Source organism: Schistocerca piceifrons, chromosome 3, assembly GCF_021461385.2.
Source record: "Schistocerca piceifrons isolate TAMUIC-IGC-003096 chromosome 3, iqSchPice1.1, whole genome shotgun sequence".
NCBI classification, from domain to species: Eukaryota; Metazoa; Arthropoda; class Insecta; order Orthoptera; family Acrididae; genus Schistocerca; species Schistocerca piceifrons.
Window position 1 is genome coordinate 40,409,343 of NC_060140.1, and position 144,179 is coordinate 40,553,521.

The following is a 144,179-nucleotide window of genomic DNA, read 5'->3' on the forward strand; positions in this document are numbered from 1 at the left end:
GGCTGTCGCCAGAGTTCAGCGGCCAGGCAGCCGACGCGACGCCGGCCCCGGGGTGAGCGGCTGGGGCAGCGTGCGGGGGTCGCGATGTGCGAGAAACTTCTTCAGATGTGTTTCAGCGATCTGTGACGGTGTAATTACGCGTTTTCTTACACGATCGGAATGCAAAAAGCGACGGAATTATTTATATATTAAAATGTTCAAATGTGTGTGAATTCCTAAGGGACCGAACTACTCAGGACATCGGCCCCTAGACTTACACACTGATCAAACTAACTTACGCGAAGAACAACACATGCCCGAGGTAGTACTCGAACCTCCGGCGGGAGTTTAAATATTCTACACACACTGCAATCGATTTCCTGACAAACTGTACTCATACACCACCTTGTACCCCGTAAGTTTCTTCAAATAAACAATATTCCACATGCTGTCTAAATTGCTTACACAATATTTCATACATTGCAATAGATCCATCAATATTTACAGGAGGAGGACGGAGGCAAGGAAAATTGAAGGATATCGATTTAAGTAATTAATTAGTCAATCAAATTGGTTCAATGGTATGGGAATCTATTTGAATTACCTGAAGCAGTTCGTGAATACCGAAAGTGACTCAACTGAACTATTTATCGCCAATTTTTCAATCAATTTAATTGTACTGTATGTTAACCGGGGACCTAGAAACGACGGAGAGGCTCCGTCCCCGCCGCAGCCGCAGTGGTCCACAACCCCACGACGACTACCGCAGTCCACTTCACCCCTCCGCAGCCCCACACCGAACCCAGGGTTACTGTGCGGTTCGGTCCCCCGTGGACGCCCCAGGGAACGTCTCACACTAGACGAGTGTAACCCCTATGTTTGCGTGGTAGAGTAATGGTGGTGTACGCGTACGTGGATAACTTGATTGCACAGCAATCGCCGACATAGTGCAGCTGAGGCGGAATAAGGGGAACCAACCCGCATTCGCCGAGGCAGATGGAAAACCGCCTAAAAACCATCCGCGGACTGGCCGGTTCAACGGACCTCGACACAAATCCGCCGGGCGGATTGGTACCGGGGACCAGGCGATCCTTCCCGCCCGGGAAGCCGTGCGTTTGACCGCACGGCCAACGGGGCAGGCATCAATTTAATTAATTAGTTAATTAAAATGAAGGGCAAGTATGTCGATGGTGGAATGTAATTCGTGGAAAGAAACTCAGCGCCACTTCTGATATCAAATTATGTTCCATGCGAAGAGGCAGATACGGGCAGTGTGATCACTTCTACATCTGCATGGCTACTCTGCAAGTCACACTTAAGTGCCTGGCAGACAGCTCATTGAACCACGTTCACATTCACTCTCTGTCACTCCCCTCTTGAACAGCTCCCACGGAAAGATATAGCGGTCCGGTTTTTCCTCGCGGATAAGGCATGTAGAGCAATTTAACAAGGTTTCCTCTCCCTACTACACTCATTAATCATTTCAATCTCCGAGATAAGTTGCAGTCACCAGCTAATACTAATTTCAGAACGCAGTTGCACAGGAGTAAATTAATAGTAAATTTACTTTCACCAGCTGTTGTGTAATAGATCCCTTGATATGGTGGTAATCACGCCCACGTGAATTTTTTAGGTGAGCATTTTTACTAGGTGAGCATCAGTGATTTATTTCATGATAGTAAGGTTTCATTCAGCCTGAATCATTGTTTTATCCTGCTCATTAGAGATTTCATCATTGCATACCGAATGTCTAAGATTGAAATTCTGCATTTATATACAATGCATCTGCATACTGCAACAAGCGATTGTCCTTTCAAATCTCAATTTCGGGGTCACAGGCAGAACAATAGTTACACAATATAAATCTGTGAAGACTGCCTTTGCTAGTTGTCCTCTGTACAAACACGTTATCGTTGTGTTTGGGTAGTAATATTCTGCGCTAATGCCTGATGTAAATAACTACGAAAATCCTTCTTAGTGGATAAAATAGAGCTCATAACAATATATGAACTCATTGAACCTGATCAACATTAAGAAAAAAAAAGCATCAGGATACGGTGATATACGAAAAAGTATGCGTGATAAGCTAAAGAATAACATTAAAATTGACTTAATTGGCAATGGAACAGCATCTTCCAAGGAAACCCAAAAGAAATCACTCCAAGTGTTACTGGGTAAAGATCTTTCAGAGAGATTCGTAAGAGTTATGCAATGCACGACACAACACGATTGTATCAAAATCATTCGGGGTTGATGGAAATTGAAATTGTTGTTGTTGTGGTCTTCAGTCCTGAGACTGGTTTGATGCAGCTCTCCATGCTACTCTATCCTGTGCAAGCTTTTTCATCTCCCAGTACCTACTGCAACCTACATCCTTCTGAATCTGCTTAGTGTATTCATCTCTTGGTCTCCCTCTACGATTTTTACCCTCCACGCTGCCCTCCAATACTAAATTGGTGATCCCTTGATGCCTCAGAACATGTCCTACCAACCGAGGAAATTGAAATAATACAGAGATTTAGATGACGATACTCCATACCAGCAACCACGTTTAATTTATGTGGCACGAAGAAACTGCACGTATTTCTTGTCAACACACTTTAAAATCTATTACACATCTATAGACTCCATGTTATTTGGAAGTGACCGAAGAGTTTTAGCTGGTACGCAATGAAGTCTACAACGTGAGCTGCATCTGTTACCGAAAGCAGAGCCATATTGTAACGCCACAGTCGTGTAACTGCTGGAATGGCTACCAATTCACAGATGTCAGAAAACGGCAGTATCGCGATGCAAGAATGGTCACAGGGATTATCCGTATGTCATCGACCAGGGAAAAGGATAAAGAGCAATTTGCGATACTACTAAATACACAGTTTTGACCAGTGACAGAATGTTATTGGCATCTTGTCACGTCACCTCTCGTAGTACACTTAGAATTTAAATGCTCTATGCCGTTGTTCGACTTCACATTTTTGCTGAAGTTGAAATAAATCGTTTTGTCTGCGCAATGTGTTAGGAACAATTGTGTTCTGTGGTAAAAATAAAAATTTGTTCCGCTGTGCAGCTTTCTTCGCTGTACTCGATTCGTCTTTTCTGTCTCGTACTAATAATCTACGACTGAAGACCGTATTTGTAACTGATTTTGTCATTCACTTCTTAATATAATTCCTGTAATGAAAACTCCACCTTTCATCAACAGCCCAAAAGATTGCCAGACATTTGTTGTCGCGTTGAATACGTAGTCTGACGCACAGTCGCCTTCCTAATTACATCGCTGGTCGATATACGAGTAGACATACAGTATCTCAGCTCCCACTTTATGCCATTAAACGTCTGTCACACTTTGAGAATAATACAATACACTATATATATACCGTCAAATATTTAGTAAGCAGGTCACACAAATTAAAGCAACAAAGTTTTTTAACTGTGTGACGAGCTACCAAGAAGTGCTGCAATGTACAAAACGGACTTAAAAGTTTATCATATGAATTCCAGTTACCAATTAGGTGACCGGAACTTGCATCTGCATCCGAAAACAAACCTTTAGTTTACCAATAGTAACTTCCTATACACATTGTCAAAGAGAAGCATCTACGTTGTGACGACTGCAAATACAGGGTGTCCATTGATCGTGACTGGGCCAAATATTTCACGAAATAAGCGTCAAACGAAAAAACTACGAAGAACGAAACTAGTCTAGCTTGAAGGAGAAAAACAGATGGCGCTATGGTTGGCCCGCTAGATAGCGCTGCCATAGGTCAAACTGATATCAACTGCGCTTTTTAAAATAGGAACCCCCATTTTATTACATATTCCCGTAATACGAAAAGAAATATGAATGTTTTAGTTGGACCACTTTTTCGCTTTGTGATAGATGGCACTGTAATAGCCACAAACGTATAAGTGCGTGGTATCACGTAATATTCAGCCAGTGCGGACGGTATTTGCTTCGTGATACGTTACCCGTGTTAAAATGGACCGTTTACCAATTGCGGAAAAGGTCTATATCGGGTTGATGTATGGCTATTGTGATCAAAATGCCCAACGGGCGTGTCCTATGTATACTGCTCGGTATCCTGGACGACATCATCCAAGTGTCCGGACCGTTCGCCGGATAGTTACGTTATTTAAGGAAACATGTGTTCAGCCACATGTGAAACGTCAACCACGGCCTGCAACAAATGTTGATGCCCAAATAGGTGTTTTAGCTGTTGTCGCGGCTAATCTGCACATCAGTAGCAGACAAACTGCGCGAGAATCGGGAATCTCAAAAACATCGGTTTTAAGAATGCTACATCAACATCGATTGCACCCGTACCATATTACTGTGCACCAGGAATTGCATGGTGACGACTTTGAACGTCGTCTTCAGCTCTGTCACTAGGCACAAGAGAAATTACAGGACGAAGACAGATTTTTTGCTCGCCTTCTATTTAGCGACGAAGCATCATTCACCAACAGCGGTAACGTAAACCGGCATAATATGCACTATTGGGCAACAAAAATCTACGATGTCTGCGACAAGTGGAACATCAGCGACCTTGGCATGTTAATGTATGGTGCGGCATTATGGGAGGAAGGATAATTGGCCACCATTATATCGATGGCAATCTAAATGGAGCAAATGTATGCTGGTTTCCTACGGAATGTTCTACCGATGTTAGTACAAGATGTTTCACTGCATGACAGAATGCCGATGTACTTCCAACATGATGGACGTCCGGCACATAGCTCGCCTGCGGTTGAAACGCTATTGAATAGCATATTTCATGACAGGTGGATTGGTCGTCGAAGCACCATACCATGTCCCGCACGTTCACCGGATCTGACGTCCCCGGATTTCTTTCTGTGGGGAAAGTTGAAGGATATTTGCTATCGTGATCCACCGACAACGCCTGACAACATGCGTCAGCGCATTGTCAATGCATGTGCGAACATTACGGAAGGCGAAGTACTCGCTGTCGAGAGGAATGACGTTACACGTATTGCCAAATGCATTGAGGTTGACGGACATAATTTCGAGCATTTATAGCATTAATTTGGTGTTTACAGGTAATCACACTGTAACAACATGCATTCTCAGAATTGATAGGTTCACAAAGGTACGTGTATCATATTTGATCAACAGAAATAAAAAGTTCAAACGTACCTACGTTCTGTATTTTAATTTAAACAATCTACCTGTTACCAACTATTTATCTACAATTGTGAGCTATATGTTTGTGACTATTACAGCGCCATCTATCACAGAGCGAAAAAAGTGGTCCAACTAAAACATTCATATTTCTTTACGTACTACACGAATATGTAATAATAATGGGGTTCCTATTTTTTTAAAAAAACGCAGTTTATATCCGTTTTACCTATGGCAGCGCCATCTAGGGGGCCAACCATAGCGCCATCTGGTTCCCCCCTTCAACCTAGAAAAGTTCCGTTCTTTGTAGTTTTTTCGTTTGTCGCTTATTTCGTGAGATATTAGCCCAGGTCACGATCAATGGACCACCCTGCATATGACTCGTGTTGTAAGAAGAATAACAGGGTGACAGCAAGCCTCTTGGGTCGTACCTGTTGTTGTTGTTGTTGTTGTTGTTGTTGTTGTTGTAGTCTTCAGTCCTGAGACTGGTTTGATGCAGCTCTCCATGCTACTCTATCCTGTGAAAGATTCATCATCTCCCAGTACTTACTGCAAACATCCTTCTGAATCTGCTTAGTGTATTCATCTCTTGGTCTCCCTCTACGATTTTTACCCTCCACACTGCCCTGCAATGCTAAATTTGTGATCCCCTGATGCCTCAGAACATGTCCTACCAACCGATCCCTTCTTCTAGTCAAGTTGTGCCACAAGCTCCTCTTCTCCCCAATTCTATTCAAACCTCCTCATTAGTTATGTGATCTACCCATCTAATCTTCAGCATTCTTCTGTAGCACCACATTTCGAAAGCTTCTATTCTCTTCTTGTCCAAACTATTTATCGTCCATGTTTCACTTCCATACATGGCTACATTCCATACAAAAGCTTTCAGAAATGACTTCCTGACACTTAAATCTATACTCGATGTTAACAAGTTTCTCTTCTTCAGAAACGATTTCCTTGCCATTGCCAGTCTACATTTTATATCCTCTCTATTTCGACCATCATCAGTTAATTTGCTCCCCAAATAGCAAAACTCCTTTATTACTTTAAGTGTCTCATTTCCTAATCTAATTCCCGCAGCATCACCCGACTTAATTCGACTACATTCCCTTATCCTCGTTTTGCTTTTGTTGATGTTCATCTTTCACCCTCTTTTCAAGACACCTATTAGCACTGATGTGTCCCGCGCCCCAAAAGGTGGAGCTAAGACTTCCTGAAAAACTCACAAGCCCGAAAAGAGTTTTTAAGAGCGGCTCTCGTGCGGTGAGATAAGCTCTATCACTTCAGTGAGCAATATCGACAGCTTCTTCAGTGAGCGCACGATTTCGCACCGCCGCTGTTACAGCCTCTGCTGAAATCGCAGTATTGCTAATCAACGACACACTCCCCTTCCACCGACTGTGCATTGTTGCGAACTTTCCTAGGGATCGTCACCGCAGAAAAATTGTCCTGAGTTATACAGACCACACCGGAAGCTTTTATTACTGGTGACGTTATGCAGGAGTTTTGTATTCACGCCTGTTTGGAAATGTATAACACATAAGAAACCAGACTTAATTATGCACGAGGTGCTGATGACATCGGTCCTTAAATTACACGCTATAGACCGATCTGCATCATTAAAGGGAACTTGTTTCTGCATTAAAACTAGTTACAAGTGAACAAAGAAATTAACTAACCGAGTATTTCAAATATTTAAATACCGACAACATTTACCCTCGCATAGAGCAGAGGGACAATAGTTAGTAGAAATTGTTGCGGCTGTAAAAAGATCGATTCCCGAAGCATACGCCAACTACCACCGTCCTACCTTAGCAAAAGATCTTATCGAGAAACCGAGAAACATCTGTTCATAAGTAAACTCGCTAAGCGGGTCTAACGCTTCTATCCAGTCACTCTTTGACCTGTTTGGTGGGGCTATAGAAGATAGTATAAGGAAAAGCAGAGTTTTAAAATTCGCATCTAGGATATCGTTCAGGCAGGAGAATCGTACAAACATACCGCTGTTTGACCGTCTTGGAGTACGTACTAATGCGCATCCGCGGCGTGGCAAAGTATCTGGAAGATTTGAAAGCAAATAAGTTGCCAAGTCCGGACGGATTGCCAGTCCGGTTGCACAGAGTACTCTACGGTAATGATTCATTACTTAGCCTGCATTTATCGCGAATCTCTCGCCCAGCGAAGGAAAACAGAGCATGTGTTTCCCGTATATGAGAAGGGTAAAAGAACGGTCCTGCAAAATTACAGATCAATATTCTAGCATCGGTTTTCTGCACAATTCTTGACATATTCTAAGTTCGAATATAATAAATTTGCTTGAGATGGAAAAACATGTGTCCACGAATCAGTACGATTTTAAAGTGCTTCGCTCCTGCGAAACTCGGCGTGCCATCTTCTCACGTGACATCCTGCGAACAATGGACGAAGGGCAACAGGCGGATTCGATGTTCCTAGCTTTCCGAAAAGCGTTCGACACGCTGCCCCGCTGCAGACTGTTAACGAAGGTACGAGCATACGCAATACGTTCCCAGAGACGTGAGTGGCTCGAAGCCTTATAGTGACAGAATCCATTACGTAGTTCTCTGACAGCGGGCGTTCATCAGAGACGGGGATATCATCCGGAGTGTGGTAGGACCGCCGTCACTTTCTGTCTACTTAAACGATCTGGCGGACCGGATGGGCAGCAATCTGTAGCTGTTTGCTCATGACAATGTGGTGTACAGGTACGTGTCGTGGTTGAGTGACTGTGAGTCGACGCAAGATGACAGACAGCATTTCCGTTATGTGTGATGATGGCAGCTAGCTCTACATGTAAAGAAATAGAAGTTAATACAAATGAGTAGGAGAAACGAACCCGTAATGTTGGAATACAGCGCTAGTGGTGTGCTGCTTGACAGAGTCACGTCGATTAAAAACCTAACCATAACGTTGCAAAGCGATATGAAATCGAACGAGCGTGTAAGGATGGCATGAAGAAGGCGAATGGCCGACTTCAGTTTATTTGGAGCATTTTAGGAAAGTGTCGTTCGTCTGTAAAGGAGGGCGTATATATGGCTAGTTGTTGTTGTTTTTTGGGGAAGGAGACCAGACAACGAGGTCATCGGTCTCATCGGATTAGGGAAGGATGGGGAAGGAAGTCGGCCGTGCCCTTTCAAAGGAACCATCCCGGCATTTGCCTGGAGCGAATTAGGGAAATCACGGAAAACCTAAATCAGGATGGCCGGACGCGGGATTGAACCGTCGTCCTCCCGAATGCGAGTCCAGTGTCTAACCACTGCGCCACGTCGCTCGGTATATATATATATGGCTAGTTCAAATGGCTATGAGCACTATGGGACTTAACATCTGCGATCATCAGTCCCCTAGAACTTAGAACTACCTAAATCTAACTAACCTAAGGACATCACACACATCCATGCCCGAGGCAGGATTCGAACCTGCGACCGTAGTGGTCGCGTGGTTCCAGACTGAAGCACCTAGAACCGCTCGGCCACAGTGGCCGGCATGGCACTAGTCTGACTCATTCTTGAGTACTGCTAGAGTGCTTGGTATTGTCACCAGGTGGGACTGAAGGAAGACATCAAAGCAATTCAGAGGCGGGTTGCTGGGTTTGTTATCAGTGGGTTCAAACAACGCGTAAGTGCACTATGTGATCAAAAGCATCCGCACACCTCCAAAAACATACGTTTTTCGTATTAGGTGCATTGCGCTGCCACGTACTGCTAAGTACTCCATATCAGCGACTTCAGTAGTCATTAGACATCGTGAGAGAGCAGAATGGGGCGCTCCGCAGAACTGACGTACTTCGAACGTGGTTAGGTGATTGCGTGTCACTTGTGTCATGCCTCTGTACACGAGATTTCTACCCTCCTAAAAATCCCTTGGTCCACTATTCCCGAGGTGATAGTGAAGTGGAAACGTGAAAGGACACGTACAGCACAAAAGCGTACAGGCCGATCTCGTTTGTTGACTGACAGTCCGCCGACAGTTGAAGAGGGTCGTAATGTGTAATACGCAGACATCTATCCAGACCATCACACAGGAATTCCAAATTGCATCAGGATCCACTGCAAGTACTATGAAAATTAGGCGGGAGATGAGAAATCTTGGATTTCATGGTCGAGCGGCTGCTCGTAAGCCACACATCACGCCAGTAAATGCCAAGCGACGGCTCGCTTTGTGTAAGGAGCGTAAACAATGGACGACTGAGCAGTGGAAAAACGTTGTGTGGAGTGACGAATCACGGTACACAATGTGGCGATCCGATGACAGGGTGTGGGTATGGCGAATGCCCGGCGAGCGTCATCTGCAAGCGTGTGTAGTGCGAACAGTAAAATTTGGAGACGGTGGTGTTATGGTGTGGTCGTGTTTTTCTGGGGCGGGGCGCCTTGCAGACCTTTTTGTCCTACATTGATGTTTTAAGCACCTTCTTGCTTCCCACTGTTGAAGAGCAATTCGGCTATAGGGATTGCATCTTTCAAAACGATGGAGCACCTGCTCATAATGCACGGCATGTTGTGGAGTGGTCACACGACAGTAACGTCCCTGTAGCCAGCTGCTGTGGCCGAACGGTTATAGGCGCTGCAATCTACAACCACTCGACCGCTACAGTCGCAGGTTCGAATCCTGCCTGGGACATGGATGTGTGTGACGCCCCTAGGTTAGTTAGTTTTAAGTAGTTCCAAGTTCTAAGGGACTAATGACCTCAGACATTACGTCCCATAGTGCTCAGAGCCATTTGAACCATCCCTATAATGGACTGGCCTGCACAGAGTCCTGACCTGAATCCTAGAGAACACCTTTGAGATAATTTGGAACGCATACTTCGTGCCATGCCTCATCGACCAATATCAATACCTCTCCTCAGTACAGCACTCCGTCAAAAATGGGCTGCCATTCCCCAAGAAATCTTCCAGCACATGATTGAACGTATGCCTGCGAGAGTGGAAGCTCTCCTTTAGGCTAAGGGCGGGGCGGGCCAACACCATATTGAATTCCAGCATTACCGATGGAGGGCGCCACGAACTTGTAAGTCATTTTCAGCCATGTGTCCGCATTCTTTAGATCACATAGTGTGTTACGAGTATGATTCGTGGACTCAAATGGGAATCGCTGGAGGCAAGATGGCATTCTTTCTTTCAAGGAACAGTATCGAGAAGGTTTAGAGAAGTGGCATCTGAAGCTGACTGTAGAACGATTCTTCTGCCGCCAACATACATTTCGCGTAAGGGTCACAAAAGTAAGAGAAATGACTGATCGTACAGAGACATTTAGACTATCATTTTTCGCTCGCTCTGTCTGCTAGTAGAACAGGACAGGAAATGAGTAGTAGTGGAACAAGGCATCTCCTGCCACCCACTGTATGGTGGATTACGGAGTATCTATGTAGTTGCAGGTGTTGATGTAGTATCTACGGGTGCGACGATGGAAGTGTGGTTATCCACAGCCATATTTGTGTATATATATATATATATATATATATACACAATTTTTTTTCTTTACAAAAGCTATCCCAGAGAGAAAAGTCATAACTGAATACTGTTGCACTGGGGGATAGTGACCACAAAGGAAGATCATGGTCAAATGCACATGACAAGGAACGCTGGACAGAAGCAAAGCTAACATTGCATCGACAGTGAGCAACTGTTATAAGACCTCACATGTATTCAGGTCACGTGATTCGTTTCTCGGGGGACGCTGCTGCACACAAGCGATTACATGCCTCCATGACTACCGCAATGTGTAAAATGGCGACGGAGATCTACAACTTGGTTTACTGAGACACTTATTCTGTAGTCGTTCACACCACGTAGGCATTGCAGGGTAACGTTACGAAACGAAGCTAAACACGATGAACATAATTAAGAAGTCTATTAATGGTTAGGAGTTGAAAGTCATGCCATTAATATTAGAATAGGAAATTTATCTATGCAAGTGCCGTCTCGTGGTGATATAGTGTTTGTCAAATTAGTACAAGAAAAACATTAGTTAGATACACTGAAGAGCCAAAGAAACTGGTTCACCTGCCTAATATCGTGTAGAGCCCCAGCGGGCGCGCAGAAATGCCGCAACACGACGTGGTATGGACTCAACTAATGTCTGAACTATTGCCGGAGGTAACTGGCACAATGTAGGGCTATCCATAAATCAGTATGAGTACGAGGCGGAGGAGATCTCTTCTGTCACGGGGTAGAGTTAAGCGCCGGCAAGCCAGTCGGGAACGACAGAGAAGAGACAGCTGTGAGAAGAGATAGCAGTTAGAAGAGGTCAGCTAGTAGCACACTGTCAGACCACTCTCCAGGACGACAACGCGACAGCAGCGGCCCCTATGCAAAGAGGACATAAGCGCCGCGCCCGACTGCTAGCGGCCCAGTTGAAGAGTAGCTTCAAGATTAGCGACTTCTATTGCTGCATCGACACTAGTTACTTTGTTTGTACGATCTACATAACACGGACTTGGGAATTGTTTATACTGAAGAACATTTCTTATTTTGCACGTCGCCCTTTTCTTGCGACACGTCTGTGTAATTGACAAAGTTTGTATTGTAATCTTTTCTTTTTGTAATGAAGCTCATTAATATGATTTGTTTGAACGTTGTCTGGAGATCCGAGAAAGCAGGTTTGCTAGACACACCATATTTGACGACTAAAAAGAGCTAAACTCAGTCCGAACAGGCCACGAAGGCCCAACGGTATCGTCCGGCCGCTTTGCCATCCTCGGGCAACAGGCGTCGCTCGATGCAGATATGGAGGGGCATGTGGTCAGCACACTGCTCTCCCGGCCGTATGTCAGTTGACGAGACCAGAGCCGCTACGTCTCAATCAAGTACTACTCCTCAGTTTGCCTCACAAGGGCTGAGTGCATCCCACTCGCTCTGTCACCCATCCAAGTGTTAGCCCAGCCTGACAGCGCTTAACTTCGGTGATCTGTGTCCCCTGCGGGTCTGGGGGTTAGAATAGGCCCTAGGTATTCCTTCCAGTCGTACGAGGCGACTAAAAGGAGTTTCACATATTTCGGCCTTTATGTGACAGTCCCCTGTATGGTCTGACTTCCATTCTTCAAAATTTTCCCGAAGAGAAGGCCAACTGGGGAAGGGCGCCTTACAAGGTGCATTGTGTCCAATGTGCATTGAGATCTTTAGCCCACTTTCTCGTCGTCGAATTGCAGTCCTGCCCATTCTCCATCTCTTTGGCGAGGACACCTTCCTGTGTGCGTTTTCCACCAGGCACTATACAGTGCCGATTTCTGGGTCGACGATGACCATGATATCCAGCACACAGCACAGTAGCCAGTCCATTGTGTTGGGGCCACTATGTACCCTGTTGTCTGCGCCGTTAAATCCCCATGTATGACAAGGGATAGATGCCCTTCCTCCTGGAGCATCAGGACTCCCGGCAATGGCCATCCTGCCAGGTGGCCCTTTCTATGGCTGGGTGGCGCCTGTGGGGAGGGCCCCTGGGCGGAATGGGTGGCATCAGGGCAGATGACATGCAAAGAAGCATAGTCCATCATCTCTTGCTGGAGGTGAAACACCAGCAGTCTCTAAGTGATCACGATCTCAATTCAATGCACAGAAGTACAACCCCAAATCGTTCCCCTCCCTGGCCACATCATGGGAGGAACGTCAGGCTAAGGACGGCAGCGGATCTTATTCACTGCGGTACCTTGTATGTTCGAGAGCTGATGGGGAATCTTTCATGACGAAGCCTTAGTTTTTTGTTGATCAGTTAGAGGACAAGTTCGGGAAGGTGGAGGGATTGTCCAAAATGAGATCTGGGTCAGTCTTGATCAAAACAGCATCCTCCGACCAGTCACGGGAGTTACACGCTTGTGACAAGCTGGGGGATATTTCTGTAACCATCACACCCCATAAGAGCGTAATTATGGTCCAGGGTATTATGTTTCATAGAGACCTTCTTTTGAAGTGCGACGATGAGCTGCATGTCAGTTTAGAGTGGCGAGGTGTACATTCCACCCACTGTGTTCACTGGGGTCCGAAGGATAATCAGGTTGCCACCGTGCCTTCATCTTGGCCTTTGAGGGTTATACATTGCCCGAGAAGGCCAAGGTGATGGTGTACCAGTGTGATGTAAAGCGATACATCCCTCCACCGATGCGGTGCTTTAAGTGCTGGAAGTTCGGCCACACGTCTTCGCGCTGTACTTCCAGTGTCGCATGCCGAGATTGCGGACGCCCACCCCTTCCCAATACTCCATGTGTCATCTGTGGAGAGCACCATTCACCTTACTCACCTGACTGCAGGATTCTCCAGAAAGGAAGGAAAAACATGGAGTACAAGACCCTGGAGAGACTGACCTACACTGAGGCTAAGAGAAAATTTGAACGCCTGAATCCTGTGCATATGACATCATCTTACGCCACCGCTGCAACGTTCTTGCACCATCAGCTTCACCAACCTCCCCCTGCGGGTCCGGGGTAAGAATAGGCCCGAGGTATTACTGCCTGACGTAAGAGGCGATTAAAAGGAGTTTCAACCGTTTCAGCCTTCCATGTGATGGTCCCCCTTGGGGTTTGACCTCCATTTTTCAAAATTCTACAGAAGTACGAGTCTTTGGGGAAGGACGCCTTATGTGGTGTACCACTGGTCCTCAGTGCACTAAGACCTTGGCACTCAGCATTTTAACGGCGTTGTAACCATACCCACTATTCCTCCAATTGGGCCTAAATGCCTGATGGGTTGTACAAGTTACGCCCATAGTGAGTCCCCATCTGCACCTACGATCATGATGGACTTTCCATGGCACCCAAAATCCAGCACGGTAGCTAGCCCGTTGTGGTGGGGTCGTCATGTACCCTCTAGGTTGTAGCCCCCTGACAACACAGGGATCGTACTACCGATACCTGAGCTGCACCCTCCCCACGCCGGCCAAGGAGTAGATGCCCGTCTCCTTGGGGCATCAGGATTTCTGGCAACAGTCATCCTGCCTGGTGGCCCTTGCTGAGGCTGGGTGGCGCCCGTGGGGAGAGCCCCTGGTCGGAGTGGGTGGTATCGGGGCGGACGTTTCGCAGATGAAACGTCAACACGTATCAGGTCGCTCTGCGGCTGAGTCTTTTGAACGGAAAGGTACTGTGTATGGTTCTGGTTCTCCTGCCCTTTCCCCCTTGGCCACTCCCTGGGAGGAAGGACAGGCCCGCTGGTTTGGGGCGAAGTACTTCCCCTGCTATTTGGTCTGTTCTCGAACCGATGGGGGGATGTTCGCCACCTCCAAGCCCATGTTCTTTGTTCAGCATGTCGAGGACATCTTCGGCGAAATCGAGGCTCTCAGTAAAATGCGTTCGGGGCCGGTGTTATAAAGACAACCTCCGCCGCTCAGTCGGCGGCGCTCCAGGTGTGCGACCAACTAGGGGACATCCCAGTGTCCATTGTCCCGCATCTGGCACTGAACAGGACCCAGGGGGTTATTTTTCATCCGGACCTCCTGCTGCAATCTGATGAGGAGCTCAGGGCCAACCTGGAGCGCCGAGGCGTGCATTTCGTCCGGTGAGTCCAGCGCGTCCCCAAAGACCGTCGCATCAACACCGAGGCCTTTATCCTCGCCTTCGAGGGGGATGTTCTCCCGGAGAAGGTAAAGGTGATGTGCTACCGGTGCGACGTGCGACCTTACATCCCGCCTCCTATGCGCTGTTTTCAGTGTTTGCGCTTTGGGCACATGTCGTCACGGTGTGTGGCTGAGCCACTTTGTGGCGATTGTGGACGTCCTCTTCATGAGGAACATACATGCACCCCACCAGCTCGGTGCGTTAGTTGTCCTGGCCTCCACTTGCCTAGATCCTTAGACTGCCCCGCGTATCAGAAGGAGAAGAAGATTCAAGAACTCAAAACTTTGGACCGTCTCTCTTATTCTGAGGCCAGGAAGAAGTATGACCGCCTCCATCCCGTTACGTTGACCACTTTGTTTGCCTCCGTCATGTCCACTCCTTCCATGGTATCCTCACTCCTATCCTCTCCCCTCTCCACCTCCTCCCCCCACCCGGGGTCTATGCCTCTGCCTCCCAAATCCCTCCCTTCCAAATCATCCTCCCCGCGGCCCCCCTTGGGGAGCTCTACAGCGGCATAAGCGGCACCCTTCCCATGAGTAGCCTGTAGCTTTTAAAGGCCTCCATGCCCGTGTTCGCTATCTTGTCAAACAACGGAAAGAGGAGTGTTGGGAGAGATACGTCTCCACCATTGGGTGCCACAAGTCACCGTCCCAAGTCTGGGCAAAGATCAAACGTCTTTTCGGATACCAGGCCCCAACAGCTGTTCCCAGTGTTACAATAAATGGCGTGTTATCTACTGACGCATACGCGAAAACGTGATTGCCGAGCACTTTGCTCGAGCCTCTGCATCAGAGGACTATCCCACAGACTTTCGCATTCTCAGACAGCGACTGGAAGGGAAAGTCATCTCAATCACTACACATCACAGTGTATCCTATAACGCCCCATTTACAGAGTGGGAACTCCTCAGTTCTGTTGCACATTTCCCCGACACAGCTCCTGGGCCTGATCGCTTCCAGAGCCAGATGATTAAACATCTCTCATCTGACTACAAGCGACACCTTCTCGTCATCTTCAACCAGATCTGGTGCGATGGCGTATTTCCATCGCAATGGCGGGAGAGCACCATCATTCCGGTGCTCAAACCCGGTAAAAACCCGCTTGATGTGGATATCTATCGGCCCATCAGCCTCACCAACGTTATTTGTAAGCTGCTGGAATATATGATATGTCAGCAGTTGGGTTGGGTCCTGGAGTCACGTGGCTTGCTGGCTCCATGTCAGGGCGGCTTTTGCCAGGGTCGCTCTACCACTGATAATCTTGTGTCCATCGAGTCTGCCATCCGAACAGCCTTTTCCAGACGGCAACATCTGATTGCAGTCTTTTTTGGCTTACATAAAGCATATGACACGACTTGGTGGCGTCATATCCTTGCCACATTGTATGAGTAGGGTCTCCGGGGACCACTCCCGATTTTTATCCAAAACTTCCTGTCGCTCCGTACTTTCCATGTCCAAGTTGGTGACTCCCATAGTTCCATCCATATCCAGGAGAATGGAGTCCCACAGGGCTCTATATTGAGTGTCTCTCTACTTTTAGTGGCCATTATCGTTCAAACAGCGGCTGTCGGGCCCACCATCTTGCCTTCTCTGTGTGCAGATAACTTCTGAATTTCATACTGTTGCTCCAGTACTGTTGTTGCTGAGCGGCGCCTCCAGGGAGCCATCCAGAAGGCGCAGTCACGGGCTCTAGCCAAGGCTTCGGGTTTTCAGCCGCAAAGTCGTGTGTCATACACTTCTGTCGGTGTTGCACTGTTCATCTGGAACCCACACTTTATCTTAATGACGATCCACTCTGTAGTGGAGACATATCAATTCCTAGGACTGGTTTTCGACGCTCAGTTGACTTGGCTCCCCAATCTTCGTCAGCTTAAGCAGAAATGCTGGCAGCACCTCATTGCTCTCCGTTGCCTGAGCAACACCAATTTTGGCGCAGATCGCTGTACGCTGCTGCAGCTCTACAGAGCCCTTGTCCGATCCCAAATTGACTATGGGAATGTGGTTTATGATTCTGCAGCGCCTTCAGCATTTCATTTACTCGACCCTGTGCACCACTGCGCGGTTCAATTGGCGACAGGAGCGTTAAGGACGAGTCTGGTGACAAGCGTACTGGTGGAGGCTGGTGACCCTCCACTGCAGATCAGACGTGCGCAACTGCTCGCCAGTTACGCAGCAAACATTCATAGTTCCCCTGAGCATTCGACTTAAAGTCTCGTTTTCCTGCCCGCAGCAGTCCATCTCCCACATCGACGGCCGAGATCGGGGCTAACGGTTGCGGTTCATCTGCAGACCCTTCTCTCCGAACTGGAGTCCTTCCCTTTACCACCTCTACTTGCCGTCCGTTCACGTACGCCTCCATGGAGTACGCCTCGGCCGCAGCTTTGCCTTGACCTTTTGCATGTCCCTAAGGACTCCGTTAATTCCGCCGCTCTCCGCTGTCACTTCCTCTCGATTCTTGACCTGTTCCGGGGCTCTGAAATGGTTTACACCTACGGCTCAATTGCTGATGGTCACGTAGGCTTCGCATATGTTCATGGAGGACATGTTGAGCAGCACTCCTTGCCAGTTGGCTGCCGTGTTTTCACTGCAGAGCTGGCGGCCATATCTCGTGCTCTTGAGTACATCCGCTCATGCCCTGGAGAGTAATTTCTCCTGTGTACTGACTCATTGAGCAGCCTACAAGCTATAGACCTGTGCTAACCTCGCCACCCTGTGGTAGCGTCCATTCATGAGGCCATCTATGCCCTGGAACAGTCCCACCATTCTGCGGTGTTTGTGTGGACCCCAGGACACATCGGAATCCCCGGCAACGAACTTGCCGACAGGCTGGCCAAACAGGCGACACGGAAACCGCTTCTGGAGATAGACATCTCCGAAGCTGACCTGCGTTCTGTCTTACACCGCAGGGTTTTCCGGCTTTGGGAGACGGAATGGCATAACAGCACGCACAAACAACTGTGTGTCATTAAGGAGACAATGAATATGTGGAAGTCTTCCATGCAGGCCTCTCGCAGGGAATCAGTTGTCCTCTGCCGGCTCCGCATTGGCCATACGTGGCTAACGCATGGTTACCTACTCAGTCACGAGGACCCACCTCAGTCTCACTGTGGCTTTCAAATGACAGTCGTCCGCCTCTTGCTGGACCACCCACTTTTAGCCGCTCTGCGGCAGACTTGCCTTCGGGGTTAGGCGACAATGCCTTTACAGCAGCTGTAGTTTACGTTTTATTCGTAAGAGTTGGTTTTATACTTCTGTGTAGGTTTTAGCGCATGTCCTTTGTCCCTCCGTGTCCTCCACCCTAGTGCTTTTATGGTGGATGTTTTAATGTGTTGCAGAGTGACTGGCTTTCCCTTTTTATTCACGTGATTGGCCAGCCACTGTAATCTGCTTTCATGTTTTACTCCCTTCCGTTTCCATCGTCTCTCTCTTGTTTTCTTGTTCTCTTTAGTTCGTTTTAGTATTCGTTGCCTTCCCGTCGTTCTTGTGGCTTTTCCTTTCTTTCCGTTTTGTGTTGTATGTTTCGGCCGTTTCATTCTCACCCTTGTGGCATTGTTTTATTAGGGAAAAGGGACCGATGATCTCATAGTTTGGTCCCTTCTCTCTTTAAATCTACCAACCAAGGAACCATCAGTGATCTGTCGGGGAAGGCCGTTGGCATATTTGACGACTACGCTGGATTTAACATTTGGCGACGAGGCGTAAGAAGAACCCAGAGCCTGGCTGCCATGAATTTTATTTTGTTGTGGGCTTCTGTGTTTTGCTGGCGCCTTAATTCTGCCTTGTCTTTTCTTTGCAGGGGTGTGTTTACATGTTTTAGGAGTATCTTGTAGTGTTTTTGCTAATCCGTGTTTTCAGGCGAGCGTTGCAGAAATTTTCTTTGCTTGTGTGCTTCTTTTCCTTGCTTGCATTGTTTGTTTATTGCATTTGTCTATTCTAGTATGAACAATCCACCCCTCCCACCCCCTGCTCAGGTGCCACATCTGCAACCGGTAGACAATGCAGACCCAGCAGATCGCCACGCTGCTAAACGTGGTACAGCAGCTACTCACCAGTGAGGCCGCCAATACAATGCAACAGGCAACAACTGTGGCTCCGACGGTCATACCAGCTTTACACCAGTCTAACAAAAAATTCGAGGACTGGCTCGAGTGGTAGCAATAGTTCATAACGTACCAGGTACTGTGAAACTACATTACTTTACGTACATGGTAGGAAGTGCAGTCTTCCGCCTCGTTCAGAATTTGTTCCCTAACGCCACTCCGAGTGAACTTTCCTATGATCAGGCTGAAGATGCGCTAACTAACTATTATGATCAACAAGTGAATGTGGTGGCAGCTAGGTGCCAATTCTTTGATTGCAAGAAAAGGTCAGAACAATCTTATCGCGTTTGCACCTTATGACGAAGAAATGAAAATTCAGATGCGCTTGTCGTGCTTTATATTGAGATGAAATGCCGCGTGATGTTATCATGTACAATGTAACTAATATCAGAGAACAGGTTTTGAAACAGCCAGACCCATCATTTCAGCACTTAGTACAAATTGTAGGTCAGTACGATTCAGGTGCCGCAGCGGCCGATACATTTGAGCAGCCACCAATTTGTCATCCCTTGCTTACGACCTGCATAGATAGCAACAGCCCCCCTGCACCACCCCGCGTAAACAGTTCCGTACACAGGCGAAGAGAATTAAGTCGTGCACACGGTGCTATTCACGTCACAAACGCCAAGATCTCCCATCCAGGCAAGCACAGCGTTAAGCTTGTGGCAAGCAAGGTTACGTAAATCCGTATGTTTGCCACAGAACAAACAAGAATTCTACTCACTCACAAAAATCTCGTCACAAGGCCCATGTGATCAATGCAAGCATGCTACAGGCTTCAGAAACTAGCCAGCAAACAGTTTCATCAAAGCTACGCCAGTTCATCAAACTTTTTATTTGCATATTAGTGGAAGACGGGTGAAATTTCAGTTGGACACGGGTGCTTCTGTTACATTGCTGAATTGTGTAACACATATGAACTGTTAGGCTCCCCACAACTGTCTAAAACTAGCACGCAACTGACGGCTCAGAATGGACAAGACATTCCAGTTGTCGGAAAATGTACTTTGCCTGCCATGTATCGCTCGCACACGCGAATTGTGACTTTCATTGTGCTACAATCAAGCGATTATGAGAATATATTTCGCCTTGATGCGTTTGATTTGTTGGGATTTCAAATTCAGGACAATGTGTTGTCAGTGACTGCAATCAATGCCAAAGACAGTGTAGCTCGCTTGCTGAAAGAGTTCCCTGAAGGTTTAGACAAGTCTGCAAGTTTCGTTGCACATACTCGTAAGAAAGACAATGAGCAGCCGAAATTTTGTCGGGCCAGAACTGTTCCCATTGCGTTACGGGATAAAGTCGCTGCTGAACTTAAAGAATTGCAAGACAGCGAAGCTATAGCGCCTGTACAAGCTAGTCGATGGGCAAGTCCATTGGTTTTGTTCCCCAAACCTTCAGCTCGCATTAACCTCTGTGTTGACTGTAGACTTAGTCAACCCACAAACTGTCATTGATACTTATCCATTGCCATGCCCAGAGGATCTCTTGGACAAATTAAGTGCTGGTTGCTCCTTTTTAAAAATTGATTTGCGCGACGTGTCTTCAAATACCACTAGATGAATCTCAAAAAGTGCGTGATTATTTCGTTATTTGCCTTTGCCTTTGACAGTGCTTCCGCACCCGCCATTTTCCGCCGGTATTTGGAACTGCTGACTGCACAAGTGCCCAACTGTTCAAACTACTTGGACGATATTATCGTAGCAGGTCGTACACGTGAAGATCGTATTGCAAATTTACATGGTTTGTTTCGTTTGTTAGCTGCTCCAGGACTAAATTGTAGACTGGATAAGTGTAGCAGTATCTTAGTGATGTCATAAACAGTCACGGTGTAAATTTTCTACAATCACACTTGTTAGCCATACGTGACCTGTCAGTTCCACGCAATGCCACAGAACTGCAGTTAGTCTTAGGAGAAATGAACTATAATATTCGGTTCATACCGAATGCTGCACAGATCACAGCTCCTTTGCATCGCTTGTGTCGAAAGAACATCCCCCTTTATTTGGACCTATGAATGCCAACACGCTTTCCAAGAACTGAAAGAAGCATTGCTCAGTGATCGACGCTTGGTTCACTTTGACTCTGACTAACCAGTTGTGTTGCAAGACGACGCTTCCTCTTACGGAATAGGTGCAGTGCTTTCGCACAGAATTGGTGACAAAGATAGGTCTATTACTATCGCACCATAAGTGTTGTCCAAGGCTCAGTGTAACTATTCACAAGTAGGGAAAGAGGTATTGGCCATCGTGTATGCTTAGTAACGGATCACAAGCCTTTGCAGTTCTTGTTGCATCCAGCGTGAACCGCCCAAAAGCTGCAAAGATAGACTTCGTTGTTGTCTCAATCCCAGTGCGAGATTGTGTATCGGACGACAGCTAAACATGGTAATGTGGACGCACTTTCACGTCTTCCGATTAGCCCTGACACGGACTTTGACGGGCCCCTCGCTTCAGTCTGGAACCGCGCGACCGCTACGGTCGCAGGTTCGAACACTGCCTCGGGCATGGACGTGTGTGATATCCTTAGGTTAGTTAGGTTTATGTACTTCAAAGTCTAGGGGACTGATGACCTCACATGTTAAGTCCCATAGTGCTCAGAGCCATTTGAGCCGGCCCCTCCCGCCGGAGGTTAGAGTCTTCCCTTGGATATAGGATTGTGTGTGTGTGTGTGTGTGTGTGTGTGTGTGTGTGTGTGTGTGTGTGTGTGTGTGTGTGTGTGGTGTTGTTGTTAGCATAAGTGAGGTTAAGCTAGTTTAAGTAATGCGTAAGTCTAGGGACCGATGAACTCAGCAGTTTGGTCCCTTAGGAATTCACATACATTTTAACATCTTTGAACAGACTTTGACGCTTCTGAGTTGCTTGAATCCTTTCCTCTGAACTATAGGAAAATTGCAAAGGTTACGGAAGATGATTCAGATCTGCACATTTTGCTAAAATACATTCGCACACCTTGCACTCGCTCATTGCGTAGACCCTAGGATAAACAACTCCGTAGTGCGCCGATACTTTGCTCGTCGGCATAGCCTTGCTATATAGAAAGGAGTGATTCTTGTTCAGAATTGGCAATGGACAGTGACATGCGTTGATCCCAAAGCTTTGCAAAAAGAAGTGTTGCAGTTGCTTCACCAAGGACACTGGGGGATTGTTCGTACGAAACAGCGCGTCGACACTGTGCTTGGCAGGGTGTGGGCACCCAAATAGAACACATGACGTCACAGTATCACACGTGTGCGCAAAGTCACTCCGCTCAGCCACAAAAATTCTCTGCTTGGCCTAAGTCGCAATCACCATGGCAACGTGGGAACATAGACTTTGCGGGACGTTTTTGAAACACTCTTACAGCAAGTTTCCTTTTGCTGTGGCAATGAACTCGACAAGGTCACGTAGCACAATTCAGGCGTTGCCCTCTACTTTTTGCCTCGAAGGTTTGTCTGAAATGACTGTGTTGAACAACGGCTGTAAGTGAAACGCCTTGTTAAATCCGCAGGACAGAAAAGGTAGTTGGAATTGTGGAAAGGGGCCAAAAATGAGCGGGTGTCAGTTACACTCTAACACACACAACTTTAGTTGTCCAAACATTACTGTGCAAATTTCCGAGGTTAACTATCGACTCAAAATGTCACACAATCTTATGGCTTCAGGGCACAACTTCTTTAATTTTTAAACCGGCTGAAGGCCCAAGATTTAAAAACACAACTACAATAAATTTTCAGTGGCAGAAGGCCCAAACCTTTATGCTTAAATAATATTAAAAGAGGAGGCTGAAGGCCCAAACAATCTAAGACTTAATAAGTAAGGAATTTTAAATTTAACACGGATGGAAGTCCAAAAGCATACAAACTTAAGCCATCGGCTATGAGCCATTAAAATACACAATCAAACACCAATGAGAAAAGTCAGTACAGCCAGCGGCACTGAGAAGTTTCCGGGGTCGGTCTGCACTTGAAATATTAACGTTCGCTTAGGAGAGACAGGTAGTCGGGGCAACTATATCTGATCCGCCGGTAACCCAACCAAGAGACAGTCAACGTACCCACCGACAAGACGACTTCCTTTCCAACCGACCAGTACACAAGGAACTCCAAAGCCAAAACGTAAAAGGCGTAGCCGCCCACAACCAAGTATGCATAAGCTATCAAAACTACACATACATGTTGGACAGCGACAACACGGTGTGGAAAGGTTCAAATGGTTCAAATGGCTCTGAGCATTATGGGACTTAACATCTGTGGTCATCAGTCCCCTAGAACTTAGAACTACTTAAACCTAACTAACCTAAGGACATCACACACATCCATGCCCGAGGCAGGATTCGAACCTGCGACCGTAGCAGTCGCGCGGCTCCGGACTGAGCGCCTGGAACCGCGGCCGGCGGAAAGGACACTACCTGAATTTTATGCCAGCGGCCAGGACCGGTAACCGGAACGCTAACGGCCACAAGGCAGAAAATCCGGCGGTGGACTTGGACTTCAAATAACGATAATACAATTAAACTCCACCTGATAGTGGCCAAACTTTCACTAAATTGAACATTCGCTGTTGCTCACGGGAATATCCCCAACAGCCAACCATGAAAACCAACGGCACAATGTGAACCGACTGTCTTCGGTAATTAAATAACCACTGAACTTTAATGTCCTGGGTCGGTGAGCCACGAACCTCGTAGCAATCGGAACAGCTCCCACACACTCCGACACTGCGTGTAGACCGCCAGTGGGCCCAGCCCACTGCGCCGCGCGGAGATTTCCTGGCTGATCCACACCAACCGACCGACTGCTCGCACACCAGCACGGAGACAGCACTAAAATCACGACAACGCGGGACGTCCCCACGGAGACGGAGCCTTCGCCTCCTCCGCCTCCTCTCGTCCTACCGGTGGACCTGGAGCCGCCGGCGCCGCAGCAACCGACGCCTTCTACATCTTGCTATGGGTCTCAGGAGGTGGATGCGTACGCTTCTTGAGGTTTTCCGGGCACGTTTCCACCAGAGCGAAAACCGGGGGGTGGGGTACGTCTGGAGGTGACGTTCCCTGCAGCCACAGCTTCCAGCCCATCAGGACGTCAAGGCGTCCACGCTCCCGACTGGTCGCGGCCCAATTGAAGAGTTCAAGATTAGCGAGTTCGATAGCAGCATTGACACTAGTTACTTTGCTTGTACAATCTATGTAACACAGACTTGGGAATCGTTTATACTGAACAACATTGCTTATTTTTCATGTCACCCTTTGCTTGCGACACTTCTGTGAAACTGACAAAGTGTTGTAATCTTTTCCTCTTGTAATAAAACTTATTAATACGATTTCTTTGAATGTTGTCTAGCGATCCGATAATGAAGCTTTCCTAGACACCCATATTTGACGACGAGGTTGGATTTAACATCTTCTGAACAGCACGTTGGAAGTCATCCGAGATATTCTCAGTAATGTACGTGTCTGGGGAGTTTGGCGGCCAGTGGAAGCGTTTAAACTCAGAAGAATGTTCTCGAAGCCACTATGAAGCAATTCTGGACGTGTGGGGTGTCGCATTGTCCTGCTGGAATTGCCCAAGTCCGTCGGAATGCACAATGGACACGAATGGATGCAAGTGATCAGACAGAATGCTTACATATGTGTCACCTGTCAGAGCCGTATCTAGACGTATCAGGGGTCCCATATCAATCCAACTTCACACGCCCCACACCATTACACACCCTCCACAAGGTTGAACACTCCCTTGCTGACATGCATGGTCGATGGATTCGTTATGTTGTCTCCATATCCGTACATGTCTATCCGCTCGATACAATTTGAAACGAGACTCGTCCGACAAGGCAACATGTTTCCAATCATCAACAGTCCAATGTATATGCTGACGGTCCCTAGCGAGGCGTAAAGTTTTGTGTCGTGCCGTCATCAAGGATAGACGAATGGGCCTTCGGTTCCAAAAGCCCATTTCAATGATATGGTGACAAGGCATTGAAATCTGCAGCAGTTTGCGGAAGGATTGCACTTCTGTCACGTGGAACGATTCTCTTCAGTCGTCGTTGGTTCCGTTCTTGCGGTATCTTCTTCTGGCCACAGTCATGTCGGAGATTTGATGTTTCATCGGATCCCTGATATTCACGGTACACTCGTGAAATGGTCGTACGGGAAAATCCCCAGTTCATCACTACTTCGGAGATGCTATGTCCTATCACTCGTACGCCGACTATAACACTACGTTCAAACTCACTTAAACCTTGATAACCTGTCATTGTAGCAGCAGTAACCGATCTAACAACTGTGCCAGACATTTGTTGCCTTATATAGGCGTTGCTGACTGCAGCGCAGTATTCTGCCTGTTTATATATCTCTGTATTTGAAGACGCATCCCTATACCAGTTTCTTTGGTACTTCAGTGTACAAAAAACATAAATACACTCTATGACCAAAAAACGACGCATCACGACAGATTTATGCAAATTGGTTAAAAATTTATATGTATACACGTATCGACGGACAATGCAAAGTTGTAAACTTTAGGGAAAAGCGCAATTTCAGGGCGCAGCTGACACGTACTGTAAACGGGGGACATGTCGATTCCACGGTATTAGGCCACTGCTAATTTCATTCCACGTACTCAGTTGCACAGTAACATCGATGACACCCGCGTTGACAATGTATGCTGATGTCAGTAAATGAGAGAAGTGCAGGTGGGCTCAACGAAGGCAATTAGAATAATCGGTGAACTTCTCGACGTTTGAATACGAACAATGCCAGTAATGTGGATAAAATGGTGAGTAATTTTAAGCAGCGCAACCACAAAGAGAGCGCAAGAGACATAAAATGTGTTGGGTTATCCGCTAATGATGATATTGGGCTGAAATCAATTTCTCGAAACTAAAAATGGTGTTCCAGCGGTAGTCACAAAATTTGTCTGCAAACGCAAAAGTCCTTTGGTGAAGAGGGCTCGAATTACAGCAGGCGAAAGGCGGAAAAAGTGAGAATCAAAAGATATCCAAATCGGCGAGGTAAATATTGTATGTGACAACGGCAACAGAGTTGTACCTTGCGGATGAAGAGTGTAGTGTGAAAAAAAATGTGTATAAATAAGGGTCTTTCCATGTGCAGTTGTTAAGATTTTATGTTTTGCATAATGTAATGATGAATTGAAACTGTATGTGATAAAGTAGGGAGGCACAATTTAATACAAGAAGGGAGTATATATTGGTTGTGGAATTCTTGGTGCGCGGAGGTCGGCAGACCAAAATTAATTTCATTAATTGTATAAGAGAGGAATCAACAGTTCTGTTCATAAGACCTAAAGATGAAATTTCAAGGGGTGTCTTAAATGTGTTACTTTTACTAGATCTAATTTTCTTGTGATAACTGTTCGCACAAAAACTGGTGTGAATAGGTCATCAGACATCACTAAAATTTTAATAGTTTGTGAGAGTAGAACATGTAGTAGTAGTAGCAGTAGTAGTAGTAGTAGTAGTAGTAGTAGTAGTAGTAGATCATAGCCAGCGTCACCCCACTCTGAATTGCTGCCAAATTTATTCAAGATGGCGAATCCAAGACGACAGCCATAGCTGTGGCAACGTTGCACTGATGTGACGGGAAATTCAAATTTAGACGGGAAAATGGGACTTTTGGGCTATCTGCACTATCCTAACGCACTTTCTCTCCTCTCCCCCCTCCCCCTCTCCCCCCTCCCCCTCCCCCTCTCATCCCCTCACCTGCCCTATCTTCCCTGCACCATCTGAAAATTGGCAGGAGGAGGACTCAGTCTGCCCTGGGCTGCTGGATAGCATGGACGTTAGCCTCTATTTTGCATGCATTGTTTATTTAAACAATTTGAGTTGTTACAGACAGTAGCTCCACCCAGTGTGTTCACCATGAAGTCCAGATCCAATTGACCAAGTTCACAGTATTACCACCAAAGGCCACTGCCGTCCCACTCCCCTCCCATGACGTAATCAAAGATGGTGGTCTGGGGAAAAATGGTGAGAAAGGACTCACTCTGTGTCTAGCTGCTGGAGGATGGACGTAACTGTTTACTGTGTTCAATGGACGAGATGTCTGTGCTGGAGAAGGAGTATTATATTAGCATCTGATGACTGTGTCGATAGCATTGATATTTGGTGAAGTCAAATACAGATTAAGTTACGCTTCACAGCTCAAACTGATAAATGCGTGTGCTGTAAATGTAAAGTGTTTGCTAAAAGTCCAGCTGAATCACGAGAGGTGAGATGCTCTCCCACTCTGGCACATGCATCCATGTGAACAACTGAGGAAATGCTGACGATGAGCAGGGATGAATTTAATATGTGTACTACATGCAAGCCCACAGCTGAGGGCAGTATCCATAGTTTTGCCCTATTCCACATGAGCTATAGGTGTTCACCCTGAGGGTTGGAGACCGACTGAACTAGTTCACAACACAACCACCAGAGAGCGGTGTGCCTCCCCCCCCCCACCCCTCCCCCCCTCCAACACCACCTCTCCCATGATGTAGTCCAAGAAAGCGGTCCAGAGAAAAAGGGCAAGAACCAATAGCAACCCTAAATCTGGTCGTGTGCTAAACTTCAGCCAGTAGGATGGTGGTATCTGGCGACGCCACTGGAGGGGGTATGGGGCAGGCTCAGCAGCTCTGTGACCCCAGCCTCGCTCAGTCAGCCAGCAGCAGCAGCAGCAGCAGAAGAGGAAGAAGATTAAGGTTATCCATTATGGATATTTTAGAACCCATGACCATTACCTGGACGTAAATATATGAAACTGCACCCAGTCACTTTTTTAATAGTTATTTATTATTGCATGAACCGATTTTTGAACTTTTCAGGTTCATCTTCAGATGGTTTTCTAGAAGTTACTTCACTATTTCTAGCATAATGCTGGTTGCAGGCTCTGTGACAAGAAGATGGAACACACTTTAAAGTATCGCCATGCATATTGTTTACCTGTCAATATGGATGCAAAATTTTGTTTCTTACTTACTCGGACAGTGTGGTTCGCCTTATTCGTTAGTGTCCATCTGTTGGCTTCCATTTTGTTGGCCACTTGGTACATAACTTCGCTTACTTTTACACAGTCTGTATTTATTTACACTGTGGCAACGAAACTTGGCCAGCATCCAAGTGTTGCTTCTAGCAAAGATCTTGACAGAAAGATATGGAGTAGGTCCATTTTGCTCAGAGATGCAATTTGTTCTTGTTTAAACGTGTTAAGTCGATGTAATGGCAAATATTTAAATCAGACTGGCGATAACATGAGAGCACAAAATAAATAAATTAATATATATATAAACTACAGGAGCAAACTTCAAGTGATCTGATGTCTTACAAGTCCAAGCTTGCAGGGGCGAGCGCCAACATGTCGATCTTTGCGGTGGCCAGACTTGTAGCAACCTCAGCTGCCATCTTGTCGAGACCTGCACCGACCTCTGAACCTGCGGCAGCAACAGCCTCCAGAACGTCAGACCCGTAGCGAGCACGTGGGATTCTGTAGCATACGTAGCCCATTTGCTGGAGCAGGGCAAGGAGCTGTTATTGTCCGTCCCACTCATCGATTTGTGTGATGAGGACGTGCAGTCTCGTCCCAACACATCGAACGCTGCTGGTGGTCCTAAACAACAGCAAGATACAGGACAGTACTGGTCACAGATACACGACCCATGCCAGTAGAACATCCCTTTGCTAGTGCCGGCACACAGGGCAGATGCTGTGGATAAGAAGGTATCGATTGTACCCATGCATTTCAGTTCAACATACCGATTAACTCCCAGTGGAACAAAACGTGTAAACGTGGGTATAGAAGCACATCGTTACTGGGCCTTGCATGTGGGAATATAAATCGTAAACGCATCGATAACTTTATTTTTGAGTTCGGCTAGGACGAAATATGTCTTGCAGAGTGCTACATCAATCAGCAAATGACTTATCCAATTCATAACACCCCCGCCCCCCCCCCGCCCCCCCCCGCCCCCCCCGCCCCCCCCCCCCCGACCCCCCCCCCCCGACCCCCCGACCCCCCCCCCGACCCCCCGACACCCACCGGACATTCGCCTTAGTAGTGTGACATTGTGACATTATCTGTTACAACAGCGTCACTCTGCACTACGTGTGAAATCGGCTGACAAGTGTGTCTATCTACGGCACGCCTCAGTTATGAAGTTACACGACCTGGATACTGCGCTACCCCTTGCATTGGAGAGCGTGAGTCATTGGTTGTCGAGCCTAGAATCCGCATACAATGATGTAAACTTCCCACGTCTGCATAGTGTACATGGTGATGATTTGGAGCAGTAACTTTGTTTGCACATGAATGCAGAATCAAAACAGAACCTGTACAGGTACGAAGAAGAAGAAGAAGAAGAAGATTAAGATTAAGAGTCTGATGATTTTTTTTAATACTGCACCTGATGTATGAAATTTAAATAAATAATATATGTATATATAATCTCAAACAGTGTTCGTGTTTTATTTCATACCTCTCTCACCATAGTCCAAGTACTACACTTATTAATATCATTATTTTCAATTCTACACCTATATCATGCCCCCCCCTCTTCACCGTCATTGAATGAATGATGAAGTGACTCTTCACGGGCAAAAGAAATAGCTCATTTCTCTACCTGCCAATGTACCTAAGTTGGTTAAGTGATGCAGCTATGGTGGCTACACATACTATTGCCAGCCTTACAAGTTTATATATGCCAACTACATGTCAGTACCTGACGCAGTGCCATGGCAGGGTGGGTGAAACATCATCACCACAAGGACTTTCTCATTGTAGGTCCATCCAAATGTGACAAGGCTTATGTCGTCATGGTGTCGGCCGTGCTGGCCGAGCGGTTCTAGGCGCTTCAGTCCGGAACCACGCGACTGCTATAGTCGAAGGTTCGAATCCTGCCTCGGGCATGGATGCGTGTGTTGGCCTTAGGTTAGTTAGGTTTAAGTAGTTCTAAGTTCTAGGGGATTGATGGCCTCAGATGTTAAGTCCATTTGAACCATCTTATGTCATGACGCTGCTAACACATGTAGATGGAGTCCGATTTGAACATGTTTCCGTATTGTCAGAAACAGCATTTCAGCCCAAGTATGAGCCATTACAGGAGACATCGCGCGCTATAAAAGGTGTTACGTACACGACGTTCAGCGAAAGCGGTGATATCCTCCCACCCGAAAAAGCAAAGTCAAACACTATCTTCGTATTTGACGATGTTCCTGTGGAAAACCAAGAGCAAACTCGAAAATATTTCTGTTGCAGTCGTCATATGGGTGCTGAAATATTTTATATAGGAAAAACATACACTCCTGGAAATGGAAAAAAGAACACATCGACACCGGTGTGTCAGACCCACCATACTTGCTCCGGACACTGCGAGAGGGCTGTACAAGCAATGATCACACGCACGGCACAGCGGACACACCAGGAACCGCGGTGTTGGCCGTCGAATGCCGCTAGCTGCGCAGCATTTGTGCACCGCCGCCGTCAGTATCAGCCAGTTTGCCGTGGCATACGGAGCTCCATCGCAGTCTTTAACACTGGTAGCATGCCGCGACAGCGTGGACGTGAACCGTATGTGCAGTTGACGGACTTTAAGCGAGGGCGTATAGTGGGCATGCGGGAGGCCGGGTGGACGTACCGCCGAATTGCTCAACACGTGGGGCGTGAGGTCTCCACAGTACATCGATGTTGTCGCCAGTGGTCGGCGGAAGGTGCACGTGCCCGTCGACCTGGGACCGGACCGCAGCGACGCACGGATGCACGCCAAGACCGTAGGATCCTACGCAGTGCCGTAGGGGACCGCACCGCCACTTCCCAGCAAATTAGGGACACTGTTGCTCCTGGGGTATCGGCGAGGACCATTCGCAACCGTGTCCATGAAGCTGGGCTACGGTCCCGCACACCGTTAGGCCGTCTTCCGCTCACGCCCCAACATCTTGCAGCCCGCCTCCAGTGGTGTCGCGACAGGCGTGAATGGAGGGACGAATGGAGACGTGTCGTCGTCAGCGATGAGAGTCGCTTCTGCCTTGGTGCCAATGATGGTCGTATGCGTGTTTGGCGCCGTGCAGGTGAGCGCCACAATCAGGACTGCATACGACCGAGGCACACAGGGCCAACACCCGGCATCATGGTGTGGGGAGCGATCTCCTACACTGGCCGTACACCACTGGTGATCGTCGAGGGGACACTGAATAGTGCACGGTACATCCAAACCGTCATCGAACCCATCGTTCTACCATTCCTAGACCGGCAAGGGAACTTGCTGTTCCAACAGGACAATGCACGTCCGCATGTATCCCGTGCCACCCAACGTCCTCTAGAAGGTGTAAGTCAACTACCCTGGCCAGCAAGATCTGCGGATCTGTCCCCCATTGAGCATGTTTGGGACTGGATGAAGCGTCGTCTCACGCGGTCTGCACGTCCAGCACGAACGCTGGTCCAACTGAGGCGCTAGGTGGAAATGGCATGGCAAGCCGTTCCACAGGACTACATCCAGCATCTCTACGATCGTCTCCATGGGAGAATAGCAGCCTGCATTGGTGCGAAAGGTGGATATACACTGTACTAGTGCCGACATTGTGCATGCTCTGTTGCCTGTGTCTATGTGCCTGTGGTTCTGTCAGTGTGATCATGTGATGTATCTGACCCCAGGAATGTGTCAATAAAGTTTCCCCTTCCTGGGACAATGAATTCACGGTGTTCTTATTTCAATTTCCAGGGGTGTATTCCAGATTCCGGAAACCGTTGGTTAGGGATAATTAGAACCTCATTATTACTTTCAGAAAAGAAAATCTGAATTTAAAACACATTTACCATGCACATGTACGAACTGACATGTTGTTCAATGATTTTCTAAAAATATGTGCAGATTGCTGGAATCATTCACAGTATGGGTTTGTCGTTATTGATAAAACAAGAAAATTGAATGATGGTTGGTACAAGCGAAACTTCCAAGAGTTTCTGTGTATATAACCTGGTAAGAGAGGTGAGTACATGATTATACGCTACACCATGGACAAATTCTGGTACACGTCTAGCTCTCAACCCGAGAGGATGGGTGTACGCAGACAGAACACTCGCTTGTACATGGATTCAAGCTATAGGGCATAAAGTTGGAGGTATGAGCATGGAGCTAGAGACGCATTTCCAGACTGTTCTGTGAATGGTCATCAAATTAAATGAGGTAATTAATGAAATCGGTAAGAAAGTAACCGACTTAACTGAAAAGATCGAGGCTATTGAGAGGAAATTAAATATAGAGGTCTTTGTTGTTGAGAAGGGGAGAAGGCAGATAACAAGAGGAACAAGAGCGGATGTGTAAAGTCTCAGGCTATAGAGACGTCTGAGTAGTATACACCGAGATGTCGTCGAAGCAGAAAGTCATTCAAGCGCGGGAAGCCATTCCAGAGAAATTACGGTTATTAAGGTTAGGGCATATGGATCGACAGCAAACACCAAGAGAGGCCTTTAAGCCGTTTACTGTATTTCACAGGCAGCTCTTGGCAAAAACAAAACCACGTGATAACGATGGAGTTGCATTGACGAATTCATTATCCGTCACGTCCCTGGTTAGATAGACAGAACATTTGGCGTTAGCAGGGGAAGACTGCACATGTTGGGCACGCAGCATATACACGTAACTGATGACACAACACAGATTGGTGAAAACGGTTTGAGAGGACACCTGGGTTTATAAATCTTATTTTCCTAAGACCCACCAAAAAGAACTATAAATTATTCAGTTACTGATAGGGAAATGTACCGAGAAATACTGCATTTGACTGATGTACATAAGATCAGCAAAAATCTTGAGCAACAAGAAATATAAAACCATCATAAAACCAATACCTAATGACGAAAACAAAAACAAGAACAATAACAGTAACGGCGATGGTATTTACATTGTGCATAAAGCAGTGATGCCACAGTATATATATTATGACGACCCCGACGAGAGAATAGATCGACTATGACTACTAATGGCATCAGCTGCTGCAGGTTATACAGCTCATTCGGATGAGGCCGTTTCAATAATTAATGAGCTTGGAGAGAGAGACATCATCGAATAAGTGTGGAGACAGTAGTTCGAGAACTTCACAAAGCAGCACTCAAAACATGCCCTCGTAAGCATGTTATGATTGAAGGTTTGGGTGACTTACGGCAGGCTGATCTTATATATATCAGGGAATATTCACATAAGATTAATGAATTAAAATATATTTAAATGTTTATTCACACAAACTCCTAACCTGCCTGGGCATTACCTGTTAAAACAAAAACGGGTAGAAATCTCGCGAATGTGTTTGAGTGCTTGCTGCATACAGGGACGAATCGATCCCCAGACAACCTCAAAACCGATCACGGTGGAGAGTTTTACAATAGGTTTTCCAAGACCGTGATGCAGCGGTATGGAATACGTTACAACATTCACCTACCTGAAAGCAAGTATCGTGGAGCGTCTGAAAAGAACAATAAAAGGTCAAATGTGGATGCGTTTTAATCGTCGCGTATCATACAAATGGACAGATACCCTCCAAGAAATAATTGCTCAGTATAATCGAACCAAACATACCACAATCAAAATCAGACATCGATGTTCGTGATGCCGTGGACTAGCACATTAAAATGCCGGATTCATGCAAACAGAAATTTAATCTAGATCATTTGTTAGGTATCTCAAAATATAAGAAAGCATTTGAGAAATCATATCTACCGAAGTGGTCAACAGAGATATTTACAGTTTGCAAAGTGCAAAGAACGAATCCTAGAACCTACATCTTGAAGGATCGTAAAGACGAGGAAACTGCAGGTTGCATATACACCGAGGAGTTGCGGAAATGCTCAGAACCGGATATGTTTCTCGTAGAGAGAGTCATACGACGTCGGGGAAATAGAGCACTAGTCAAATTGCATGGGTTTCCTGCAGCACGAAAGAGATGGATTAATGCTAACGATTTGCACATGCACAGTCCACAACCACCGCAGTAGCATAACATGCGTGCTATGAGACGCATTATAGGATGAGTGATATTCGAGACAAGACAAACTGCCACTAGTATTACACATTCCGGGGTATAGCTACTGTGGACATGCAACAAAGATTCGGAAACGCTTGGCACGAGGTGATAAGTGGGTTAGTCTGCTCGACGAAGCGTATATAGAACATGACATTGCATATGTAGCAAATAAAGATCACTCAAGTCATCACATCGGAGATAGGATTTTAGCAGATAAGGCTAAGGCGATACGGAAAAGAAAGGATATTGTTGTACATCACTGCATTGCAGCATTTGCAGTTTAAGAGTGATGAACTTCAAGCGAGTTATGAATGCTGCACGTTGTGCAGTAAACAAGAAAAAGAAGAAGGCTGAAAGCAGAGCTGTTTGAAGAACTGTATCCTGACAGCGAAGTATGAAGCTAAAACCGCTCTGAAAGGCGCGAGAAGAAGAAGAAGAAGATGAGAAGGAGGATCCCTTAAAGCTCCTCTAATTCTACCAATACCCAAGACGTCTGGTGTTTTCTTGTTCCTCATCCCCGCACTCTCGGCGGTAGGTTCCCTCGCTGGTGGTGCTGCAACTCTTGCTCGAACAGACAAGAACGCGCAGAACTCCGAAGAGCAGTTAGAAGGGGCAAGAAGACATAACCACTTGATGGAAGCCAGAGCCATCGGGAAAGGACTATACTTGAAATCGTACTGGAAAGGGCTTGATGTATCCATAAATTAAAGGAAAGTCCGTTAGCAGTCCTACAGGATCACAAATGCTGCTCTTCTCAAGTTTGTTAGAAAAAATTCAACATTCCGAGATTCCATGATGTGTTTATGCGGGATACATTACCGAAGACTATGTGGAAAACTGATGAATGTGCCATTGTAAATTTAGATGTTGCTGAAGGTCCTGGCACCCACTAGGTGTCACACGTCATGATAAATGCGGATACGTCTACTATTTAGGCTCATTTGGTGACCTGCAACCGCCGGAATGAATACAGCGATACTTCACTCACAGAAGACGTGCGCTCTACAATTATCGGAGCTATTAAGACTTTAATACATACCTCTGTGGACATCTGTGCAGCATGTTTCTCTTGACATTCACAAAGAAAAAGAAGCATGCTACTATGTAAGGAAGAGCTTAAAACATTCCTTCATCAGTTGAGGTTGAGATGTAATGTCGTACAATTTGACGTTAAAAGAACGATCATCTGTATTGCGTGCAAATTACTTCCCTCCAGTTGATTTGAGCATTGGTGTTTGAAGTATTGCATTGATTGGACTAGAGCCGTACAACGGTATCCCAAATATCACTGAGACTTACAACAAACTACATCTGGATATTAATGGTGAAAAAGGCATTGTGGAAATAGAACCGGGCGCATACGATATCGACGATTTAAACGAAGTCTTAAAACAGTCTGGAAAATTTATTGAGCTGATTTATTGAGTTGATTTGAGCATTGGTGTTTGAAGTATTGCATTGATTGGACTGGAGCCGTACAACGGTATCCCAAATATCACTGAGACTAACAACAAACTACATCTGGATATTAATGGTGAAAAAGGCATTGTGAAAATAGAACCGGGCGCATACGATATCGACGATTCAAACGAAGTCTTAAAATAGTCTGGAAAATTTATTGAGCTACATGCAAACATCAATACACTTAAATATGATATAAGGACTGTAAATGCAACGATTGACTTTAGCCAGAAAGGTTCAATAGGGCTTATGGGGTTTCACAAAATGACATGTTTTGAAGAAAGATCCAAGTAAATATTACAAGTCAGATCAGGCTGTGGATATACTGCCCGTCAGCACGATCGGAGTGTTACGTTGCAACGAACTCCTATCACAACGACCGTCAGATTCATATTATTTACGGATTCTTCCCCTGAGCTGCAACGAGGTACAAGACTGTTGAAACTCCTTCCATTGCAATATACCTTCCAGTGACAGTTCAGACACTGGACTATTTGGAGTAGCGTATTGTGAACCAGAATAATCAACTTGTTGACTTTCGTGGCGAGGAAATCATTGTACGATTACATCTAAGCCAAGATCGGCACACAGTACAAATCCACTGCACGCAATCCATCGCACGTCACTTCGGCGCGGAACCGCAAAGTGATAACACGTGCCAACTACGAGTTTCTTAAATCAGTTGGCTTGAAACCTCGCAATGATGACGTCACTCAGTATAACTAGTTCAGTAGAGAATGATGAATTATACTTCAGAAATACTTCTCACATAAACCTTACACTTCAACCACATTTAACAAGAATGGTGAAATTAGGATTGTCCTCCAGCACCAAGAAGCGCTGACGCTTCCATGCAAGAGTTTCATATATTTGGAGGGGTCATTCAATGAAACCGACGGCGGATACAGTGGGAGCCAAGTTTACACGTAACGCCTTAGCATCCCTGTTTCAAAGGATACGCTATCAACTCAGTTGGTCTGAGATCGACCGTGCACACAATGTGGCATAACATCAACCCTTAAAACATATGTCTCTACATCAACCACGGATTTCAGTGCTTTAGAAAATGCGGGATGATTCATAGACGATCCGAAGGATAGAGCAGTTGCAGAGTACAAGCGATTTACTGCATGCATTCCTCTAAAAATGTTTATGGGTTACTTTTAGGACATGAGACAGATTGCTATAAATGCTAAACAGGAACTCACTCTGGTGCGGAGTGCGACGGATAATAACTCATACATTAAAGGAGCTCAAGAGGAGAATATGATCACAATTAGCAAGATAATACGGAAAATACCACACATTAGTGTATCAGACGAGGAGCGTTTGAAGCTTTTAAAAGACCTGAATTCCGGTACATTTCTATCACTAGGATTTCTCTCTTGGGAAGTTTTCGAGTAGCCAGTGTTACCGACTGCAAGCAAACAAACATGGGGTATTAAAACCTGTTCACATCTACAGACGTCTACATTCATCATACTTGATTTTCAGACTGACAAAAGCGGGAATATATCTAATGATTCCACTGCATTCGACAACTGCAAGTTAACTAACGCCAGAGTCTGCGTGAATTCAGAATTCTACACATATGCAGTGTGCGATTTGTGCTTTTACCAGTGGGGGGATGTCTTAGGGGGTTAGTATAATTATATATGTTACTAGCTTGGACCGTGGCGTTACCCATGGTTAAACAGTTATTTATAAATAGATGTTAATGCCGAAACTCACTGTTCACGCGTATGCACTATCAGAAAAGCCATCCCTTGTTATATCTTTAAAAGTACATTATAGGTAAAGCTTATTTACAAAATCATCTACATACAGGTATACGGGGGAATTCAAAAAGTAAAGGCACATTTGTGAAAAGCTGTACTTATTCTGGTGATAGAAAAACATGCATTATTTTTCTACGTAACCTCCCTGGACTTCAATGCAGTTTTCCCGACGTTTTACGAGTTTCTTTTTTATTTCATCAGAAAATACGTTTTTCGGTTGCATCGGTGACCGATTTTGCACCGCAGCAATGGCGTCTTCATCACTTTCAAATCTTCTTCCATGCAATGCTTTCCGTTAAGGGTCCAAACATGTGAAAATTGCTTGGAGTCAGGTCTGGACTGTATGGTGGATGTTCCAGCACCTCGAATCTCAACTCTTTTATTGCGTTGGCTGTCCGTTTGGCAGAATGTGGGCGAGCGTTATCTTGCTGCAGAATGACACCTATTCACAGTTTTCCACGACGTTTGGATCTGATTGCAGGTTTTAGTTTCGCACGCAACACATCACATCCACCATACAATACAGACCTGGCTCTAAAGCCTCGTCTACGCTGGGGCGACGTCTTGCAACATTGTGGCATGCTACGGAAATGTGGCGTGCGTCGTCTTGTAGCATGCTACAGCAGGCAACATCTTACGGCGTATGTTGCATGCGGCAGGTTAATTTATACCAAAGCAGCAGAATTTGTGCCACACGTGTGTCGGTCTTGCGGTATAATGGATGATAAAGTGATCGCAGCGGCGGCCTACTTGGTACTTGCACATGCAGTTAACAACGGAAATAAAAACCAAAGGAAAAGAAAACGGTGTTGGAAGAGGAGAGTATTTAAAGAAGGTCCATGAAATAGTATCCTAAGAACTAGAAGCAGAAGATGGTGCATTATTTAGTAATTTCACGAGAATGTCGACTGAAGACTTTAATTACTTACTGCAGTTAACTACACCTCTTATTGTAAAGAAAGATAACAACTGCCAAGACAGTATTTCACCAAGAATTCTATGGGCCATCACATTACGATTTTTAACCACTGGCGATGTATACAAGTCACTAATGTACTTATTTAAAGTATCATATTCTGCTATTTCCCTCATAGTGCCAGAGGTATTTGAAGCTTTTTCATTAGTGTTGAAGAATTACATAAAGGTATGCACGCAACATTCAATATTGATTTCATTTAAGTGATGTTTTATTGGCATTCTTAAGCAAATTAAAATGGATATTAAAGAACTGTTAAAAACACTTCTTTCTAAAATCGAATTAATTTGAGCTCTTCTGTTTCTGTTTGAAAAAATTCGTCACAATTATTATTGTCCACATATACAATTTCACAGCTAGGTTTAGCAACCAATGTTTCGATGCTCGGAGTTTGCTGTTCATACTCCCCTAAGGGCGCTTTAAAAAGAACATTTGAAAATATGTGCTTGACATATGTGGGAGGTACTTGTTCTTCAAGAGATACATTGCCGTCATCTTTTGATACTGTGTCATCAGTCTGAAAAAAATAGGGAAAGTAATGAGTATGTTTAACTTTTCAGATTCCAAAGGATGCTGAAGAATGGCAGAAGGTAGCAAGATTTTTCGAAGTGAAGTGGAATTTCCCTCACTGCATAGGGGCCATACATGGCAAACATGTGCAAATTATGTGTCCTCCGAATACTGGAAGTAAAGTGAATACATCAACTACAAAAAAACATTCAGCATTGTCCTTATGGCAATTGTAGACGCAAATTACTGCTTTCAATATGTAAATGTTGGATGTCGCAGGGACAGAAAGAGATGGAAGGAGGAGACTGACTTAGAGGGGGAGAGAAATTGACCTTAGCGAAGGGGAGAGTGACGGAGGTTGTAGGAGGTGATAGAGGAGAAAAGCAGATGGACAGAGAGAAGGGCAGAAGAAGATGGGGAGTGGGAAAAGAAGGAGATGGACATAAGGGGAAGGTAGAGACATCCGGGCAATGCAGAGTTTACTTACCTCATTTATAAAATTAATAAATCTTCATATGTAGTTAATTAACAACTTTGTAAATGATTCATGTAATATACGATACTCAAACTATACTAAAATATGAGATGAATAAAATGTAAAATAAAAATTTTGGTTTTGTTTTGTGCTTAACTTTAACACTCTGAAATTATAAGTGAATGTTAATTTGTTAAATCATCGTATTACGACAAAGCCACAGCAAAGTGTGGCCGGTTCAGCTAGTACTAAAGTGTATAATTGTCATTTTAACTTAAAGAGTTTAGTTGAAGGACGAGATGAATGAGACTGCTCCTGAAGATTCGAGGGTTTGCCTGTTGGTTTGTCGATGGCACAATGGTGCTGAGAAGCAAGGCTTCTTTTTCTTATCCACTTTGATGCAAATTTTTCTACATCGAAGCAATGCAGTGGAGGTCCATTTATTGAAATGAGAAGTAGATTTGAAAGTGTCGGAATTTGTAAGTGATTTCTCTGATCAGTCAGTGTTAAATTCATGGCACTAAATCCGCGTTCACATTCAGCCGTAGATATAGGTATAACTTCGACTGCTTTCAAAAGTTCCTTCACAGAATTGGGCATGTGTTGAGGATTTTCTCTATAGATTCGAATATCTTTAACTAGTAACGCACACGTGCATTCACGTAATTTAAAATCCACCTTATCACACAAGCGAGAAATTGACATGTCAACGTAAAACATCATCATCTGAAGGCCATGTATCTGAATTTAACACGGCTACACTCGAAAAGAAATCCAAGTCCTCAAAGCGGTTTTTTATATTGTCTACCAAAGACTGAAAAAATTTCTTCCGAAATGTCTGAAATGTGTTATATTCATCACAAGTTGGTTCTTTCATTAATACCCCTTTGAATGTGCGCTTTTCCTCCATCTCTTGTACTATCATCCTAATTCGAGGCGTTTTCAGTGTTTCAAGAGTTCGTATAGCCACGTCAATTTCCTGTTTTGCTTTAAGGACTGAACAATTTCTCTTTTGCATAAAGAATGATAATACTTGCAGAACTTCTAGGGTCTCATAAAGCACAACTAATGCCATTACAAGCAACCACTTTGTGAGATGTTTTAGTAAACCTTCAAATTTAGATCTCTCCTGAGTTGATGACTAACCATCATGTCTCAGTTTTTCAAAAAGATGGACAAGAGAACTGTGACTTTCAAGAAAAGCTCGAACAGCATTAAATGAGGAAGCAACCCAACGTACGCGAAAAATACGGCCTAGTTTTAATAGCTGCGAGGATAATCCTTGTGAAACACTTTGTAGTAGTCTCTGATTTTTGGGACTTCGAAAAAACACAGAATATAAGGAATCTAGAAAAACCTGTATATGGTATACATGCAGGGATGACTAGAGGACAAATGTAAGGATGTAGAGGCTTATCTCACTAGGGGTAAGATAGTTACTGCCTACAGGAAAATTAAAGAGACCTTTGGAGATAAGAGAAAGACTTGTATGAACATCAAGAGCTCAGATAGAAACCCAGTTCTAAGCAAAGAAGGGAAAGCCGAAAGGTGGAAGGAGTATATAGAGGGTCTATACAAGGGCGATGTACTTGAGGACAATATTATGGAAATCGAAGAGGATGTAGATGAAGATGAAATGGGAGATACGATACTGCGTGAAGAATTTGACAGAGCACTGAAAGATCTGAGTCGAAACAAGGCCCCCTGAGTAGACAACATTCCATTGGAACTACTGACGGCCTTGGGAGAGCCAGTCCTGACAAAACTCTACAATCTGGTGAGCAAGATGTATGAAACAGGCAAAATACCCTCAGACTTCAAGAAGAATATAATAATTCCAATCCCAAAGAAATCACGTGTTGACAGATGTGAAAATTACCGAACAATCAGGTTAATAAGCCACAGCTGCAAAATACTAACACGAATTCTTTACATACGAATGGAAAAACTAGTAGAAGCCGACCTCGGGGAAGATCAGTTTGGATTCCGTAGAAATACTGGAACACGTGAGGCAATACCGACCTTACGACTTATCTTAGAAGAAAGATTAAGGGAAGGCAAACCTACGATTCTAGCATCTGTAGATTTAGAGAAAGCTTTTGACAATGTTGACTGGAATACTCTCTTTCAAATTCTAAAGGTGGCAGGGGTAAAATACAGGGAGCGAAAGGCTATTTACAATTTGTACAGAAACCAGATGGCAGTTATAAGAGTCGAGGGACATGAAAGGGAATCAGTGGTTGGGAAAGGAGTAAGACATGGTTGTAGCCTCTCCCCGATGTTATTCAATCTGTATATTGAGCAAGCAGTAAAGGAAACAAAAGAAAAATTCGGAGTGGGTATTAAAATCCATGGAGAAGAAATAAAAACTTTGAGGTTAGCCGATGGCATTGTAATTCTGTCAGAGACAGCAAAGGACTTGGAAGAGCAGTTGAACGGAATGGATGGTGCCTTGAAGGGAGGATAAAAGATGAACATCAACAAAAGCAAAAGGAGGATAATGGAATGTAGTCGAATTAAGTCGGGTGATGTTGAGGGTATTAGATTAGGAAATGAGACGCTTAAAGTAGTAAAGGAGTTTTGCTATTTGGAGAGCAAAGTAGCTGATGATGGTCGAAGTAGAGAGGATATAAAATGTAGACTGCCAATGGCATGGAAATCGTTTCTGAAGAAGAGAAATTTGTTGACATCGAGTATAGCTTCAAGTGTCAGGAAGTCATTTCTGAAAGTATTTGTATGGAATGTAGCCATGTATGGAAGTGAAACATGCACAGTTAATAGTTTGGACAGGAAGAGAATACACGCTTTCGAAATGTGGTGCTACAGAAGAATGCTGAAAATTAGATGGGTAAATCACATAACTAATGAGGAAGTATTGAATAGGATTGGGGAGAAGAGAAGTTTGTGGCACAACTTGACCAGATGAAGGGATCGGTTGGTAGGACATGTTCTGAGGCATCAAGGGATCACCAATTTAGTATTGGAGGGCAGCGTGGAGGGTAAAAATCGTAGGGGAAGACCAAGAGATGAATACACTAAGCAGATTCAGAAGGATGTAGGTTGCAGTAGGTACTGGGAGATGAAGAAGCTCGCACAGGATAGAGTAGCATGGAGAGCTGCATCAAACCAGTCTCGGGACTGAAGACCACAACAACAACAACAACATGGTATACATCTGCTACATCATTCATAACATCGTGGACAGCTAATTCCATTTTGTGGTTCATACAATGAACGACAGTTAAATCCTTATGTGAATGACTACGCAGTAGAGCGGCTACGCCTTTGTAAGGGGCAAGTATTGTTGAGGCACCATCTGGTGTGGTACCTACAAGGTGTTTCTTTATTACATAATTTGTAATGCCATACCTTTCAAGAGCTGCTAACAGTGTGCTGAAAATGCATTCTCCTGTCCCACTTTCTAATTCAACAATGTCAAAAAAATAATTGCAAGCAATTCCCTCAAAGGTCAAACGTAAATATATTATTAAACAAGTGTTATTGGAAACCGTTGTACTTTCGTCCATCATGATACTGAAGTTTGTACCCGATTCTACAAGGAAGTGAGCAAGATTCTTTTTCATTTCTTCTCCTACGAACATAATGATATTTCGGCATGCATGGTCAGAATGAAGCATATTACCGACTGATAAACCATTAAGCTTTTGTAGTTCGATTACTGCAGGATACGATTTGAATGATAATTTCTGTTTAGCTATTACATATGCAGATCTGAACAACGAAGCAGTTGCGATTACGTTTTCTTGATGCTGCTTTCCCCACAACTTTGCATTTCAGTGACGCATTTTTGTAAACTTTTCTTCTCTTTTATACTCGTGTTTTCTACGCACTTCATGTGTGATTTACACTTTGCATGATCCCCGATTTTATCATTTATTTTTTTGACGTTATTAGCAGAAACACCAGCTAAAAACGCGTTATCGATCCGCACACGTTCACTGCTTTCCACCTTAAGTTCACAAACTTGTGAACACACTGTGCATATTACTAAGTTTTTGTCATTTACGGGCAGCCACGCATTAGTCTTTTGCCAGTTTTGAAAACGTGATAAGGTAACACAATTTCCTACTATAATTCCAAGAGTACTGTTACTCCCATTCCTACCTTGAGACGTGTCACAGTTTTCAGTCACCGGAGATTCAGTCTCTTCCCCTGTATTAGCACCATCATTACCGTTTTCTTTTTTACATTCACTGTCTATTTTAACTCTTTTTAGCACCACTGTTAGTATCCTGACTGTCACGGTTTGTACACGTATCAGGTAATGCACTGCTCTTAAAGATATCAGAAATTTTCCTTTGTTTGAATGACATCCTGAAATTCCGTAGTTCTTACAGGCCCGGACGCACTCAACTCACTAATGAAGCTACTGAAGCGGGAACGTGTGAAGATCGCCGTGTGTTTGGCGCACGCGGGGCAAAGAACGAACGGCACCAATTAATTTGGAGTACGCGATGCTGGGGAGCCTGTGTTAAGCACCACCCACGTGGTTCGCGGCTAGCGAAGTCAGACTGTCCGATCCCGTCTGACCAGTACCGTTGCTCACTTCGCACCACTTTGTGCTTTCGTCCCTGTTAGCCCGCGTCATACCGTTGCCAAAAGGTGGCCTAACGGTAAATGTTCGCACAGATACCGGGCCGGTCGCCACCCTGTGTCAGGGCTCGGGGTGGGAATTTCAGCCCCCCAGCTCACCCAACTCCGCGGTACGACTGCTACGGTATCACTGCCACACTACTTCCCTCGCAAGCTCGCAAGTAAACGGATGACGCATCTTAGACGAAAGCAACAATGACAGCATGTTAATGATGATTTAGTTCTAAATGTTTTGAAATTCTTAACTACTACATAACACTTTTTCAAAATTAATAAGCAAACATATTAATATTATTAATAGTAAGACTGTATTAAAAACTTTCAGTGTTCGGCTCCACAAATTTAAATTATATTTAAAGATTTACTCCAGTGCATGGGAAATAAACATCCAAGGTTGGGATGCATAAACTAAAACCAGAGGAGGGGATGCAGATTGGGGGAAATCCCCCCCTCCATACCCCTCCCCCCCCCCATCCACCCCCCCCCCCGCCCCCCTTGCAAATCGCACACTGCCCATATGACAATTTACACCTGCAGTGGGATGAAATTTGTAGTCTAGCATATGACATGTATGCTAGGTATCATGTTTCTTACTATGAAAGTGCTGAAGAAGGGGTTGTCTACTCAGTCCACAGAAGCCATCACCGATCATCGTAATAGGCCGCTCGAAACACAACGAGATAATTACATCTGCACCAGATGTACGTATTGAATTTAAATCTTCTGCAAATTTCCTGGAACACACTGCCATGTATGCTCTAGTTCCACATGACTGTGTGATCAACTACCACCCGCTCACAGGCGTTGTGCAACGAGCTGTATAAATGAACAGGTGCTGTGCCATACTTAGAGCATTCCACAATGGCATATCAAGATGTAAACATCATTGCAGACGCTCCGGGTTTCTATGATGGTGAGTGTAGACAGTTCATATTTAAAGATGTTGCATTCGTAGTGTACAGAGAAGATGTCGTAATAATAGAGACATTCTCAGCAAACAAAGCGTCGCCGAGGTCTTTCAAGGATGTGAAGTGCGTTGGAATTCACTGAGATGATCCTGGCATACCATATAACGATATGGTGATGTCGCGTCTACTATTCAACCACACAGACACCATTATCTACGTGAAGGGGTAGGAGAAGATCTCGTGAATGCATCGAATCCTCATGTTTGTTGCTGTTCAAGACTTGTAATTGTACGGGTGCCCTGCTCTCCATTGACTCAAGAAGAAGAAGAAGAAGAAGATGTAAAATTACTTTTAGGCTGGATGAAATATAAATAATCTTTTACTTTAGAACCTCTGTGTTCTTTTTTCAACCCTGTTCCAGCTTTGACAGTGTTCATTTTTAACCAGATACTACGTCTGTGAGTTTCATCAAGCACCAGAGATATAATTTTAGACATGTGTGCTGTATGTCTTTGGAAGTGGGCACGGTCACATGCCTCCTGCTCCCATAACCCAATTCGGGCTGCACGATAGGGATAATTCCACGCAGCCATTCTGTATATTTTGCTATCATCCATCTTAAACTTGATCTCCTTTATAGCACTCACTCTTCAGCAAAACTAATGTCATTTGTGAACAGACAGCCTTATATATATATATATATATATATATATATATATACAGGGTGAGTCACCTAACGTTACCGCTCGATGTATTTCGTAAACCACATCAAATACTGATGAACCGATTCCAAATACCGAACGTGAGGAGAGGGGCTAGTGTAATTGTTTAATACAAACCATAGAAAAATGCACGGAAGTATGTTTTTTAAAACTAACCTACGTTTTTTTAAATGGAACCACGTTAGTTTTGTTAGCACATCTGAACATATAAACAAATACGTAATCAGTGCCGTTTGTTGCATTGTAAAATGTTAATTACACCCGGAGATATTGTAACCTAAAGTTGACGCTTGAAACATCCGACGTTCAGTTGCGTGTTGTAACAAACACGGGCCACGGTCGGCGAGCAGCATCTGCAGGGACATGTTTACGGTGACGACCGTGTTTACGAGTGTGGCTATAGTGCACTGTTGTGATTTGGTCTAGCTGTCGCAGTGTCCGCATGTAGCGCTTGCTGCTATTGTTATTCTGCATTCGTCTCCGCACGCAGACCAACTGTAGTACACCGTGTTACCAGACGTCTGTGATAGTGTAGTGTTGTAGGAACTGTGACCATGGTGTATTCGAACTCAGAAAAGGCGGAGATGGTACTCATCTATGGCGAGTGTCGACGAAATGCAGTTGAAGCCTGCAGGGTGTATGCAGAATGGTACCAGGACAGAGAGCATCCAACGTGCCGCACATTGCATAACATCTACCTCCAACTGTTATGCAACAGGTATGGTCGTAGCACGCAAACGGGTCCGTAACAGGCCCGTCACAGGAGAAGCGGGTGCAGTTGGTGTGTTAGCTGCTGTTGCCGTGAACCCACACATGAGTACACGGGACATTGCGAGAACCGGTGGACTGAGTCAAAGTAGTGTCATGCGCATACTGCATCGTCACCGCTTTCACACGTTTCATGTGTCGCTACATCAGCAATTACATGGTGATGACTTTAATCATCGAGTGCAATTCTGTCAATGGGCATTAACAGAGAATGCGTTGCAGTTCTACCTGTTTACCGATGACGCGGGTTTCACAAACCACGGGGCAGTGAATCTACGGAACATGCATTACTGGTCCGTGGACAATCCTCGCTGGCTCAGACAGGTAGAGCGACAGCGACCGTGGACTGTAAATGTATGGTACGGAATCATTGGTGACCACCTCATTGGTCCTCACTTCATTGCAGGGGCCCAAACAGCTGCAACATACATCGCGTTTCTACAGAATGACCTGCCAACGTTGCTCGAAAATGTCCCACTGGAAACGCGTCAACGTATGTGGTATCAGCATGATGGTGCACCTGCACATTCCGCAATTAGCACTAGGCTGACCCTCGACAGGATGTTCGACGGGAGTTTCATAGGACGTGGAGGACGCATAAATTGGCCAGCCCGTTCTCCTGATCTTACGCCTCTGGACTTCTTTCTGTGGGGTACGTTAAAGGAGAATGTGTACCGTGATGTGCCTACAACCCCAGAGGATATGAAACAACGTATTGCGGCAGCCTGCGGCGACATTACACCAGATGTACTGCGGCGTGTACGACATTCATTACGCCAGAGATTGCAGTTGTGTGCAGCAAATGATGGCCACCACATTGAACATCTATTGGCCTGACATGTCGGGACACACTCTATTCCACTCCGTAATTGAAAACGGGAACCACGTGTGTACGTGTACCTCACCCCTCATGGTAATGTACATGTGCGTCAGTGAAAAAGACCAATAAAAAAGTGTTAGCATGTGGACGTAATGTGCTGTTCCAGTCTCTTCTGTACCTAAGGTCCATCACCGTTCCCTTTGGATCCGTACGTAATTCGGTGCTCTCCGATGCACACGATCGAACAGCGGAGGAGTGGTACTCAAGCGTCAACTTTAGGTTACAATATCTCCGGATGTAATTAACATTTTACAATGCAACAAACGGCACTGATTACGTATTTGTTTATATGTTCAGATGTGCTAACAAAACTAACGGGATTCCATTTAAAAAAACGTAGGTTTGTGTTAAAAAACATGCTTCCGTCCATTTTTTTTATGGTTTGTATTAACCAATTACACTAGCCCCTCTCCTCACGTTCGGTCTGTGGAATCGATTCGTCAGTATTTGATGCGGTTTTCGAAATATATCCAGCGGTAATGCTAGGTAACTCAACCTGTATATATATATATATATATATATAACATTACAGGGGACAGGATTCATGTAAATACTGACGAGAAAGACGTATAGTGACAATTTTTTTTCGTTTATTCAGTTGACACAAATATAACACACTTCTTGAGGTACAATATAATTCTTGAGGCACAATGTAGTTTTTGAGGTACGATATAGTATTCTTGAGGTACAATTTCACTCTTATATTCCAGTTCAGATACTTTTACCTTACATACTACAAAATCAAGAATATTTTTTTACAGTTTTTTTTCCAATAACACTGGAATTTTTTTTAAAATCCACGCTAAAAACTAATGTGGAGATACTTGCTTTACTACAACTAAATTCCACAGTCCCAGTAGCATAGCTTTTACAGTAATTCTGGTCGACTGTGCTCACTTAGAATCTAAATTGAACAGCCCCAATAGTAAAGATTTTTACAATAACAATTCTGATGGACTGTGAGCTACATAGATATATATACACTTAAAATTATTCTTACTTAGATGGCTAGCGGCAGGTAAAAAACCTAAAAAATTATTCCATTTACCAGACGCACATGGTGCTTAGAAATATATGTTGACAGTCTGCACATGCATTGCATATGAACAAATAAATGAATATAAACAAATTTCTTTGTGTTTCTGGTTTTTAATATTTTGTGTAGGCTTTTTTAACATTTTTCTCTCACACACATGGTGTGCATATAAATACATTTTTCTTTTACTGTTTTTATATTTTTTTCCACACTTGGCCCATGTGTGTATATACACTTGAATCCAGTATACACAAATATTTACACGACACACACACACACACACACACACACACACACACACACACACACACACAAAATTACTTATACTATGAAATAGGGTTCTACTACTGCTCTGCGGACACACTCTCTCTCTCTCTCCCTCATTCTCTCACTCTCACTCAATCAGAGTCTACCATCCCTTCTCTTGCTAAACATGAGTAGTGTGTGAGTATTGGAGAGTTTCAGTCCCCTCATCACAAATGAGCCTTTTATCATCATAATATGACAGGCCGATTTTAGACTACACCACAGTGTACACCTCATGTGCTCTCGACTGGATTCTGGTCTGTCGTACCATATCAGGCAGCTGTAGTGAAGCACCATGAACACCACTGCACAGGCACTGCTTATGGTCTTCGATAGAGAGGACTCTCAATGCCATACGATGCGCATCCTTATCCCACCTCTGGGTGGCACCTTCCAATGGGCTGGCCGGAGTGGCCGAGCAGCTCAAGACGCTACCGTCTGGAACCGCGAGACCGCTGTGGTCACAGGTTCGAATCCTGCCTCGGGCATGGATGTGTGTGAAGTCCTTAGGTTAGTTAGGTTTAAGTAGTTCTAAGTTCTAGGGGACTGATGACCTTAGAAGTTAAGTCCCATAGTGCTCAGAGCCATTTGAACCATTTGGAACCTTCCAGTGCGGGAGTGCATGCATGTTTGATCACAGACCTACAAACTCCACATTTGGCAATCCATTCGCCTCGTCCTTCATAAGGCTGATAACCTTCTTATTCTGTGGGGCATCAGTTTTGGGGTGGAGCCTTCTTGTGGAACTCGCTCTAGACAGAGCGGCAAATAGGCGTGTGCATCATGCAAACTAATAGGGTATTTGAGTTCTGCCTCCACCACATGCCTTACATCAGAATCAGCTGCCACACCCCCCATGATTTTTCCACGTAATCCCTTGCATTCGTCTTCGGTCACCCATGATTGCTGCTGGCGTGTCCATATAAGTTAATTATGCCCAGATACATTATGTAACTTGAATCAAGGAATACATTGAACGTGTCACTCATCCGTGAGCTGTTTGCCTCCACGTGTCTATGGACACATTGGCAAAGTCCTCCCACGCTGAAAGAAAAGAAGCATGTCAGTATTGGTCAATAATTCAACACTGCACTTCGTTTTCTTGAGCACTGCGTCCCAAGATGACCCAGGTGCCGTGTAATAAAAGACGGGATTCAAACAGTATGTGACCATGCATAGACTTCAGAATTTCTCAGAAACTTCTGCAAGAAAGCACACAGTTATGTCCACGTAAAGTTGTACGTCCTCTCCTAAAGTGGACATTTGAATTCTTACCAGACTTTTGTGGCCAGCTCATACCTTGCATCCATTATGGCGTTGCCTGTAAGATTTCTGGAGAATGCAGTTTTGTTGGGTAGTTTGCTTTCATTGAATTTCGCCATGTTATCCACATACTCGTAAGGCAAAACCCCTTCCTAGTCACAAGCTGAAATGTGTCCTGGTCGGGAAATGCAGCTTGAGGCAGAGATTCAATGACTTTCAGGAGTGTTGCCTGAAGAAACGTAGCCTATCAAGGAAGTGGAGCATAATTTTTGGCGTCATTCATTTGGAAGATCAAATGCATTTCTCGATGTTCTCATGTACAAAACTGATCTGATTCTACTCCCAACCACAACCATACAAGTGCTCAACTAGACAGTGACCGTCATACTCACTTAAATTATGGAAGTCAATGGGTATGTGCCTTGGTAGCTGGTACTTCAAATTGCACACAGAACTGTCAGTGGTATTTATGAGGAGCTCCCACTTTTCTGTCTAACGGCAGCTCACAGATATAGCAGTCAACTGCATTATTATACAAATCATCATTCTCCTCCGATTGGGTCAAGGGGAACGTTGTCGCTGTAAAGCTTATCAACATCCGATGAAAGTCTTTGGAGCTCATTGAGCAGTCAAACCACAGGATTACCCCTGACATAAGATTTGTGGTCATTAAGACTCGAATCATAGTATAATATTACTGGTATTTAAAAAAATTTAATATTATGTTAACCACTTTTGCTGCTGGCAATTCTTCTGAAATGCGAAAATAGTGCATAGAAAATTTTTACTTCTTTATGATGGAATTATATTTCGCAAACCAGCATCATATTCCCTAATCAGACCGACAAGAACGTTGACTGAGGGCATTGTTTAAAGGCCATCACCGATCTCAAAATTATGCAGTTTGTGTAAGTATTGGAGCAAGGGGGACACGAGGACTCTCTGCATTGTTGCCAGATGCATTCAAGATGCCAGCAGTGACGTTATCCAAGATGGTGTCATGTAGACTTGGCAACAGCGCATGGCCTCATCCAAGATGGCAGCCATGACGTCATTCAAGAGGACGGATTTTGGCAGGAAGTTTGAATTTTGGTGCCTCGCCCCCCTCCCCAAGAAAAATGGCGGGAAGTTCAAATTCCAACAGGATAATGCACCGCACTACGGTTATCTCTACTAAGGTCAGAAAATCGCGGGAAGATAGCTCACTTGGCCTACCTCTACTAACCTAAGTCACCCTACTGCCACCTCTTCCTATGAACTGGCACCAAGTTTGAATTTTAGCAGTAAACAAAGGTTAATTTGCATATCTCTACTAAGCTAAGAAAATGGCGTGAAAGAAAGGGCACTTGCTGTAACATCAGTCACCTAACCACCACCTACTCCTAAGGAATTGCGGGGAAAGGACTTGCAAATAACTCTTTATTTAATCATTTTCATGCAGTAGGGCCTTCCAGTGTGTTCACCATGAGACCTAGTGTACATGGTCAGCACCAGAGGTTGCTCCCATCTGTCATGTAATCCAAGATGACGGCAAACAGTGCGTTCACCAAGAGCTCCAGACTCTAACTGACATAGTACACAGTACCAGCACCAGAGGGCGCTGTTGTATGTGACGTCATCAGATGATGCGACTATCGTTATTCAAGATGGCGACATACATTGTGGTCACCACGAGGCCTAGTACATATTGACACCATCAGAGAGTGCTACTGTCGAGTTAAAATGAAGTTTCGCAAATGCCACACCCACCTACACTTGGAAGGAAATACCATTATCCTCAACCAACCACCACGTCCCCTTACCAACCCATGTTGTTGGGCTAATGTAACGTGTACTAATGTGTACTAAAGTGTACTAATGTGCACTAACTTGTACTAATGTGTCTATGATGGACATAAGTTTTTATTTTGAAAGCATTGACTCCACCACGAGACCTTGGCTCCAACTGACCTAATACACATTACTGCCACTTGAGGGTACTGTCATCCCTCCTGTGGCCTAATCCCAGATGGTGGCCTGTATGGGTAAAATGGTGCTAAAATGACTCAGCTTGAGCTGGGCTGCTGAGAAGACTAAGGAAACAGCGCACTCTATTTATTGTGGAAAATTTTATTTAGCGATGTAATATATTTGTCACACTGACACAAAACACTCGCCCTTACATGCTTGGGGTCAGAGTACACAGTCTGCAGACACACAAATAACTCCTAATTTTCCTGAATAATTTCAGTACAGACCTGAAAACTGTTGTTAAATAATTCTGCACAGTGATGTGTAGAAACACTCAGTACTCATAAACTGTCCAAATAACGGATATCACAGCCTACAGACCTGCTCACAAATTAATGCAATCAATGTGGGCAGGCACCTCCTGCCACCCCCTGTAAAGTAGAGTGCAGAGGAGATTAGCCGCAACCCTCGCCAAGTGACGCAGCTGTCAGCTGTCAAACCACACACAGCTACCCTCAAGCATGAGGTGGCCACATCCCTTACACACTTGACACCTGACAAATTCCTATCCACATACGTGTTCACCTGGACACTGGTGCAGACGCCCCCGGGGCGCGCACAGCCGCGAATCGACGCCAGACGCATGTGAAAGTTCCCCCTAACGGAACATATGAGGTGCGTTCAGCCATGCGTACCCACGAAATGTCTGCGTGGCGACTCGCCATCTAAAATTTGCTCAATGTTATTCTTATGTCACATGGCTTTATAAAAAATAACAGCTAGGTCGACCTCTCAGCAATTGTATACTTTCCCAGAAACAGTTAACGCTCGCTTTCTTCACGTCTCAGCTTGTATGTACAGAAATTCTTGCACTAACAGAACCTATTCTTGAAAATAATGCCTAATGCACTCTTCCCAGCGCTCCAAACGTGATTCCCTTCTTGCTCTCAACATATGCAAATGTTCTCACCGCTATGTAGAGGTTCCTATATCCCAGTACAAAGGATGTGAACGAATAGAGCATTATGGTTCGCTCTTATCGAATTTACCTGTAGAATTACTGATGCCACCGTTATCGAAGCTCCTCAGCCTTTTTTTCCTTCTGCGGACAAGATATTCAGCGGTTATTTTACACAGATCAACATATTACAACGACAACTAAACGTCGCAAAGCGCCATACATATCGCCAAACACGGGAAGACTCTTACTCAATCCCACTGCTCCCTCACCGAGGACAGGAGCTTGAATATTAGAACGTGAAACTGACCTACGACCCATAAATATTTCACCCCGTAGCCTACATAACGTCAAATACGTGAAGAATCCTACTCAATTACTGTGCTCCCCCACCCAGGACAGGAGCTTGAATATTCGTGCGCAAAACCGAGCTCCAACTCAGCAATATATCACCGTGTACTGTGTCTATGTAGTAAACGTAGAGTTCATATCCTCTGCCAAACAAAATCATCCCTTTTACATCATAGCACCCTCAGTGGACCAAAGTCACACTCAGAATTGTTCTACAAATTCGCAATCGTTATCCCTCGACACAAATGCGTTGCTGTTTCTAATCCGAACCTGCTTCCCTGCTTCCTCGCTTTACTACTCACATCGGGGATTACAAGGACATGCCCATTTTCAGCATAATATTATACCACCTGGTGATCATCCCTCCGAAATTATGGCTTCGGGTGCTGAGTTTGTCACACTGCAGGTACTGGTGTATGTCCCGTATTAAAGTTTTGGCTCGCTGGCATGTGTATTGGCCCAGCATCGATGGCGATGTTGAGCGCCTTGTCCGTGGGTGCACTGTGTGTGCGCATCACCAGGCAAGCAAGTACCCCTCAGTCGTTTACACCCTGGCCTGTGCCTCGCCGGCCCTGGGATCGCATCCATGTGGACTTTGCGGGCCGTTTTTGGGGTCCATGTGGTTACTCATCGTCGATGCCTACTCCAAACACCCATATGTTGTCCGCATGAGATCCACCACCACGGAGGCCCTGGCCCAGGTTCTCGCCACTGATGGCCGCCCACACATGTCGGTCTCCAAAATGGTCCCCAATTTACGGCGTCCTCCTTCCACGACTTCTGTGAGGCCAATGGTATCAAACATATCCGTAGCCCCCCTTTCCACCCTTCGTCAAATGGCGAGGCAGAGAGGCGAACCATGTCGGCCCTCACCCCGTTTTTGAGAACCTATCGCACTACGCCAATTGACGGATGCAGTCCGGCAGAGCTCCTCCGTGGGCGACAGCCGCGGCCCCTGCTCCATTTGCTGCTGCCGCCCTCCTCCCGCCCCCACTGCCGGCCCTCGCAGCGGTATACCCCTGGCACGGCCGTGTGGCCCCGCGAGTACGGGCGCAAGGCGGATTGGACACCCGCCACGGTCGTCGCGGCCCGTGGGCGGCGTGTTAAGTCAGTGCAGACGTCGAAATGGTTGGAGCGCCGCCATCATAATCAGCTCCGCCCTCGTGCTGCCACGGGCTCGGGCCGCCGCCTCCTTCCCTACCTCCTTTGGGTACGGACAGACCCCTCGGGTCACCGCCCCAGCCCCCGGTTGCCGTCTCTCCGCGGGCCTGCCGCCGGCCCTCTCAGCCTCCGGGTGGATCGGCGGCTCCATCCCCCGCCCTGGACTCGGGATCGGCTGTCACGGATACCTCGGGGGTCCCTTCCTCCACGCCAATTGCGGTTGATACGCCCAGTTCCTCTTGCCACTGCCGCCCACCTCGGCACCGTCCGCGGCGTTTCCGCCCCCACGCGCAAGTTTCAGGGGGGAGGGATCTGGCACCGCGCGCCGCGGAATTTGAATCCGCGCCAGACGTCGTGGACGTCGAAGACACGTAGAGGTCTCTGCACCGACGCGCCGTAATCTGTGGCGGCGCTCGCCTCCTGGCCCGCTTTTAGTGTGAGGGCGCCACAGTGGAACATGTGATTCCAGCGGCCAAAAGCGGCGCCCCCGATAGCGTACTTAAGCGCTTGCCTTTCGCTGAGCCAGGAAGTCTAATCTCGAGTATGTCTGTTGACACATCGCCTCTTGTTAGGCAGCTTACTGACTTGATCTGTGTACGACTGGACGTGTCTGTTAGGTTTTCGTGTGAATCTGTTGTTCGATCTTATGGTTGTTTGTTCTGTCCTTCGTTGGTCGTGTCCCTCCTCTCCCGTTGTGCTGTTGTCCGCGGGTCACGCCGCGCTTTACGTCATTTCTACCCCGCGACCGTCCCGGTCGCAGTTACAACAGCTGCGGTCACCGCAAGGAGCTCTCTTGGGAGTCCAGTAGTTTGTATCCGATGCACCAGTGTTTACTGTAACTCTCGATAACTCCCAGTAAGAACGCGAAAGAGAAATTTCGTCGCAATTGAGGAAAACAAGATCCATTCGATCTTTTTCCGAAAAGAAAAACTCGGCTGAGTTCGCCGTATTAAACCACTCCTGGAAATTTATATAGTTTGTAGTTGAAACAGCGTGCGTCTGCCTGTGACACTCGAACTATCTCAGTAAGGATGGGACATAGAAATTGTGTCGCGATTAAAAACTACAGGCCACATGCAGGCCTTTCTCAGGGAGACTAACACGGCTACTATCACCCCATGGAGCACTGTTGGGAGTCCAGTAGTTTGTATCCGATGCTCCACTGCCCACTTACTGTAACCCTCGAACACTCCCAGCAAGCACGCGACACAGAAATTTCGCCGCAATGGAAACGAACGTGCTACACGCCTGCTGCACTCGCTGTATTGCACCTCTCCTGGGAGTCCAACAGTTTGTAGCTGATGCAGCACTGCTGCTCACTGTAACCCTCAAACCATCCCAGTAAGGATGCGACACAGAAATTGCGTCGCAATTGAAAACAACAGGATGCATGTCGTCTTTTTCCGAAGAGAAAAACGCGGCAGCGATTGCCGTATTGAACCTCTTCTGGGAGTCCAATTGTTTGTAGCTGCTGCATGCACTGCTGCTCACTGTGTATGTAAGCTGTATGAACAAAATATGAATCACATTAACTAACAGTAAACACTCAAAAGATGACGTAAATGTATTTTGGAAATGGTTTGTCTTCTGTAATGCTGATACTGCTGGTCACGGTCAGTTTTGCCCAATACTATGTGCTCTGGCCATGCTGCACCTGCTGCTATCTTCCTGACATTAGAAAATGGCAACAGTGAGCATCTGTAAGTAGTGATTCTATGCATGTTATGCCTCATTGTTTCAGTTTTTGCCGCTCGGTGGCACCATAGTTGGGCCGCAGTAGTCGCGTTTGGAGAGAAGTTTAAAAACGTCCAAGTTGGCAGGCAGTAGCAAATACAAAAGTTAGAAGGAGATTCAAAACAAACCTGCTTCTCGGCGTACTATAATGCAGAAAATTTAGAAGTCAAAGTTTGAAGATGGCAGTAAATTCAAGTAAATTAAAGATTTCAATGTTGGGAAATTTAAAAAGAACTGCTGGGAAATTAAAAAATCCAGCTAGCTGAGTTAAGTATTATACCGCAGCCCCCCTCCTTTCATTTCCCAACTAACCACAGAGAATTATTGAAAGAAGGCATCCTGTCAATGTAGTTTTTAAAATACCCACCCCTCCCCTCTCCCCTCTTCAGTTCACCCACACCTCCACCCCCCTCTCTGCCCTCCTGTTCTCATCTTCACCAAAGTGAAGTACAGTGCTGCTCATCTCCAGTGCAATATTAAAATACCAAGATGACGAAAACAGAGTAATTATCTGGCTTATGCCCTCTCCTCCCTTTCCTCTTTCCAAGCAATGAGAGTGTAATATTAACAAATAGCCCAGCTGTGATAAAGGGAAATTTAAAACACTTTTCCCCTCCCCTTTTTCTGTATTTCCATACAATCATATCACCTTATTAAAAGTCCAAGACGATCTAAGAAGACCAATTGTGTGGTTTATAATCAGAGTCCGTTTCTTCTCAACCACTCATAGTGCAATATTAACAACCCAAGATGATGAAAATAGACCACCTGTGAGCCTTATACCCCACATCTCCTTCAGTAAAAGCTAGAGTGTACATTAAACATAATAGTAAACGGGGAACGCTATACGACGACACACTAAACACTAAACGGTAGATGCTAAGTAGTAAACACTAAATGGTAATTACTAAACGCTAAATAGCAAACTTTAAATTCTAAGCGGTGAATGCTCAACAGTTGACAGTCAACGTCAACCACCTAATGGTGAAAGCTAAACACCACACACTGAACGAAAAATGGTGAATGCCATAAAGTAAGCACTGACTGCCTAAAGGTAGTTGATAACAATAAACGCTAAATGTCTAATGCTAATCGCCTAACAGCAACTGATAAACAACAAGAGCCCAATTCTTTATGGTGAGTGGTAAATACTAACCACTTAACAGTAAACCATAAATGCTATATGATGAACGCTAAGAGTCTAATGGGAAACGCTAAATGGGAAATGCTAAATGGTATACACGAGATGCTTAATGGTGAATGCTAATCTCAAGTGCAATATGCAAATATATTACAAATGTCTACGAAAAGTTGTGACGGATAAAGATATTGTTTAGCTGAATCAGTGTATGAAAAGTGCAATATGATTGTCAATCCAAGTAAACCTCCGGTATAATGTTAAAAAGTGATTCCAAGGACTACATTATGCATCATTGACATACAAACATATCTCTGTATTTCTCACATCATTAAGTGCTGTACACTTTACCGTTGTCTCTCTTTGAAAGTAATCATTTATTTTCTCACACACAACATCAAAATTACTTTATTTTTTAATATATTGCAGACGAACAAGGGATGGGAGCATAGTATTTAAACAAATTTAAAGTGGTGTCAAATTATAATATTTCCGATGTATGAGTACACTTTCTTCTACTGTCCTCCCTACATACATTCAGCTACAGTTTAGTGTACTGTTTGTATAAAGCGTTTATTTTGCAATTTGTTTACGACCTTCCACTAAGGAAGGGATTCTATTTGTGTTTATCTGCTCTGCATAGTAACTAACAGTTCTTAATAAAACTTTACGCAGCTTTCGTGTTAGATTTCTTAGTGTTTTCTTGATCGTTTAGAACAGAAAGCGCCCTAAAACCATCTTTTGTTTGTTTCGCGGCCGTTAGCCACTAGTCACTTGAATCAGCAGTTGTCTTGTGACAGCCAGAGCGAGAGCACCAGCAGCAGCGAGTACTGTTTGTATAAAGCGTTTTTGTACTTATTTGCTGCGCTTAGCTTTTAAATAGTTTTTCTGGGAAAACCTAGCGTAGTTTTCGCGTCTCGTATTTCAGTGAGTGTTTCTTGATTATCAGAGTAGCTCATCAGAAGATTATCTTGGGAATTTGTCACCGTATAGAGTAGGGTAAACATAGTCATGTGTAGGGACTGTGGTTGTTGTGAGCGGACGCAAGGAGAATTGGCCACTCTTCGGGGGCAGGTGGAGGCTTTGTCTGTTAGGCTCATCGAGCTCGAGGCGCAGGCGTCGGCTCGTAGTGGCGTTGGGGCAACTGTGGTGAGACCTATGCCTACTTCAGTGGCCTTGGAATCACATGGAACCCCTGATGTCACTGCGTCTTCCGGCAGTGAGCATCTTACCGGTCAGCCATCACTCCAGGGTGAATGGCGGACAGTGGTGGGCTCGCGCGTGCCTGGCCGAAAGGCGAAGGTGGGATCTGGCCGCGTGGCAGCTGCCTTACCCCTTTCCAACAGGTACGGGGTGCTTCCTAGTGGTGATGACATCGTTTCCGAGCCACCACAGGATGCCTCGCCTGTTGGGCCAGTGGCCGATTCTCCGGCAAGGTCCCGACAGTCACAGAGGGCGGGCCTATTAGTTATAGGGAGCTCCAACGTTAGGCGGGTTATGGAGCCCCTCAGGAAAATAGCGGGTAGGTCGGGGAAGAATGCCAGTGTGCACTCGGTGTGCTTGCCGGGGGGTCTCGTCCGTAATGTGGAGGAGGCCCTTCCGGCAGCTATTGAACGCACTGGGTGTGACCGGCTGCAGATAGTAGCACATGTCGGAACGAATGACGCCTGCCGCTTGGGTTCTGAGGCCATCCTTGGTTCCTTCCGGCGGCTGGCTGATTTGGTGAAGACAACCAGCATCGCACGCGGAGTGCAAGCTGAGCTTAATATCTGCAGAGGCTCAGACGACTCTGCGACTATAATGGTTGCAAATTCATCGACCTCCGTTATTGGGTGGAGAACTGTAGGGCCCCCCTAGACAGGTCAGGCATGCACTACACACCGGAAGCAGCTACTAGGGTAGCAGAGTACGTGTGGCGTGCACACGGGGGTTTTTTAGGTTAGAGGGACCCCCCCCCTTGGGCGAAACGATAAAATACCTGACGGCTTACCAGAGAGGACATTATCATCGTTGATAAAGAACGTCCGTCCTCAGACACCAAAAACAGGAAAAGTTAACGTAATATTGGTAAACTGCAGGAGTATCCAGGGCAAGGTTCCTGAATTAGTGTCTCTTATTGATGGAAATAGTGCGCATATAGTATTAGGAACGGAAAGTTGGTTAAAACCGGAAGTGAACAGTAACGAAATCCTAGACACAGAATGGAATATATACCGCAAGGATAGGATAAACGCCAATGGTGGAGGAGTATTTATAGCAGTAAAGAATTCAATAATATCCAGTGAAGTTATTAGCGAATGCGAATGTGAAATAATCTGGGTTAAGTTAAGTATCAAAGGTGGGTCAGATATGATAGTCGGATGCTTCTATAGACCACCTGCATCAGCAACCGTAGTAGTTGAGCGCCTCAAAGAGAACCTGCAGAACGTCGTGAAGAAGTTTCGTGATCATACTATTGTAATAGGGGGAGACTTCAATCTACCAGGTATAGAATGGGATAGTCACACAATCAGAACTGGAGCCAGGGACAGAGACTCTTGTGACATTATCCTGACTGCCTTGTCCGAGAATTACTTCGAGCAGATAGTTAGAGAACCAACTCGTGAAGCTAACGTTTTAGACCTCATAGCAACAAATAGACCGGAACTTTTCGACTCCGTGAATGTAGAAGAGGGTATCAGTGATCATAAGTCAGTGGTTGCATCAATGACTACAAGTGTAATAAGAAATGCCAAGAAAGGAAGGAAAATATATTTGCTTAACAAGAGTGATAGGGCACAAATCGCAGAATATCTGAGTGACCACCATCAAACGTTCATTTCTGAGGAAGAGGATGTGGAACAAAAATGGAAAAAATTCAGAAACATAGTCCAGTACGCCTTAGATAAGTTCGTACCGACTAAGGTCCAAAGCGAGGGGAAAGATCCACCGTGGTATAACAATCATGTACGAAAGGTACTACGGAAACAAAGAAAGCTTCATCATAGGTTTAAGAGTAGTCGAATCATAGCTGATAAGGAAAAGCTGAACGAAGCGAAAAAGAGCGTAAAGAGAGCAATGAGAGAAGCATTCAACGAATTCGAACATAAAACATTGGCAAACAATCTAAACAAGAACCCTAAAAAGTTTTGGTCATATGTAAAATCGGTAAGCGGATCTAAATCCCCTATTCAGTCACTCGTTGACCACGATGGCACCGAAACAGAGGACGACCGAAGAAAGGCAGAAATACTGAATTCAGTGTTCCGAAACTGTTTCACTGCGGAAAATCGTAACACGGTCCCTGACTTCAGCCGTCGCACGGACGCCAAAATGGAAAATATTGAAATAAACGATATCGGAATTGAAAAACAACTGCTATCACTTAGTAGCGGAAAAGCATCCGGACCAGACGAGATACCCTTAAGATTCTACAGTGATTATGCTAAAGAACTTGCCCCCTTTCTATCAGCAATTTATCGTAGATCGCTGGAAGAACGTAAAGTACCTAGCGACTGGAAGAAAGCGCAGGTCGTTCCCATTTTCAAGAAGGGTCATAAATCAGATGCGAATAATTATAGGCCTATTTCGCTTACGTCAATCTGTTGTAGAATAATGGAACATGTTTTGTGTTCTCGTATTATGACGTTCTTAGATAATACAAATCTCCTTCATCATAACCAACATGGATTCCGCAAACAGAGATCATGTGAAACTCAGCTCGCCCTATTTGCCCAAGAAATTCACAGTGCCGTAGACACTGGCGAGCAGATTGATGCCGTATTCCTGGAATTCAGGAAGGCATTTGATACGGTTCCGCACTTACGTTTAGTGAAAAAAATACGAGCTTACGGAATATCGGACCAGGTTTGTGATTGGATTCAGGATTTCCTAGAAGAAAGAACACAACATGTCATTCTTAACGGTTCAAAATCTGCAGATGTAGAGGTAATTTCGGGAGTACCGCAGGGAAGCGTGATAGGACCTTTATTGTTTACAATATACATAAATGACTTAGTTGACAACATCGGTAGCTCCGTGAGGCTATTTGCAGATGACACGGTTGTCTACAAGAAAGTAGCAACATCAGAAGACTCGCACGTACTCCAGGAGGACCTGCAGAGGATTAATGCATGGTGCGACAGCTGGCAGCTTTCCCTAAACGTAGATAAATGTAATATAATGCGCATACATAGGGGCAGAAATCCATTCCAGTACGATTATGCCATAGGTGGTAAATCATTGGAAGCGGTAACGACCGTAAAATACTTAGGAGTTACTATCCGGAGCGATCTGAAGTGGAATGATCACATAAAACAAATAGTGGGAAAAACAGGCGCCAGGTTGAGATTCATAGGAAGAATTCTAAGAAAATGTGACTCATCGACGAGAGAAGTAGCTTACAAAACGCTTGTTCGTCCGATTCTTGAGTATTGCTCATCAGTATGGGACCCTTACCAGGTTGGATTAATAGAAGAGATAGACATGATCCAGCGAAAAGCAGCGCGATTCGTCATGGGGACATTTAGTCAGCGCGAGAGCGTTACGGAGATGCTGAACAAGCTCCAGTGGCGGACACTTCAAGAAAGGCGTTACGCAATACGGAGAGGTTTATTATCGAAATTACGAGAGAGCACATTCCGGGAAGAGATGGGCAACATATTACTACCGCCCACATATATCTCGCGTAATGATCACAACGAAAAGATCCGAGAAATTAGAGCAAATACGGAGACTTACAAGCAGTCGTTCTTCCCACGCACAATTCGTGAATGGAACAGGGAAGGGGGGATCAGATAGTGGTACAATAAGTACCCTCCGCCACACACCGTAAGGTGGCTCGCGGAGTATAGATGTAGAAAAAAAAAAAGATCAAGATTTTCACCATATCCTTTCAGAGTCCATAATACTCATCATTTCCGTCACAAAAGTTGTGCCATGTTACATTATTTACATATGCAGTTATATCTGTGACATAATATTAATGTGATGTCATTGTTTTTGTATCCCGCTTGGAAGGCGGCGCGTGGCTCTACTCCTTAAAACTGACAAAGAGGCCGAATGAAACGAAGCGAGTAGGAGCAGGGGTGGTAAAATACGTCGGTACTGCAAGTAAAGTAAAAGAAGTTTTCACTGGTGCATGAAAATATACAAGTTAATATGTATCTTTGGTACAAATGAGCACGTAGGTGCGAAGCCAAAGTCCGGATAAGAAAGTCTCCATAGTAAGCTAAGCTGAACCAATGGTTCTCGGCCGTCTGCTCTTCATGAACAGGGCGGAAGTGGAGCGGCGCTCGAGGAGCTGCACAGCGTCTCCTAGATGGCGCTGTCGTCCGTGTAGATCGTCCGCTCTCGTAGTGCCAACCTACACTGTGGCATCGGAACTGTCGATACCACAAATGTCAAAGTTATACATTATTTACTTCTCGCTAAAGATCAAAATGTCTCCAAGGCCAAATGTATACATTATATATATATATATATATATATATATATATATATATATATATATATATATATATATCTCTCTGTGTTACAAACGCTGCGACCTCTGGTAATCATTTCTCTTTCCCTCCCTCTGCCTCCTTCTTGCTCACACATATCTTGGTACTTCATATATCAAACACAACTAGGCTCCTTAAACACACATGTGATCAGTAATAAGTTCTGGTTGGTTTTACAGAAGTTGCAACAAATTTTCCATGAAGTTACCCTCTGCACTACATTGTAATTTAATTTCCTCATTAAATCAATTCTCTTACATAGCTTGTGTGCATATGTCTCGTCATTAAATATCATCTCTAGATATCTTTTTTTTCTGCAAAACAATATAAACCTCTGAAACATTGTGCTCATCAGCAAGCCACATTACACGTGTTACTTACTGTCAGTTCAGCTCTTCGCCCGCCACTGCCACACAGCGATAGCAACACAGCCCACACTGAGATACCTCTGCACGTCTCACCTATCCTGATAAGATACAGTCCAGCTGAGAGGCAGAGACAGTCACTAACGTTTAATGGGAACAGTGCATAGAACGAAGAGTGTTGCTCACCGTACTCGATTCATGGATGCGTGTATAAATTTTTGTAGCTATTACCTGATGCAAACACCAGAGAATCAGACCTGGCTCACACTGCGAGTCACAATCAGACTCTAGGGGACACAAGGAGTGCACTGTTGCAGTGGGCAGAGCACTCTTCATAGTACATCACCACACCGAGCCTTGTCGTAATAAAAAGGTGCAGACAGCATCTAACGGCTCATTCTGTGTGCCTTGCGCCGTGTAGCCATAGCACGTAAGCTGTATGCTCAGCTACTCCTCGACATCCGAGCACTGAGTGAAATTTCGAATGCAACGCTAACTGAGAATAACTGAGACAGCATGGCTGGGAAAAATCCACCGACACCTCTAGAGAAAGTGGGAAAACGGTGGTCTCTCCTGGTTAGATGAGGCTATGTCCAGCTTAAATACGAATCTTTCCAAACCAACAGTCTCAGTGCTTATATTCAATATATTCTCATTCATGATTTGTTTTACGTGACACATTCTGTCGGACGTCGTTTTTCCCAGTGGAATGCAGCCACTCGACGTGGCTTGGACTCAAGTAGTCGCTGGGAGTCGCCTGCTGAAATATATTCATCCGTGCTGCTTCTGTAGGAGTCCATAACTGTGAAAGTGTAGGGCTTCGTGTGCGAACTGACCTCTAGACTATGTCCCATAACTATTCAATGTGATTCACGTCGGGTGATGTGAGTGGCCAAATCATTCGCTCAAATTGTCCATAATGTTCTTCAAACAAGTCACTAACAATTGCGGCCCAGTGACATGTTTGGGAACATGTAGCCATTAATGTCAGAAACTGGTCTCCAAGAAGCCAAACATAACCATTTCCAGTCAATTATCGGTTCAATTCGATCAGAGGACCCAATCGATTCCATGTAAACACAGTCCACACCGTAATGGAGCCACCATCATCTTGCACAGCAGTGCCTTGTTGACAACTTGTATCCGTGACATCATAGGGTCTCCATGACACACAAAACCTACCATCAATTCTTACCAACTGAAATCAGGACTCATCTGACCAGGCTACGGTGTCCCACTGTAGTGTCCTACCAGTATGGCCATGAACACAGGAGAGGCGCTACACGTGCTGTCGTGCTGTTAGCAAAGGAACTCGTGTTGGTCGTCTAATGCAAAGCCCATTAATGCCAAGTTCGCGGCACTGCACTAACGGATACGTCCCACACTGATTTCTGCAGGTATTTCACTCAGCATTGCTTGTCTGTTAGCACTGACAACTCTGCTCAAACGCCGCTGACCTCGGACGTTAAGTGAAGGCCATCGGCGACTCCATCGTCTGTGGTGAGAGGTAATGCGACAAGACACTGTTTGGGATCTTTGAACCCATCATGGTTTACCGTTATGCCAATAAATATTCGATTTTTGAAAACTGAAATCCTGCAAACACATTCTAGACCATAATCTCTGGTATCAATACGCCTTATGTATGGGTTACCCATTATTTATAGTTATATACTTCTTTCTTAGGTCTGATACTAAGAACGGCGGTCATGATAATGATGACGATGTCCAAAAAATTTCAGGTGTTCTTCTGCTATTGCAGCTTCTCATGCTGTTGCTGCTCGATAATTAATATAACATTAAATGACGAAACACACATGAGTGATTAGTAATACTGTTAATAGTGAAATACGTATTAAATAAAAATAAAAACAGGTATGAGTTATCAGGATATATAGGTTGTTAAAAAAATGTCGATTACTTCGAGAGGTCGTCGTATTCACCGAAAGAAGAAAACTAAATCCGATAAACATGGCTCCAGAAATACATACTTTCCGACATAAACACGTTGTTATAGGAAGGGCTGCATGTCGGTTGGTTGCTGATATTAGCACAGTTCTTGTATTGGCACTCCATCAAAAGCGTCGGCAGGGTATTATGATGTCTTACTCACAGTATCCTACCTACCATTAGGTGGTCTGCTGTCAGTTGTGCGGTTCGAGTCGTGTTGTCGGCTACGCTAGTTTTCGTCGTGTTTCTGTGCCATATCGTACACTACTGTCAACCGTGGGTAGGTATCATGGCGTTTTATCTTCTTCACTTATTGTTTACTGTTACTGTACGTACAAATGGTGTAGTATATTTACATTTTCTCTCTTCCACCACTTCTTACCAACGGAAGCCTACTACTCGACAAATGAAATTGCGGATATGATATTCTGCTATGGTTTAGCAAATGGACGTAGAGTGCGAGCCTGTGTCATCTACGCTAAAGAAATAATAATAAAAAAATCCATAGTACAGAGTGCTCTCTGAAACTCTGTTCAGCAGACTCTGTTCATCAGACATTTCAAACGTCTGAGGGACTCAGGTACCCTTGCACATCGGAAGACTCATAGTGGAAGGCGCTGCACAGTACAAACGCCTGATATCTTGTTATGGAGGAATGTGTGCTGTGTTTGGTGAAAAACAAAAAAGCACCATATTATCGGCGTGTGACGATTGACAACAGCAGAAGGCGAGTTTCACTCTCTTATCTGTGGGGTAATTCATGAATAATTGCTATGCTCTTATCATCTACAGCGTGTTCGGGACCTAAGGCCACAGGATCATCATAGTAGACGGTGGTTCTGTAAATGGCTTTGCAGAAGTGTGCCACAGATCCCCTGTCCACATCCAATATTTTATTTGCCAATGAGACACAGTTCGTAAGAGATGGTGTTTTGAATTTTCATAACCGTCGCATATGTGCAGATGTAAATCCGCAAGCATTTCAGGAAAGAGGACATTAACACTGATTCTCAAACAATGTATGGGCTCAAATAGTTGGCGATAGATTAATGTGCGACCACGAAAGTTAACTGGGGCACATTATCTAGAACCTTTCATTAATGTATTGTCTACCTTGTTGGAAGCTGTACCAGTGCAGTAACGATTATGAGTATGCTTCATGCATGGTGGCGCACCAACACACTTTAGTCACAATGAGCACAGACATCTGACGCAGACATTCCAGAACCGCTGGATTGGTCAGGGGAGCCCCACACCATGGCCTGCTTGTCCCCCACATCACCACCCCCTAGACGTTTGGTTGTGGGAAAACTTGACGTACGAACATTAGAGTGTCGCATTTTCAATGCATGTGAGTAAGTAGAACAACAACTGGGTGTACTTCAGAGGATGTGTCATTCCTTGCAGAGGGCAGAGGAGTAAACTGTCATGAATGTACACATACACATACACACACACACACACACATATATATATATATATATATATATATATATATATATATATATAACATCGAAACAGTTGGTAAATTGATTTATTTAAACCCCTTTACCACAGTTTCAACGTTCATAAAAACGTCTTCTTTAGAAGCAAATATTGAGAATGTAAACACGTTAACAGTGAAAACACACACACACACACACACACACACACACACACACACACACACAGATATATAATGTCTATGTTTAAGTTGCACCAGTTCATTTAAAATGGCTCCATCTTTGTAAGTACAATGTTTAAAATGCCTCTAATTCATCTACTAGATGAAGCCTATAACCTCTACCTCCTTTGTGCAAAAGTCTTAAGTCTTCTAGTTTCTGTGTAGTGTTTTACAGAAGACTCCCACTTTCATTAACGTAACAGAGAAGTAGCTTGAGCTTGCTTAGGACTAATGGATATATCATTTTCCCCGTCAGTTAAGGCTAGTGGCACTTTGTTTCTTCGTCGTTATGATGTAAATATATTTCTAGAGGTTTGTTGTTCACAGTTTTTCAGCTATGTTCTTTTTATGTGTTATACTCGTTTTACCATCTTCACCACCTACCACTATCCCTCCCCCCTTCCTTTTCCTTTACCCCACTCAACATCTAATTTTCCTACCTTCCCTCTCTTCCCCTCATTACGACCCTGGTCTTTTCGCTATTGCTTCTATTTGCAATATCTCACAGTCTACGTAATTCGTTTATACCACAGTGACCTTTTTAGATGGTAACTTATTATCTGTTTCCTAAAAACACTCAACAGCCCAAACCATATAAAACATCGCTTTATGTAAGGCAATCGGTTCCGACGGACGTTGCTATCGTTTTCAGGTCTGTGTGAAAGAGCATATACATGGAAAGTGTCTCATAATATGATTTAAGAGACAACATTTGTGATAAACGTTTGAGTTTGGCATTACATAAACGGGAGTGGAACTGTAAATTTGCATATCTTAAATTTTTTTGTTTTGAAACTTGCTTATTTTATGTTGCGTGTCACGCGAAGTAGTCATGTTTATAAAAATCAGCACATTATAAAAGGCTTGCCATAACTAAAATATTTAAAAAAAACATAGAGCATCTTTAACAAATGGCCATGTTGCCATTACTTATATATATATATATATTGCCATTACTTATATATATATATATATATATATATATATATATATATATATGTAATGGCAACATGGGCTTTTTTCACTATTTAGATTACGTCAAGCTTACTTAAATAATGTGCTGCTGTGTTCTGCGTTCATGTGATCTAACAAATATATTACATCACATGAACGCAGAACACAGCAGCACATTATTTAAGTAAGCTTGACGTAATCTAAACAGTGAAAATCCGCTTGAAACGGTGTATAAGGTACACCTGACCGGTAACATTGCAAAAGATAACATTTGTAAAGCGTCCTACATTCGCTAAGTGACTCTTACATCAGCACCGTGTAAGAGACTGTAAATAATATTCTTTTCACATTTAGATTTAACTACTTTAATGAGTGACCTTTACGAATAATAACAGTTACAAAACTGCACTTTACTTACAACTGAATCACATTTTTATTCATATTTTCCAATTCGCATGTTATTACTACTGCATGCATAATAGAAAAATTAAGGTATTTACTTTGCAACAGTTTACTTCATTTTTGTTGTTGTCGCGCATCCATACCGCAAAGCAACAGTTGCGAAAGCGCACAGGTCCATTGCTGCAGGTGATGGTGAGGGAGTGGGGCGAGAATGGGTTTGGTAGGATACATCCTGAACAATGATAGAGTAGCACTTGCAGTGCATAGGTTCAGTAAATACCCTCAAACTACAAAATACGTACAAATCTTTCCAACTAGTTTATTGTGACCTTCAAGTATAATTATTCACATACAGCTATGTGTAAAAGCGTAGAACGCTAATATTGTGAGCCTGGTGAGACTAGAAACAACCACAGTTCAAGCATGCCACATAGATAATCGTCCTTTAGATGGACAGAGTTTTTCTTCACAAAAGTTGCTATAGACAGGCGCCAGTCGTATTTTGCTATGTGGGGCTGTGCATACTTAGGTGTTGTACTGCAATGTAGGAAAATGTATATGGATATGTATGACAGAGAAATTATCACATAAACAGCAGTATGTGACCAACCATGACAAAAACTAATAGTACCTGTTATTTATGTTATGCAGGTAGCAACATGGCTGCTTTTCTATTTCTGTGTTTGGAGTACAATATTTCTAAGAATAATGATCTTAGCATAGTGACAACTTGGGGTGCATATCATTTCTGCAGTGGGTAACTGCAGAAGGGTAATTAAAGGTATAACTAAGAAGTCCCGTTATATTTGTGCAAAAAGTCTCAAACATTAAAAACATAAGATTACACTCATTTAAGATAAAGAGTCTTGGTAGATCTTTACATTGTGAGAAATGTGGTGCACTCATAATATCAATGTACATATAGTAACATTATGGATACTAGGAGATGGTGTAATCTAACAGCTGACATAGCTTGTCTCCCTATGTGCAATCAAATTTTCTTTTAATTTTTTTAGAACATGGCAAATTACTGACATAAATATACAATAATAACACCTTACGTTATGGGACCCTTCCTTACATCCCGCTGTTGCAAATGGATGTTACACCACGAGACGTACACAAATTTGAATACAGCGAATAGAGAGAACAAAATTGTGCTGATCGAGGTTTGAACACAGTCCAACCCTTGAACACTTAACCACGACGCCGCAGCTATAAATATTCGCTGAATATTGAACTTGTTAAGCTTGGACAGCTCATTGTTTCTACTTCGCTTTTTCTTAACAGTTCAGTATACCTTCTTCTTATTTTCATGCTTGATCTGGGTTCAGATTTTGACAGACTTTTCACTGGACCATCTTATCACTAAAACTGAGGGGGATGTCAGAGGGAGAATCCGTTGTTAGGTGAAGCTAGTACATAGGCTAAAAGTTATTTCGATATATCTTGCTTCTCACTGGTTCACACAGTAGTATGATTTTACAGCAATTGTAAATTAGTTACATAGATGACTTCAAGATGTAACATATTTGTAATGAGAGACCATATCAAAGAAATTCGTGTGAAACTATTACTGAACATAATAGTGCGTTGTGGTGGGTGGTGGACAAAATCCACAATTAACATTTCAAGGTAAAGGCTAAAAATGTGAAAGTGCAACATATTTTATAGGCGCCAGAAGTAGTTAATATTATTTAGATATGTTATATATAGTTTAAGTAGTGTGCAACATACAGCATGCCTGTCTTACAGCATAGTTTTAAAAGTCTGTACTTACGTTATGCTATGTTTCTGTGTGCCATGTGACATGAATAAAATAAAAGATAAGGGTTTTTCCAACATATGGAAGATGGTAGAGCAATCATTATCGAAAGTGCTGACGAATATTATCATATAATGTAAAGTCGCTTTCAGGCTAGTCATTTATATCATACTCTGTTACTAATTTCTCATATAAGAAAAGGCATAAAACTGCTGGTGTTAAAGGGAAGTATTAGAATACATGATTATACAGGATGAAGAAATTGTTATCTACAAATTCGAACTGCTCATTAAGAACATCACTTGCTTGTCTTTTTCCTCGGCTATATACTTGTAATTTTAAAAGAACGTCTAATTTTCCAGCTTTAGGGGAATAGCGTAAAATTTTCATGTCATGCTCTATATTAACTATACTGGGCTTGGACTCTCTTACGCGCTCACTGAAGCTAGTGGTATTATAATTTCCACTATGCTCCGCAAACTTGTGTAAAATATCAAAGACACAAAATCTTTTGCATTTACCACATTTTAATTTATAGCCACCTATGCAGTTATACTTATTCTCATGGTCTTCTATTTTATGCCTAAGTTTGACTCCTAACTTGTTGAGGTGTTGATTTTTATCCACATAACAACTTGGCGTAAGGTCCAATGTAAAATGAAAACGTTTGCACAACAAAAAGAGTTTTAGGTATGTAAATGTACAGTTCAACTTCTGTTTTCTGTAATGCCAAACTAAATCCTTTATGTCAAATATTACGTCACAACTCATGTTATGAAACATATTCCATGTATGTGTGTTTTCTTACAGACCTGAAGATGACAGCAAGTCTGTCGAAACTGGTCGTCGTAAATAAAGAAGTGTTTTATGAGATCTAAGATGTTGAATGCTTTTAGCAAGTATAACAGATCACTCCTTCAGGATTCTCAAAGCAGGAAAATTCAATCAAGTTATGCCCCATCACGCACTGTAGGAACCCTATATATTACAGGATACGAAACAGAAAATAAAGGAGTGTATCCTACACATTATTTTTAACAAGGTATGTACTAAACACAACGTAACGACGAATTAAACAAGAATTTACCTTAAAAGTACGTTTCACACTGCGGAAAAGGTGAAAAGTAAATTAGAATTAATTTGGGTCAGATTGCTAAAAACAAATCTTTACAAAAATCGTCTTCTGACTGAAGAAGTAACTAGAACAGAAAATAGTTTCAAAACCATATTACCGAGAAACAGTTTAAAGGAGTCCCACGAATAATGCAGAACAAAATTAAACAGTTATCTGATCACATTACTGCCACGCATAACAAAAGGTTAGAATGGCTTTTACCTACTCTACTAAAGCATTATGATGCTCAAATAGGAACGTTTCCAACATTTGCAAGTAGAAAAGAAATATTAAAGTCAGTGGATTTTACAGACACCGAAAAAATACTTTCAGAGAAAGTTTTTCAACACAGATTATAGAATCAATGGTAAAGCAAATGAAAGAATAATAGCTGACAAAAATACCACTTAAACTGGGCTGGATAGAAAAAAGAGGTTATTACCACATCTATAAAAAGAGCACAACCATTAAATAATGAAAAAATTATAACTCGCTAAAAACACTCGATATTTAATTTTAAAAATAATAAAAAACTAAATGATACCTACATATCCACATACCTCTCCAATAGGCATTATGAGTTATTTAAAGAATAATTATTAACACATTCCGTATGTGAATGGAATGGGAACGAACACTAATAAATGTTGCAATAGGACGTATTCTCTGCCATGCATTTGAAAGTGGTTCACAGACAGATTACAGGTGTGGATTTAGATTGGATAATGTGTGAGAGGTCATATTTGCTTCTTCAAATGAACTGAAACTGTTAATCAAATAATTGAGTCAGGATTACATTGTGACAGAGAGAGAGAGGGAGAGAGCGAGAGAGAGAGAGAGAGAGAGAGAGAGAGAGAGAGAGAGAGAGGGGGGGGGGGGGGGGGGAAGAGAGAGAGATGAGGAGAGAGCCAGTCGGAGAAAGACATGAAATTATTACTTTGCAATAGTGGCAACACAAGAGTATAGCATTTTTTATATAAGAGATACAGATATATGTGTGTATATAAATATGCATAACTTTGATCTTCGAGTCACTTTTTAATATTATTCCAGAGGTGTGTTAATGTACACATACAGCACTGACTTCATAGAAATAATTTAAACACAATTTTTACGCATGATAAATTTCGTAGAGGCCTGTACTTACACTCGGATATTTCAACAGTGTTTAACATTTACCACTAAGCATTTAATGTTCACCATTTAAAGTTCACCATTTATTGTCCATCATTTAGGATTTACTGTTGGGCATTTACCGTTTAGTGTTTACAATTAAGCTTTGTGTGTTTACCGTTAGGTGTTCAAGGTTTACTGTTTACCATACAGCATTTACAATTTAGTGTCTAACCTTTAGCAGTCAGAGTTAAGGGTTTAGTATTTACCGTCTACCATCTAGTATGTACCATTAGCATTCAGTGTTCACTGTATGACGTTTACCACTTAGTATTTATTGCACAGTTTGTGCTGTGTAGCATTTACTGTTTGCCATAATATGCTTAATGTCTACCGTTTAGCATTTACTGAACGTTGTGTGGGGCATAAAACATAAAACTCATCAATTTCAATCATTTTGGAATTTTATTACTTCCCTGGGATTGGTAGAAAAACACAAGGAGGTATATTATAAAATACACAATCATTCTGTACGTTAGTTGTGTAATTTGACACAATTTTTATGCTGGAAATAATGCACATCTTTGACTTCGTAGTAAACAATGAATATTTTTCACGTTCAAGTGTAGGTTCCACAGATTTTACTACATCTCTGGTACAGCATTTAAACACTACACTGATGAGTTAGAAACATGAATGGTATTCGCGGGAGGGGGGTTTCAGGCACACAATCGATGTGCTTCCGTCATTACAATTGAGTGGAGATTAGGAGAGGAAGAGGCTTTACTTTTTACTTCATGAATGCATCAGAAATAACGTAATTTGCCACCGTCTTTATAGTATGGTTATTTATTGATAGAGAGGAGGGTCATGCGGTATAAACCAAGCAGTTGATCTCTTCCCGTCATAACGGACTTTTAATCCTGTGTTATGATTCATTAGAAATATGGACTTGGGAGGATTCGGGGAGAAGATGGGGAGATATTTTTAATTTCCCATTCATGCAGATAGGCTATGTTCTCATACTACACTGTGACGAATTGGAAAGACGAGAGAAATGAGGGGGAGTAAAATACGGACTTGTCTGTTTCCATCACCATAGACTTTTCATATAGTGATCGACATAAAGAGTACTTTGCTCTGAATGGTTGAAGATACGGAGGGGAGGGAAGAGGTGAGGAGGACAGTCTTTCTAAGTTTCCATTAACAGGATGCCTTGATTTAATACTTTCCTACGATTTCTTGGGAAATAAGTTGGGGTAGGGGGGTTGGGGAATGAAGCACAGCCGGGCTGCTCACCACACTCTGGGCCACACTGTGCTGCAGTGTTAGCGGTCCCGTGTGCCTCAGCCGTGACAGGTGCCGCAAAGCTCATCCGTTCGCAGTGTCAACAATACTGCCCTGTAGCTTACTTCTTTAGCACACAAGCTGTGCTCATCGCTACTAACTGACTACGGCTGGGTGAAACTTAAAAAAAAAAAAAAAAAAAAAACTATATTTCCCACACGAAACTTTTTCGAGGCGCAGCGATACGTAGTTTCATTTCTCCCATTCAGAATTTCGTGCTACACAGTCATTGATTAGCTTTGTACATCATTTGGCCCAGCAAGCACTAACATTTCAACCGAGAGTTCGCAGATCCTGTTCTGAGTCCTTAAGAAACGCTATTCGGCCGCTGTGATCGCTAAAATTGCCACAGAAATACTGGGGCAGTTGACTTTGCGTTTTGTGAACGAACGACAAAAGATGGTACATCGTAAATATATAGAAAATTAAACTGTGATGGAACAGGAAGATTATATGATTAAAGGCGACTGTCATTTATTAGCCTTCCACCATATTAAGAATGAATGTGGAACCGCTTATTGATTCCAGCTCCACGATGAAACAGAAAACAACAACCATTAGTGTGATGTACCAGAATTCTATATGTCATTCCATCATATACTTTATCTATATTCATGTAGTGAGTCTCGTACGCACATTTACTCAAAGGCTTTTATACCAGTGTATTATTTTGCAGTTGGACACTGTCTTTCGTAACATAATGTATGACAAACAAATATTGCGCCGTGTCTTCGCCTAGGTCGTGGTCACCGCGTAAACATAATTGCAGTAGAAACTACAAATGGCATCGTTTATGAGATAAAGAAGACATCAAGAAGCCTTGTTGATTAGAGACGGTATGTCAATGGCAATTTGCAAACTTGAAGCGTGTGGTTGGCTGAGTTTAGAAGTTAAACAACAAGTTTATTTCAACCCTCACCTCGTGCACACACAGTCTGTGGTGGTTCATAATGAAGCTAATAAATCTCTCCTACTTGGCGTCTCGGTTGAATACGAGATGTGGTCCTGCAGCAAGGCATACTTATCGCTCCAGGTGACCACATACCAACACGGCAGCGATGTTCCTGCGCTTATGACGGTCCACTAAGCACAGGAAGCAGAGTTACACGTTGTTCGCTGCGGCTTCCTTTCTCCAAAAGTATGATGTGGTTCCGGAAGGCGCCTGAAGGAATTCGATTTGTGTTGTCCATCACTGAATTACCGAGTGACTTTTTGCACACTACTTGATTTACAGGTAGCCACAATCCACAAAATTCGGTAGCGATCTTTGTCATCAGCATGCTCTAGACAGCGATCTCAATGATATATCAGCGACCCACAGTCCGGCCGCCATGAAAAGGGCAGGTCTGGACCGTGAAGTCCATCCTTCTTCGACGGCTGGTAAAAGGTGTGACGTCAGACCGGTCACTTACTGCGCCGCACTGTTTCATCGCCCTCCAGTACAGCACTGCCTTTAATGTACGGTGACCACACGTCCCGTATTTTACGGGATCGTCCCCTGTTTAGCTTGAGAGTCCCTTTGGCGCCACAAAATACATATGGGACGCATGTTGTCCCGTTTTTCATTAACCGTCCCGTACATTTTGAAATACTGTGTTATTACGAAATGAGCAGCATAACCAAATGGAGAACAAATGTGGTCATACCCAAGGGACGAAGAAAATGAACGCTTTGATTAAAATAAACTGGAGGAGGTCCCTCATCTTCAACTTCCTTGCATCTCAACAGGAGTTTCCAGCTCGTAACTGAATTTCTGCTAGCCCTACCTGGCACTAACGCTACTACATAAATGGTGTTCTCGATCGCAAACACTTGACGAACCGGACAAAAGAAGAGGTTTAGTGTGGAAACTGTCAAGAAAATAACTATAAGTAAGACAGTTCCATAAAAACACGGGAGAACTGCCGGATATCAGTAACGTCCTGCCACGATACTTCGGCACAGAGTTTTCTGGTCATCTTCAGGTGAGTACCACTGTAGTAGTACTGCCGAGTACGCGCTGAGCTCCGCTATTTAAAGCCATACTGAGGTGACATTGCGCATGCGCTGCTCAGCGTGCGCGTTCATAACAACTCCGTGCGCTGCGCCTCACGCCCTCCACGGCGAAAGCTTGGCGTGTCGATATCAGGTCGATTTTCATATTTATGCAGATAACTACGTCTACTGCGAAGTATCTCTATAACAGGATTCCAGGCAGAGTTTAGCTGATAACCGCTATCTCGATTGATGAGAGTCTCGTTGTCAGACAATCTTATTTCCACAGATTCACTGATAATCGAGCTTCAAAAGTTTGATGTATAAGCCGAAACTTTTGTGTCATTGTAATTCGTGGAATAGTCTGTGGAAGTACAATGTTCGGCGATTGCAGACTTGGTGGTTTAGAGAAGGCGAGTACGCCGTTGGTGTTCCACAATGCGTTCCTGCACAGTTCGTGTTGTTTGCCGCATTCACACGGAATTTTGTAAACACCTGATTTACGCAGACCCTGGTCGTCATTAACGGATCCCACCAGTGATGAAATTTTGGAAGGAGGGCGAAGATAAATCTCACTTGATACTTTCGCAATATTCTGCCTATCTGTGAAGAAATATTCGCAATAAATGGCAGATAAGCAATCGACCTGAAAGCCTCTGCCTCTTCCTTGTTCCGTCGTTTGTAGGTCTTCATCACTCTGCACGGCTTTAAATAGCGGAGCTCAGCGCGTACTCGCCAGTACTACTACAGTGGTACTCACCTGAAGATGGCCAGAAGACTTTGCGCCGAAATATCGTGGTAGGACGTTACTGATATCCGGCAGTTCTCCCGTGTTTTTATGGAATAATCAGTACGCTGGGAAAGCTTTAAACATCACAGAAGTAAGATACATTTTCAGGATTATTCATGTGCTGATTTTTATAAATTTCTGCTTAAAAATGTATAAAATTCCCGAATGACATACATCATCATCATCATTAGCATCATTGCTTAAGACTGATTATGCCTTTTAGCGTTCAGTTTGGAGCATAACCCCCTTATAAAATTCCTCCATGATCCCCTATTCAGTGCTAACATTGGTGCCTCTTCTGATGTTAAACCTATTACTTCAAAATCATTCTTAACTGAATCCAGGTACCTTCTCCTTGGTCTGCCCCGACTCCTCCTACCCTCTACTGTTGAACCCATGAGTCTCTTGGGTAACCTTGCTTCTCCCATGCGTGTAACATGACCCCACCATCTAAGCCTGTTCGCCCTGACTGCTACATCTATAGAGTTCATTCCCAGTTTTTCTTTGATTTCCTCATTGCGGACACCCTCCTGCCATTGTTCCCATCTACTAGTACCTGCAATCATCCTAGCTACTTTCATAATGACATACATTCTTCTGCAAAATATAAGAAAGAAACATTTTCAGAAACTATCTACTGAAGATCTTCCTGACCCATTGCGAGGACAAAATAAGTATCCTATGTAGTTAATTTTCTACCCAAGTCAAGGACTTAGTTATATTAAAGCGATATACTGTGTTTGCATGTCGCAACAATAAAACAGTAAAGTATTTACTCGATTAGTAATGCAAGGTATTTTGTTCGATGATCTGTGTAGTTGTTCCGTAAACCAAGTAGTTTGACAAAAATCTAATATACGCAAAATGTCCATTCATTTCAGCTTTTAAGCTGTGTCCAATATATTGATTTTGGAAATCTGGTCAGCCTGTTTTGATGGTCCATCAGTGTAAGTGAGCGAGGCTGCACAGCGGTTAGCGCACTGGATTCGGAGTCGGGAGGACGAAGGTGAAAATCTTCGTCTGAGCATCTCTGTGACTTTCCTAAATTACTTAAGACACACGCTGCGATGTTACTTCTGAAAGGCCGTGGCCGGTTTTGTTCCCCTGTCCTGTCCTAGTACGACCTCGCGCCACATCTCCGATGACTCCATTATCGACCGGTCATTAAACACCAATCTTCCTTGCTCGTACGATCATGAGGAAGAGAAATAACAAGTAAACCATTTAAAGTAACATATTTTTATTTCTAGATGAGTCGCTAACATTTGTTAATAGCAAACAGTGGTTATGTCCCAGATTAAGAATGTAGCCCAGTTCGACAGCCAAATTCATCCACGATAGGCAGGATTGTACTAGACATAAAAGTTTTGAAAACATCACCGGTGAAATCAGCGAACAAAATATAATCGTTGGAATAAATCATAACAGTCTAGATCGCAAGGCACGTTTATTAGAAGTTGACCAGTCTAGATCATCACGTGATCGTCTTCATACCTACAGCCATATTGATGGACAATCTCCTTGTGGAGCAGGAAGCACTGACTGACGATAGGCAATTGCTGATTGTCGTCATTCAGCGGGTCTTGCTCCACACACAGGAATCGTCCATCAATATGGCTGTGGGTCTGAAAATGGTCGTGTGATGATCGAAACTGGTCACCTTCTAATAAACGTGCCTGTCACGGTTTATTACGAAGCGCTAGTTATAGCTCTACTGGTGCCGAAACTTCTCATGCGGCATTCGACTACCTCCGTCTCTATGCTCATCTTCAGCCTCCAACATGTGTTTGTGTCCCATTGATAAACTCTGTCCTTCAAGTAGCCACATAGTCAGAAATCACAAGTGTACAAACCTGATTATCTTGTGGTCACACAATTTGGAACGATCAGCCAATGATTTTGTTTGCTCCAGATGTGTTGCTGTGCAAGCGATTAACCTCATGACCAGTGTGAGGTGGAGCTCCACCATCCACCAAAACAGTGGATTCCAAAGCACCTCTCTCTGTAGAGTGGGGATCACATGTGACTTCGTATGTCAGTAACTAGACAGAAATCTGATTTATGCAGAATATAGTAATTTGCTAAGGCTTCTTTTAACTCTTCTTAGTGGATCACACAATCAGTCGTCTATATCCATAGCGCATTTTTGTTTGAAAGAGCTAGTAAGTTTGAACTATTCAAAAGCTTATCACATACAAATCTACTGAAATACTAGAATAAAGCCAAGGGTGTTTCAAGTTGCATCTTAATACTTGGATTCGGAAAATTGTTGGTGGCATTGATTTTTATCACAGTCAGGTGTAATTCCAGTTGAGGTAATAACATCACCAAGAAATTTAATCTTTTCGCTGACAAATTCTGATATTTGTAACTTAGCAGTTACTTCTGCCTTTGAAAACTTGTGTTGTGTCTTTTCGGGTGACTGTGTATCTTCTTCTCCCGTCTGTGTATGGTCAAGTAGTTCAGGATCCAATATTGTGCGCAGTGCAGTTACGATTACTTCTGCGCTTACATGTAAGCCAAGTGGCAGCACACACAACTGATAGCTTCTACCAACGTAAATAATGGCCGTGTGTTTCCTGTATTCTTAGGTTGGTCCTATCTCCTTGTAGGAACTTCGGAAACCAGTACTAGTGACGAATGTAATTCCAAAAAATTGTGTAATTCCTCTTGCAGTATCTATGATTTTGTACAGGAAAGATAGTTTCGTTAATTGGGCTCACATCCTAAAACAAACGAACATTGCCCTCAGGTTTCGCAACTCTAACAACGGACTCTGTGGTACAATGGTGGCTCCGTTATGTACCACACAGCATGTGTTTCATTCCATTACTAGTTGCTGTTTTCTTTGACAATGGAATGGAATATGTACTGTAGCAACAAATCTCTTCCGAATGGACACTGATGCGATATCGGTAAGTGGTTTTGAAACCAGGTCACTCACTAAATATGTGTACATGTTTCAGCACTAAGCTTACTAACTCAATGCGTGAGGCAACAGTGATAGAGTGAATTATTTTATTGACTCCCTGTATCATCAACTTGACCACTATGTGAAGACGTGGTGCTCTTTTGGGTTAAATTAATTCAACTTTTATCCCTTGGCAGTACTTACGAGGGTTTACTTTTGCCTTTTTCAAGATCTGTTGGATTCTTAGGTTGTCGACGTTCAAATGGCATTTACCCATGGAGAAGGTTATTACCGCGTTCTTCGCATGTAAAACGTCTGGGACCGAAATAAACTTGACTATTAGTCCATATGTGATTAAGAACAGGCATAATATTACTCAATTTCCTAACGTTACTTCTAGTAGTGCCTAGATGCTGAAATACTGTGACTTAACCCCAATAGCATCCAGAAGTCGATAGTTCTTGAGAGGGTTATTACTCAAACTGATGGAGCTAATATTTACCATTGTCCCTGTATCAGCTGCAATATTTCCTACTAGCGCATGTGCAGTAACCTGTGCAATTTCTTTGCTTTGCACATGACTTTTAAAGTGACTGATTACTAATTCTTCCCTGATATCATTATCGTCATTATAATGTAGCAGGTTAAGTGTATTTCCTACGATGCCTCCAGAACCAACCCATGGTCTGCATTTGAAGGCTTAATGTAACCGTGTCTAGGTTGTTGACCCAGTGTCTGAGAAATGTGGTTCGTTTGCACTACAATTATGTTTACAGTCAGATGTCTATTCCGCCAGTCTCCTTTTACGGTAAATATATGTTCCACCGTTGACTCCTACATCTCATGTCTATCATATTTATCGAGTATTTAGTGTTGCTCATCAATTCCTGTAGCGGAAATACACCTAAGGTTGTTTTCATTGTTGTCAAGGTTATTATGATAACTCAGCCGGTCCCCAGTTCCATACCCATAATAAGCCACAGAGCATCGAGTGTCACATCGTTTTCTTTTACTATTCCTTGGCGGGCCTGTATCTGTTTACAGCGAGTTTTGCATATGAGACGGTCCCGACTGTGCCACTCAATGTACTGTGTTGTCTGTGGTGACGCAACTGTGTCTACGATGGCGAAGCTTGAGCCGCACCATCGTTCCGGTGGCTGTCCGCTCTTGACTCTTCTTGTATCAGGCCAAGGAAATCCATAAAAGTCGTCCCAGTACCTGGTCTTGTTTATATAATTTTCGGAATATTTATGGAGTCTGCCTGTTTGCTGTTAAAGGGCTCTGTGCTAAAGACATTCGTAAGTCTCTCTTGCACAGAAACAGACAAATATTTTGCTAGAAATGCCTGCTCAAACTGAGCATAATCTTGCCAATTGTCAGGTGTTGTTGTGGCCCAAGGGATGTCTTCCTCCAGTATGAAACCTGTAAGGTAATGTATGTTCTGTTTGTCCGTAAATGACCTGGGCAGTACACATTGAAACTCCTTAATCTATACAACAGCATAAACACTTTTTCTCAGGAATGAATGTTTGAAACTGCCTATGTTTGATTAAGCCTTCATCCAGTAGGACAGACGATAATTATGGCGTTATCCGCATACCATACAACACATCGATAGGAGACATACCACTATGATTTAGCTCATGCCCACAAGGCACAGGGCTAGAGCTGCCGTCTGCTCTAGTTCTAATATGCTACAAACTATTTACACATTGCTTGACGTTGGGTAATTCCTGTTGCATTTCTTGGACTTGTGACCTGTAATTCTCTCGCCACTGTGGGAAGTCTCTATCCGCTAAGACCTTTAATTGTTTACTTTCTCAGTTAAGGACCTTGGCTGGACTGCCTCCTTGTGGCAATCGCTCATTCACATACTGCCGAACTACGTGTGACAGTTCAGAATCTAAACGTCCATTTACAAACTTATCTTTGTTTGGATGCCACTCAGAATTACCTTTATCATAGCTGAGTAGCTGTGATTGTAATTGCAGTTTAACATTATCCTGTTGTTCACTAGTAAATTTTTCCACTTTAAGATTTAATTTACGCACAGTCTTACCATTACGTTTGATCTCTTCAGACAATCGTTTCATTTATCAGACAATCACTGATTACATCTTTCAGTGTAGTTTCTTCAGCATTCGTTTCATTTTGTCAGAACAACATATCGTCGTTGCAGCGATAAATTTGTAACATCGGTTATCGGGGTATTACACTTTAATCTTAATTCTGATACGCCCGCCGATAGATCCACTATTTGTGTAGAAATATCATTACAAGACTCTTCATCCTTTTTAGAAATGTCGCCGATAATTTAGTGGACAATTGATCACATTTAGTTCATATGTCAGGAGAAAACTTGGTAGAAATCTCTCCAACATTTTATTACGTAATTTAGATGTCAGTTTAGTTATTATTTGAAAACATAATTGATCATATATTTCTTTTACCACATCCACTAAACTGGTCGTAGGTTGTGTTCCAAAAATGAACAGCATAGAGACAAAGTGATAACACTTTCTACAGGACTTGACATCATTTTGCACGACAATGCTAAAGCACATACAGTGAAAGCTGGTACTGATTTGTTTGACTAATGGTACTGCTAAGAGCTATACCACCTACTGCACTCCCCTGACTTAAGCCCTCGTAAGTTCAACTCGATTTCTGAACTGAAGGAAACACTTCAAGGCATTCGCTTCAGAACTGCTACAAATTCGTCGGGCAACAGACCGCGCTGCTCGAACTGTCAACACAACTGGCACTGCTAAGAGTATCCTACGACTTCCACATCGCTGTCAACGGGTTATATACAACGCTGGTGACCATTTTGAAGGTGAGTAAAACTTTGAAACACGCATCTATTTTGTACGAGTTGTAAACAAATACTTGCCACTACGAATGTTCCAACCCTCGTATCTATGACGTTTCGCTGCCATACGATAATTACAGTTCACAGTGGGCGTCTGTAGGTAGCTGGATTTTAATTATACACCACCTGTTATTTTTGTCTTCCATTCAATATTTCCAGTGTGAGTCAAAACCATACAATAACACAAAGAAAGTTTCTACAACTTATTATAGTCCTGCTCTGAGGGAACTATTGTAATATAATTAAATTACTTGAATACTTTTGAACTGATTATTAGTAACACGATTACTTCTTCTTTCATACATAGGGTTTTAATTTTTTTCTTCTTTGTCTCTGCGGTTGCCGATTTATTTACGTGGATTACACTCCGTGTTACAAGTTCGCTGAACTGACCATTAACATTGTTATTCACTTATTTTGCTTCGTACGACGAATTCGAACAAATATTCCGAAGATTGCAAACTCCAGCGTACGTGTCCGTCTACTTCTAAACAACTACTTTAATCCACTAAACATGTGTAATAATATTCGGAAATATAAGGGTTCTGTACCTACAAGAACAACAATTTCTGCGAAAAGATCACACAGCATGTGCCCCTTTTATTCAATGCAATGCATATTTTACAATGTGCCGTTGCTGTGACGGTACTTTCTTTTTTCACTCGATCTTTAAACTTCATTTTAAGTTGGTCTCGGTTAATGAACAGTAATTTATTTATTCTGCAATATACTCGAGTGAATAACTGTTTTAGTCGTGCATTTTAATTCTAACGAAACACAATTTCTCATGACAGTGTTTCTCTATTTTTTTCTATACTGCTTGTTAATTACTGACACAATAACTGATACACACGTATATGCACTCCTGTTCTCACGATGTTAATAGAGTCCATTGGGTACACACTAAGAAGAATGTTACATTAACATGTGGCCAAGTGCAGTTCCATTGCTTATTGCTAAACTAAACTACTGTCCTGTTCTTTTCTGGTGCCATTATTTGTGTGTAGATAAATCATTATTTATGAAGCCTGACGTATTAATAGGATCGGTTGATTTCATGAAACCATGGTTTTGGGAAATAGAACTGAAGTAATAAATGTGTACTGCGATATTTTATGCTTTCTACTTGTGTTAGTTTGCTTTAGTACAGGAGGAACTTGTAGCTATACTGAGTGGTCAGATGAGAGAAAATAGTATTTCAGGAAAGATACAAGGCTGATGAACTGGCTACTGCTGTAGCCCAGCTGCCTGTCAGTGGTAAGCAGAGCTCGGATAGCCCAGTGCAAGCCAGTGTTTGTGGCTGAGCTCACAGCGTGTTAGGTGGAGCTGGTGGATGAACCTGCTGACCACACAGTACATGTAAAACGAAGATTGAGAGATGAATCTATGTTAGAATTATTTAAATTAAGTGTACAATAGGAGTTAGGGGTCATTATGGTAGTGGAAGAACGTGATGAACTTGGCACAGAGCCTGTCATGGGCCTTGTTGAAAGGAAACTATTACAAGGCCAGCGAAAACTTTTTTTGAAAAACAGCTTTTTACTTTGATAGCTGCTCTTGATAAATTTTTATGAGCTGAATCCAAATATAGCCTTAGTTTTTTTTTGTATTACCTATATTTTTCGAGCAATATACTTTTTATTATATAGTACAAAAATTCGAAGTTACATGGTAAATGGGGAAATTTGGTAAAGCTACCTTGCTGACCAAGGAACATGCGTATTACTTTTAGATCGCCTGTTATCATCCAACCATGAGCAGAATATCCTGTATTATTTAGCACTATTTCTAGGTTTTCATAGCTTTATTTCATATGTATAGAATCTCCAACAGGTACAGATGCATACATGTTACCAATGTGTAATAAAATAGACTTTAAAGTAGTTTGAGATGAATACAGCCTTCAGTCCTCATTTTTGTATTCAATACCAAACTCATTCATTAAACCGGGAATGTCTGAGCAGTACTCTAATTCACATTCTTGTTAAAAAAAATTGGAAAATTGCTGCTCTCTCTATATATACATGTATATGCTGGTTCCAACTGCCAATAAGTTCTTTTCTTTTAATCAAGAGCCAAGCAATACAGCTTTTTCTTTCATTAAGCACAGATCCCTAACCAAATTGTTAAGCTCGGTCTGAGTGAACAATTTGGGCTGTAGATTTTCTGTATTACAATGGAATTCATCACCTGTTTCATCTAAATCAGATTGTTCATCAGAAAATACTTCTGTTGGAATAAAATTTAAATCATATGGTGGTTCAGGAACTGGCAAATCTGCACCATGCCCTACTTGTTGGATGGCATACAGAAGGTTAGGATAGCTTAATACCTTCTTGTTTTTCGAATTATAACCAGTAATATCAACACTGCAAAAGTAGCAATCATCGGAATCATTTCTTTGCTCCCTCCACATCATGGGAACAGCAAATATAAAGGCTTTTTTCTCCTTTTTGGGCCATTTTCCCCGATCTTCAACACACAGATAACATACCTTGTACAGCACCCAAGATTTGTCTTCATCCCCAAGTTTATATCCAAAGAATGATAGATAAACCTTTCTCACAAAGTCTGTAATGTTTCTTCTGTGTTTTTTTATCAAAATTCACCATGAATATAACAACAACTGTCAGCAGAGCTTGTACAAGCGCAATTAGATATTGCACTGAGCACATATACAGGAAACAGTAAAGTGAGGTTAGGTTGACAGCAAACAAAACACCATCTGTTAATATAAAAATAGAATCGGCCTTTCTTTCCTACAAAATGTTTTTCGGCAGTGTTATCAACGTCATCTACATACATTACACCTCATTTTTAAATTATTTTAACTGTATAAAAGCTGTCAAATTCTTTAATAAATCGCTTTGCTTTATAAATTTAACTGTAAAGGATGAAGAAATGGTAGGGGATACAGTTTTTTTGTCAGTATCTCCCGCCTTCTTCAATGTATACAACTGACTGGTTTCAGATAGATTATATAATAGTAAGACAGAGATTTACGAACCAGGTTTTAAATTGTAAGGCATTTCCAGGGGGCAGATATGGACTGTGACCACAATCTATTGGTTATGGACTGTAGATTAAAACTGAAGAAACTGAAAAAAGGTGGGAATCTAAGGAGATGGGACCTGGATAAACTGACTAAACCACAGGTTGTACAAAGTTTCAGGGAGAGCATAAGGGAACAATTGACAAGAATGGGGGAAAGAAATACAGTAAAAGAAGAATGGGTAGCTTTGAGGGATGAAGTAGTGAAGGCAGCAGAGGATCAAGTAGGTAAAAAGATGAGGGCTAGTAGAAATCCTTGGATGACAGAAGAAATATTGAATTTAATTGATGATAGGAGAAAACATAAAAATGCAGTAAATGAAGCAGGCAAAAAGGAATAAAAACGACTCAAAAATGAGATCGACAGGAAGTGCAAAACGGCTAAGCAGCGATGGTTAGAAGACAAATGTAGGGATGTAGAGGCTTATCTCACTGGGGGTAAGATAGATACTGCGTACAGGAAAACTAAATAGACCTTAGGAGAAAAGAGAACCACTTGTATGAAAATAAAGAGCTCAAACGGAAACCCAGTTCTAAGCAAAGAAGGGAAGGCAGAAAGGTGAAAGGAGTATATAGAGGGTCTATACCAGGGTGATGTACCTGAGGGCAATGTTATAGAAAGGGAAGAGGATGTAGATTAAGATGAAATGGGAGATACGATACTGCGTGAAGAGTTTGATAGAGCACTTGAAAGACCTAAGACGAAACAAGGCCACAGGAACAGACAACATTCCAGTAGAACTACGGACGGCCTTGGGAGAGCCAGTCCTGACAAAACTCGGTTGGTAGGACATGTTCTGAGGCATCAAGAGTTCATCAATATAGTATTGGAGGGCAGCGTGGAGGGTAAAAATCGTACAGGGAGACCAAGAGATGAATACACTAAGCAGATTCAGAAGGATGCAGGTTCAAATGGCTAAAAGCACTATGGGACTTAACATCTAAGGTCATCAGTCCCCTAGACTCAGAACTACTTAAACCTAACTAATCTAAGGACACCACACACATCCATGCCCGAGGCAGGATTCGAACCTGCGACCGTAGGAGCAGCGCGGTTCTTGACTGAAGCGTCTGGAAGGATGTAGGCTGCAGTACGTACTGCAAGATGAAGAAGCTTGCACAGGATAGAGTAGCACGGAGAGCTGCATCAAATCAGTCTCAGGACTGAAGACCACAACAACAACAACAACAACAACAACAACAACAATTTCTTTAAGTATATTATTAAGATTTCCCACCCTAAAAGCGTAAGAATAAGGTATTTTCAGCAAAAAAAGGTTTTTCCATCCTTGGCCTGTGTTATTAAATAATGAGATAGCAAACTGAAGTTTAAAGAGAAGTTACTTCACACCTACAGTGGTTTTGTGAATGCTGCCCCAACAAAGGATATAAACAACAAAACATGAAATTTTTTTCCTGAAATGTAGCACATACTTCTTTCTGTTACTGGATAACTATCTCTAATGACCTCAGTATCAATCAGAAGCTAAACAATAGTCTTAGAACAAACAGGAACATATAAAATTGATATAGTGTCAAGTCGAAATCTTACTTTGTGATAGTGTGAAGCTACCATATTTTCTGATGTTAAGGTATCTAGTGTAAAATGTCTAGTGTTTTACTTATGTGCCAGTTAAGTTTCTTTTTCTATCGAGACCGTTCCACGTGTTCTCTTTTCAGTATATTTTCACGTTTCATAGATTATTTTTTCATGACTGAGGCATTAGCCTGTTGTATAGATAATTTCTTCTGTATGAGTGGTGATATAGCCAATGAGCTTGCCACATTGGATCTCGCAGATTAAAAAAGTTAAAAAATGTCAGGCTTGGTTAGTACTTGGATGGATTACCTTCTGGATATTCCAGGTGCCATCGGATTTGAGAGATTTGCTGTTGCGCAGTATGACCATTATTATTATAGTGGAACATGTGATGAGCAATTTAATGTTCTTGAGGAGTACTATTGATGAGACAATTTATAGTGCTTTTCTTGATTATGGGGACGAGTGAGGCAGTGTGAAGTGCTCTTACACATGATGATTTAATTAGAGATGTGATTACCATGTCTCACATAGATACATAACACCTTCTTATTTTTGTTTTATTCATTAATGATGTAATTTTCTGCATGCACTGTGCAGTTTCTTGTTGGAATGTCAGATCTGCATTTGATTAACGTCCATTTTCATCATATCATTGTTATGAATATTTTGATGTAGTGATATTGGGTTTATCAGAATAATGTATGATATAATGAGATGATACTACTTAGGAATTTTCGTTTGTTTGTTGTGAGTCTGAAACTGTGACGTGTGATTGTAAGTGGATATTATCTATCTAGTGAGGTTCAGTACACACTGTGCATGATATAAAGGTGGATTTATGCCAGTTATGTTTAGCCTTTACTAGATATTTTACTTGATGATAGTCTTTGATAGAGAGCAATTCGTATGTAAGACAAGTGTGGGTACAATCTGATATGTTGTGGATATTTATATTTTGCGGACGTTTGTGATATGGCTTTATGATTCTACTGCGTTCCAAATGACGAGACGATTCTGTCCTAGTATACTGAAACGTGAGTTATGATTTGCAATTGTTGTGTCCTGGTCTGTAAAGATGAGTATATGATGTGACAGATGTTTCGTTTGTTCGATATTTGAGCCAGAGTGGGTACACTGTGAGCATTAAAGTGAATATAATGTGTAGTGAGGTTACCATCTTAGTGCTCAGCGGCTTGTACTGACCGTGTCTGTGATGACTGTAGAAAGTTCAAAGTCTTTCCTGCCAAGGCAGTGCATATTTTGTCTTTCATGCTATATGTTGTTTTCTACTCTTGTTCTGCACCGTGTCTGTGTTTGTAGATCTATTACTATCGATGGAATTGGTGTGAGAGTTATTTGAAGAACTTGGCCAGCTGAAAGAAAATATGTATGTCCATATGGTGTAAAAGAAAAATGATTCACTCGGGTTGTTTGAGACAATCTGATTGTGTCAAGGGAAGTAATAACTGTAATTAAGATCGCGATATGGATTCCGTTTCATTGATGCTTGATTACGTTTTATGATGGTTTCTCGAGACTGTCATGGTGTTCAAGGTTGTAGTGCCGCGATTTCGCTATGCAACAATGCAAGTAGCAGTTACGTTAACGTCCGAGATTAAGGCTAGTGGAACTTTTGATGCGGTACGTTTTTTCAGCTGCAATAAATCATGTTTGACGTCCAACTGCATAAAGTGATGAAACACCGTTAACGTTCACCCGCGTCAGCTAATGTTTCTGGTCATCTTCTGTTGTCGCGTCCTGTTGTTAGTAACTGTGGCTCCGTGTCGCATCTGAACCACTTTGTCAACTTTCCACCTCCTTCTGAGGAACGCAGCTTCTGTCCACTAAAATATTCCAGTTGTTGTTCCTGCACTTTTCTCTTTCTTTTACGTGAAATAACTTCACGTGTGTTCCAAGAATTACAAATTCGAGCGATTTATAATTTTAAGTAATTCATTTCTCTCGTGCTATTAATAATTACCAATTGTGTGAAAATGTAATGCAGTGTGGAAACTGCAGCAGTTTTGTTCCCTGTTTCAATCGATGGGAGATTTCCTGTTGGTTTTGAGCGAAAATAGACACTGTAACTAGATACACTGCACAATAGAGTTGAACACGTCCATCGTCGCACCCCTTCGCTGTGCTGTACTAGTATAATGCTAAACAAGGAAACACTTTGAAGAAGAATGGTCTCATCTGTTAAAATGCTGCAGACTCTTAATAGCTCTTAATTATAGCAACACAGTTATAGAATTTAAGTGCAGAAGAGTCCCTGTTCACCAATAGTGCTGTAACAATATTTAGCAGGCTGTCCTTTTTTTCAGAACACTCCCCAGAAAGTTAACAGAATCACAGTACAAGTTGTAAAGAAAGACAAGGAGGCAATCAACATCTGCAAATCCAAGGAAACGACGCCGTAAAGTTGATGAGTGGGACTCTGGCTGCGGACCAGGCGACGGAAGTGGCGCAGCTCTGACGTTTCTGAGCTGCGGAGAGTCGAACCCAGGAGTATGGTTCAAATGACTCTGAGCGCTATGGGACTTAACATCTATGGTCATCAGTCCCCTAGAACTTAGAACTACTTAAACGTAACTAACCTAAGGACATCACACAACACCCAGTCATCACGAGGCAGAGAAAATCCCTGACCCCGCCGGGAATCGAACCCGGGAACCCGGGCGCGGGAAGCGAGAACGCTACCACACGACCACGAGCTGCGGACAACCCAGGAGTAGCCGACAGAGGACAGGAGCTGTCAGCGCCGCCTCCCTGGAAAGCGGTTGCGAGGCTACTGTCACCATTAACACCAGTGACGACTGCCACGACAGAAACAACATGTGTATCGCCACTAGCTGTTTCTGCTGACGTGTTAAGACTGCGGCAACTACATTCCAAGATATACTGCACAGTGCAGTCACCATTAAGACTATCTCGTGGGCAGAAAGAACCTCCTGGGACAGGTGGCATAGTGCGGAGTAGACTCTCCTCGCGGTAGCGGTCTGCAAGTGGTCGCCGCTGGCATCTCACTTGGGCTGTAGCCCTCAGACACTGGTTGACCTGGCGCGAGTACTCCTCATAAGAAGAACGAGCCCCACATACCTGCAAACAGCTGTAGGTAGAATACCACTTGAGAACAATGATAACGTATACGTCCATTTCATCCCTTCCATCAGATATACTGACGTCACAGCAACTACACGTAGCGTGAGAGAGCCTGCGTACAGCACTTTGCAGCAGATCCTCACCGCCGTGCTGGAGAAATGGCGACACTGTGACTTACCGCTGTCCCGGTAAGACAATAGAGTGTGTATTCTCAGGTACTTCTGGGTATTTCGAAACAGGTCTACGGCGACCACCGCCACCGTGTTGACGTGGGATGCCATCACATAGGCCACAGACCACACAAAGGTGATGGAATCATTTTTCATCGCGTTCATTGCTTGCATCCAGTTTATCATAATCGCTGCTAGTATCAGGCTCATGACGAGAACAGCCGCTGTGTACAGTGTACCAGCACGTGTCCTCCGTACCGTGGTGGCCGTGCGGTTCTAGGCGCTCCAGTCCGGAGCCGCGCTGCCGCTACGGTCGCAGGTTCGAATCCTGCCTCGGGCATGGATGTGTGTGGTGTCCTTAGGTTAGTTAGGTTTAAGTAGTTCTAAGTTCTAGGGGACTGATGAGCACAGCAGTTGAGTCCCATAGTGCTCAGAGCCATTTGAACCATTTTGTCCTCCGTAGCTCACACCTCTCAGTGTCCACTGTGAACGGCGTCAGCCCGAAAACCCTGCAGATGGCGTGGTATCGTGATACAGATCTTAAGAAGTCCCTTCTATTCGCCATTTCAATATCGGATAGCACTACAGGACACCATCAGTACCTGTGATAAAAGAAAACATGTCCCCAGTTACACTAAGAAAGTTGCTTGCATTACATAGAGAACAAATCTTAAATTATCGACGTAGAAATGATTAACAGACTAAACTCAGCTCAGAGATAGCACATTCATGACAAATGAGTTTTCCTTAACGTATGTTTTCAAAAACCATTACGGCAATAATGGAGTAACCACAGGGATGATCATTATTTTTCGACATGTCAAATAGGTAAACAAAACATAATCTTGCAGTCCAGTATAGTTATGGCTTCCCTACAAACCGCAAATAGTGAAAACTAAGACAATTCGAATCATTCATAAATTGTTGAGTATGAGGAGTAGGTAAGTTCTGTTTGTTTTACCGTATAAGTTCTTATGTTCTCTTAACAGAACGAATAAGACTGACTTCCTTGTAATATGTTTATTAATTACTACAAGTGCTACTATTGTTTCGTAAAAAACACCCATCAAACACATTGCAAAATCTACTGTTATGAGTGTCTTTAGTGAGTCTTCGTTACACCACATACAGAGCCTGAAACATTTAAATAATTCTGAGTAAAGTAAGTAAGTAAATGAAAATAAATAAGACTGAAAAGAAGGAACGTCGAGAGGCAATATTTTATCATAACCGGGAACATTGTCGACGGAACACTAAATCAGTTCGCGATGGAAGTGGCGATTTCGACTTGAAGGAGTAGTGTCGGCAATCTTCAAGATAAGCCAAGAAAACCTAATTCATGTGGAAACATCGGAATTCATACTCCATTTCTCTCATATACATGTTTAGCAACTTATATTTGATCTGAAATTTTTTGCCAGTGTGCTTTGGCAGTGAAATGAGCTATTTTTGTTATGTTTTCTTGTTAGCGTAATGCTGTCCTTAATTTTGTTTCCATTTACGTGTAGCTTCTTAATACAAATTTTGTTGGCTAACATGGGATCGTAGCCATCGTTTTCTGCTAATACTTTGCTATTTGAGTTATATCTAGAAAGTTTATTTTATCGTGGTGTTCATGTTCGATTATAAATATATTATTGTGTGAAATCAAATACTGGAATAACAGCAATGTGGGACGAGTGTATTGCCGCTCACCACATAAAGGAATCATTGAGTTGCAGACAGGCACAATGAAAAAACAGGCTAAATACTGAGCTTTCAGACAGTGCTTCTTCAGAAAAAGAAAACAAACAGATATTCCCACAAGAAAAACTCACACAGACCTGGTCACTGCCGGTGGGCACTGGAGCCTGGCTCATGATAAGTCGGGCTCCAGCGTCCAGAAACAGTGGCCATTTTTATGAGAGTTGTGCTCGAGTGAATGTGTGTGTGTGTGTGTTTTCTATTTCCGAAGAGGAATATTGTTATACTGCTCAATACTTCAGCTGTCTTTTTGATTGAGCCTCTTAGTGACTCAGCGCCTCCTCATGTGATGAGTATCAATCTATTCTTTCCGTACTGATTATATTTTTGTATAATTTATTCCATTCTGAGGAACATCTCTATTTACGTTTCTGATCGGTCTTGTAACAGTAGTGTGTCATCTACCTATTTGTAGAGGTAACGGATCATATTAATCCATTTAGAATGGCTATAAGGGAACTGGTTCTCAGTGTGGTGTAGTGAAATATTAGCGAGTATTCCCATTACTAAACTGCATCTAGTACATATATTTGGTTACTGAACTTGGAATGGTTGTAGGAAAGTTACAGTTTTAGTAAAGTAATAAAATTCCCACACAAATACTGCGTTCGACGTACGACGTGTGGGAACCTTATTTTCGGCAATTTAAATGGTCTCATTAACTATTGAGTTGGTGTACATGTTGATTTTATCTAACAAAACATGTTTTAAATCGGATGGGATATCGATGTCTGTAATTTGTTGTATCACTCCACTAGAACTATTCACTGTACACTGATTTCCATATGTACAGTCATAAGCACGTATACAAATTACCTTTATTTTAGTCAGAATAAATAACTACTTTGCAGTTTATTACTGGATTGATAGGGTTACTCTCATTATGAATTTTTGGCAGTGACTACAGTTTATTGGCAGATGGGTTCACCATGTTGCAATATGTTTCTTTCTCTTTTGTCAAGTAAAATTTTTAATTTGGACAGAAATCAGGTAGCTGGATGTCCTTTTGTACAAATGACGTTATTTTTGTTGGACACTCGATTCTTTTTATGCAGACTATTTTGAACATGCCTCCTACAGTATTCCATTCATCAGTTACTATTACACTGTTAGTGTTTATTTCACAGAAAGTACGAAGATTTTCCTATTGAGGAGATTATCAAATGATATCAAACGCTCAATTGAAATGTCCAAGCTGAGAATAAACATCAGAACACACACCAGAACACGAAGTTATCATTCCATGGAATAATGCTATAAATTCACTCACTGGGGAGTCTATAAGTTAAAGAGGCATAGCCTTGAGATAACATACATGGGAAAGGTACGAAGAAATGAAAACAATATCCGTAGAAGATGTGAACGCCACTGACAGAAACCTATCTCTCTGTTCTCCCTCTTCTCCGCTCGTAGGAAGCACACCGCGTCTGGTACACGCGGTGATCGGGGACCACAGCACAGCTACGACACCTGAGGATGGGCTCTTAACAGTCCGAAACTGGTCGTGTGAAAATAAAGTAATTTACAACTGAAACGGTATTTTCAACCTCTGCTTTCTTTATTTAGTTTACATCTAAAGACACAAAAACATTCAGCTAGTGATGTAAAACAATGCCTGGTAGTCCCAGCAACTGATGGAAAACGTACCAAACTAACTACTTTAATTAAAACACGAAGGTTCACACGCTTGACAAAACATCCTGTCATTGTTTCCAATGAAGAGACAGTGTTAAACAACAAAAAATGGTCGAAAATTTCACCCATGTTGTTGTAAGTGTCTGTTGTTGCAATACATTCTTTTGTATGATATTATGTTAACAAAAATAATGTAATATGTTAAAAGAAAAGAAAAAATTCCTTGACGTCTATATTTATGTGCTGCTCCATGACTCTGCTGTCACTGTCTTTATTCTTGGCTTGTGTGTAACTTCTGTGTATTTTCTTACAGTAAATGTGTTTTTTTCGTATCCAGGGTGTAATTACAAAGCTAATAAAATATTTCTTGCCTTTAAATAATATTTTTCATCAGGTTATGGGCCCAGTACACGTGTAAAGGCAAACAACATAGTTTAATTAAAACAATATTTGAAATGAGCGTATGTCTGTAAAGAAACATGACTGCTAGCGGCGATTATAAGGTCAGCATTGATAAGCTTGAAGGACCTGACGACTGGGCCAAATGGAAATGGCATATTTCTATGGTGCTACGTTCATATGGACTAGAAGATATTATCAACTCTATACGTTCACGTGTACCGTTAATAATATCTTCTAGTCCATACGAACGTAGCACCATAGAAATATGCCATTTCCATTTGGCCCAGTCGTCCGGTCCTTCAAGCTTATCAATGCTGACCTTATAATCGCCGCTAGCAGTCATGTTTCTTTACAGACATACGCTCATTTCAAATATTGTTTTAATTAAACTGTGTTGTTTGCCTTTATACGTGTACTGGGCCCATAACCTGATGAAAAATATTATTTAAAGGCAAGAAAACATTTTATTAGCTTTGTAATTACACCCTGGATACGAAAAAAACACATTTACTGTAAGAAAATACACAGAAGTTACACACAAGCCAAGAATAAAGATATTGACAGCAGAGTCATGGAGCAGCACATAAATATAGACGTCAAGGAACAGTTTACATCCAAATCCGACGAAACAATAAATGGTACAATGCTAGAAGGGACAATGTTTTATACGTCCCTGATGCAAGTGCTAATCTGTTCTCTGTGAGAGCCATTGCCTGCAGAGGCTAAAGTACTAATTTTAGTTATAATAATGTCTGTGTTCGAAAACAAGTCAGTGGCAATATTGTTATGACAGGTTATGTGAAAAATGGACTTTATGTGTTGAACATGCGTGTTGTTAGAAATGCAAAAATGAATCATATGAGCTTGATGACTTCATCCGAAACATTCCAAGTGTACCATGAAAGGTTTGGTCATCAGAATAAACAACATGTGAAGAATATTTTAAAAGGAATGAACATTAATGTGGAAGATGCCAAGAGTGAATTTTGTGACGGCTGTGCGGTTGGAAAGATGCATAGGCTGCCATTCAAAACACGAACAATACGCGCTACCAGTACTGGTGAATTAATCCACGCGGATGTAAATGGACCAATGAGCACGAAATCTTTTGGAGGCAAGCATTATTATGTATGTTTCAGAGACGATTTTAGTAAATTTCGTCGAATTTTCTTTTTAAGACACAAAAGTGAAGTGTGTACTGTGCTTAAGCAGTTTTTAAATGAAGCACGAACTAATGGACATGTCAAACAATTTAGATGTGATGGTGACAAAGAATTTAACAATAAGAATGTCAGTGAACTGCTTGCAGACAGGGGAATAGAACTACTGATTCCTCCTCCTTACACTCCTGAACAAAATGGTGTGGCTGAACGGGAAAATAGGACCATTGTTGAAGCTGCCCGGTCAATGCTACATCCGAGTAAATTACCTAAAGGGTTGTGGGCAGAGGCATGTAACACAGCACTCTACCTAATAAATCGTACTGGAAAATCTTCAGTTGAAAATAAAACCCCTTATGAACTATGGTTTAATCGACCAGTAGGACGACTTGATCATCTCAGAATTTTTGGTACAGGCTGCTATGTTCACATTAACAAACAATTCCGTTCCAAGTTTGATGATAAGGCAGTTTTTGGACGACTTGTTGGATATGTTAATGACAAAGATGGGTTCAGAGTTTGGATTCCATCTAAAAGAAAAGTGGTGTTGAGTCACGATGTAAAATTTAAGCCAGAAATTGTTTGTGATTTACATAGTGATCATGTTGAATTTGAAGTCCCTTGGGAAGAATTTAATGATCCGAATTCATCTAAAGATGACCAATGTAAATCTCCTAGGCTGTACACTTCTGGAGGAAGCCAAACTCAAGAAAAAATTGGTACTCTCGATTCTAGAGAAAGTCAAGAGTCGAGTGAATCTGAAGAAAATAAAGAATTAACAGAATTTCTAAAAGCAGAAGCTGCTGAATCTTCTAATGAAGAGAAACAGAAGAATAAAAGACAACGAAGGAAACCAACCTGGATGGAAAGTGGTGAATTTTGTATGGCAATAGAAGTTGATGCACTTGGATACAAAGATCCAAACTGTTTTTCAGAAATATTGCAGTCAAATGAGAAGGAAGAATGGATGCAAGCTATTACTGAAGAACTTCAATCACTTAAGGAAAACAATACCTGGGTGCTGGTTGACCGTCCGAAGAATGCCAAAGTATTGCAAAACCGCTGGGTTCTACGGCGAAAGGTCGCAGTCAATGGAGGTACTCGCTTTAAAGCCAGATTGGTTGCAAAAGGCTGTATTCAAAAAGCAGGAATCGATTATGACGACGCCTTTAGCCCTGTGGCACGTTATGACACCATACGAACTCTGTTGGCTGTAGCTGCTTCAAAGAAAATGCTGCTAGAACAATTCGATGTAAAGACAGCTTTTTTTAATGGAATACTTGAAGATGAAGTATATATGGAACAACCAGAGGGTTTCGAAGATGGTGCAGGCCGAGTATGTTTCTTAAAAAAAAGTCTTTGTGGGTTGAAGCAAGCGTCACGTTGTTGGAACAAGCGTTTTGTTGAGTTCATGAAGAAAGCTGGTTTTTCAAACAGTGATGCAGACCCATGCCTATTTTATCGTAGACAAAATGGAAATAGCCTTTATGTGGCAATCTAAGTTGATGATGGCCTGATTGTCGGCAGTAACAAGAAAGAAATTACTGTTTTTATGGATGTTTTACAACATGAATTCGAAATAACAACTGGCAGTCTTGACAATTTTCTTGGCATAAAAATAAAGCAATATGAAGATGGAGCAATAATGATAAGTCAAGAGAAATACACAGAAGAAATTCTGCAAAAATTTCGAATGGCAGAATGCAGTACGATCTCAACTCCTATTGGACGTGAGGACAATAATCAAAACGAAGAAGTTTCGTCATCTGTACCCTACCGTGAAGCAATTGGTTGTCTCATGTACCTTTCAACAGTAACTCGTCCAGACATCACTTTTGCAGTCAATAAAGCTGCTCGATCTATGGAGAAACCAACCACTGAAGACTGGAATAGAGTAAAGCGCATTTTTTGGTATTTGAAAGGGACCTTAAATTTTGGAATTGTATATAATAAAAAAGAAGAGTTAAAGATTTACGCTGATGCAGATTTCGCAGGTGATAACCGGACAAGGCGCTCAACAACTGGAATTCTTGCAAAGTACCCAGGTGGTGCAGTGTCATGAACAAGTCAGTTGCAGAAAGTAGTGGCCACATCCACAACCGAGGCGGAAATAATGGCAGCTAGTGAAGGAGCAAAAGAGTTAGTTTGGTTACGTCGTCTGCTATCAGAATTAGTGGAAATGTCGGGGCAGCCTCCAGTTCTTTACATTGACAATGCTAGTGCATTGAAGTTGGCAAAAAATCCAGAATATCATCGACGTTCTAAACATATAGGGGTCCGACATTTCTATGTTCGTGAAAGATATCTGAACGGTCAGAGTTTCTTGGAACACATTGATGGACACAACCAGTTGGCAGATATTTTGACGAAACCTCTTGAACGAGTTCGATTTAATTTTCTATGTTCAGAAATTGGCATGCAAGAGACAAAGCAATAATTTCATGATTTTTTCTTTTGGAGGAAGTGTTAAAAGAAAAGAAAAAATTCCTTGACGTCTATATTTATGTGCTGCTCCATGACTCTGCTGTCAGTATCTTTGTTCTTGGCTTGTGTGTAACTTCTGTGTATTTTCTTACAGTAAATGTGTTTTTTTCGTATCCAGGGTGTAATTACAAAGCTAATAAACTGTTTTCTTGCCTTTAAATAATATTTTTCATCACTGTTCCTTGACCGTACGCACACATTTTCACATCTTGTTTTCCCAATGAAGTTACTTGAGGAACATCAAATTCACTATACGAAACAAAATACTGTTTGTTGGGAGTGATATGATTTGTAGCGCCACTGTCGCAATACCATTTATTTGGGTCACTGTGATTACTGGTGCACACACCCATAGCGTATGAAGTAAATGCAGCGTGTTCACTGTCTCGCTTCTTCTCTTTTCTTTTATTGCTTTCACGAGTGTTCTGTGGACACTCTGCTGTCCAGTGACCTAATTGTTTGCATTTATCACACGGAAATTTCTGTTTTAATTGTGACTTCGTCATCTTTACTTGCTGATTACTTGTTTGCCGTTTTCTTGTTTTAGAAACGACAAAAGCTGCACTTCCATTTACGTTTTGTTCACGCAGTTCAATAGCACAGAGTTTTTCAATCAATAAATTCAAGCTTTGCTTTTCTGTCGGTATCGTATCCCAGAGATCCTTAAAATTGTCGTAGTCTTTTCCCAGTGTAGACAAAATTCGACCATTTAAGATTCTTTCAGATAGCGTATTTACTTCATGTTTTGATAATTCATCGTTCAGGTCCACAAATAACTTTTGCAGTTTGGCCACATGTGCACTAATATCTTCCGATTCATCACGTTTAACACGGAAAAATGTTTCAATCAACATATTCAAACGCTGAGTACTGCTACATTCAAATCGGGCGCGTAATTTGTCCCAGATTTCTTTAGCATTCTTGCACGTTAAGACGAGTTCTGCAACAGGTTTACTTAGCGCACTTGCTATAAGACTTGCTGCCTTTGCGTCGTCCTTGAGCCATTCCACATACGCTTCTTTTTGTTCACTTGTCGCATCTTGCGGCAACTCTACACGTTCACGTGTACCGTTAATAATATCTTCTAGTCCATATGAACGTAGCACCATAGAAAAATGCCATTTCCATTTGGCCCAGTCGTCAGGTCCTTCAAGGTTATCAATGCTGACCTTATAATTGCCGCTAGCAGTCATGTTTCTGTATCTGTTGTTGCAATACATTCTTTTGTATGATATTATGTTAAAAAAAATAATGTAATATATAAACGAATTTGTATAGTCTGAGATCAGTCCAGTTAATCATTACCTTTGGATGTAAATTACATCAAATTTGACAATTAAACATTAACAAAATCTACAGTGCGATTCAAAGTAATATGAACAATCTTAATTTACCGTTTTTTATTCCATGTTGTTGATACTCACAGATGAAAGAGATGTGAACAGGGAAGAATGGAGGTAGCTTAAGGAACGTTGTGCAGTCGGCGACAGAAGTGTGACGAAGGTTTGTAGAATGATTTCCTTACAGATGGCCGCCAACTCTTTTAACAATTTATCGCATTTACCAGAACGTTTGTATCAACTCGATTAGTAGCAGACAATTATCACAAAACTGTTCTGTTGCACGTCGATTTGAGTGCATCAATCATGTTGGTTGTCAGGTTGAGACTCCATATATTGACATCCCTGAGTAAATAATTTCTGTCAAACAGTGTGCACGAATTATGACTCAACTGTATGTGCTGAATATCACTGGTATATGCTGAGGTAATAATGGGTAAATTATTGGCAAAAATCGTTCGCAAATCCTAAAAGCAGTACACGTAGCTTGTACGTTGAACTATAAAAAAACTGATGTGGAACACTCTTCACCTGAGGTAAATGTACTCTGTAGCTCAAGTACCGCTGATGATGGATACATGTCCCAATTCTGTGTTGCTTGAGGCTTTCCCGACGGACATGTTGAATATATGGTTCTCGGGCGAGACGTCGGATGTCATAGTGAAAACTCCACAATATTTTGTCAGCGCAACTGGCCGACATATTCAGGGGCGACGAACACACTGCTAAGACAGGACCAGAGCCCCCTATTTATGCCAGTCTACGTACCACTTTCCGACAAAATGGATACTCCGAACGGAGATTCGCCGTGCCTTGCAACCGAAGCGGGTTACCCAACGTGAGGAAGAGGAAGAAGGCGAAGAACAAAGGGGAATGGTCGTGTTGCCATACACCGGCGGTGTCTCTTCAAAAATAGGATGATTATTGAAGAGTCATAAAGTTAAATGTGTCTTTCGTCCGCCGGCAAACTCAGAGCTCTCTTGGGCTCATCTAAGGACAGCCTTGGCCTAAGAAGACCCGGTGTTTACGAGATTCCTTGTAGCTGCGGCATGTCGTACATCGGACAAACTTGTCGCACTGTAGAAGAGAGATGCACTGAACACAGACGCTACACTCGTCTGGAGCAACCAGAAACGTCTGCAGCGGCCGAGCATTGTCTCAGTACAGGCCATTCTATGAATTATCAACATACCAAAATTCTCGCATCGACGAGTTCGTACTGGGACAGTGTTATTAAGGAAGCAGTGGAAGTACGTAGCTCGACGAATCTTGTAAACAGAGACACGGGCTTTCAGCTTAGTACAGCTTGGGATCCAGCACTGGTCATATTGAAGTCGCTTCGAGCAGAGAGGAGTGCTATTGGTCATAAAGCGGATGACGATTCGCCCGCAACATAAATATTCTGTTGACAACGGGAGGATAATCAAGGCGCCTACGTGGACGCGCATTTTTGCTTGCGGCTTCCGACAGAGGTCGCTGGGGCGGCCGATGGCAGCGCAGAGCAGCGGCGAAAGCCTCCGCGCGTGCGCCGAAGTCTTTGGTTCTTCATCCTGTAGGTGGCGCTGCTGTCCTTCCAGCTATCGGTTGATATCGTCGCTATTGGCCATCGAATTTGGCGCCTCCATGCATGCGCACTTCCTGCCCAAGACTGGCATAAATAAGGGGCTCTGGTCCTGCCTTAGCAGTGTGTTCGTCGCACCTGAAGATGTCGGCCAGTTGCGCTGACGAAATATTGTGGAGTTTTCACTATGACATCAGAAGCCTCGCCCGAGAACCATATATACAACATGTCTCAATTCTCCTCCGTATAGAAATAAATAAGAATACAATCTAGAGGATAATTCGTCAGTCAGCCTTATTCTACCTCCAATCCTTTCCCGCTCTGATCTGTTGCATATGTTATATCAGCACTTTCCACCTACCTTTTGTATTTCAACGCTTAACAACTTTTTTCCAGTTCCCTTTCAACAATCTCCACGTCACAAGGCATAAAGTAATTCCAGAGAGCAAACCATCTTATTGGCTTTAATGTAGCACACTCGTCCCATCAGAAGTGAAGGCCCCAGCTCATTCCCTTCCCACAGAAGTACTATGTATCTCCTGGTTCCTCTCCTTCACTTTTGCTTTTACCAGTTTCCTACGTGATCGATATTGTTATATGGGTTAAAGTAATGATAGTGACTGCTAGCGACCGGATTCCCTCCCTAACGCCACCGCTCCCCGTGGGACAGAGTCTGTGTACCAGATCTGTCTGCTTGTACTGTACTGCTCATGTTTAAGTGCGACAACTTTCTTCCAAACGTTTATGTGGTACTATCTGACGCCGGACAGAAGAGACAGCCCAGTATTTACCTAGATGTCTGAGGAAAACCGCGTAAAAACCACCTCTAGGGTGACTGGCTAACGAGCGCTTTTCGTTAATCCACTAGGGGGATTCAATCTGAGGCAGTTTCACCTCCTCGAATCCCTGAAGTGGTGCATTAACGCGCCCGGATATCTGGGCAGGTTTGTAGCTTCTAGTTACTAAATGCCAGATACCAATCATTACCAGCATAAATATCGCACATTCTTTTCCAAGCAACATTCTTCCCAGCTGTTTCCTCATCGTGATTCCTGGCCCACAGGTCCCAGCAGTCCCGACTGTCACCAGACCGTTATGCAAGTTTTCAGGAATACGTAGAAGAAAATTAGGCTGCGCGAAAATCGACGAATCTTAAGTGCGAAACCGATCCTGTTCGATAGATTTACCACTTCTGAATTCCATCAGTTTCATCCCCTAAGGAATATTGTGATTAGGTTTGTGAATGTGGGTTTTTCATAGAATGTTATGTATTCATTTGGAGGAATAGATTGCACTCTTAATGTTACTGTCCCTGCTTTAAGTTTCAGCGAAGGCTGTTCCGACTTTCTTATATGCTGAGCCAGTCCTTCCGACAATCATTTCGTTTTCGGTTTCTTCACATTTTTCGTGCAGCCATTTCGTCTTAGCTTTCCTGCACTTCCTATTTATTCCGTTCCTAAGAGATTTGTGTTTCTGTATTCCTAAATTTCCCTGAATATTTTTGCACTTCCTTCTTTCATCGATAAACTGATCAGCCGAAGTGTTTCTACTATCAGCCACGGTTTCTTCTCAGTTACCTTCTTTGTACCGTCAGTTTCCTTTCCAACTTCTATAATGGCCGTTTTTGGAGACAGCCATTCCTCTTCAACTGAACTGCCTACTGAACGTTTCCTTATAGCAGTATCCATACTCTGAGAACTTCAAGCGTGTCTCTTTATTCCTTAGTTCTTCTGTATCCATCTTCTTTGAGCGTTGATTCTTCCTGACTAGGCTCATTAAACTTCTTGATCGCTGCTAAATTGTGATTCGAGTGTATATCTGATCCTGGATATGCCATTCAATCAAGTATCTGATTTCGGAATCTCTGTCTGCCCATGATATAATATAACTGAAATTTTCCTGTATCTCCAGATCTTTTGCAAGTATACGTCATCCTCTTGTGTTTCCTAAACATATTATTCTCTGTTAGTAGCTGTAATTTATCGCAGAACTCAATTTAAGCTTTCTTCCTCATTCCTATTACCAAGCCCACATTCTCCTATAACCCTTTCTTCTACTCCTTACCCTACAACCGCATTCTAGTCCCCCATGACTATTAGATTTTCATTTCTCTTTACATGCTGACTCACCCGTTCAATATCCGCATACACGTTCTTTATCTCTTTATATTCGACTTGCGACGTCAGCATGTATTCCTGAGCTGTTGTTGCCGGTGTTGGTTTATTGTCGATTCTCTTTCCTTGTAAAAGGTATCATACGACAAAGGCAATATTCTGAAGCATTGATAAGAAAACTCCATGCCGGATTAAACACAAATATTTAAGTTAGTAGATTGTACGGGCGAATGCATCGTCTCGTAGCCACGCTCAACAGCGTATACATTTATAAATGATATACACTGATGAGCCAGGACATTGTGATCACCAGCCTACTGTCGATATAAACGACTCAAGAAGACACCAGCGTCAACTGGCTAGGAATGAGTGGTAGTCAGAGACACGCACGGCGCACGTAGTATATGTGGGCGTGCTGTCCGCGTGTGGAATGGGGAGGCCGCGCCACCTGTGTGAGTTTGATCGAGGGCAGATTGTGATGGCCGGCCCTGAGGCTCAGCAGGAGCGTTTGGGAAACTCCACGATTTGTCGGATGTTCGGGGAGTGCTGCGGTGGGTGTCTTCAACACGTGGCGGAACTAAGATGAAACCACGTCCAGACGTCGTGGGCGGCCACATCTCATTACGGATGTTGGACGTCACAGGCTGTGCAGACTTGTAAGACAGGACAGTCGGCGAACTGCAGCGGAAGTAACATCAGACTTTAAAGCCAGGCAGAGTACAAGTGTGTCTGAACACACAGAGAACTGAACACTCCTAACTGTGGGCCTCCACAGCCGACGACCCATGCAATTTCAACACCACGACATCGGCAGCTACGACTGAAATTGGCACGTAACCGTCGGCACTGGACGTTGGTGCAGTGCCGGCCGGAGTGGCCGTGCGGTTCTAGGCGCAACAGTCTGGAGCCGAGCGACCGCTACGGTCGCAGGTTCGAATCCTGCCTCGGGCATGGATGTGTGTGATGTCCTTATGTTAGTTAGGTTTAATTAGTTCTAAGTTCTAGGCGACTGATGACCTCGGAAGTTAAGTCGCATAGTGCTCAGAGCCACTTGAACCATTTGAACCGTTGGTGCAGTGGCAGAGCATTGCACGGTCTGATGAATCCCGATACCATCTTCATCGTGCCGATGAGAAGGCGCGAATCCATCGTCTTCCAGGGGACCACCTCTTTGACACCTGTACTGCAGGACGGCGGTAAGTTGGCGGCGGCTCCTTTACGCGCTGTGGAACGTTCTCGTGGGCATCCGTGGATCCAGTGCAGCTCTAGCAAGGTGCCATGACGCGCCAAGGAGTATCGCACACCTCCTCATGACGATCGTGTTTCCCGACGCCAGTGACAGTTTTAAGTACGATAATGCACCATGTGACAAGATCAGGAGTGATGCGGAGTGGTTCGCGCGGCGGTTCGGCCTGAGCCAGTGAGGCGCGCGCATCGGTGCCGCTGCGGGCTACGCTTTCTCGGCCGAGGACAGCTCCAGATTCACTTATGTGCTGTGGGCGCCGCGAAAAGCAAATTGTCGTTTGTGTAGTTCTCACAACGCCAGCAAATTGTCTTGTCTTGCGCCCCACAGCATGGGAAAGACGTACGCGCAGAGGAAACCTGCTGCCACTAGGGGGCCTTCGGTTTTGCGTATCACTCAGTCTGCCGATCAAGCAAGGAACACCCGAGAAGATGAGTCGCAGCCTGTTCCCCCTTCGTATGTCAAGTGCAAAGACGGGTTTACAGCGCTGTTCGACTTAATGACGAATTGCGCCAAGAACGAGGTGGTTTACGGGCCTGTCGCCACAGACTCGCTGATCTGCGTTCGGGCAGCACACCTGGCCGACCACAGGGCGATCAGAAGTGCTGTGGCCGCCCACACTATCGACGCGCCGCCGACGCGTGAAAAGGCGCCTTCCGATGTAAGGAAGAAGACGACCGAGGCACTCCTAAGGGGGCTGCCTTGCTGCTGTGACGAAGCAACGGTTCGGGAAGGGCTGCTGCGAGCAGGTTTCGGTAACACAGCCGCAAGGCTACACAACCAGACCAATAAGGAGAGAGCGCCGCCCTGTGCCGTGACCGTCCAAACGGCCAACAGCGAGGGTGACCGACTTGCGGAAGCTGCTGGGTTTACCGGTTACCACGGAGGCTCTCCCCACCGCCACAGACCCCCAGCGCCAGTGCGGCCATGTCGCGAAGTACTGCCGCAACGCGGCGCGGTGCGTCAAGTGCTCTGGAGAGCACGACAGCCGCGCCTGCGACCGCGGTAGAGAAGCTTCGCCGACTTGCGCCCGGTGTGGCGGCCCGCAAGTTGCCAGCTGGCTCGGCTGCCCGGCTTTTTCAGTCCGCAGTCGCGCCGAAGACGGCGGGACGACCGCGGCCGCACCGACGCAGCGGAAGAGACGACGACGTCGGCGACGACGGCGGGTGCAGACCAGCCGTGCTCAGCCGAGGGCAGCTCCTCCGGCCAAAATCGGGGACGACCTGCCGGAGGCAGACGTTCGAATGGCAGCCCGCGCCCCTGTGAAGAGCAGCGGCGTCGACATCAGCACCGCCGTGGAGACGGCCACAGCAGTCCTCAAAGGCGCTTTGGCTGCAGAGAAGGAAGGGGCCTTGACGCAGCTGCGTGCAGTTCTCGCCCGAGGCCTCCGTGCAGCAGAAGTTCGAACCCGTGCGAACGCTCCTGCAGCCTCGCAGAAGGGCGTTCTGGTGCCTCCCCCGCCGGCCGCCCCAGCAGCGCCGCAGGGGAAGGATGCCGTGAAGACGAACGCCGCCCCAACGGTAGCGGCGGCGACGCCGACCACCGTGGGGCAGCCCCCGCTAGGGACCGAGAAGCCAAAAGGGCAGCCTACGTCGCGCATGCGCGAGAGAACGGCCTGCAGCTCTCCGGTGATACCGCGGCGCAGTCCGCCGAGCAAGCAGAGCTGCCGGAGGAGCGGCTGCGGCAGAACTTCGCCACGCAGCAGCAGGGGGCGCCGGCCGACAGCGAGCTGCAGCTGTTCAGCACCAGCCCGGTGATGCTGTGCCAGGTCACTGACGAAGCGGCGCAGCAGAGGGCTCGAGGCAACGCACTGCGCTGCCGCACCGGTCTCCTTTAATTATAACGACCACGGCACTGACACGATATCTTCGTGCACGATATTTCGAAAAATCTACCCTTGCATGAACTGTCGCAGTCAGCAAGGCATCCGCTACTGCTCTTACTACCCGACCTAACTATCACACTTTTTTGCCTCTGCCCTTCAAACCACTACCCTTCGTTCGACTTTCGACCCAATCTATCTCCAGATGAGCGCCTATAAATGGTTAACCTTAACCAGACGTACGCAAACATCGCAGTTCCCACATCCTGCGACACCTCACTTTAGTGATCACTAACCCTTATGCACAGATGGCGATGGACCTTTCGAGTTGGCCACCCTGCCGGTGTGGGCGTGGAGGGGCTCCACCTCCACTCCATCAAATATGAAATTGGTGGGTTCCTATGATTTACGCATGACACCGAATAACCGCTTTACATTGCCATACCTTGTTCAAGACGAACATGTAAACCATGTAGGTCTTTCTGTCTTGACTGCTGGAAAAGCTTTGACATCCTTGTACATTTTCTTATTTGTGTCACGTTTCTTCGTCAATACTCACTTACTTAATATGTTTCCATATCCACTGACCTGTAATTTTTTGGTAACCAACTGTGACATCGAGAAGGCCTACGATACCACTTGGAGGTGTCTCATTCTGAAGCAGCTTCACGAATGGGGTTTTCGTGGTTCTCTTTCTATTTTATTCAGTGTTTCCTCTCGTGACGATATTTTAGATTCAGAATTGGTGACGTCCTGTCTGACCGCTTTGAGCAGGAGAACGGTGTCCCTCAGAGTATCGTTTTAGGTGTGACTGTTTTTGTCACAGCTATTAATATCACTACTTCTATACTGCAAAGTCCTGTCCAGTGGTGCTTGTTTGTGGATGTTTTCTCTTTGTTTTGTTTTTCTTCAAGCCTTCCAACGACAACGCATCAGTTGCAACTTACTCTCAGACGTTTGGATGACTGGGCGCAAAAGAGTGGTTTTAAGTTTTCCACCGAGAAGTCCGTATGTGTTCTTTTTCACCGTTCTCGTTCGATTTTAACCATCCCTGAGTTGAGGATGAGGGACACTGTCCTTACTTTTAAAGACACGGTGAGATTTCTGGGTCTCGTTTTTGACTCAAAGCTTACGTGGTTACCTCATCTTAAAGACCTGAAACGACGGTCACATCACTCTTTAAGTATTTTAAAATGTCTTAGCCACAGTACATGGGGAGCCGACAGGACTTGTCTGCTCCAGTTTTACAGGCCGTTTGTGCTACCTCGGCTCGATTATGGGTGCACGGTGTATGGGTCTGCGAGACCTTCACACTTAAACATGTTGGACGTTGGGCACCATGAAGGGTTTCGGTAGGCCACTGGGGCATTCAGAACTAGTCCCATACCAAGCCTGTGTGCAGAGGCTGGTGAACCGCCACTTCATATGCGGCGACGGCTACTTACGGTGCGCCAGGCGTATAAAACTTTGTCCACACCTGACACACCAGCATATCATACCGTTGCTCAGCTTCCTCTGGCACGGCTATTTCATAACCGGCAACGAGCGACGCAGCCCTATGGGATTCGCGCACAGGATTGCCTCTCTGCGATGGATATGGCTGGTCTTCAGGTTTTCCGTCGTGGTTGGAGCAAATTTCCCCCTTGGCTACTCCGGAGCCACACTTATTTTAGATTTGACTAATTTTAAGAAAGATAGTACACCAGATTTTACATTCCAGTCTCAGTTTTTTAACATTTTAGATGCGCATCACGGTTTCACCGTCGTTTACACTGATGGCTACAAACAGGAGAATTTCCTTGGCTGTTCTGTAGTGTTCCCTGGTCATGTTACCCGGATTCGCCTCCCTGATGAATATACTGTTTTCGCTGCGGAACTCCACGGGATCCTGAAGGCACTGGAACGGATGAATCCTGTTCGGTCAATCGATTGCTCCGATTCCCTTAGTGCCTTACAATCATTACAGAATCTGTACCCAACTGAGGAGTTGGTCCAGCTGATATATGACCAACTGTACTTGCTCCAGCGGCGGGGTAAGGAGGTGTCCTTCTGCTGGGTGACTGGTCATGTAGGAATATGGGGCAATGAACCGGCAGATCGGGCTGCCAAGGAAGCCTGCAGAGAGCAGGATGTGGTCCAGTGTACTATTCCCTTGCAGTCTGTCATTTCTGCACTCCACAAGAAGTGCATGGAGTTGTGGGAGGAAGAATGGCTGGCGGTGACGGCCAATAAATTGCGGTTGGTGAACTCAACAACTCGGCCATGGCGTTCCTCCTGTCGGTTGCTCAGGCGGGAAAAAGTGACCCTCACGCGTCTTCGGATCGGACACTGTCCTCACACATAGCTTTCTATTACGGCGGGAGGATCCCCCGTTTTGTGATGCTTGTTGTGTGCAGATCTCTGTCCGCCACATTTTAACAGACTGCATTTTATACCGTGATGCAAGGGCAGAAGCACAAGTTGATGGGGATCTGCCCTGTGTTTTAGCTAATGATAAGACGTGTGTGTCTAGGTTTCTAAAGTTTTGTGATGCGTCTGGACTCTGGCCTAAACTTTTGGGCTGGAGGCTCTATTGTACTGCAAAGTGGCTGGCTCCTCCCTTTTTTCCTTGCGGTCAGCCGGCCACTTCCATCTGCTATATTGTTTTAGATCCCTCTACCACTTTCGTCTTGTGTTGTCCATGTTTTACTGTTGACGGCATGCTCCGTCCCACGTTTCGATGTGGGTAGGCCCATATTTTTCCAACCTTGTTACCTGTGTTTTACCTTCTGTTCTGAGTCTTTTGTTGACACCCGTCTCAATCTGTTAATGAGCGAGCGCTGAAGACCTTGCCGTCGTGCGCCCGTACAACCCTCTTCATCCAACCATCCATGACCGGCTTTATGTGTGTATCTATCAACCCTTTTTATATTACAGGAAAAGGTTACTGATGTCAAAGACTTGGCTAAGAATAACAATACTCACTTGTCATGTATCCCTCTCCGCCTTGTAAATGTGCCATGCTAGTGGGTGAACGTTACTGGTACTGATAAAATCTTCTCTAGTTCCAGTCCTGGCGGCTGCGTCGAAATTCTGTGACGTTTCGATGAGTGTCACTCTCATCACCTTCTGGTGAAGTATCGAGATTGCGCAGGTGTCCCAGACACGTCAATATATAAGATTTTACAAAAAAAAACTTAGTTTACACAACAGTCCACGTCTTATCACAAGAAAATGCTTCATTTTTTGTATAGAAAACTGTGAAGAAGCACAAAAGTGAAGTAGATCTTACTGCACATAAAAAAGTGTGGTTTCAGATGCGTGAGACTGCAGTTGTGTGTGGGAGTTGCCTTTGCATGAGTGTGTGTGTGTGTGCGTATGTGTGTCTAGTGTTGACGAAGATCTTAATGGCTGAAAGCTTTATTTGTGAGAGTCTTTTTTTGTGCCTATCTGCGACTCAGCATCTCCGCTATACGGTGAGTGGCAGCATTAACTTCTCAAAATATTGTTAAAAACAGGTTTGTTTGCCTTGATGCACACTTGTAGCCCGTGTTGACCTCTGCTGCTCAATAACGGCAGCACAGCGTCTCGGCATACCTCGAATCAGCTTTCGAATGAAATCCTGTGGTGTTCCTTGCCACTCCACTAGTAAGGCTCCCGGCAACCGCTGCAGCGGTTCAGGAGGATTTGCACGCGTCCTGACTCTTTCTTCAGTAAATCCCATACGTGTCCAATGGGGTTTACCTCGGGACTACATGCACGCCACTCTAGAACACTGATATTGTGTCGCCGAAGAAAATTTTGCGCTGGAGCTGCAACATGGTCACGAGCGTTGTCGTGCATTGGAAGAAATCTTTACCCAACATCTTGTGCCGAAGGTTGTACAAAGGATCAAGCATTTCGTTGATATACTTCTCCCCTATTACACGCGTGTTATGCCTCCTGTGGACCATAACCAATTCTGTTCCAGTGTACGCGGTAATTCCTTACCACAGCTTTATAGACTACCGTCCATAATTGACTGTTGGAGACACTGCAGCTTCCTTATTACGTTCCTCACGAGTTCTCCATACCCCGGTACGAACATCGATACCACGGAAGTTCACTCTGCTTTCGTCGCAGAACAGCGCATTAGCGACCGATGCCTGTGGTCTTCGGCAAAGTGCAGTCTCCTTTTTCTACGTAAGTTTATTTCGCCGTCGATACCTAAACTGATTCTCGTGTAGTCTGTTATGGATTCTTTGGTGTATTTTTCACTGATAGTGGAAGTGCTACAACCAGCAAAGTTTACTCTTGTGCAAAAGATCTCGATAGTAACAACAATTATGTTTTTTCTCCTTTTTGATTCGTGTATTATACCTTAGCGGCGGTTGTCTCTCCATAGAAGAGTGGCGTAGAGTGGCGGGGAGGGGGGAGGGGGAGCAGCTGGCGACTTGTAGTGGCGGAGGGCGGGGGCCGTACGTGGAGCGAGGGGGAGTTCCCGCAGTGACAGATGAGCAAGTGACTGCCTGTGGCAGAGGCAGTCGGCACGCACGTAATGATCAGCTGGTGTCCGCGGCAGCTGCTCGGAGGCGGCGCTGCGAGAAACTCGCGCTGCAGCTGAGGCGCTCACGCGTGGGGCTGCTCGATCCTCCTAGTAGCGGAAGGGATATCGGAAAAGTGTTGTATGGAAGGCCTGCAATGAAAACTAAAAGTATGACAAGCACACATTTAATGAATTCATTATTTCATCATGACAGTGTTTTTACTTCTGCTTTGGTGCTTTTATTAATCATACGCAATTTATGAAATTGTTTCATGACTTCTTTGAGTATTCCTAAAAGTATGACATACGAAGAACTCGTCACATGCTACTTTGGCGCTTAATGTCACCGTCATAACCAGAAGCATCCCTTTGACCCACATTCAGAAATTAAAAACGGCACGAATAAACATTTATAATGACGAATAGAGGCCCTAAGCTTTTACCTAGCCTCTTTAAAACAATAAAGCAATATTTTCGAAAGTAGAGAGCAATCAAAAAAGGAGGATGAAATTTTTTGTGATGGTCGTACCCTTACTGGCGCCAAGCTGAAATTATTTGGACAGTTGACTCGGTATGTAAGAAGATGTCATCTAGTGACGATATGCACCACCTGACGGACAGTAGATGTACTGACAATGGTTTAAACGTCGTCCGCCGACATACAGTGCAGTGACACAGCTATCACAGAGCCATCTGTGTCTACCCTCTGATAGGAGCAAGGAGGCTCAGTTTGGTGCATAGGTAGGGATCACGCAGGCAGCTGCACGTGCTTCCTGCAGCCAAATGGGCGAGTCTGAAAGGGGACAGATTGTGGCCTTCCGGGTGGTGGGATGGTGCTTTCGGAGAATTTCCACACAGGATGGGTGTGCTGCGTCAGCTGCGTAACCGTGCCAGTATCAGTGGTCACACGAATATTCTCATACGTGCAGATAAGTTTCTGGATGTCCACATAACGCAGACACCCGTCAAGATCGTCGTGGCAGCAGTGAAAGATGTACAGCACTTGTATTTTATTAGCTGTAAGAGACCCAGTACAAGTTATATAGTGTTGTGGGTTGGCAGGAGAGCCAACACCGGGTTACAAGAGGAAGCCGAAAGGCACGCGTCTTAGCTCACGCAGGCTGGCGTGAGGTCTGGAACAGGACAGGGAAATTAAACTTTAGAAAAACGGACGTAGCTGGTCGAATACTTAACTTTAATCCATTAATGGTGAACGTCGGTCTGACGGTACATGAATCACAAGATCAATAGCAACTGGTAAAGGCGCCTTGCTAGGTCGTAGCAAATGACGTAGCTGAAGGCTATGCTATCGTCTCGGCAAATGATAGCGTATCTTGTCAGTGAACGATCGCTAGCAAAGTCGGCTGTACAACTGGGGCGAGTGGTAGGAAGTCTCTCTAGAGCTGCCGCGTGGCGACGCTCGGTCTGCAATCACTGATAGTGGCGACACGCGGGTCCGACGTATACTAACATTCCGCGGCCGATGTAAAGGCTACCACCTAGCAAGTGTGGTGCCTGGCGGTGACACCACATATAGAACCTTAACATAAGCAGGCAATGAGGATGACGTTACTAATCGCCTGTTTACCTGCTCAAGGTATAATTGGCAAGCAGAGTACGGCACAATGTTTTTGCTGAGAAACGACACGGAACAAGGACGGACGTTGTGAACTAGCGGGCCATTCCGTGCTGCGTGTCACGGATAGATCAGCGTTTCTGGGCTGCCTGAGGACCTGCGTCGCTGGGGCGGCCACATTCCGGAGTCAGTGGCACAGCAGGGGGTGCGGGCCCGACGGCTGAAAGCCGTCTCTCAGCAGTACACGTCTGTAGGGGCTCGGGCCGTTGAGACTCTACAGAAGGAGGAGTGGAAAGTGAAGCCCGGTGCTGCAAAGCAGGTCCAGCCCAGCCGCAGTCCAGCGGCCACAGCTTGGATTTGGAGAAACCAACAGCTATTGGCTCTTCTGAAAAACTAGGCAGGAGTAGGAGTTTTGCTCGAAATTTCCACTGAACTGCTACGTCGAGTAGCACGTGTTGGCGGAAGGCTGTATGACTCGAAGTAGGAAGGGGGCACTCGTTTAGAGGCAAGTTCAGTACAATTAACACTAGGCCATACTGAGGCACATTTTTAAGGACATAGCATATTCCTATCAATCGAAAATTTAATTTACTAATGAAAAATCGATTTTGACAATAAATTTTGTACATATACGGCCAAAAATTCGTTATCCTTTTTTATTATTTACCATCCCCTTCCAACACCACAACATCGACGTGCAAGACCCGACTGGTGACGTCAGAGGATCACCTGCATGGTGGAATGACGCAGCTGCTCTTCAGCGATGAAAGCAGATTCTGCCTGCATGCAAGCGATGGTCGTTCGTGCTTACGACACTGACCTGTTGACCTCTGTTTCGTAGAGTGCATTCGTCGAAGACGCACTGGCCTAATTCGAGGCCCCGTGGTCTGGGGTGCGGTAAGCTACAACTTTCATTCACCTTTTGTTCTTCTGGAGGAGATGCTTATGTAGAGTGTTGTTAACACGTTCTTTCGACGTTCTTGCAATGGGAGGGCGATGTGTTGTTGCAAAAGGAAAATGCTCGCTAACACAGTGCCCGTGAAAGTCGACGTTCTGTGAATGCCGCGCAGCAACTTCCCTGGCCAGCACGATCAGCAGACCCGTCAGCAGTCGAGCACCCGTGCGGTGTGACGTGGCGAGAAGTGACTCGTGCTACTCGTCAGCCGACAACTCTCACAGAGCTGCGTGAACAGGCCGACCAGGCGAGGCGCGGCGTATCCCAGGACAGTACACGCCACCTGTACGATCGACTGGATGCCAGGGTCAGCGCAACGCTGCCGCCTGTGGGCGCGGCACTACGAGGTTATACGGGTGTCACACCAACGGTCGATGCCTGGCACCTCAGAACGACTTATGCTTCGTGCTACTGATCTGTAAGTGTAATCATTTTTTGTACTTAATATGCACTGTTGCAATAATAAATCGAAAGTGAACTGGAAACCTCTAGAAGGGTGTACTTCTTTTCTGGCAGTGTACTTCAGCCGCCTTTTGTCGGAAAGGTATCTGGAGCCAAGGCATAAAGAACATAACATGGGCTTCATGATGGATGATATTGGGTTTAATAAGTTTGGGAAGTTATTTCCCTTTGTCACGTAATTTATCCTTTTGAGTTTTTATCAGAATATCAAAACGACAATCTAGAAGTGTCAGATGTATTATATGTAGCAGTTGTGGGCAATGCCAGAGGAAATGCTACCTCAGAGTGAGTAGACCTGCGGAATGCTCATTAAGAGAAATTACTATAATAATATTCGTTCGAATCTTCATATCTTACACTATTCTCGTTCACTGATATTTACCATAAAATGAAAAATTATTTACGACATTAGTAACTGCTCGAAAAAAAGTGCTCTGCATGAATTTTGAGCTGTTGCAATGTGGATGGTCTGCATAAAAAGGGTACATCCTTACCACTTATTCTCTCTCGTTGTCAATAGCTCCATTTTTTATGTGAGCAAACCAGTATTACGCAGTTATACGATGCTTGGGATACAAGAGGGTATTGTGAAAAATAGTGCCTCGTTATTTTTTATGTGTAATTTTATAAGCCCTTTAAATAAAATTTATAACATTTTTATTCTTCATGTGAAAATATTTATTACTCAACTGGCGACGAACACATTTCTCGTGACGAGAGCGGAATTCATTGATTCCGTCGCAGTGTTTAACGTTGTTGACAGAGCGACAATATCGCCACTGCTTGTACCGCTTGACCACTATCAAAGTGAAGTCATCAACAGTGTTTGGAAGTAAATGTTTTGGAAACGGACGAAAATCAAGGGGGAGGGGGGGGGGAGGGGGGCGGATAAGGGTGGGGCAGCATAGATGATGATCAGTGACAGCAAATGCATCGCGTCGGATTGCTGCAGATGCCGCAGGGCTCATGTGTGTTCTAGCGTAGTCACGTTGAAGGAGAAGATGCTCCATGTATGGACGACCTCTTCGAATTCGTGCTTTCAGTTTCCTATGGGTCTCGCAGTCCGTTCCAGAGCTAGTGGTGGTGCCATTGGAAGTGAATACCAAACGCACCGGAACTTGAACATCTTACAGTACTATATGTGTGACTTTCCCTCCTGGCAGCATGGCTGGTGATCTTTTGTAGTGGAACTCGATTAATACTCTCTTGTTTTCGGAGTCAAAATGGTGAATGTAGCTTTCGGCACCTGTCACAATACTGCTAAGGAGCCAATCAGTCTCACGCTCAAAAAGAAATGTTGTGCCAGACCTGGACTTGAGCCCGTATTTCCCAGTTTACGAAAGTGCCTTAACTGATTTGGCTATGTGATCGTGCATCCAGGGCCGATCTGCATTTCAGGCAGTCATCATGCAAACTCGATTACGGGCACTGTTTCTCACACACCGAGACAGTTACATTACACAGCACCATGTTACACAGTACAATTCGGATCACCGTAGCGGCAAAGGCTTGCAGCCTTCGTCAGGTAAGGTCGAACTGGACTGAGTAACATGAAAAGCGTGTAATATCTGAAGCGATAATCAGAACCGAGCAAGAAATTTGGTGGCGTTGTCTTTTTGCATCCCCTTGTAGTTATTGCTTCCCACCCTGAATCCAACAGCCTTGCCACAGTGGTGACACGAGTTGCTGTCAGATCACGGAAGCTAAGTGACGTCGGGCTTAGCTAGCACTTGTCTGCACTGGTCTGCCAGGCGCTGCTAGCGAGCATTGTGCGGTCAGCCCTTGTGAGGCCAATTGATGAGCTGCTTCATTGGGAAGTGGCGCCTCCAGTCATGAAGACTGACAACGGACACGAAAGCGGTGCGTTGACCACATGCCACTCCATATCCGCATCAAGTGATGCCTATGAGCTGAGAATGAAACGGCAGCCGGTCGGTACCGTTGGACCATCAAGGCCTGTTTGGATTGAGTTTAGCTTTTAGTTTAGCTCGCACACTGAAATTAATGCACTCACCTAGAGGTGTGTACAGATGCAGTGTAACAGGTCCCAGTGAGAAGCGAGGCACGCTCCTGGCGGGCAGGGAGGTGCGATGTGACAGCAGCGGTCAGCGGGCTCCCAGCAGCAGGGCTGCGGCGTAACGTACCCTGAACCAGGCTTACAAGTCCAGTCGGAACCTGCGGGCTCAGTTTGCCAGGTGTCAGGAGCCCGATCGTGCTACACTGCACCTCGTATTCCACAGACCTTGATAACGGTGAGTACGCGACAAGACAGTGACGAACTTAACAAGCGAGTCTGAAGGCGAAGATGGCGACTGCATTTAGTCTGTAAGGTATGCTCGATCATAATGAATCACTTTGGAGAAAACGATTTATTGACACATAGCCAACATGCAATGAGAGTTGTTGTGACACGCAGCTTGGTTCTTATTCACATGAAGTAATGAGTGTTATCGAGAGGGGCAATCAAATTGATTGCAAATTGTCTGACAAGATTCTCGATTTCCTCTCACGAAAGTCGCACTTCCTAATATGTGCTGGAACTTCATCGAGTAATAGAGAAGTAATATCTGGCGTTCCCCAAGGAAGTGTTATTGGCCCTTTTTTGTTTCTGGTCTACGTAAGGGAATTAGGAGACAATCTGAGCAGTCCTCTAAGATTTTTTGCTGGTGATGCTATCGTTTACCGTCAAATGATGCCATGAAATGATCAAAAGGAATAGCAAAACGATTTACACACGATATTTATATGGTGAAACAAGTGACAATTTACTCGAGTTCATGAAAATTGTGATGTCATGCACATGAGCTTTAAAAATAGTCGGCTAAGTTCCAGTTAAACGATAAATCACACATATCTTAAGGCTGTAAACTCAAATAAATACTTTGGAGCTACAACTATGAATAACACAAAAGGGAACGATCATGCAGGTTATGTTGTGGAAAAAACAGACCAAGGACTGCGATTCATTAGTAAAACACTTAAGATATAACAGGTAATGTAAGCAGGTGGCGCAATGGTTAGCACACTGGACTCGCATTCGGGAGGACGACGGTTCAATCCCGCGTCCGGCCATCCTGATTTAGGTTTTCCGTCATTTACCCAAATCGCTCCAGGAAAATTCCGCGATGCTTCCTTTGAAAGGGCACGGCCGATCTCCCAACCCATCCTTCCCTAATCCGATGAGACCAATGACCACGCTGTTTGGCCGCACCGGGTTAGCCGAGAGGCCTAGGGCGCTGCAGTCATGGACTGTGCGGCTGGTCCCGGCGGAGGTTCGAGTCCTCCCTCGGGCATGGGTGTGTGTGTTTGCCCTTAGGATAATTTACGTTAAGTAGTGTGTAAGCTTAGGGACTGATGACCTTAGCAGTTAAGTCCCATAAGATTTCACACATATTTGAACATTTTTTGAACCACGCTGTTTGGTCTCTTCTCCCAAACAACCAACCCAATCTAAAGTGACTACTTACGCTACAGTTGTCCGCCTCTTCTGGAGCACTGCTGCGTGGTGTAGTATCCACATCAAATACACTACTGGCCATTAAAATTGCTACACCAAGAAGAAATGCAGATGATAAACGGGCATTCATTGGACAAATATATTATACTAGAAGTGACTAGAAATGTGATTACATTTTCACGCAATTTGGGTGCACAGATCCTGAGAAATCAGTACCCAGAACAACCACCTGTGGCCGTAATAACGGCCTTGATACGCCTGGGCATTGAGTCAAACAGAGATTGGATGGAGTGTACAGGTACTGCCCATGCAGCTTCAACACGATACCACAGTTCATCAAGAGTAGTGACTGCCGTGTTGTGACGAGCCAGTTGCTCGGCCACCATTGACGAGACGTTTTCAATTGCTGAGAGATCTGGAGAATGTGCTGGCCAGGGCAGCAGTCGAACATTTTCTGTATCCAGAAAGGCCCGTACAGGACCTGTAACATGCGGTCGTGCATTATCCTGCTGAAATGTAGGGTTTCGCAGGGATCGACTGAAGGGTAGAGCCACGGGTCGTAACAAATGTGAAATGTAACGTCCACTGTTCAAAGTGCCGACAATGCGAGCAAGAGGTGACCGAGACGTGTAACCAATTTCACCCCATACCATCACGCCGGGTGATACGCCAGTATGACGCCAGATGACGAATACACGCTTCCAATGTGCGTTCAACGCGATGTCGCCAAACACGGATGCGACCATCATGATGCTGTAAACAGAACTGAAAAAATGACGTTTTGCCATTCGTGCACCCAGGTTCGTCGTTGAGTACACCATCGCAGGCGCTCCTGTCTGTGATGCAGCGTCAAGGGTAACAGCAGCCATGGTCTCCGAGCTGATAGTTCATGCTGCTGCAAACGTCGTCGAACTGTTCGTACAAATGGTTGGATTCATCCGAAAAAATTACGTTCTGCCATTCGTGCACCCAGGTTCGTCGTTGAGTACACCATCGCAGGCGCTCCTGTCTGTGATGGAGCGTCAAGGGTAACCGCAGTCATCGTCTCCGAATTGATAGTCCATGCTGCTGCAAACGTCGTCGAACTGTTCGTGCAGATGGTTGTTGTCTTGCAAACGTCCCCATCTGTTGACTCAGGGATAGAGACGTGGCTGCACGATCCGTTACAGCCATGCGGATAAAATGCCTGTCATCTCGACTGCTAGTGATACGAGGCCGTTGGGATCCAGCACGGCGTTCCGTATTACGCTCCTGAACCCACCGACTCCATATTCTGCTAACAGTCATTGGATCTCAACCAACGCGAGCAGCAATGTCACGATACGATAAACCGCAATCGCGATAGGCTACAATCCGACCTTTACCAAAGTCGGAAACGTGATGGTACGGATTTCTCCTCCTTACACGAGGCATCACAACAACGTTTCACCAGGCAACGCTGGGCAACTGCTGTTTGTGTATGAGAAATCGGTTGGGAACTTTCCTCATGTCAGCACGTTGTAGGTGTCGCCACCGGCTCCAACCTTGTGTGAATGCTCTGAATAGCTAATAATTTGCATATCACAGCATCTTCTTTCTGTCGGTCCAATTTCGCGTCTGTAGCACGTTTCTTCGTGGTGTAGCAGTTTTAATGGCAAGTAGTGTAGGATTGAAGGAAGATATCGAAAAAGTTCAAAGAAGGGCTGCTCGTTTCGTATTATCGCCGAATATTGAAGGGAGTGTCACGGATATGATACACGAATTCTGGTGGTGGTCATTAAAAGGAAGATATCTTTCGGTGAGCCAGCACCTTCTCACGACATTTCAATCACCAACTCTCTCCTGTTCTCTGTCACGTAAATTATATGAAGAAATTCCGTTCATTTTATGTGCATGGTGTAGGAAAACGTTATATTTTAAGCCTTTATTTATAAAATATCATTAATGAAATGATTTGTAACATAATAATGAATTACTTATTATTTTCAAATAACAAAATACACATACATAAATGAGTAAACTAAGAAACAAAGGAAAGAATGTAAAATGTAAAATATCAGTTTAATACATGAAACAATTACAATTAAAATAAATAAAATCACTAATAGAGAATGTTTCGCTATGTTAATGAGGAACATAGAAACCACTCTGTCAGCATGTTGTGTATAGGTAATTTTGCACAAATGTTATTTCGGATCCAAGCTTTATTATATAGGGACATATGTCGCTTGAAAGCTTCTTTAATTGAATACTGTAAGAAAAGTTTTCATTTCTCAAAATACATTAATGGTGTTGGTATATTTTGCGAAAAGTACAGTTATTACAAAAATCAGTTTCATGAACACTAATTGTATGTGAACTTTTATATGAGAAATATTTCTATATAAATATTCCACATCACTTTTCGGGATGTGTTTTAGCGCTCGAAAGTGACGCTACACAGAAACAAAAGCAATACATACTGCATTATTTTGCCTCCTCTACACACACCAAGTTTTATTAGGCTCTTTTATTGATACTTGAGAATGTCCCCTTGTCACTGATGTGCATAGGTCACATTATATATGGTTTTTTTTTTCCATATGCATTTCACCTTTATTATCTGCAAGGCATCTTCAGTGGCCTGGAATGTATGTGGATTTACGTTTAAGCTGTTTTGATTTACATTCTGGACATTGTGCGTTGAGGTTATAAACAGTTCCAGCACTTTCTTCTTATCTATGATATAGTGAAGTATAATTTCTGGTTACAAATTACGTACATGCTAGTCAACATTCATTCTTTCTCCTCTTTTACACCTGTTCTTCTGTTTTCTGCCATACGATATTTCGTTTTCGCAAGCTAGGAAACGAACATCTGTTTACTTGATGTTTCGAATGCTGTTTCCTCCTGTTGAATGTTATTACGAACTGTTGAATACCTCTTTGTGTTATCAGTGAACCATCCCTGTGTCGCAATGCATGCGTTTTTTAACATGGTAGTATGTACTGTTTTAACATGGTTGTGTACATTTCGGGTTGGTTGGTTGGTTAGGGGGAATGGGACCAAACAGGGAAGTGATAGGTCCCATTGGATGAAGGAAGGATGGGGAAGAAAGCCGGCCGTGCCCTTTCAGAGGAACCATGCCGGCATTGCTTCAAGCGATTTAGAGAAATTACGGTAAACCTAACCACTCCGCCACCTCGGTGGCTACCATTTTAGGATTTTTATATTTACTATTTCATTTCTTCTAGTAAGTTTAGCAGGCTGTTTGTGCCGATGTGTGTCTAGTCCCTTAAACGTTCTTCTTCTCTCCTAAGGCTTTCTGAATATTATGCTGTTCTTGTGTTTGTTGTGGACATTTGCTATACTTATTTTCATATCGCGTTCTAAGTTGGTTGGATAAAGGGTACGGTGTTTTAAGTGTTCCTCAAGTGGAATATTTAGTTTGATTTTTCCAACTCCTGATGAATTCTTCGTACTGTGTTTTAAAATTCCTGCACCGTCTTGTTTCTGAAGTGCAGAAGCACAGATTCTGTGAAATTTATTTTTGTTAACTATTTAGAGGATTGTGGACTCTAGCAAGACAAACGTCCATCAAATTATTGTAGCCCTAGACGTTTCGCGATACAGAAACTGGTTACTTGAGATAACGTCCAATAGGATATAGCCTGGTGGAAAAGTACCTGCACGTAGCCACGTCAGATGTTTCGTGCGGCCATCTTTCTTTGCTCCGGTGGACCTGCATCCCCCTGGCCATTCCCGTAGGTCCGCTGAACAATCCATCTTCACTGGCAAACTTCAGCCTCAGTCTGACAACAGCCTTCTACAGCCTCTCTTCCGCCACTCTGCTACCAGCAATATACCTTCTGATTTTCGTTACTGTTAACCTAGCAGCAGTTTTATTTTGCCTCCTATGTTTTAGAGTGATATTTATTATTTTACTTTTTTATTTTATTTTCAATTTATTCATTTGTTAAGCTTGATATGATGACGACTGTCAAACCCTCTGTTATATTTCGAGTGATATTTATTCATTTATTTTACTTTTATTTTCTATTTATTAATTTTTTAGGTTGATCTGATAACGACCGTGAATCCCTCTGTTACATCACACCAGGGTTTCAAACACTCAGTGCCTTCTCTACATCTCTGTCACCTAGTAAATAACAGTTTTAATAAGACAAATAATATTAAGATAATATGAATGTCTGTTGTGGCAGTGTGAGGAAATAGTACTGATAATGAACTAGTAAGGTGAATACTGGCAGCACGTTACTACTGTTACTGCTACTAATATTCCTAGTAATAATAACAATAATAATGATAATAATAGTAATGGTAATAATAACAATAATAATGATGGTCAGATAGAGCTATATGACTTCAGAGACTTTCCCAAGTCTCAGGCATCTATGATGTATTCATGCAGACTAAAGCGACAAACGAAAGTTCCAGCCCAAGTCTCCCGCTCGCCAGGCAGACGCGCCAACCACTGCGCCACCCTGGCACAGTGGCTTCGTAATTCTGCGCGGGCTACCCTAGCGCACTTCCCTCCTCTGTCCAAACTCCAGCCAATCCACCCTCAGACCTCACGCTATTGCCCCTAGACACTAACAACAGCACTGCAGAGGCTGTCCGACTGTACTGGAATACCACCTCAGCATTGAACTAAACCAAGGCATGAGTTCTTTAATCAAATGAAAGTATGTGGTTCCAGATACCATTTCAAGTGTCAAACATGTACGGCGTATATATGTAGGCTGAATCTGAAGTGGGCTGAGGCCTGTATGGAATTTTGGAAGCCTGCTAGGATAGTTCATGCAGTCGTGCAGTGCCAGTATTCTAGGGTGGCGTAGCAGTTAGCGAATCTGCCTAGTGAGTAAGAGGTCTCTGTACGAATCCTGGTCTTAGTACGAATTTTCACTCGTCGCTTCAGTCTGCACGTATAACATCACAATAATAACTGTGGAAGATATTTAACAAACTATAGGTGTGCAAAATATACGTGCTCTGAGATAGCGAGTTCTTAGGAAAGGAAATTTAAGGAGACTGGACCATCGAAGAATACTTGGAAATGAGAGAGATCTGGTTCGAATGAAGTATGTGCAAGGTAACGTCTGTGTACAGGGACAATAGTAATAATCAGTATTGATTTTAGATATGTCATTAACTGTCATCTTAAACTGGAGATATTGTTCAGTTCTCTAATATGACGTGAGACGTTATTCCAAAGTTGCGTCACTGCTGCTAAGAATGACACAAGAAAATGGTCAAACGGTGAAGTGAGATCAAAAGGATTTTGTTCTAACGGGAACGCGTGTTACTGTTACTTTTTTCAAAAAAACAGTGTTAAAGCTTAGGAGACTTATGAGGGACAGTGTTCGCTCATATAACAGCAGAGAAAACAAATGGTATGGAAATCTCTGCGCTTGTCTGCATCCAGCTGTGTATTTACACATACGATGGTGAAATATGATCAGGGACTCGAACATCGACATATAACGAACAGAAGCGTTCATAACCACTTCCAAGAGCATAAGATTTCCTGAGAATTCCCTTGCAGTATAATATCAATGAAATCAGTATATGGAAGTATTTGTGCAGGGCACATGGAAGTTACGGGCTGAGTCCACTTTAGATTTTCATCTATTACTATCAGACTCTTTGCCGAAGGAGAGAAGCTGATACGTTCCCATACAGGGTTAAAGATGGTAGCGATTCCCGATATTTCCGGCTAATGAGCCTAGAATGATCTACTAGTACGGCTTGTGTTTTGTTTGGGTTGAGTTTAATCCTATATCCTGCGACCATTTTGATAGTGCGCAGAGATGGATATTGAGATTCCCGATAGCTGTTTTTCAGGTCTATTCGTTTTGCACTTAGATGCAGCTGGAGGTCATCAGCGTACACGTGGTGTTTGCAGCAAGACAAAACCAATGACACATCACAGTAAAAAGAGTATACTGCCTAATACCGAACTCTGGGGCACACGTGATACAACCTGCCTCCATTGTCAATGTATGGTGCCAGATATGACGCATTGCTGTCGAGATGTCAGGTGTGAGGGAAACCGTTGCACTGTGCTTGACAAGAGAGGATGCTAAGTTTGACAAGCAAAACGTCAAAGTCGACAGTGTCAAAAGTTTGCTGGACTATAAGAAGAACATAAGAGTCGCACTGTTAGGGGCTTAACTAGTCCTTGTTTCGAGGCATCTGGGAAGACACTTGTTGCTGAGGAGTGGCTGAAGACATGTGTTGTGTCAGTTATTAGCTTTATCATTTGTGCCGTGATGCCATTCTGTCCACTAGATGCTGATCTGATATCTGGGAGAACAACTGCTGTTGAGGAGTGCTTGAAGACATCTGTTGTAGTGGCCACTAGTGGGTCACTTACGTGCTTCATCGTTTGTGTCGTGATACCATCGTGTCCAGTAATAGCTGATCTGATATGCACGATGGCCTATTTGACGGTGTTGAAAGTAACATACTTTAAAAAGAATTTTTCGAGGCTACAGTAGCTTACCCGACATGAAGATAACAATGAGACTCTATTTTGTTTGTGGATCAGTTGTGTTTGAGGGTAAGGTGAAGAATCGGTTCAGTTGTTCGGTTGGGACATGGTGGTCAGCAGTAGCATTCACTTTTTCTATACCAAAAACGCGCATGTTTTTCGACAGGACAGGTCACCTAATTCTGCTGCCGGTTAATGTATGTGGATGCGTGAATTTTGCATTTCTCGCACCATGACTGACTCTATTCCGCTTGTAAGCACTATGGCTTTTAGATTTGGGGAGCATTTTGTACACCAGAGGCCCACCGTCTCTGAGATTCATGAGCTGCTCTAGTTCTTCAGTTAGCGAAGATGAATGTTAGGTATTGGTTTTCAATGAAACTCATACCACCATTTCTGGCTATTTTACGCAAAAGACTTAATACGTCTCCTTCCTACCCTGTAGCTACTTTGTGCAATATTAAGTAAGGATATTACTTTGAAAAATAATGACCTCATCACAGCAGAATCGTTATAGTATTAAAAATCAGTTTTAACAGTTTCTAACATAGAGTTCAACAAAGCCTAACGTTCTAATTACACAGAATTTCCATATGATTAGTGAGACTGAACAGTTCAGATTACTAGACGTTTAGGTAGATACTAAACTATCGTGGAAAGCCGATTTCAAGATCTTCTTAAAAGACTTAATGCTGCTAGTATCTGAAGTAAGTGACAGATCGACCGAAAATTGGCTACTTTGCTTATTTCCATTTGCTTATGATGTATAATATTAAGTTTTTGAGTAGCTCTTCTCATTCTCAAAGGGCATTTTTGACTCAGAAACGGGCGGTTCTGGCAATAAATGGCATATGTTCGAGAACCTATTGTCTACCTCTGTTCGTTAGTCTGGATGTTCTGGTATTGGCCTCTCAAGGAATAAATCGGGACAGAGATGAGATACGGCAACATGTTTTAGATAGAAGTCGTAGGTGGCAAAGAGGTTCATGTATTGCTACTAATTACCGTGACCTGAAAGCGATTTTCTTGGTGGTTTGGAGATTAACGTGAGTTTTTCAGTAGTGTAACGCTAATTTTTGCTTCAGGATTTGAAAAGAGCGAAAAATTTCACATATAAAATGATACGTTATTCATGGTCAAGGTAAGGTTCAGTTAAGATGAAATAAGCAAATACTTTTATAATTCTAGTAGCGATCAACTCGGAATAGATGAGGGATACAGTAAATTACGTTGTTAGATACCGACTGGAAGGGGTGTAAAGGGTCAGGTATCATTACCATAACAATAATTTTAAAGGCAGTTATCGAAGATTGAGTTGGTATCATTACCATAACAATAATTTTAAAGGCAGTTATCGAAGGTTGAGTTTTGTTTCACGGAAACTGCTGTTTGTGTTGTTGCAATTGGAAAGAGCAAACATAAATTTGGTCTTTAAGATTTAATTAATAAATTTATTGGTAAAAATAAAGGTATCACAGTGTCTAGGTTTTATTGGGGCATTTGCAAAACAGAATAAACATAAATAAAACGTAGATCATTGATTTACAAGTCGTTTAATGAGTCCCCTCCTCTCTCATTGGTCTGGATGCTCCTTCCAGTTGGTATCGAACGTTATATTTTGCTCTGCCCTTCTCTATTTTATGTGAATAATCTCTACTAGAACAAAAAACATATTTGCTTATTTACCGTCACTGAGCTAGCCATGACCTTGAATAATGTATCATTTTGTGCGTGTAATTTGCCGTCTTTTTAAATGTTAAATCAAATATTAGGGTTCCCATTTAAAGAAAATAACTTTAACGTCCAAGTTAACTTGAAAATCACGTTCTAGGTCAGGGCTATTAGTAGCATTGCGTGACCGTATTTGCTATTTACAACTTACACCTAAAACAATTTGCTGTATCTCATCTCTATCCCGCATTATTCACATTTATAGATTAAAATGGTCCACCCAGCATGACTTTTAATCTCGTTTCTGTTTAAAAATGGCAGCCTCGTCCCAAGAGTTGGCAGTTTTCACTCAGTTAATACCAGGCAGAAAGCAAATCTGCATTTGGATTGTACCGCCTCCACTCTTCTACAGAATGGGGTGCAGTATTGCGCAGCATGACAAAAATCCAAAAATCTTAGAAGTAATCCATGCGTTTTCAAATCCAAGCTGAAGAGTTTCCTCATGCGTCACACCATTTATTCAGCAGAGAAGTTCCTTGCAAAATAAACTAATTCCTGTGTTACTGTGGTGTCACCGCCAGACACCACACTTGCTAGGTGGTAGTTTAAATCGGCCGCGGTCCATTTAGTACCTGTCAGACCCGCGTGTCGCCACTGTGTGATCGCAGACCTAGCGCCACCACAAGGCAGGTCTCGTGATACGAACAAAGACTCGCCCCAGTTGTACGGACGACCTAGCTAGCGACTAGATGTACGAAGCCTTTCTCTCTCATTAGCCGAGAGACAGAATAGCCTTCAGCTAAGTTAATGGCTACGAACTAGCAAGGCGCCATTAGCCTTACAGTGATTGTAATTAAAGTCTCCTGTGTATCGTCAAGAGCGATGTACCACAATGATTGATTAAAGATAAGTATTAATCCAGCTACGTACTTTTCTTCATAGCATTAATTACGTAGCCTGTTCCAGTACTTCACGCCCGTCTGCGTTAGTCTAGCGTGCATTTTCAGCCATCTCGACCTACAAGGTGTTGGCCCAGCTGCAGACACATCACATGGCGACGAGTCTACAAAGGATCTTGTGTTTTACTTTGCCCTAATTTATTTGTGTCATGGCTTCGCCACATTCTCCAGATGTACTGTCCGAATTTTATCGCTTGCAGAATCAGCAGACGCAGGCGTTATTGGATGCCCTTGGACAGCTCGTCCAGGGTCAACGTGCTATTCAAACCGATGCGGCAGCCGCCGCTTCACCGGTACCGCAGCCACAACCTGCCGTTGCACCACCATTTCGAAGTTTTGATGAAAACCACGAGACTTGGCGGGAATGGTCCCGCCAGTTCGCCTTCCACCTCGGCGCCTACAGAATTCAAGGTAATGAGCGGCAGTGTTGGTGTGTCCACCTACCATGTGATAGTGAAATTGTTTCCCCGACGCGACGTAGCAACTCTGTCCTACGAGGAAATTTTGTCTGCTTTAGATGCCTATTTCAAAGAAACAGTTAATGTGGTTGCAAAACGGTATACGTTTTTTCGTACAAAACGTACGGCTGGTCAAACTAATAGGGAGTGGGTAGCAACATTGCAAGAACTTACTAGGAAGTGTTCTTTTGACTGTGACTGTGGCCTTTCTTATTCAGATACAATGGTACGTGATGCCATTGCACAGAACGTTTCTGATGTTCGCATACGGGAGCAAATTTTGAAACTAGTTAATCCCTCCCTTCAACAAGTGATAGACATATTGGATAGACAAGACACACTTGACTGTGCTCAGGAATCTTTTGGAACTTCGCCAGCAGTGTGTAACATTAAGCGGCCCGCCGGGCGAGATGCGCGGCCCGGTCAACTGCCATCGCACAAACAAACGCAGCTGCCGCCGCGCTCTAAGCCACGTGTGCCGCGCCAGCCCACAAATGCAGTGAAATCATGCCCGCGGTGTGCTACTAGTCATTCGCGTGAACATTGCCCATCACGCCAAGCTATTTGCTTTTTCTGTAATAGGAACGGACATGTTCAAAGTGTTTGCCAGAAAAAGCTCCGATCAGACAATCACAATCATTCCAGGCCCTTTGCTTCGCGCCGGAATCGAACCAAGGACACTCAGGATCGTGGACCTTCGCCCATGGACATTCATGTCGTTAATTCCACTTCGTCCAGTGACACTTTCTCTAACAGTGACTGTGTTCGTCCCACAAAAACTGTGCGTCGACGTCGCCGGAAATCACGTCAATTAGCAAGTGATTCTGTACAAGTGTCTGTTCAAATTGCACAAAACAGTCGCTCTTGTCGTCAGCAGGACAATAAACTTTTTGTGGACTTAGACTTTGACGGCAAAGTGATACTATTCCAGCTCGATACCGGAGCTGCAGTTTCATTGCTCAATCACGACGCGTACAAACAACTGGGCAAACCTCCGTTGCGTTCCGCAAATGTTAAGCTAACCACATATTCCGGACAGAAAATTCCTGTGTTAGGACAGTGCAGCCTTTTTCCAACATATAAAGGACAAACAAAACTTGTGTCGTTTTACGTTCTTCGTTCTTCTACTGCAGTGAACTTGTTTGGCTTAGATTTATTTCAGTTGTTTAATTTGTCTATTGTAAATCAGGTCCTATCAGTGAATCAAACTGTGCCTTCAGACAGTGTTTCTCGCTTATGTGACGAATTTGCAGACATTTTTGCACCGGGCTTAGGTTGCGCTAAAAACTATGCAGCACATTTGGAACTGAAGGTCAACGCGCAACCGAAATTTTTCTGAGCGCGCAATGTTCCCCACGCATTGCGTGATGAGGTCGCAAGAACATTGAACAATGTAGAATCACAAGGTGTGAGTGAATGTGCGCAATGCCTCTTCTCTTTCAGCTCTGCTTGATCGCGTACGCCGTGCAGGTGTTCCGTTCGTCTGGACGACGGAATGGGAACGCGCCTTTCGCCAGTTGAAATCGGCGTTGCTTTCTAATACTTGCCTCACGCCTTTAGATCCCCAGAAACCCCTTTTGTTGATGGTAGATGCATCGGATTTCGGGATCGGTGCTGTGCTTGCGCACAAAGTTGGCTCCCATGATCGCCCTATTGCCTTTGCGTCCTAATTGCTCTCGTCTGCGCAAAGAAATTATTCCCAGATAGAGAAAGAAGCTTTGGCTCTCGTGTTTGGTGTTACTAAGTTCCATGATTTCTTGTATGGTCGTCATTTTACCATCATCACAGACCACAAACCTTTGACATCGCTTTTTCATCCGACCAAGCCTGTACCTCCGCTTACAGCGCAGAAATTCATTCGCTGGTCTATTTTCCTCTCGCAGTACCGCTACGATATCTTGTATCGGTCCACTGCTAAGCACGGAAACGCCGATGCGTTGTCCCGTTTGCCTGTTGCTGAGGATAAAGCATTCGATTCTTCCGAACTTGCTTGCATGTTCATTGATTCGCAAACCGATGAAGTGGTCGAATCGTTTCCGATCGATTTTTGTCGTGTAGCTACAGCCACAGCTGCTGACCCTGTCCTTGCTACTGTTTTACGTTTTGTTTCTACGCAATGGCCTTTGTCAAAGTCTCGGATTGCGGATCCGTTGGTTCGCCGATTTTTTGCTCATAAGGAGAGACTTTTTGTTCGACGTGGTGTTTTGTTGTTGCGTTCTGATAATGATCAGTCCCGAGTCGTGGTCCCACGTTCGTTACAGTCTTCTGTCTTACGGCTTCATCACCAAGGACATTGGGGTATAGTGCGAACGAAACAACTTGCTCGTCAGCACTGTACTTGGTTCGGAATCGATGCTGCAATTACAACTATGTGTTCTTCTTGCATGGCGTGTGCCGAACAACAATCCGCACCGCCGCGGAAAGTCTTTGCATGGCTAAAAGCCACTTCCCCTTGGCAACGCTTACACATTGATTTTGCTGGTCCATTCTGGAATGCTCGATGGTTGGTTCTGGTCGACGCCTTCAGTAATTTTCCTTTTGTTGTCCGGATGTCTTCCACGACGTCCTCCGCCACCATCCAAGCGTTGTCTGCTATCTTTTGCATTGAAGGTCTTCCTCAGACTATTGTTTCCGACAATGGCCCACAATTCATGTCCGCAGAATTTCAGTCATTCTGCCAGGCCAATGGTATTCAACATCTGACATCCGCGCCGTTTTCGCCTCAGTCAAACGGTGCCGTTGAACGATTGGTCCGGACTTTCAAGTCACAGATGTTGGAATTGAAAGAGTCGCATTCTCGGGAGGACGCGTTGTTGCTCTTTTTGTCCTCGTATCGCTCTCAGCCCCGCGATGGTCGCTCGCCGGCTGAGTTGCTCCATGGTCGTACTCATCGCACCTTGATGTCTTTGCTGCATCCGCCGCATCAGGTTCCTGTGCAGCGGCAGACTCCTGCTTTTGCTCCAGGCGACGTTGTATTTTATCGCAACTATCGAGGTTCACGGCGTTGGCTCGCAGGGCGCATTCTTCGCTGCCTCGGCCGCGCGATGTATTTGGTTTTGGGGGCCTCTGGTGAGGTGCGTCGGCATCTCAATCAGCTGCGCCTCTGTCGTCGCACGGGTTCTGCCGCTCCCCGTCTGCTTTCAGCGACGGTGCCGTCCGGTCAGCGCCCTGGGGACCCATCTACTGGCTCGCCTCATCCCCAGGTGTTACCGACGATGCCTTCCATTTTGCCCCATGGCGACGCGCCGCCGCAGCAGCCGCCGCCGCCGCCGCCGCCGCCGCCGCAGCCGCCGGTACTCCGGCCGGTGCCGCCCGCATTCGACGCTTCGCTGCAGCCGCCATGCGCCTCCCAGGGTCACGCGCCGCCGATCGCTTCCCGTGACCATCTGTCCTCCGCCATGGAACTCTCGCCCGCTCCGGACCACATGACGTCATCGCGCGTCGGCTACCCCGACGCAATGGAGGTCGACCCTTCGGCCCCTCCTGTCTCTTTACGGGCGCATACACCGCATGTTGACGTGCACCCTGGACTAGGTTTTCAGGCGTTTCCTAGCTCCCCTCGGACCGAATGGCCGGGTGCGGGTGGCACAGCCTCGCCTGTTGTTAAGCTCCCCACGTCATCGCATACGTCAACATGGGGTCCTCCCCACGGCAGGCGGAAGCCTTATCTCACGACCGTTCGCCGATTTGAGGGGGAGGAATGTGGTGTCACCGCCAGACACCACACTTGCTAGGTGGTAGTTTAAATCGGCCGCGGTCCATTTAGTACATGTCGGACCCGCGTGTCGCCACTGTGTGATCGCAGACCTAGCGCCACCACAAGGCAGGTCTCGTGATACGAACAAAGACTCGCCCCAGTTGTACGGATGACCTAGCTAGCGACTAGATGTACGAAGCCTTTCTCTCTCATTAGCCGAGAGACAGAATAGCCTTCAGCTAAGTTAATGGCTACGAACTAGCAAGGCGCCATTAGCCTTACAGTGATTGTAATTAAAGTCTCCTGTGTATCATCAAGAGCGATGTACCTAAATGATTGATTAAAGATAAGTATTAATCCAGCTACGTACTTTTCCTCATAGCATTAATTACGTAGCCTGTTCCAGTACTTCACGCCCGTCTGCGTTAGTCTAGCGTGCATTTTCAGCCATCTCGACCTACAAGGTGTTGGCCCAGCTGCCGACACATCAGTTACATTATTGATTACGTTTATATAAACTCATACTCTGTCGTATTTTTGGGATTCACAAAGATTTTCTTTTCTCTGATACTCCTTTTCTATTGTAATTTCATGAAGTGAGGGATTCCATGACCACAGAGATCTTCAAAATTGTCGAACGGAACTAGACGTGTAACATAAATAAATTAAATAGTGTCCTACACTTCAAGTACAAGTTAATATAACATATGATATATTCTAAAAAACCGTAGTCATAGCATCACTGTTTTAGCAATACTGCTCTTATTAATTCTTAGAACTAGTGATTCTTCAGAATACTGCCCAGAAAGTCGACAGTATGACAATACAGGTTGTGATGAAGGACAAGGACGTCACCAACATCCGCAGATCCAACGGAGTGACGCCGCACAGCTGATGAGCGGGACTTTGGCTGCGTGCCAGGCGCCAGAAGCGACGCAGCTCCACCGCTTCTGTGCTGCTGAGATTCGAACCCAGCAGTAGCCGGCACAGGACAGGAGCTGTCTGCGCAGATTCCCTGGACAGCGCGTGCGAGGCCGACGTTACCATTAACACCTGTGACGACTGCCACGAAAAAAACAAAATACATATCACGTGTGTCCATCTATCCCGCTCTAATAAAATTATTGCAACAACGTTCCAGGAAATGCTGCACAGTGCTGTCGCCATGCAAGAAACTAAGAATGGCTCGTGCGCCGACAGAACCTCCTGCGACATGTGGCACAGTGCCGAGTAGACTCTCCTCAGTTTCCGGTACCGATCTGCAAGTGGTCGGCGCTGGCTGATCATTTGCTCCGAAGCTCCCAGACACTGGTTGAGTTGTCGTATGTCACCCCTCACCAGAAGAACAAGTGCCACATACTTTGAAACAGCAGTTGGTACAATACTATTTGCGAAGAGTATGGGGAGAAGTTCCCAGCTCATGCCGTTCCTCGAACAATCCAATGTAACAAGAGCAACGAGCAGAGCTAGAGACATGGCGTAAGCTGCCACATAGGAGGTCTTTGCTGCCCTATTGGAGAAACGATGAGAATCCAAGACGCCGCCGTCCCGATATGACAACAGTGTGAAGATCTTCTGGTACCTGCGGGTGTTTCGAAACAGGTCTGTAGCGACCGCCGTAATCATGGTGACGTAGAGCGCCGCAGCAGAGGCAACCAGCCACACAAAGTTTAAGGAATCCTTTCTTCTGACGTGCAATATTTGCACCCAGTACCATACAAGTGTTGATGATACCAGGGTCATAAGGAGAACAACCGCTGCGTACAGTGTACCAGCACGTGTCCTCCGTAGCTCACGCCTCTCAGTGTCCACTGTGAACGGCGTCAGCCCGAAAACCTTGCAGATGGCGTGGTATGGTGCTACTGATCTTAAGAGGTCTCTCCTACTCTCCATTTCAGCATGGGCTAGCACTGCAGGAATCTCCAGTACCTGTAATGGAAGAAAACAGATCTTCAGTTATAGAATACTCGATATATAACTGATTAACAGTGTTAACACAGCCATGAGGTAGCATTTACTTGACGCATGTGTTTTTCTTAGCACATGTTGCCACAAACCACTATGAGCGTAATGGATCATGATTAATAACGCAGCTGTAATCATAACTATAGAACAACGAACGCCGGTATGAAAATATGACCATTTAAATCAAATCAGAAACTCGACTATCCGTATATGCCGCTGGATCTCTTCACAACGCAAATGAAGAAAACTGAGGTAAGTCTAATGAGACACAAATTATTGCGTATGAGAGTATGTAATCTTGTGTGTAAGTAGCTATACTCATTCCACGCAATTAATAGCACTGACGTTACCATTATACAGTGATCAACTGCGAGAATTATTATTATTCTTTCGTAAAAGACATCGACTTAACACTTCCCAACGTTCAGTACAATGAGTATCACAGTGGAAGCCTTGATAGATGAGAGAGAGAGCCTGCGAGCTCTAAACATTATGAGTAGAGTAAATGAAGGTAAGGAGCATAGCAAATAAGAAGACATGAGAAGTCATACACACTCGCGGTCGGGAGCAACACAGATGGCGCGCTAAATCTCTTGGAGAACGAAATGGCGGTTGCCTGTTGCAGGAGTAATTTCGACAGTCTTCTAGATAAACTAAACAAACCTAAATCATCGGGAGAAACGGAAACTCTTGCCCCATTTCTCCTACACACGTGTTCAGAGACTAAAGTACTCCCTCTCGCAATTTACTATCAACTTTGCCGCTTTTCTATTGCAATTACACCGTATTTTCTAGTGTGTGCATGCTTGAAATTACGGACGTGGTTTACCTAAATTGAAACCACGTATTACATCGACATCAAATAAGTGAAAACACTCATTTACAGAATTGGGGTAGGTTTGAGAATCATTATCTCTCCACGTAACTCTGCCGTAATGAACGTCATAGAATTTTCAGTTGAACTACGTATGTTAATCCCAAGTTGAATAACGCACCTGATTCAGTTATTTGTATTGAACCTTTTCCATCACTTTATTTTCACACACGTTTCTACGAATTCTAGCACAATTAACCATGCAGCATATTTAGTTAAACTAAAATTAATAACGACTCTGCTAACATGAAGGAAGAAGGGGGGGGGGGGGGGCGGACATGGATAGATGCACATGCTGCGGAGTGTGAGAGAGAGGCAACCTTTGGTCACTGTCGTAGATGTTCTTATGTAGAATCCAGAACATTCTATGTTCTCGTTTGCGCATATGAACCAAGTAGCCAAATCAGGATAAATGTTGTTATCTTTTGTTCTGCTATTATGTGGCCTAATACCCTTTCATGATACAATACGTCTGACTTACTATTCTAGCGATCTGTATTTTGCGTGACAACTGATACACTTTATTGCAATACTGCTGAGCTACTTGCCGCTAAATTTGATGAATTTCGCACGATAACAAGCGTTGCTTTATATTTAAATGAGAACATCAGCTGAGTAATACAAAAACACCTATGGGCCTCTCACAAAGACCAACAACGAGATAGCTAACTCGTCATGCACATTACAGCCGCAGATTTATCTTCCCACTCAGTGATTTTCGTTGTCATACCACAAATATAAATTTTTTATTGTTTTTAATCATAATTTATTCATTTAAATATTGTAGTTCTGTATTGATATTTTATGTTACGCGGTAAATAAAAAATATTACTGGTGACCATTCTTTCATTCCTCAATAAAGGAGAAGAAGAAAGAAAGGAATTTTCCTCTCTCCATTCCAAAACACCACTTTATTTCTTGTAGATGGAATTTCTAAACACAAGGTATTTACTTCCACATTCAACATTTACAACAACGCTGCTGGAATTTTCAATAAATGTCTCTACGTTTTAAGTCGGTCTTTTCGTTCTAAATATGTCAGGGTGATTCCTCATAATTTTGAAACTCTATATTTATTCTAAAATATTTAGCAAACTACCTTTTTCTGCGGCTGTGAGGACTGACAGACATCATATTGTGTCATTTTCTGAGGTTTAGGTGTGAAGAAAATGAAGACAGTTTGATGTCTGTGTGATTCAGAACTTCTGTGAATACTGCTTCGAAATTTCTTCCTCTCTGTCCTGTACATATTTTCTCTAGGCTACCGCATTTTAACTTAGAAACAATGGAATGGGTAAATTTGTGGGATTGTTCTAGTTTGTGAGAAATACGTGGTAGCATTCTGTTTTGCTTTGACACTTATTGGCAAGTTGATTGTATGACGTGCGTTTTTTATTTTATCCCAAAATTTTCCCAAATATTTTGTGACATTTACAGAACTTTCGAAAGCACTGCCAAATAGACTGGAGAAGCAAACAGACCTCCTGATTGGCGAATACCAGGCTGGGTTTCGTAAAGACATGTCGTGCGCTGAACAGATATGGAACCTTGAGATGATACTGCAACACAAACGGAACATAATCATCACCTCCGTCGACTTCAAGAAGGCGTACGACTCAATAGACAGAGAAACCCTCTTTGAAATACTGAAAGAATACAGAGTAGATAAGAAGACACTAACCACAATTCAGCAAACACTAACAAACGCGACATCTAAAGTGAAGTTCTGTTGAGAGCTCTCAGAACAATTCGAAGTCAGAAAAGGACTCAGGCCTCTCGCCATTGCTGTTCAACATAGTACTGGACAAAATAGTGGAAGAATGGGAAAGGACACAGAAAGGAGTCCTGTTAGGATAAGTAAGAGTCAAGTGCCTGGCGTTCGCAGACGATTTAGCCATCGCAACGGTACGAGAAACAGAGACAATATGAGCCATAGAGGAACTACACGAAATCGAAGCCAAGGCCGGACTACAGGTATCATACCAGAAAAGATAGTTAATGAGCACCCAAAAACACTCATCACGACACACAAAATATGAGACAATACACAGAACAGAAAACTTCAAGTACCTAGGGGAAACAATACAGATTACAGGAAGAAATGACGTAATGACGTATCTAATGAAGAGAGAAGAGTGAAACGAAGACTACAGTTTTACGGACACCTCAGCAGAATAGCATCGGATAGGATAATGAGACGGATCTTTAACTGGGTTAGCACAAGGAAAAACAACAAATGGATGAATGAAGTAGGAAATGGGATGGAGAAACTCAACATCACACAGGAAACAATACAAAACAAAACACTCCTTAGGAACTTGATCAGAAAAAACAAATTACAAGAGACAGTACACAACAAACGAACACAATGGACTGAACAGAGACGACAGGAACACAGTCAAGGGATGAAGGAACACTGGGCGAACAGGAAAAAAGAGAAGCCGAAGAGAACACAAGACCTAAAATGGCCCGAAGAACAGAAGCAGAAACACAGCATACGAATAAGGGAAATTTGGGCAGAATGTAAAATGTAAAGAGAAAACAATATATATATATATATATATATATATATATATATACCAAGTAAAATTAGTATGTCATCCACATATCGGTGAAATAACGAATTTCACTAACCCATTCGTAATGGTTATAAAAATAAATAGTTCTGAGCATTGTGTTGTAAAATATTAGCAAATGTACGAGCAAGGTAATATCCCATGCTTATAGATACTGAAGTCAACCCCGGGAGGAATGTGGTGGCTTCAGTGGGAGAAGGTGTGTGGTCCAGGGTTGTGGCGAAGTTGCAGGTGGGTGGCAACTCAGAAAAAATGGAAATGAGCGTTTGGCGTCATTGGCCGGGAGGCCCCTTACGGGGCAGGTCCTGCATCCTTGGTGCAGGTCTTATTATATTCGACGCCACATTGAGCGAACTACGCGCCGAATGGGGATGAAATGATGATGGAGACAACACAACACCTAGTCCCTGAGCGGAGAAAATCCTCGCCCCAGCCGGGAATCGAACGGCAACTCAGAGAAACACAGCTATGAAAAAATAAACAAAACGATTTACTTCACTCAGATCCTGGTGGGCGTTGCGTGGCCGGCGTGGAGGCAGCTGGCTGGCTGTGAGACGTGTACCCAGGACTGATGACGCCTGTGCCTACTGCACCGTTATGTGAGTTATGACGTAGTCACACTGCCTCCGCTGCGCTCGCTGACAGATGGCATACTCCCAGCAGTAGCCATTTCCTCAACAGGCGGCTATGTCCTCGTGGATGATGGTGGGCGCCGCGGCCACTCCCCTTAAGACAGTGCCGAAAGCGGCTGCCACTGTTGAGCCCTGGGCGGGCACCAATCCCAAAGACGGAATGAGCCTGGGATAGCCCTACCCCGCCGTGGCAGCAAGGTATATATATATATATATATATATATATATATATATATATATATAGAGAGAGAGAGAGAGAGAGAGAGAGAGAGAGAGAGAGACCCCAACTTGTGGCTGCTGCTGACGGCTCCATATCGTCCCCTCAGAGGGTGAAGCCTGCGTGTTCTGCTGGCACTGCTGGCTTCAAAACGACAGTTAGAGCTACAGGCCAGCAGTGCGCCTGTCATGCACAATGCGCCGTTTTCATTCGCTTTCTGGACACCACTGAAGCCTGACAGTGGAGGAAATTCCTTGCCAATATGCAGGAACCTTATGTTACGGTTGTGCTGGCAGATTTTTCAGCACCAAGCCTGATCCGTTTCAAGTTGGATAAACAGATAAACAGCCCTGTTACTGTAAATGAAACGCCGAAACCACGCACATGCCAGCAGCAATCTTTGCAGCAAAGCTTTGCCACCAGACTCTCACAGATTTGCCCTCAAAATAGTAATGGCACTACACTTCCCACTCCAATGGTCAGACATAGCTTCTGGGCCCGCATTTGGAAGAGATTTACATCTAAGATTACGACATCCAGTGAATACCATATCACATTTTACAGAAAAAAATCCCATCACAAGAGTATCTGGTGGCTTATACGATACGGTTTAGAGACTGCATTTAACATGTTATCATAACTCATCATATTTCTTCTTAGACTATTTATTTACTTCTTGACTTAACAGGCCACTGGATCTCTTGGAACGCATATCACATTCTACTTTTATTATCCTGCTTTTCTTGTGCCCTTGGCAATTCTTTCACCTTACCACACAGCATGCTCAGGGCCTTCTATCCTTCTAGCACATTCCTCATGAACACACACGGTACAATATTTCCCATGCACTCACCCTCGAGACCCAGGGATCCATTCTACGAGAATGTATACTACCAGTGGATCACACTTATGGGTGGGTTTACAGATAGGAAGATGAAGTCTACAAACAGTAGCGTCATAATCACAACAGTACCAGGTATCTTATGCGCATGGTCGCAGTTTGGTTGTTCCTCTGCCCCATTCTCCTGCACATGCTACATCAACAGCTCTTCTAAAATCCGTCCTTCTTACATAGCTGTGAGTCGTTTCGGGAATGGATACGTTCTGAAATCAGTGTGTTACTGAAGGAGGCTGAAATTCGCATCGGAAGATCCTCTAGCGGTTACTCTAGCCGCTACAACTGCGCCTTTCTTACATTCAGCTCGGTTGTCCCCATGAGCATAGCTGGTAGATGGAATATTTTCCCTGTTATGCCATATGCCTTCCCATTAATCAACAACGCACCTTTCAGTTCCAGTCGCCTTGTCCCTGAGATCTGTAATCAGCCCCAAGTCTGGCGGAAGTTACCCTCGCACCTTTCGTAGCTCCAAAACTATTGCTCTGATGATAACACAAATGGACTCAGCTGCCCATGTGACATCTGCTGAAGAGCTTCCTACAAGCTCGTCATCACCACCCACGTGTCCCAAATGTAGTCCACTAGTGATTACAACAGCCATTTCACTCTCACAGCCAATACATCCACCAGCGCTTGTGTGATTCCCCTATCGCTATTTATGGCCGCCCCTGATATCTTTTGATATTCCATCACTTCGCTCTGCACCTTCCGTAACATACGCGTATTGCTGAAGAAGTCACGTTCCTAGCGTGTTATCTGCGTGGTGTGCCACTCCACCAATAACGTGCTACCCGCTGCCAATTTCTTCACTGCCTCTACACTCCCGTTGAACTCTTAGAGGTCAGTGGTGTTTTCCATACCGAAAACACTCTTCAAAACTCTCCAACAAGCAAATATCCAACCTTTATTTCATCGACATCGCGAATGCTGTACAACTTTGACTGGTTACTGCATGTGTTCCCGTAATCGTTCATAAGATTTCTGTAACTTTTCGCATTCCCCTGAGACTCTACCGAGCACACTTCTGGTCTTGGCTCCTCGTTGAAGACATGAAACACGACCTCCAGGCTCGTCACTTCATTTCTCAGATCCCAAGCCTTGATAACAAATCTTAACGTGCATTGACGGCTGATCACCACCACATGCTCTCCCCATCAAAAAGAACTCCTCCCTCCAGGTGCTGACCTTGTGGCGCCTCCATTTCGCTCCAGGCGAAGAGATGCAGTGCAGCCGCGACCGGCACCTCCTCCACCCTCACAGCAACTTGAGCACAGGGACTACTATCACCCTGCCACGCACCCCAGAAGGACCGCTGTCATTGGTCAGCTTCCTCAAGCAAAGTAAATTAAAATGAATCCTTACATTAACCATTATTACGCACGGAACTCACTCCTTACCTACAATTCATTACAATCCGTCACTCCTCTCATAAGACTCTAAGCAATTTTAATAAACGCAAAAAAATAGCTAAACTCAACGCAGACGGTAAGTTCCAGATGTATCCATCCACGTTCTCATGTCCACACCTATGCTTCTGCCTTTTCGCAAACGTGACAGAAGTGCTACCCTTTCGCAAAATGCTGCAGATTTCAATGTTGAGGCATCAACAAGTGTCAGCCTGCCATGAAACATCGCCGATATGGGCTTTCGGAGCTGAATATCGAACCGTGTACTCTTGATAACTGCTTTAGGCCTCGCCTGGGCCCGTCAATACCGACATTGGACTATTGATGGCTGAGAGTCTCGTTTCAAATTGTATCGAGAGGATGGACTTGTATGGGCTTGGAGACAACCTCATAAATTCATGTACCCTGCATGTCAGCAGGGGACTTCTCAAGCTGGTGGAGGCTCTGTAATGGTGTGGGGCACGTGCGTTTGGAGTGGTATGGGACCCCTGATACGTCTAGATACGACTCTGACTGGTGACACGTACGGAAGCATTCTATCTGATCACTTTTCATTCATGTCCATGGTGCATTCCGACGGACTTGGGCAAGTCGAGCAGGACAATGTGACGTCCCGCACGTCCACAATTGCTACAGAGTGGCTCCAGGAACACTCTAATAAGTTTAAACAATTCCGTCGGCTACCAAACTCGCCAGAAATTAACATTATTGAGCATATCTGGGATGCCTTGCAACGTGCTGTTCGGAAGAGATCTCCAACCCATCGTGCTCTTACGGATTTATGGACAGCCCTGCAGGATTCATGGTGTCAATTCCTTCCAGCACTACTTCAGACATTAGTTGAGTCCACGCCATGTCGTGTTGAGGCACTGCTGTGTGCTCGCGGGAGCCCTACGCGATATTAGCCTGGTGTACCAGTTTCTTTGGTTCTTCAGTGTAGTATCCATTTTCTATGTTATTAGCGTATTTTTAAGAATAATGTTGCCCAGCCTGTCATTCACGATGCAGATGAGTGCAACAGTCTTCTCTGTTCGAGACGCACAGTTTAAGCTGCCTTTGATAGTTTTTGTTTGGACGTAGAGCGAGTCTATTTATTATACACAACATCAAGGTAAGCCCTGCTTTTTTTTTGCACCACATAGTTGTTGATGATTAATGAAATCAGCCGGTGCCCATTTTCTTTACCTTGTATTTAAAGTGTGAAATGCTGCGATTTATAGTAATAATTTATGTTCCCCCCCCCCCCCCCCCCCTCACTCATCTTCTTGCTCACACATACCTCAGTATTTCAAACATTAAGCCCAATGACCCTCCTTCAGCACACATGCGATCAATAATCAGCTCCGGTCAGTTATCCCAGCAGCTGCAATAAATTTTGCATGACATTATCCTCTGTATGCTCTTGTCATTTAATGTCCTCATTAAATCTGATTTCTCACATGGTTTGTGCACATCTGTCTCGTCACTGTATGTCACATCACAATTTCTTTTATTGCAAAGAAATATAAATACTAGAGCTCTTAAACTTTTTTTTCATCGGTTACTTTGTGTCAGTTCAGCTTTTCACCTGTCACTGCCAGACAGAGGGAGCAACCGAGCCCAGACTGAGGTACCGCTGCCCCTCTTACCTGTATTGATGACACACAGCCGAGCTCAGAGACAGACACATTCGCTAATGTTGTATGGGAAAAGTCAATAGAGTGAATATTGGTGCACGTCAAATTAAGTTCCTCGGTGCATCTGTAACTTTTTGATGTTATTACTTGGCGTTGGTACCAAGGAACCAGATCTAGCTCATGCTGTGAGTTACAAGAAAATCTGGGGCAAGGAAGGAGTGCAAAGTTGCAGAGGAAAACTTTTCCACACTGAGCTGAGCTGTAATCAAGAAGTGCAGACTCCACCTAATGGCTCATTCTGCGAGTCTTGCACTACAGGGCCACAGCCTCTGAGTTCAGCTGCTCCACGGCTGATGGAAATTCCGAAGCCATGGGGAACTGACAATAACTGAGTCAGCACGACCGTGAGAAGTCCACTGACACCTTTAGATACAGAGGACAAACGACCGCATCGTTGGCTGCGATGACGTTATATCCTGCCTAAATACGACTGTTTCCGAGCTCACAGTCTCAGTGTTTGGTCCTCTTGTCTGCCCCTCTGGTTCTGGAGAATGGCAGTCTCGCTACTTACAGTGCACAATGAGGTGCCGAAAGTCATGGGAAACCTCCTAATATGGCGTAGGACCTCCTTTTTTCCCAGCGTAGAGCAGCAGCACGATGTGTAATCTATTCAGCTAGTCATTGGTAGTCCCCTGCAAAAGAATATAGGCAAGCAGCCTCTGTAGTCGTCCATTATTGCCAAGGTGTTGTCGATGCAGAAGTTTCTCCCGAACTGATCTCTAGATTATATCGCAAAATGTGCCATGGGATTCACATGAGGCGATGTGGGTGGCCCAGTCATTCGCTCCAATTGTGCAGATTGTTCTTGAAACAAGTCACGAACACTTGTTTCTCCGTAACATGTCGCACTGTCATCCATAAAAGTACCATTGTTGTTTGGGAACATGAAGGCTACGAATAACAGCAAATGGTCTCTGAGTAGCCGAACGTAACCATTTGCAGGCAATGATCGGTTCAATTGCACCAGAGGACGCACACAGTCCACTTCATGTAAGTATCGGCTACGACGCCATTATGCAGCCAACACCAGCTTGCACAGTGTCTTGTTGACGACTTGCTGTACATTGCTTCGTGATGTCTGCGCACACTCGAACAGTATCAACATCTCTTACCGCTGAAATCGGGACTCATCTGACCAGGCCACATTTTTACCGTCGTCTGGGGTCCAACGGATATTTTCACGAGCCCAGGAGGAGCGCTGTGGATGACGACGTCGTGTTTGAAAAGGCACTCGCGTCGGATGTCTGCTGCCACAGCCCATTAACACCAAATGTCACTGCCCTATTCTAACAGATAGCTTCGCCGTGCAGCCCACAGTGGTTTCTATGGTTATTTGACACACTGTCGCTTGTCTGTTACCACTGACAACAATACGCAAACGCAGCTGCCTCGGTCGTTAAGTGGACGCCGTTAGCAACTGCACTGCCCATGGTGAGAGTCAATCCTTCAAATCTGGTATTCTCGGCACACTTTTGACACTGTGGGTCTCGGAATAATGAATTTCCTAACAATTTTCCATGCGTCAAACTCCAACTACCATTCCATATTCAAAATCTGTTAATTCTAGTAGGGCGGCCATAATCATATCAGAAATCTTCTCACATGATTCACTTGCATAAAAATAACAGCTCCACCAAGTCACTTCAGTGGAACCCAGGCGTGTGGTTCGGAAGCTAACGGTTGGAAACCATTCTCTCAAATGACACTTTCTTTAAATCGATCACTGAGAAATACAATAAATTCTTTGAAAGGAGGTTGCAAACTCAAGTTAAAATCTAAAATTGTACATTCGTCACACATACATTTTTTCTCAGATACTTATGGATATGACTTTTCCTCGGAATAAAAACACCACAGGCAGCGTTAGAATATTACTATACAATGATGACAGGAAGTAGTGCTAGTCTTTGCACAGGTCTACAGGTTGTTTATGTAACTCAAATGACATGTATCTATGTTATCAGTATTCAGCAACATTAACAGACAACAAGTTTCGCGCGACGGTGTTTTGTAATATGTACCCCGATCTCTGTGTTTTTTCGTTTATCTACTACAATTATCGTATCATAATTTGAGTGCTGGATGCGATAGACAGTTATAAGCACGTCTTTAGACTATTGTTCGAACATGTTTCAACTCCATAAGGAATAGTTAGTTGGCCAAGTTTAATTTATCTGCATATACGATACGTTTAGAGACACGATGTGCATCTTGTCTTATAGGTTATAATCCTGCTAGAATGGGCATCTTAAATCATGAATTATCATTTGACTGGATGTATGATTATTTGCTATTACCTTCGGCAGTTTAGTGTGTACTCCTGCGTAAAATCCTTATTTTCACTGATGTTAACGTCCAGTAGAATAACTTTCTTCCGTGCCCAGGCTGAATGACGAACGTTGAAAGTCTCCTTTTTTTCAAAAGTCACACTGAGACACTGGATGAGTACCATTCACTAATGTCATCAAAAACCAATAGAGGTGTGCTCTTCGTGTTCAGATTACATTTCCGTAATGTCATCTGTCTTGGGCAGCAGGAGTTTACAGAGTAATGTGACGTTCATCTTCAATTATCGATTCGGATCTTGAACTCTGACAGTGAAAATCTGGGGACATCCGACAAGAAACTGTTTCGGATCTTTCAACCCATCATGACTGAGTATTACGGCAGTTAGTACTCGATTTTTGGAAGGCGAATGCTCACAAACACATTCTAGAGGTCCATCGCTGGTTTCCATGCCTCCATCATTATTTATAGTAGCATAAAGTACTTGATCACTAGCTGAGGACGATGATGATAATGATGATAATGACGATGATGATGATGCTAGATCAGGAGGACCGTATATTCTGTAATATTAAATGAGGAAACAAACACCAGTGATCAGTAATATTGTTAATAGTAAAATATCTACTAAAAAATAAGACATGCATGAGTTATTAAATTGCATATGTGTGTGCGTGTTTCACGATTATATTTTTTGGTTCCACAGCAGCAAGAGCTATGATGACAGGTATGATTAGGGAGTAAAACCCTCATGACAGCTGCGATGACGGTTGTTGTTGTGGTGGTGGTTGTGGTGGTGGTGATGATATCAATGATGGCTCAGCTCCCACACCAAGCTTCCTATAGAGCTTTTCCCAACTTTTATAGCATCCTTCCCTGAATCATCAGATATTCTTTATCTTGTCTACTGGATCATAATCACACAGTAACATTACTGGAAATACCTGTCTCCCATAAACACCAAGTATGAGGAAAGAGATTAACCTAAGTAAGCTGAGTTATATGTGTCTTTTTTTCGAAGAGTAAGAAAAAAACCAGTGCTGAAAATTGGAAAGGCTTATTGCACTCAGCTGCTTCTCACAACCGCAAGCCTCTACAGAAGCGTAAGAGATATTCCCCATTAAAAAATTTTTCGTGTGAGACACACTAAAATTTACTTGTCTTATAGAGTAAAAAATCCTGCACGTAATAATCATGACGGCATTTTTGCAAGAGATAAGGTTACACGTACCTGTTATGTTGCAGGGTGTCATCTGAAGTGAACTCGCTCATTTGCGTCGCTCCACACACTCAGTAGCACTGACTCCAACGTTTTTTATTTTTTAATTCTTCTTCAGTACTTGGGTGGACTGTTTCCGATACTAATCTTCTCATACATTAAAACCTTTAAGCAATAATCAATGTTTTGTTAAGTTATTCTTCGGTAGATATTATTTGATTATCGCATGAATTAATGCCTACTGTTTTAGAAGCTAGTAAGGATACTAATCGCAAGTCATTCAAATTATTCCAGTGAACAAAACTGATATGTTCTACAAATTTGTCGGAGACTCTTTCAACCGCTAACTTCAAGCGCATTTTCGTCCCCTCTCTTACCGATATGTATATCTCACTCTTGATACACCTACTTTATTTAATGCAGGCTTCACGATCTGAGAGTATTTATAGCTACAATTTAAACGTAATGCTTTCCGAAAGGGACAACTCAGCTTATGGGCGTTGCTAAAGATGTTAAACCTCTAGTGCTGAGTAGCTCGTTTTGATAGATCTAATTTTTAAACAATAAATTATATAATCCCCTCGCTTTCGAGTAGCCTGTATTGTGAATGATTAAACCATCCCCATAGGCATCTACTGGTGACTCGCCAATTATCCACACTCTTGCTGTAGGTTAGATTTGATGCTAGTTTGCTAAAAAAAATAATGTTGCCAGCCCATCCCATGCATCCAATACAATTTTTGCTCATGCCTCTACTTCACCTTCCTCACCATAATCTAATTTTTCATAAGAACTAAAAATTCTTCTCATTTGTCTAAGTATGTCTTATTCTCCTATCCGATTAGTACTCCCAATCCCTCTAGCGGTTCAGAAATAAGTGTAAAAGTTTTTTCCAGTACAGTGTCAGCAGCTTTAGGTTGTCATTTTAGAAGCAATACCAGTTTCAACATCTGAGTTTTAAGTCTTATCTTTCGTTCAATCGAATTGAGAGACATGTTGATAACTATAGAAAGATCCAAGCTGGGATTTGTTGAGATAGGTTTCTTTTAGGACTTACCTCCGACTAGAGAAACGTCCAGGCTTCCTCTCTAGAAGCAAGAAAGATGCTCTACGTTAAATAAAAGCGTACCTGGTTAAAACAAGTTTTTTAATTAATATTTATTTATGTTATCACGAGAGGTGGATGTTGGTCTACTCATAAAAAAATGTAGAGTGGATTCACTACGAGAAATTTCTTATGCATCGGATGGCAGATTCCATGAAAAAAGTATGAAAGGGATTCTTCTAAATTTGTTGTGTATCATGGTCTGTTAATACGCATTTTTGAAAAAAATTGTTGTGAAGCTTCAATTTTTAATTGCAAACCACAGGAAATCCCGGTGAGACAATGACT